Here is a 144,179-nt window from a genome sequence, read left to right as displayed (position 1 = left end):
TGCCAATTGTGCCATGTTTCATATTAGACAAAAATAGAATTTAGAGTTACTTTTGTATGTAGAAGATAAAGATATGACCTGTAGGGTGGATGCCCACACAGTAACCCTGTGAGGAGGTGGTTATCCAGAAAAATCTATAAGAAAAATTGTTCATTCTGAAATATGGTAAAATGGAAGGAATAGATTATGGGCTTTTTAAAGCCTTCTGTTGTGATTACCAGCATCATCAAAAATTTAATAAATCACACAATACATTTCAAAGTAAAATGGGTCCTATTGATTATTGGGGATTTTCCTAAAAGTATATTCAAATACTGCATTTTCAGTGATTTAAATTAGATTTTATCAAAAAATAAATTAAATAGTGATGGACCACTCCATGCATATGACTTTCTTCTCAGTCCATTTTAAGCTTCTTAAAGATATAAAAAAAATTCTAAACTAGACATCCACTCCTTCACCAATTAAAAGCCATGGTAATTTTTTTAAATATGAAAATTTAAAGGAAAATTTATGAACCCATTTGGGGCCTAAGGTAAATATGGACATGCACTAACAAATAAAATTCTATCAAGAGTTGCAGAAGTCGATGATAGACACTTGTTAGTGAAGGGAATCTTCGGTGTTTACGTTGGTGAGTCCTATGTGAACTTGTTGGTTCTGTCTCCTTCTCTCGAATGATGCAGGACAGACAAAGCATTTCCTCCTACATCTGAGTTGCACAGCCCTTCAGATAGCAACCTAATAGCTAAAAATATTAAATAGAAGTGAAGAACAAGAGTATAGCTGAGTACAAGTGGAAAAGCGTAGTAGCCTGCCATGTGGAAACTCCAGTGGAAAGATCTTAGTTTAAACCCATTCACCAAAATCCCACGTAGCAACAAAACTAGTTATTACCTCAAATCGCCACAGTCAGAATGCAATGGCTCCAAAGGGGTGCTGTAAAAGATTCCCATTTGCTCATCTATTCTATGATTAACCACATACTTCTAATCACTATCTCCTGACTTCCATCTTTTTAATTATTATTTAACACTCATACAATTTATTTATTTTAATAGACAAACAAACATATACTGCATACATATTATGCTTAGCAGTTATAGATTATTAAATTCAAATATTAACTTGAGTTGTTCCAAATGTAAGGGCATTTTTAAAAATGTTATTGGTATTGGTGAGATTATGGTTAAAGTAGATTTTATCCAGTGTTGACACATGTACTGAAAATGGTCATGCATGAGTTAGTGAACCCTCCACACACACATTTAATTGATACACATGTTCAACATGCACACAGACACACATACAACAAATTACTAAAAAGAATATATCTTAAGAGACACCATGTAAAATCCATATGTAAAAATATAAAGAAATATTAAATATTTACAAATGCAGTAGTTACTAATTTGGGATAAAAAGGAAACACACACACACACAAAGAATCATGTGCATAACCCATGGGCATTTTAATCGTACAACATAGTAAAGTCCAATCTTTATAAAGTGTAAATCTTCATGGGAGAGAGTGCTTTAGCCATCTCTAGATGTCAGCTGGAATTCGAGTTTGGTGGTTTGTTAGAGATAACCTCTTACTCTAAGAGTGACTGTCAAAGGAAGTTTTCAGCAAGAGGTCCCTTTTCCAGCTGAGTAAGAAGCCAAGTGATGTGAAGTCAGAGTGGAAGAAAACAGCAGCTTCTTCCTGGGTACCACTGCATCTGCATTTTTAGTGAAAGTTCTCCTGTGTAAACTGCCAAACGCTCTGGTGAAACCTATTCACTAACTGGTGAGACACAGAAGATACAATTGCTCAGACCAGAAAGAAAGAAAGCACACATGAATTAAGACAGATCCTCCTTCTTTCTCAAATTTTGGTTTCACCCCACCCCCTCTTCCAGGGCTTTCAGAGAGTTGAGTAGAGCATAACACAGCAAAATGGGTAGGGTGATGGAGAGGGATTGAAACTTAGAGGCAACAACAGGTAGGTAATTGGCATGCATAAGAGCTGATTTTAGGGTTTGTCATTGTGATTTCCTTTATGATTGTACATTATTTATTCAATATATCTTTGCCTCCTTCCATCTGTTTTGAAGTTAATCACCCAAGAGTTTCAGGTGACTGATAAGCTCTGAAGAGAAAAATTGTCTAAAAACACCTGTGGAATTTTCTGGCATGGTGATCCCACACATCAAATCCGTTAGAATCTACCACTTGCTATGTTATTTACTGACCTTCAGATGGAGTCTTACATCCACTAAGTTCCCCCTTTTCAGTCCTACAGAACTCCAGGGCATCATGCCCCCGATACAGCCTTTATTTCCCTTCAGTTATGATTAAAGGAGCAATTCTGTTCTAGAGATGCATGGCTGCCCTGTTTTGTTTCCAAGTTGTCTTCATCAAACCCATTCTAACATTCTTTATCTTCACAAACAATGCATACACACATATTGTATACTGCAATATTTACTCTTGTTATACAACATTTGATCTTTAATATTGCTTTTTGCTTAGCTTTCTTTATCTTAACTTATTACTTGTTTAATTTTCTTTACAAATGTTTCATGTTAAGTAAATGACATAAGAAGTGTTTTGTAATTTTATTCTTTGTTGTTAATTGTTTTGAGCTTTTCCTTTGTTCAGCTCATTCCTAGCTATTATACTATTTAATTTATTTAATTCCCATTCAATGGTTCCTCCTTTCTCAGTGTTAGAAGCTTCTGTGATACTATATCAATGTTCTAACATAACTCCTTATATAGTTTTTGACCCTTTAATAAAATTGGTTGGTCTTTACCAACCATGAGATCATATCTGCTTATATTCAGCTATTGGTTTCCAAAGATGTCTCTCATTATAACCTTGATTGTTCATGTTCCTCATTTAACATTAGATACTATATGTAAAAAAAATGAAAAATGAAAAAATGGTAGTTACGTCCAGACGAAGAGATTTCAGTTTGGCTAGTGAGTAGGTCCTGTAGATAAGCTGCTTCTACTACTGTTAGATCCAGTTCTAAAGGTCTCAAATAGTATAAGTAAAGTTAAAATTTAACCAAGTTTGACATGTCACATTGACTGTCTATAGGCTTTTTCTACTCTTTGCTTTTGAACTTTTTGTATTCTACACTCCTATGTATCTGAAAGACTTTATCATCAACTTTGACTGTCCTGAACAGAGCAGCTCTGTTTTCTATCAGTGTTGCATCCCTAAATACAGATTCTATCAAGTGTTCTAGAACGTTATTTTGAAGAGTGTTACTTTTGCTGGTGTTCTGAAATATCTGTTTAGTGATGTAAAGATGTGTTTGATTAAATAAAATTCCCCAGCGGTCAGGAGCTTGAGTCAGAAACTAGCTGAGGAAGTGGTAGGGAGGAGCCAGGTTCAGAAGGGTTTTGAAGGACTGGCAAGGCGAGGCATGAGGATTTCTGGAAAGATGATAGAAGGAAAAGAAGTGAGCTACTTGCTATCTCAAGAGCAGAATTTCACCTCAGCCTCTGAATCTTGAGTTCCATAGAGGGAAAGAGATTTAGATAAGTTCCATTTGTAGCTTTGAAAGAGTGGGCGTGCAAGCTTGATAAACCTCTGGGTCAAAATTGTTTGAACTTTTTGTCATCAATTCGCCACTCCTTCCAACCCAGGCAAATCCCCATTCCTGCAGATTATCAGATATGAAATCTGTCTCACTGCCACTGTCCTTGTCTAGATGGATGGATGCTGCCTCCCTAAGTTAGTGGTCCAGAATGCCTGAATGGATCTTAGTTTTTTGTAGTTCCATTAGTCTTCAGAAGCAGGCAGAGTTTAGTTTTCTTGTCTTTATTTGATCACAAGTGATACACGTTTCATATCCAAGTGCTTTTGATCGGCCTGAGCTCTCTGTTCTTCCTACTTGCTGGTTTTAAGTCACCAAGGAAAGGACTCTGAGAATGAAGGGATGCCCAAATACTGCACTTCTTCCTGTCTAAGCTCCAAGATATCAGACATTATATTTTAACTAATGTAGGCATTCATAAACTTGGAAATAATATAGATTTGTCATTTCTATGTTGCCTACACTCCCACCTACAGCTCATTATGATCCCCCTTTATTTTTTTAATTTATTTATTTATTATGTATACAATAAATATAGGCCAGAAGAGGGCGCCAGACCCCTTTACAGATGGTTGTGAGCCACCATGTGGTTGCCGGGAATTGAACTCAGGACCTTTGGAAGAGCAGGCAATACTCTTAATCTCTGAGCCATCTCTCCAGCCCCTCCCCCTTTCCTTATATCCTCCGCAGCATTTTTGTGTTTTGTTTTATTAATCCAAGCCATTCTAGCTGAATGGAGACTAACTTAGAAGTTAAATTGAATTTCCCTTTTGACTGAGGAAGATAAAGGCACTTAAAAATATTTCTCATTCTTATGGGTATCTTGTTAATTTCAGTTCTGTAGTCTCCTTCTTAATCAAGTTGTTGTCTCTTTTCTAGTTTTGTTGTCTATTTGTAAATTCTCGACACTAATCCTCTGTCAGATATATAGCTGACAAAGACTATTTTTCAAATCTTTAAGTGTCTTCTTTTTTTCATTAATAGCTTCATTTTTTGAGACCAAGAAAGCAGTCACCTGTTAGTTATTGGTCCTGTTTCCTGGGCAATGAGGGTTCAATTCAGAAAATTCCCAATTGAGAATATATTTTGAATAATTATCAGATTTCAATGACATATTTAAGTATAACATAAAAAAATAAAACTGCCTTGATAAATGATCCCAAGTAATTAATAATAAAGGTGGTAGAAAATAGTGAGTTTATCTTCATGGAGTAAACTCTGAATGTACATAATGACAAAGTCAATTTCAATAACTAACAAGTATTTATTTCCAATTTTGTTAAACATATATTACTATCAGATAACGTAAGTGACAGAGTCACATAATAAGAGGTCATATCAGATAAAACATAAGTCATTGTTTATCAAAAATTTTATAAAGATATGAGAAAGCCAAGCCTGGTGGTGGTGGCACATAACTTTAATCTCAGCACTTGGGATGCAGAGGCAGGCAGATCTCCATGAGTTTGAGGCCAGCCTGGTCTACAAGAGCTAGCTCCAGGATAGGCTCTAGAGCTACACAGTGAAACCATCTCTCAAAAAAAAAATAGATATGAGAAAATCATGTAAATGGAATAAATCATTATTCACAATTCCAATTCCTTGAGTAGATTTGTGGGAAAGATGAAAATAAGAATATTCCTAACACAGTATTTACTATAATGCATGTTTCACATTTGATAAACACTTTAATATTCCCAATGATCATAACAATTTTATGTTAGAGCATTTTAAATTTTAGTCTCTGTAGGGCATTATTATTGTATTAACAATACAATAATATTAACAAACATTATTCTAAATTACATGAATAAATTTTTTCAGAATCAAAATTATTATAATCTCCAGAGTCCAAGAAATTGAAACCCATGAGATAATGCAATTATTTGTTAATAACATGATTGCATAATCAAGAAAAGTAGACTGAATAATTCAAATTACACAAAAATTAATAATTAGAAGTATAGTTACACAATTTTCATTTAAATAGCACATTGCTTTTTCCTGAGTATATGAAAGAAATACGTTTTCCAAATGTGTTTCTGGCCTATTTCTCTGTTGCTATCACATAGATCACTTTTTCTACTTTTTCTAATGAAATAACCTTGAAGTACAAATATTTTACTGTACTGTGACATGATTTTTTGTTACTGAAATAATAAAACACTAGTTATATTTTGTGCTTATATATGTGGGTGTGTCTGTCTTTGTGTGTGTACATCAACCTCTATAGAGTAGATAATTTATGTTTCAAAGTATAAAGTTCTGTGTTCTTGCTTGTTTTTTATAGATTCTATTATTTTTTATATTTTATCATTTCCCACTTTCCTTTCCTCCTTCCAAACACTCCTAATCCCTCTTGTTCCCTTTCACATTGAAGAACTCTTTTTTTAATAATTGCTGTTACAATCAAATATGTATGCATACAAAGTTATAGAGTCCTAAACACAATATTACTAATTACATTTCTGATAAATCTGTGTAATGTTACCGTGTGTACGTTTCCAGGGTTGACAGTTTGATACCAGAGGGAAGATGTCTTTCCTTTGTCTCAGTAATAGGAAGGCAATGTCAGATCGATCTCTGAGTTCAGCACCAGCCTGATTACAAAGTATAATCCAGGACAGCAAGGGCAACACAGAGAAACCCTTTCTCAGAAAACAAAACAAACAAAAAGATCTATTAGTTTCTATAATTCTGTGGAGAGTTTTCTGTTTATGTTAGTACCCCTTTTTAATTGGATTATTTGGTTTGTTGATGTCTAGTTTCTTTTTTATATACATTATGGAGACCAGCTCACTGTCAGATATGGGATTGGTAAAGATTTTTTTTCCCTTTCTGTAGGATGCAATTTTAATCAGGGATAAAAGTAACACTCCCATTTAATAAAAATGTTATACAACGAGCTGACAGCCAATATCAAATAAAATGGAGAGAAAATCAAATCAATACCACTAAAATCAGGAACAAACAAGGCTATCCACTCTCTCCATATGTATTCAACATTGTACTTGATGTTCTCACTAGAACAATAAAACAACAAAAGATCAAGGGGATAATCTTGGAAAAGAAGTTAAAATATTACTCTTTACAGATATCATAATTGTATACAGAAGTAATCCCAAGAGTTGTGCCAGGAAACCCCTATAGCTGATAAACACCTTTACTCGGGTATCTGCATACAAGATTTATAGAAAAAAATCAGTAACACTCTTACATACAAATGATAAAATCGCTGAGAAAAAAGAATGGGGAAACAACACTCTCCACAAAAGCCACAGATAAAGTAAGATACCTTATGGTAGCTCTAAGTAGGTGAGTAAAAGACCTGTATGACATGCACTTCAATTCTTTGAAGAAAAAACTTGGAGAAGATATCAAAAAATGGACAAATCTCCCATGCTTATGGGTCAGTAGGATATTAAAAATGGTCATCTTACTAAAAGGAATGTATAGATTCAATGCAATCACCGTAAAAACTTCTGCAGCATGAATATTAAAAATCCAGAGACAGATATTGGGGGTCAACCTGAAAACAGAAAAGCAAAACAGCCAAGCCACTAGGGAAGTCTTGCCGCTACCAAGGCTGGGCAACTACAAAGTAAGCAGACTAGGCAGACTAGGCAGACTAAACAGATTAGGAAAACTAAACACAGTAAGCCTCTCTCTCCTTAGATTTTATATTTCCTCTAATGCTGGCATTAAATGTGTATGACTACGTAGTACTAGGATTAAATATGTAGGGCACCACCACCTGTATTTGTTTCTACATTGATCTTGTGTAGCCCAGGGTGGCATTGAACTCACAGAGATTCATCTTCCTCTGTCTCCCAAATCCTGAAATTAAAGGTGTGTGCCATTACTGCCTGCTCTTTAGTGGCTTAGCTTTGTCCTTCTGAAATTCAGGAAAGTTTTCTTTATTAAAACATAAAATATTATTATAAAATCCCAATACAATTCTTTACACACCTTGATAGGACAATACTCAACTTCATATGAAAAAAAAAAAAAACAAACAAAATCCCAGGACACGTAAAACTATTCTGTACAAAAAAAAAAAAATGATAAAGGTATAAGCCTCCCTGATCTTGAGCTCTACTACACAGCTATAGTAATAAAAACAGCATGGTATGGGCATAAAAAAAGACAAGTGGATAAATGAAATAGAATAAAAGTACCCAGCAATAAATCCACACATCTACAGACACTTGATTTTCAACAAAGAAGCCAAATCTATACAATGGAAAAAGGAAGCAAATACATCAAATGGTGCTGGCATAACTTTGATGTCTGCATGTAGAAGAATGCAAATAGATCCATAGTTTTGCTACACAAAACTCAACTACAAATGCATCAAAGACCTCAGCATAAATCCAGTTACACTGAATCTGATAGCAGAGTAGGTGGGGAACATCCTTGAAAATCGGCACAGGAGATAACTCCCTCAATAGAACACCAGTAGCACAGACTCGATGATCAACAATTGATAAATGGAACTGCATGAAATTGAAAACCTTCTGTAAGGCAAAGGACGTTCTCAGGATCATTTTATTTCTCTTGGATTTTTATTTTTGACCTATTCATTATTCTACAGTGGGTTATTTAATCTGTACGATCTTGTATATCTAGTAGAATTTTTTGACTGTCCCACTTTAGATTTTATTGTATTATGATCATGTAGGATGTGTTGAAATTTATAAATATTTTTGAAATTGTAAATATTTCTTTTACATCTGAGGATGTGATCTCTTTATAGAATTGTCTATATGATGCTCAGTAGAACATGTGTTCTTTGATGTTGGGTAAAATTTTCTGTAGCTATCTATTAAGTCCATTGGATGCATGATGTCAATTAATTTTAATTTAACTATGCAAGAAGGGCATAATTTCTTCAGGGAAAAAGTTATCAAAGAATCTCCATACTAGAGTCTTCAGTTTTCCCTAAAGTAAATCACTGTTCTTACTGTAATAATGGTTTATATTTTACCTAAACCACAGTTATGCAGGTCCATTTTCTCCTTTAGTTTTCCGCTTATGAAAAAAAATCATCTCTCTATCGCTTGTCTTTTATTTATTTTTTCAATAAAATTTCTTCTAATTCTGGACTAAATTTCCTGAGAATAATATTTACATTATTATATTTTTTGTGCCTTGCCTATTTTTAAAGTCACTGTATAATTAAGATACTACATTACAGCTTTTTACTAGTAAGTGGTATAAGCCAACAAAATTATCTTCTTAGGAAACCTGCAATTTAATTTCCAAACAAATATGACTTTAGGTGATTTGAATATAAATGAAAGAAAATAAAACATGAAAAGCTAATAAACATGTATATATGGTACACAGAAAATTAATCAAATAAAACTAGCAATAACATGTTTCTCAAGAGCATTTTGTTTTACATAGTACTAATCTGTAAGCTCCTGATGCATCATATTTTTTACTTTTATAATAAAAGACATTTAAAAAAGACATTTAGTTCTTAACACAAAAAATGTAGCATATGGATTTTTGCTTTTAATTGTCATATATCTAAGTAAGGACAACATTCACTGTTTATTTTATAAATCGAAAAGAAGACAAGGGTTCATTCTCAGTACCTGAGTAGACACCTTGTGCTTGAGAAGGTGGCCTTAGACTATACCTGGCCCGTACTTGCTATCAAACAATTCATATCATGCATATGAGTTCTGGGTTTTATTGAAAGACACTAACTTAGTGAATAGGGGAGAAAGGTCATGAGGAAACAATTCTCACATCACTCTTGGGTCTTCTATGCAAATGCATAAATAGACATATGCAAAAAAGGGAAAACGATTTTACTAAATGTTTAAAATAAGGCAAAGGTTGTTATAATTGAGAATATTTGTGTTTGACCCCTAGTTACACTAAAGAATGTTTGAAATTCTATGGGTTAATTAATGGAGAGAAATTAGCTGTCATAAGAATGTATCTCTTTTATTTATTAGCTGATGTTTCTTTTTTATTATTTATCTTCTGATAGGTTTTGTTGATTTTTAACTCCAACACTGTCAGCATGCAATTTCCAGCATCTATTTCCATTTTTTTTATTCATAAGAATGAACAAAATACAAGTGATGTTGCAGTGTAAATTTCTTAAGAAAGTTATGGTTTCTTGTCGACTTTCAAGTCAATATAAATTACCAACGCAGCTATCTACTTTTTTTTTTTTATTTCGGTGCTCCCAGAAATAAAGATTCAAGCCTATATGCCCCTAAAGAATTTCTGTAACTTCTGTTACCACTTTCACATAAACTCTCAAGGTTGTCAAACTTTAAAACTCAAACTTAAATAACAGTTCCTCATTTTCTTTGGAATCCAAATCAATGAAAATGTGGCCTGCCCACGCTCCATGAACATAGCTGGCACAAAGGTCAACAGCGATCTCCAGTTCAAAAAAATCAATGTGTAATTCCCATCATACATCCAAACTTGTTGACAATGGCAAGAAGCTTCTGCCTGAACCCTCTTCAGTTGGCTTATTTTCCTCTCTGTGTGACTGATGGGGTTCATCTGATCTTTAAATTTTAAATGTCAGACTATTCCACTGATCAATACTTCTGTCAATTTTGTACACAATTATATTCATTCAGTTAGTGTTTTACTTCACTGGCAACTTGCAAAAACAATTATTCACTAGTGATTGACAAATAATTAAATTTAACTTATGTTTACTTTGAACCATAGAACTCCATCTCCAATTGCTATTAGTTTGACATAAAACATGCAATTCAGGCCGGGCGGTGGTGGCGCATGCCTGTAATCCCAGCACTTGGGAGGCAGAGGCAGGTGGATCTCTGTGAGTTCGAGGCCAGCCTGGTCTACAAAGGGAGTTCCAGGACAGGCTCCAAAGCTACAGAGAAACCCTGTCTCGAAAAAACAAACAAACAAACAAACAAACAAAAAACAAAAAAACAAGACATGCAATTCATTTCAAAATTTTAGTAATTGAGTTTGGATAAGCTCCTATTTTCTTTTCTTCATCTGCATCTATTCTTTTTTTAGGATCACCTCATTAAAATTCAAGAAAGTCAGGGATTCAAAGAACATCTTTTTCTATCTCAGCATCCACATGAACTATGCCTTTATTGCCTTTCGGGTATCTTTTGTTAATAACTTGTTATCTTCCCCACATTCCAACCCCAGAGCTGAAGTGAAACCCGAGCTTTACATGTGATAGGCATGCACAATGTTTCTTGTCTCCTGGCTTTCTTAACCTCTTTCTTTACACTACCTGCTCTTCTAAGTATCTTTATCCTATACTGCCTCTTTTAATTCCCCTATCATTAGACTTATTACCCTTCTTAATTTAATAACATCTCTTATCCATCATTTTCTGAAGTCTCTGTAAGGTACCCTTCTGGTCTTTTGTTTGCTTTGTTTTGTTTTCTTATTGTGATTCAAAACTAACTACCACACTTTTGGGGAAGAAAGGGTTTATCTTGTGCTTTACAGGTCACTAGGGGGAGCTAACGTAAGAACTCAGTCATGGTAAGAACCTGGATGCAGGAATTGATGGCACATTCATGGATGGATGTGCCTTACTGGCTAGCTCTATGGTTGTTCAAGTTGTTCTTATACCACCCAGGGATAACCTGCTCAGGGGTAGCATTGCCCACAGTGGACTGGATCATTTCATGTCAATCATTAACGAAGAATATATACTCCACCAACTTGGGCACTGGATAATCTGATGATGCAAATTTTTATATAGAAATTTCTTCTTCAGAAATATGCTTATATTTGTTTCAAATTGGCAAAAACTAATACGGGGTATTTCTTTCCAAACATTTCTATATTCTGAAGTTGGTTGTAGACATGAATTTAAGGAAAAACACTAGTCAATCAAATGTATTCTGGTTCATTTTTTTATTTTAATTTCAATCTTTTAGTTGTACAAAAAATTAATAGATGATCTTTTTATTGGTTCACAAGAACTTCTTTTCTTTTCCCCTCTGTGGCTTTACTAAATTTATTTCTTGTTTTTTTATTGAGAAAAGGAGAAAAAAAAACAAGTTTCCACCTCCTCCCAGCCTCCCATTTTCCTCCCCCTCCTCCCACCCTTCTCCCCCTCCCCCCACTCCTTTCCCCCTCCCTCTCCAGTCCAAAGAGCAGTCAGGGTTTTCTGCCCTGTGGTAAGACCTAGGACCTCCCACCTCCGTCCATAACTAGGAAGGTGAACATCCAAACTGGCTGGGCTCCCACAAAGCCATCACATTACGTAGGATCAAACCCCCATGCCATTGTCCTTTGCGTCTCATCAGCCCTCATTGTTCGCCATGTTCAGAGAGTCCAGTTTTATCCCATGCTTTTTCAGTCACAGTCCAGCTGGTCTTGGTGAGCTCTCAATAGATCAGCTCCACTGTCTCAGTGGGTGGGTGCATCCCTCGTGGTCCCGACTTCTTTGCTCATGTTCTCCCTCCTTCTGCTCCTCATTGGGACTTTGGGAGCTCCGTCCAGTGCTCCAGTGTGGGTCTCTGTCTCTATCTCTATCCATCACCAGATGAAGGTTCTATGATGATATGCAAGATATTCGTCAGTATTGCTCAAGGATAGGGTCATTTCAGGTTCCCTATTCTCAACTGCCCAAGGAACTAACTGGGGACCTCAGCTTGGGCACCTGGGAGCCCCTCTAGGGTCAGGTCTCTTGCCAACCCTAAAGTGGTTCCCTTAACTAAGAATTGTGGTTCCGTGCTCCCCTGTCCAACCTTCCTTTATCCCAATCCTCCTGCTTTCCCAAGGCCCGAGCTCCTTCCCTTCTAACTTTTCTCTCCCCATCTCCCCTTACCCCCAACCCACCCCACCCCAAGATCCCAATTTTCTCCCCGGCAATTTTGTCTACTTCCCTTAGCCAAGAGGATAACTACATGTTTTTCCTTGGGTTCCCCTTCTTACTTAGCTTCTTTAGATTCACCTATTGTAGACTCCGTGACCCTTATTTATGGCTAGAAACCAATTATGAGTGAGTATATCCCATGTTCATCTTTTTGGGTCTGGGATACCTCACTCAGGATAGTGTTTTCTATTTCCATCCATTTGCATGCAAAATTCGAGAAGTCATTGTTTTTTACCGCTGAGTAGTACTCTAATGTGTAGATATTCCATACTTTCTTCATCCATTCTTCCATTGAAGGGCATCTAGGTTGTTTCCAGGTTCTGGCTATTACAAATAATACTGCTATGAACATAGTTGAACAAATGCTTTTGTCATATGATAGGGCATCTCTTGGGTATATTCCCAAGAGTGGTATTGCTGGGTCCAGGGGTAGGTTGATCCCGAATTTCCTAAGAAACCGAAACACTGACTTCCATAGTGGTTGCACAAGATTGCATTCCCACCAGCAATGGATGAGGGTACCCCTTCCTCCACAACCTCTCCAGCAAAGGTTATCGTTGGTGTTTTTGACTTTAGCCATTCTCACAGGTGTAAGATGATATCTCAAAGTTGTTTTGATTTACATTTCCCTGATTGCTAAGCAAGTTGAGCATTACCTTAAGTGTCTTTTGGCCATTTGAACTTCTTCTGTTGAGAATTCTCTGTTCAGATCAGTGCCCCATTTTTTAATTGGGTTAATTAGCATTTTAAAGTCTAGTTTCTTGAGTTCTCTATATATTTTGGAGATCAGACCTTTGTCTGTTGAGGGGTTGGTGAAGATCTTCTCCCAGTCAGTGGGTTGCCTTTGTGTCTTAGTGACAGTGTCCATTTTCAACTTTGAAATTATCTTCAAAATGCGTCTACTACATCCTTTTGTTTCATACTCACTTCTTAGCTGGCTTTATCATACCAATCGTGCCCAAATCATGACATGGAGACTTCTTATTAGTTATGACCACAGAACCTTAGTTTAGGCTTGTTTCTAGCTAGCATTTTTTTAAACTTAAATTCTCCTGTTTTTCTTCATCTATCTGTTGCCTCAGGGATTTTTACCTTTCTCTCATTCTGTATGTCCTGCTTTTCTGCTTCCTCTATGTCTGAATGGCAGGTCCCTGGCCTCCCTCATTCTCTCTTCAGCCTGTATGCCTCCTACTTCTTATTCTCTCTGCTTGCCAACGCCATATATCCCTGTGCTGCCTAGCTATTGGCTGCTCAGCCTTTTATTAGACCAATTAGGTGCCTTAGGCAGGCAAGGTAAAACAAATACAACACATCTTTACATAGTTCAAAATGCAGCGTGAACAAATGCAACACATCTTTACCTAGTTAAAGTCATATTCAACAACACCTTCTAAATACCATCATTGTAAACTTGTATTGTGTCACAGACTCCTAAGTGTTTAAAAATTTTTTTCTTTACTTTTGTGGTTAATATAACTCTGAGTAAACTCAGTCCTTCACATGATCCATATGACACTTTTTCCTGATTTGGGTATCAGCCAAGCTCACCTTTCTCATGCCTTCTTTAACCTCATGAGGGCCCGGTGCTCTCTTCAAAGCTGTACAGGTAGTCATCCATCAGCAAAGATCCTTTGCACTTGCAGTCTCATCACTTCAGAGGTAATTTCTCCATGAGCCACGGTTACTATTCTGCTTTTTACATATTTCTGTCTAGGCTGCATCTTTTCAAAGAAAATATCTCTGACCACATCGACCAAATGATATTCCTTCCTCAGTCATCTTTTTATTATATTGTTCTTATAATTACCTGAACTTATTTCTTCCCTGTTATTTCCTATCTTCCACACCCAAAGAATAAAAAAGTTTTTTGAAGCTTAAATGAATTAGTTCCCAAACCTATGTGAAACTTTTAGTATATATTTAAATAATGTTTATTGCATTAATGAACCAATCATCTTAAGTTCTTGTCTTTAAGGACATGATGGAATTTGTCTTGCAATAACTCACATATACAAAAAAGACAAGAAAACTTTGGCTCTCATCAGTCTCTATACCAAGGTTGTTACTTATCAGTGTTTAAATTCTTGTAATATTTTCCTCTAATTTCATATTTTCAAAATTTTATATGTATTATTATTATAGAGTATGTATGTTTCTATAGTACATGTGTGTATGTATACACAGGTCTTTGGAGTGAAACGTGCCTGCATTTGTCCTTCTGGACGACAGAGTTAATGTCAAGGGTCTTTTACTCAATCTCTAATTGACCTGGAGCTACCAAATTTTTTAGACAGCCTAACAAGTTATCTCTAGAGATCCACTTGTTCCTATCCTTTTAGTGCCTGGGTTTTAGATACTCACCACTAAAGCAAATTCAACTTGGGAGCTGGCTATCAGCAGTCCAGATCCTCATGACTGAATAGCATGGGCTTCACTGAGTGAGACTTTTCCACAGCCCTGAAAAAGAATACTCTTCTTTCAGAACCAGAAAAATAAATTATGAAATAATAACTTACAATAGAAATTTTATGCATATATATCATATATGTATAATGTACAAATTATTATATTTAGTATTAGTTTTTGATAATTTCCTAAAATGTTTTTTTAAATTATATTCACCTCTTCTCCCTCAAGTCTTTTTAGATATAAATATTTTCCTATTTAACCATTTTTGGCTATTTTTCTTTTTCAAGATCAACCTGTGCTGCTCAAATATCATTGGATGTTTAGCCTTTCACTGGAATATAGTAATTTTTACCATAGGATACAGTATTAAAGAAAAATGGTTTTCCCTTTTATAGCTAACCATTACCAAAAGCTCTATGGCAAAGGTCAAGATTTTATGCCCACTCCGTTCCTTGCTGGAACGTGGTCTAGTATGGCTTTAGTTAAGTCTTGTCCATGTTACAAGGGTTGTGAATTTTTATGTGCAGCTGACCTACTATGTACATGAGTCACTGTTTTATTGAAGTCCTATACGATTTCAGACTCTTACATTTTTTTCTCTCTCCTTTTCTGCAATAATTTCAGAGCCTTACAAGGGAGGAGAGGGTTTGGTTTATTTGTTCTATTTGGAGATAAGCATTTTGTGCTTTTATTATTAATATGTTGGCCAGTTAAAGGTTCTGTGTTAATCACTACAATAAATAAAATATTTTCTGGCGAATATTGAGAGCTATATTATTTTGTGGTTATAAAAATATGTCATTAGTATTCAGTTTACAACTAAAATTCTTCAATGTCTGTTATACTGTTCATTTACTCTAAAGCATTTTAGAAAAATGAAATAATGTTATAACTGAAATTTCTAGATAATATTAAAGTTGTGTTTAGAGAACAAAACTTTCATGAGATGATCTTAAAGACTGTCTAAATATATATTCATCCATCTGCTGCTCCCTCCACATAGCCAGCTGTAAAGATTAAAAGTGAAAAAATAAAACAGAATAGGAAATTATGGCAATTCCTAACTCCGTTTTCATTAGCATAAACATCTGCTTTCATGTTGGGAAATTGCTCCTTGAACCCTAAAATGCCCTGGAAGTTACCCTTGAGTTTTCTTCCTTTATGATGAATTATGATTACAAAATTAAAGGATATAAGCAACATGACACATTTTATACTTTCTGAAAGGTCCAGTTGTGCCCGTTGCCTCAATTTGTTAGACAGTGGCATGCCTTAACTATAAAGAAGCAATACATTCAAATGTCAAACCACACGTAAACAAAATTCCAAGGGAAACATATACAGAAAATTTATGCCAGCTCTAGTTGCTAGTTACAGAATTGGAAGAAGTGAAAAAAAATGTGGTTTCTAATTGGAAATAGGTTGGGAATTCAGAGTAGGAAATTTAACTAACATATTTACAATGAGACCAGGAATTCAGGGTTAGTACATCAGCAAGTTCTGAGTCCAGTGGGATCACCACAGCCTTGAAGTGGTCCGGAAGCATGGCACAATTTGGTCTGGATTAATCAAAGTACTATTTAAATCTTCTATATGGAATAAATGTTTTATGAAAACAGTTTCCTGTGTGAGTTTGATTTGCATGGAAAATACGGTTCAACATAATATGATAATTTTAATAGTTTTCTAACGCAAGGTAAACTTTTTGTAAGAAATTAGTAAGAATTATCAATATTTATAAAACTCAAAGGATATAATTTTCTATAAGAATATTGATTCTTTTTAATTCTTATGATGTTAAATATAGATAACAGGATATAGTTACCTCTTACCTATTAATATATGTTCCTAATTACACCCTCACTGCACAATTTTAACAGTACTTGCATATATATGCTTTCAGGGATGATAATTTGGTATTATATAATCTGTTGGTGTGCTCTCTGTTTGGGAAGACTGTTTCTCTCACTGTCAACATTACTTGATTGTCTATGATTGTAATCGATTCTAGCTCTGTATCTCTTTTGATCATACCTTTCCCTGCTTCAATATTTACTTAACAATGCGTTCTTTTTTTTCCCTTTAATACCAATGTGAAGCTACACTGGTGCACTCAGTCAGTGCATAGTATTTATAGAAAGTTTTACTATTTATTCTTTCATTTAAATTTTATTTTATTATTTTAATATTTCAGGATTGAAGTAGTGTTCATGGACAACAGGTTCAGCTTCTACTTACTATATAGCAAAGAACATCCTTGCACTCTTGATATCCCTACCTTAATGTCCTAAGTGCTGGAAAGGAAAGCCTGTATCATTATTTCTTAATTAGAAGTTAGATTTATCCAATAAGTGTAATTCTATGACCATAAATTGAAAATTTTTGATGATTAGACTTTGATCATGAAGATCAAATCGATTTATGCATTAGCCTATGCAAGTTGCCATCAGAAACACCATGTCCTGATTTGCTTAAATGAAGACATTGATCTTCTTGCATTTTTTAGAATGCAGAATTCCAAAGTAAAGTACCTGCATATTTGATTTTTCATAAGACCTTTGACCTTAATTTGCATTTAACCCCTCTTCCTAAGTGTTGGTGGTGTTCAGATGACTCTTTTTAAACTCTGTCCTCATACTGCCTCTTTTTGTGCATTCTTTATCCAGTTTTTCTTTGTACTTTCAGTGAAATGTATTTCTTAATTTCTTATTTCTATTTCCTTATGAATAGACCCAACCTAATTGGTTGAGTGTATCATACATTTTTATTTTAACATTACTTGTTGGCACACTTTCTTTCCCACAAACCAATTCCCAAATAACCACACAAAGATTTAATATTAAATAAAAATCACCTTTGTTTTACATCGTACTGGTCCAGTTTGACAGTATACTGTCATCTATTGAAAGAAGAACAGTTTCTTGCCCAAATGGTTAATGCCATAAAGAAAGCAAATTCCTTACAGCAGTTCTTTGATACCCATCATCTGCTTTTGAAGTAAATTGGTGCTGTCAAGAACAGATGTGTCTCACTGTCATGGAAAGCATTAAGTCATTAAATATATTAAATGCCATATTCAATAAGTATTTGAAATGTTTGATGAACACATACTTATCTAAATATATCTTTATAAACTTGAAAATATAACTATTATGAGTACAAGTTTGATTACTATCGATGACTATTAAGCTATATTTCTTACCTGCGCATTATATTTTTAATGAGTTACATAAGCACAATACACCAAAAAAGAGTAAAAACATACACATAGTATACCAAAAATAATTTAAAATTTGTATAAATAAACCAAAATCTATACCAATGTAAAATATTTTGAGATTAAGACTTGGTTTTGGACTAAAGTAGATTGAATAACCTACTCATTCTTTCTATCATCTCTATATCCTATCCCCCCCCTTTTTTTTTCTTTAGGATGGTGTTGTGGGACAATGGTCTGTATTCTGTCAATTATATTTTAAATAAACACTGATTGGCAAGTAGTCAGGCAGAAAGTATGGGTGGGACAACCAGGCAGGAAGTAGAGGCAGTGTGATGAGAAAAGGAAAATTCTGTGAAGAAGAAAGATTATTCTGCAGTTGTGACCCAGCCACAGAAGAAGCAAGATGTGACTGCCTCGCTGAATAAGGTACTGAGCCACATGGCTAGCATAGACAAGAATAATGGGCTAATGTTAGTTATAAGAGTTAATAAGAAGCATGACCTCTGTGTGATTTCCTTGAGACTTAATGGCTGTAGGAACCGGGCAGGGCAGAACCCCTCCCCCAGTCAACAGAAAGACATATTTGAATTTAACTCTTTTGTTTGGTTTTCTTCTGACTGTTACCAATAACAGCAGTAAACAACCCTGTCAAACACTTATAAACCCTTATAATCCATTGAATAAATAAAACCTAACCCATGTTATGGGAATGTGAGCCTCATTCTCTAGAATACATTCTGTTGTGGGTTAGCACTAATATCTTTGGGGGAAACTTGAGAAAATCAGGATAATTAGTTGCAAATGGAGCAGTTTGTGATGGTGGACCATCTCAGTCGTCAGTCTTGAAGCTGTTTCAGATGCAGTATTCTGAGACGCTGGATAACCTGAGATATCGATTTTTATTGGTGTTTCCCTTGTTCTGAAAACATATACACTTTTAAAGGTAATGTATATATCTGTACTAATGTAAGTATAGACTGTATTTTACACAAGTTAGTGAATTCTGAATTTTTTATATTTAACTAGTTAAAATGTATTTTACATATTGTTTAGTTTTCTAGGTTTCTTTTTATATGTATAACAAGGATTTTTAAGAGGCTTTTTTTCCCCAATCAAACCTGATTCATATCAACCTGGAATGAATCCACAGCTTCTCATTTCCTGTGGAAATAAAAGCATAAACTTTCCCCGAAAGTAATACATTGTGTGACTTCAGATTTTGTCAGAAGCACCAGGGTGGGCTGACAACTGTAAGCCCCACACTGCTGCCCATATGTTGAAAACCAGCTTTGACAAAACTCATGCAGCCCACGGGGTAAGAGTGTGAGGATGAGAATGATTAAGCCAAAGGAACAGAGATATAATAAGAGACAAGTCCATCCTGATACTGTATCATGCTTTAGTCTCATTTCTCCTATATCTCTGCTTTGTTTATTCTTCCACATGCTTATATACATATAGATTTAAATTCTCCAACTTTTGGTCCAGGTGGAGCAGATGTTCTTCACCACTCAAAATACTGATTAGTCATACCTTAAGCTAGAATCTCTTCTTTGGAGTCACACCTGTTATAGAGCAAAAATAAGCTCAAACTCTCTGACATCTAGACAAGGTGGAACGGGGCTCACATCTGTCTGTGCCCTGACATTTCCTCCCTTTTTATTACTTTTAATAAAACCTATGATTCTGCCACAGGACAGATGATTGTGACTGCCTTGGGAGTTATTTTCCCTCTTTTCCAGATATACCCATCTTCAGTACATGCATTCTAATCATGCATGCCCTTGTCTTAGATGCCTAGGGTAAAAAAGATCTTACCCTGATGGAGGAAGGTCATTGGTTAATTATAATAAAGAAACTGCTTGGCCCTCATAGGTTAAAACACAGGTGGGAGGAGTAAACATAACAGAATGCTGGGAGGAAGAGGAAGTGAGCTCAGAGGCCATGCTCCCCTCTCCCGGGCAGACGCCCATGTGATGAAGCAAGCCGCCAGGTCAGACATGCTGAATCTTTCCCGGTAAGACCGGTGCTACACAATTTATTAGAGATGGCTTGATCAGAATATCAGAATTAGCCAGTAAGGGCTAGAGCTAATGGGCCAAGCAGTGTTTAAATGAATACAGTTTGTGTGTTGTTATTTCTGGTGTAAAGCTAGCTGTGCAAGAGCCGGGTGGGACGAAAAGCAGGCCTGCAGCTCCTACTACATTAGCATCTCTGACTGCCAATCTCTGTAAGAAAAGGGTTAAAGAAAAGTATACCTCTGGGCTGTGTCTCTGAGCCAAATTTCTGTCAAGAGAGTTTATCAGCAATTAAATAATGATAAACAAGCAGATGATGCTTCATGCTACTTATAATTCTGTGGGTACAGTATCTCCTATTTAAAGGAGGGAGGATCAGCATGGATGGGAATGTCCTTTTGAATTGGTCTAGAGTGTTTCTTTAGAGTTTTCAGCTATATCAATATCTAAATTTGTCGTATTAAGCATGTCAACTCCAAGAAACTCACTGATAATGTCAAACTTCTCTTAGACAAGTTTTAATCGTTTTTCTAATTGCTGACATCTTATAATGAACTAAAGCAGTTTCAATCATTAACAGGTCATTGCCATAATTTTAGTGTGGAAATTAACAATAAACACACACTTTGTCAAGTCATAATTCTCTTAAATCTGTTCTAGTTGAAAGGCAAGAAAAGGTTTTAGTGATGGTGAGCTATGAGTAACTTTTTGTTGCTTGGATGTCTATGGTTTCACAGCCAACCACTGTGCATTGTATAACTGAGTAGTAAGCTTTTCTCTGTAGCATTTTAATTATCCTTCTCCCAGCAGAAAATGATTGCTTGCAGTTCTGTTTCCAGAGAATGGGATCTGTTGAAATTTTCCTCATTCCCTATTAACATATTTATTGATATTGATATTGTGGTCTTGTTTATGCATGCACTTCTACAAGAGACTGTTTCAGAGTAGACATCCTAATATTCTGGCACTAACAATCCTTCTTCCTTACACTTCCTACATGTTCTGTGATCCATAAATCTAATATGTGTAATGTGGATTTTCAATCTGTTCTGGGCTCCTCACTCATAGATTTCTGCAATGTATCCAGTTATGGCTTTCTATACTAAACTTTAAGTACTGTAAGAAAAACATATTTGTTGAGATCTAGTAGCTACTCTTACCTGTGAGTATAAAGATAATATTTGAAATGCCATGAGCCATTATGTTTACATATTGAAGAGATTGTGTTAACCATTTTTCTAAGGTCCAAGATCTTACTACCCCAGGAATTAGGCGAGGTGGCCAGTACCAGGCATGGTTTCCCAATTTGTGAGTAGACTTTAATTTACACAAAATAGGCATGATTCATTTGTTTTGATTTTCTGCCCTACAGGGTTTCTGGACTGGCTGTGACCTGTTTTAGTGAAGAAAAAGAAGAAGGAGGAGGAAGAGGAATTACAAGTAAGGAATCTTACTTCTAATAGAACCCTTTATTTATGTTCAGTGTCTGATGAGAAAGCTTCTAGACTCTTTGGAAAGCCTTCTTATGCAGAGATTGTCCAGCCATGGACTGTGTGAACAGTCTCTTTGTGTAGGGATTGTCAATTTCTGCATTAGTTTCTCTTCCAGTGTCTGTGTGCGGTGTCTGCTGCAAACGCTGATGCATTCTGTGGACTGCCTTATTATACAGGGATTGTCAGCTCCGGACTTTGTGGACATTCTCCTTATGGATGGATTTTCCAGCCATGAATTCTGTGGATAATATCCTTATGGAGTGTGATTAAATGCTTTTTATTATCTACACTGGCTATCGCTTAAGCAATAGCATTGTCTGCAAGGGACACAGCCTGAGTGGATTCTCTTCCCTCAGGCAACCAATCTTTCAAAGTACGAAGGGAAACTTTACATAAATCTAAAGAACTCAAAGTTTAATGTTTAAAGTAGAATTCTGCTCCCTCGAGGAGGCTGAACAGCAAGTAGCCAACCTTCTTCCTTTACTGGCATTCTCCAAACAACCCAAAGTCACCCTTTGCCCCCACTTAAAAACCCTTGCTACTCATGGTTCCTCCTTACCACTTCCTGTCAACTTCTTGCTGACTCTTTCTCCTGCTTGCAGGTTAATTTTATTTAATAAAACACATCTTTGAATTGTTAACAAAATCAGTAGGAAAAAATGCAACATGCATTAGAACAATATTCCCCAACAATGGCAGGATTTGTCAACCATAGAATTCATGGACAGTCCCATTATGGAGGGATTGTCCAGACTCATTACAGAGGGATTAGCCAGCCCTGTAATACTTTCTCTATGGAATAGAATGTCATTATTAAAGTATTGGTAGACGTGAATTTTTGAAAACTTGATATCCTGGTTCGTCAACAATTGTTCACTAACAACTTTCTGTTTTTCAGCTGAGATTCTAAATTAATAAAGACAAACTGAGACACAAATTCAGCTCCTTACTTAGAAATATAAGCTAAATAGTGTTTTACTTTTCCAAACTCTGATTTACATAAATATTATGTGAGTTTTTAAACTTTTTAAATGTACAATTTAAATGATTATTAATTCTAATATATCCATGACTATTATATCGGTTCAGAATGTATTAAGCCATCAGAGTTTTAGAGTTTTGGATAAAATAATTGAATGCACTGTTATTCTTTTTTATTTTTTTTAAAGAAAACAATCTTTTTTAATTTTATATAAAAATCCTAGTTCCCATGCCTTCCCCTTCTCCCATCCCCTCCACCTTCTCCTCCAACCCACCCCATCTACTCCTCAGAGAGGGTAAGGCATATTGCTTTGGGGGAAGATCCAAGGTCCTTCCTACTCTATCTAGGTGGAGCAAGGTATCCATCCAAAGAGAATGGTTTTCCAAAAATTCAGTACAAGCAGTAGATTAATTCTTGATGCCACTGACAGTGGCCCCATAGTCTGTCCCAGCCATACAATTGTCACCCACATTCAGAGTGTCTAGTTTTGTCCTGTGCTGGTTCCTTTCCTATCTGATTGGAGTTGGTGAGCTCCAATTAGCTCAGGTACACTGTTTCAGTGGATGGCCCCATCATGGTCTTGACCCTTTTGCTAATATTCTCACTCGTTTTACTCTTCAACTGGACATTGGGAACTCAGCCCAGTGCTCCACTCTGGGTCTCTGCCTCTGTTTTTCATCAGTTGTTGGATGAAGGTTCTATGATGACATTAGAGATATTCATCATTGTAACTACAGGGCAAGGTCATTTCTGGCAACCTCTCATCCATTGCTTAGGATCTTAGCTTGTGTCATCTTTGTGGATCCCTGGGAATTTCTCTAGTGTCAGGTTTCTTTCTAGCCCCATATTGGATCACTCAAACTAAATATCTCTTTCCTTGCTCTCAACTCAACCCTTTTTCCATCTTGACTATCACATTTCCTCAAGTTCTCCTCCCTCCTCCCTTTCTCCCCTCCTCTTCCTTATTCCTTCCCCCCCCGCCAGCCCCATGTTCCCAATTTTTCATGAAATCCTCTCTATCTATTCCCCTTTCCAAGTGGATCTATATATGTTTTACTTAGGGTTCACCTTGTTACTTAGCTTCTCTAGGGTTGTGGACTATAGGCTCATCACCCTTTGCTTTACAGTTTCTATCCACTTATGAGTGAGTACATACCATGTTCATCTTTCTGGGTGTTGGTTGCCTCACTCAGGATGTTTTTTTTTTCTAGTTCCATCCATTTGCATGCAAATTTCAAGATGACATTGATTTTCATTGCTGAGTAGTACTCCATTGTGTAAATGTGCCACATCTTCTTTATCCATTTTTTAGTTGAAGAACATCTAGGTTCTTTTTAGGTCTGGATAATACAAATAAGGCTACTAGGAACAAAGCTGTACAAATGTCCTTGTAATATAATTGAACCTCCTTTGGGTATATGCCCAACAGTGGTATTGCTAGGTCCTAAGGTAGGTTGATTACCAATTTTCTGAGAAACTGACATACTGATTTTCTGAGTGATTGTACAAGTTGGCACTCACATTAGCAATGGAGGAGTGTTTTCCTTACTCCATAGCCTCTCCAGCATAAGCTATCATTGATGTTTTTGATTTTAGCTATTCTGACTCAGAGTCATTTTGAGTAGCATTTCCATGATAAACACTGATATTCTTACTAAATTTATATACTACAAACACACACACAACAGCAAGGTAAAACAAAAAATAGTAGATTTCACTAATGAGCTCTTACTTATTTAAAAGATTAATGGTTTCAATTGAGAAATGACTTCACAATCATTAGTTTGATACAAAAAATTAAATTAGAAAACTATTATATATTGGTTTGTCATTCAATTTTTAAGTATATGATATGTGTTAGGATCAGTTGTTCAAACTACTACAAAATATTATGTTTTCACTCTTCCTATGAACAATTAGAGAGTTGCCTAATATAACAATTAGTGGACAATGGATTAGATTAAGGATTGCATCATAATTCATAAAACATGGGAGCAGAAGTGGAAATCTGTCCAGTCATCTTGGCTTTGAGCATGAAGGTGATTTCAATAACCGAAAGTCACAGAACATATTCTTTAAAATGCTCAGCAATCTCCATGAAGTAAAATGGAAAACAGACAGAGATACAAGAAGTATGGGATTGTGGAGTTTCTGTGATAGGATTCCAGTGAAGTGATATGAACCAGAAAATCCTTTAAAGAATGCAGAGAGTCTTCACTACAAAATGCCACCTTCTAATTCAAAAGCAGATAAACTATTAGGAATTAGTTTATCTGTTTTCAGAGCTCATGCTGGTGGGAATAATTTTTCAGCTTTGCTCAGACCAGAAAGAAAGTTGTAAGGGTCAAAATGGAAACTCATTAAAGAGTCTTAAGTGGGACCATTTGGTCTATGTCTGAAACATCTCTGGAATTTCACCTGTTCAGATCTGTGTTATCATAGTTTTAAGACAAGTCACTAGCAATCAAACTGCTTTCCAAAGAATTCAGTGACAAAAGGCCTGTGGATCATGGGTTTGAAATGAAAGGTACCTAAAGAAATAAGGATTTAACTTCTATCACTAGGAGGTACTAAACGCAACAGAACTAAGCTTGGTAGTCTCTTGGACAAAACTGCCCAGCAACTAAACATGGAGATTCTCAGACCTGATGTTGGCTTTTGTTAGCTTATGGCTTCTGGGGATAACATTGTCAGCTCAGATAGGAAATTTTTATATAAACTATAAATGTATAAGCCACTAACTTGTGATTCTTCCTTTTCCATTTTTATAGCTTGAGTTTTCCTCTTTTCATGGTGAATCACATTTACTGTTTCTTCCTTGTGACTTTAATTTTTAAAATATCCTTTGCTTCTTACAGCTAGGTCCTCTGCTTTATTTCTGAGTCCTGATAATTATTCTTCTGCTAATTTATTGTCCTTGTTAGACTTGAAATACTGGGTTTTCAAGTTCTATCTTTGCTTAAGTTTGGATCCTTCCCAAAGATTTTATTTTCCCTTTAATTTTATTTTATTATTTTTTTAACTTTTTTTTATTGAGAAAAGGAAAAAAAAACAAATTTCCTCTTCCTCCCAGCCTCCCATTTCCCTCCCCCTCCTCCCACCATTCTCCCCCTCCTCCCACCCTTCTCCCCCTCCCCCCACTCCTCTCCTGCTCCCTCTCCAGCCCAAAGAGCAGTCAGGGTTCCCTGCCCTGTGGTAAGTCCTAGGTCCTCCCCGCTCCGTCCATTTCTAGGAAGGTGAACATCCAAACTGGCTAGGCTCCCACAAAGCCAGCACATTACGTAGGTTCAAAACCCCATGCCTTTGTCCTTGGGTTCTCATCAGCCCTCATTGTTCGCCATGCTTAGAGAGTCCAATTTTATCCCATGCTTTTTCAGTCACAGTCCAGCTGGCCTTGGTGAGCTCCCAATAGATCAGCTCCACTGTCTCAGTGGGTGGGTGCACCCCTCGTGGTCCTGACTTCTTTGCTCATGTTCTCCCTCCTTCTGCTCCTCATTGGGACCTTGGGAGCTCAGTCCAGTGCTCCAGTGTGGGTCTCTGTCTCTGTCTCCATCCATCACCAGATGAAGGTTCTATGATGATATGCAAGATATTCGTCAGTATTGCTATAGGATAGGGTCATTTCAGGTTCCCTATCCTCAGCTGCCCAAGGAACTAACTGGGGACCTCGGCTTGGGCATCTGGGAACCACTCTAGGTGCAAGTCTCTTGCCAACCCTAAGGTGGCTCCCTTAACTAAGAATTGTGCTTGGTGCTCCCCTATCCAACCTTCCTTTATCCCAATCCTCCTTTTTCCCCAAGTTCCCCCCATTCTCCCCTTCTCCCTTTTCTCTCCCCATCTCCCCTTACCCCCATCCCACCCCACCCCCAAGATCTCAATTTTCTCCCCGGCAATTTTGTCTACTTCCCGTAGCCAAGAGGACAACTATATGCTTTTCCTTTGGTTCACTTTCTTACTTAGCTTCTTTGGGATCACCAATTGTAGACTCCGTGACCCTTGTTTATGGCTTGAAACCAATTATGAGTGAGTACATCCCATAATCATCTTTTTGGGTCTGGGTTACCTCACTCACGATAGTTTGCTCCTTTCCTGGAGAGGCTGTGGAGGAAGGGGAACCCTCATCCATTGCTGGTGGGAATGCAATCTTGTGCAAACACTTTGGAAATCGGTATTTGGGTTTCTCAGGAAATTCGGGATCAACTTACCCATGGACCCAGCAATACCACTCCTGGGAATATACCCAGGAGATGCCCTATCATATGACAAGAGCATTTGTTCAAATATGTTCATAGCAGTATTATTTGTAATAGCCAGAACCTGGAAACAACCTAGATGCCCTTCAATGGAAGAATGGATGAAGAAAGTGTGGAATATCTACACATTAGAGTACTATGCTGCGGTAAAAACAATGACTTCTCAAATTTTGCATGCAAATGGATGGAAATAGAAAACACTATCCCTTTAATTTTAGCATCATATTCTATAGTACATTTATCACTCGTTTCAACTAGTTCTTTTGTGTTTTCATAGGTGTCATTTAAACATTTATTGTTACTTATTCTCTTTAATTTCATTGAGTTGTTTCTTTGTGAGGACATTAAATATCTGATAAGTTTGGCTGATTTTGTTTTGTTTTTGTTTTTAATTCTGTGCCTCGTAGTTTGTCTAGTCAATTCTTATTGTGGAAATCAGTGTTGGACAGAAGAATTTTGGAAGAGGAGAGATACTCCCTTAATCTTTCATATTATTGTAATTTCAATAATTAATTACAGGTATCTGGAATTCTTTTGTTATGTCTGTTTATGGATGCAGCATGTTGGGAAAAACACAGGGGAGGATGTGTGATCCTGGTTAAGTGAAGAGTTGGATATGGATCAGTTATAACGACAGGTGTATATAGGTGTCTAGGACAGAGTGTATAATGAAGGTCCTATTCTAAACCTGGAGTTTGAGGATGATAGAGGGTCACAAGTGTGTTCAAAGGTAAAAGTTCAACAGATTCACCAAGCCAAAACTCTTAAAGGATTTTCCTGATCTGGTTGTACAGCGATGTGGATAGTGGTCTTATTGGAACCTCTAGATATGTGAGGGAGAGAATGTCCTGGAAGAAGACTAGAGGCTGAGAAGGTACGTGAAGGGGTGACCATGCTGTACTGAAGTACTGGTTATGGTCCCTGAACTTAATCTTCAGGCTTGTATGGAGAGAAGAATCCAAAACGTTCATCTCAGTAGAGAAATATTATCTACCATTTTTTAAAGAATTAAAAGCACAATATTTAAGCATTTAAACATGCAATATATATATACACATATATGCATACATACATACACACACATATATATTATCAAACAAAAATAAAGCTCTCCCTACACAGAGAATAGCAGATATTATATAAAGAGACAATTATTTGTGATCATGATACTAGAGCACAGATTTAACAGAATAACAATTTTAATGAGATACTGTAGTTTTCAGAAAAAAGAAAGTAATAAATGAGGATGCTTTTCAAATACAGGGTGGATACATGTAGTATACAGGTGAGGGTAAAGTTGGGTACCTCTGCTATGAATTTCAGCGCTGTTTGTTGAAGTTCATGTTTTCTTCCTATTTGGTATAAGTTAGTAGTCTGTTAGTAAGCAATTTGAGGTTAATAACTAATTAGTTTTTAATTGCACCACTACAAGCATCATCAGAAAACAATATGAAATGGAATTTATTGAGATGTTATAATTACATAGCTATCAATTTTCTGCCAATAGCAAATTGTAAAAACATATTTCATTATTTGTGTTTAGTCATATGCAGTTTTCATAACAAAAATGAGTTCAATTTCCCATTAATGACTCTCGGATGTGGCATATCAAATATATCCAGTTATTTTGTAGATCAATGTACTGTACAATCCATTTTTGCTTAATAATGTGTAATTTGATAAGGCATACCTGAAAATCATTTTTCTTTTCCAGCTGTCATGGTCAGAGTGGCAGGAGTTTGGGGATTTAAATCATCAGAAGACTTACTCATTTATGTGATTAAGTGATAGATATATCCAGCCCAGGGAACAGTTAGCTAACATTGTAGCTCTTTAGCCTTTTCAAAATACTAAAGGTAGCTTCCTAAAATGAGTGCCCCAAGGAATAATGTGCCATCACATTGCAAGGTTCTTACCAGAAAATAATACAAGCTGATATATATGATATATATATATATATATAAAGTATATATCAAATATATATATATATATTTGTAATAATGGGTTGATATTAAACATAAATATATATTTTTACCAAAATGAAGTAAAAGCAATTATAATAGGGTTATTTGTTTAAGAATAAATAGAACATGGACTTATTCCAAATATAATTCATCAGTATAAATAAATATACCAGACAATTGCAAGTGAGTTTATTCAGTGGAATGCTACAAAAATTGCTAATCTACCTTATTGTGAATGAGTTTACTAGCATACGATATGTAATGATTACAGTTTCCTCTCCCTCTGATCATCTTCTTTCCTCCGAATATTAGAGAAAGACTCAGAAGGAGACCCAGATATCAGAGAGCCACTTGTTCACATATCTGGGAGCCCCATAAAATTATTACTCTGAAAGATATAATACATATGCCAAGTCCCTGGTACAGATTCATCTTGGTCCTGCACTTCCTTCACTGGTCCATTGTGTAACTCCATGACATTTTCTTTATCTATTATTTCACTGAGGAACAACTAGGTTGTTTGTAATTTCTGGCTGGTATAAATAGAGCAACAATTTACATGGCTCAGCAAGTGCCCTTATTGTCGAATGAAGCATCATTTGGGTAGGCGCACAAGAATGTTATAGGTGAATCTTGAGGTTAAGCAGTTTTCATCTTCTGAGGAAAATCCATACAGATATCCATAATGGCTGAACACTCTGTAGCGATGGGGGAGTGTCATATATCAATCTGTTGATTTCATTGGTTAAGCGATAAAGAAACTGCTTTGGCCCTCATAGGTTAAAACATAGGTGGGAGGAGTAAACAGAACAGAAGGCTGGGAGAAAGAAGCTGAGTCAGTGAATCGCCATGATTCTCCCACTCCAGACAGATGCTGGTTAAGATCATTCCTGATAAGGCAGCTCGTGGGCTACAGCAGATTATTAGAAATGGGCTAGTCCAGGTGCGAGAGCTAGCCTAGAAGAGGCTAGATAGAAATGGGCCAAGCAGTGTTTAAAAGAATACAGTTTCCGTGTAATTATTTCGGATAAAGCTAGCTGTGGGGGAAGCCGGGTGCCGGGGACGCAGCCCAGCTGCTCTTATTTCAACACTGTAGTGGTTGCAATCACACCAACAATGGATGAGTTCCTCACTGACTCTACGTTCTCATCAGCATGAGCTGTCGCATGTGTTACTCATCACAGGCATTCTAAGGATGTCGAACATTTAAGTGTTTCTCAGTTATCTCAGTTTGAGATAACTCTATTGAAAATTTTCTGGTTAGATTTGGACCCCACTTTTAACTGGATTATTTTTTTCAATGTCAAGTTTTTTTGAGTTCTTTATATATTTTGGATACTAATCTCCTATTGGAAGTGAAATTAGGAAAAAGCTTTTCCTATTCTGTAGGCTGCCTCTTTGCTTGAAGAAAGGTGTACTTTTCCTCACGGAAGTTTTTCAGTTTCTTGAGGTCCTATCTATTAATAATTGACCCGAGTATCTGTGCAAATGATGTTTTGGCAAGAATAAACTAAATAAATATCTGAGGCAAAGTAACTCTGCATTTTTTAAAAAAATAATAAATACTAATGAGGAAAAAAGAAAATAATTTCCTGAAGAGAGCTGAAATTAGAGCTTCTATATAACCTACATCCATATAGACACACAAAGGCAGGAAAGTATTTTTTTTTTTGACAAAACCTCACATTATTTTCACAACACTCAAGGTTTTGAAGGAACCCAACTGTATGTCCCTGATGAATGGATTCACAAAATACAATAAACCCTGCCAATGCACACATACACAATTACAGAAATGCCTACACTCATATATACAAACACAAAGCACACATGTGCACACACATGCACATATACAAATAAAAATACATGAAGATAAAGAAATGTACACAAACCTAAACATGTTACTCAGATTTAGAAGACAATGAAGTTCAGCCATTTGTGAAAGCATGGTTGAACATGGAAGATGCTATACTAATTAAAACTAAATGAAATAAAGCACACACAAATAAAGAAAACAGAACAAAATCAAAAGCTAAAGTATGGGATCTGAACAAGTCAAACCTGGAGAAATATGGTGGCACAATCCAGTAATCTCAGCTGTCAGGAAGATATATATCTATCTTCCAGCCTGACTATATTTTACCCTCCATGACTAAACTAGATAGTCATACTCACTTTCCTCTCATGATTTAGACAAGCCATTTTAATACAAGACTCAGACTCTTTAATATAGGACAACCATTTAAACATTTAGCATTTATTTCTTGCTTAATGTTGTCCATGCTGGATGTAATTCTAATTTTTATATAGGTTTTTGTCTCTTATTTTCCCTGGACAATACTTGATTTTTGTTCTTATTATATATAGTTTTGTATTAGGCTTAGAACTCTCTTATTTAGACAATAGAGGGAGGTGCTACTGAAACTCCTTCTGCTAATTGAATGATATATATATATATATATATATATATACATATGTATACATACATACACACACATATATATTTATATGTTTATATTTATATTTATGTGTGTGAATATATTTGGACTGAGAACCAGTTCACTTTATGTTATCATCCCGAAGCTGAAAGTTGAACCCTGTTTCAGAAACACTTGAAATAAATGGAGAACCACGTTCTTATTTATTCCTGCATGAAATTTCCATTGATTACAAAGTCTTACTTAAGAGCTACCAAAAATAATTATAATTTACAGTGTAATTTCACAGAGACAAAATTAGTTAAGGCAGTGAAGACAATTAAATGAGACACTTTAATAAAAACTCCATAAATATTTTATTTAGCCCCATTAGCAATTTTTACTCCTTCTAACAAAAAGCAATACCCTTCTCATTCTTAAAACACAGTTAATTAACCCAATATAATATAAACTCAATTAAAGTATTTTTCTAAGACATGACTTTGAATATATAGCACCAGAGAAGGTTGGAGATTTCAGATTCCACTTGGTAAGGATCCTGAAAGGGCATTATAAAATGGCAATTACAATATAGGTTCTGGTCATTAACATTTTATTTGACTTATACATCTGTAGTCCTTCATGTTCCTAACTGAAGGCAGTATGTTTTACTCTACATAGGTGATTTTTTCCATTTGGAAAACACAGATTCCAGTAAATACTTACATGGTACCATTATTCTAAAACTTAGTGGAGAAAGTGTTTGCAGACTAAGCTTTTGATATTATTGTGATGTCTGTGTCAACATTTACTTATACTTACAAGGCATCAAAAGATTAAGGGAAAATTTAAAGTAGGATTGTAATATCATAAACAAGAATTAAAAGTCACAGTTTTAGAGAACCGAGATACTGAGCCTATACAAGGAAGGGATTGAGGATCAGCATAAGTAAATGAAAAATAAATCACATATGCTTATTTTATGTAAGGCATATAGTTTAATATACATATTGAAACATCTTTACAAATACTACAATTTCAAATGATTTTGGTTTCATTTTTATGTTTCTTGTAGAAGTCAAAAATCTAGTTTGCTTCCAATTTCCAGGAAGATCTATATACGTTTTTCTTTGGGTTCACCACATTACCTGGCTTCTCTGGGCTTGTGAAATATAGGCTTAATGACCTTGGTTTATGGCTAGAGTCCACAAATGAGTGAGCACATCCCATATTCATCTTCTTGGGTTTGGGTTATCTCACTCAGGATAGTGTTTTCTATTTCCATCCATTTGCACGCAAAATTCAAGATGTCATTGTTATTTACTGCTGAGTAGAACTCTAATGTATATATATTCCACACCTTCTTTATCCATTGTTCCATTGAGGGGGCATCTATGTTGTTTCCAGGTTATGGCTCTTACAAATAATGCTCCTATGAACATAGTTGAACAAATGCTTTTGTAGTATGATTGGGCATCTCTTGGGTATATTCCCAAGAGTGGTATTACTGGATTCTGAGGTGGGTTGATTCCGAATTCCCTGAGAAGCCTCCACACTGATTTCCAAAGTGGTTGCACAAGTTTATATTCCCACCAGCAATGGATGAGTGTTCCCCTTACTCCACATCCTCTCCAGCAAAGGCTATAAGATTGCAGGGCAAAAGCTGTGAGCATTGGGGTGGGGGCAGGGGAGGGGGTGAGGTTGGGGGAAGGGAAGAGGAGGAGAGGGAAGGGAGAAAAAAATGACTGGCAAGAGCTTGGGGGAGTGGGAGGGTGAAGGTGGAGGAAGGGTGGATATAGGAGCAGGGAAGAAGATAGCTACATTAAGGGATCCATTTTAGGGTTGGCAAGAGACTTGGGTCTAGAGGGGTTCCCATGCATCCACGGTGATGTCTCCATCTAGGTCCTTGGGCAGCAGAGGAGAGGTTTTCTGAACTGTCCTTGCCCCACTATCACGCTGATGATTATCCTGAATATCACCATAGAATCTTCGTCTGGAGGCCGATGGAAATAGAGACAGAGACCCTCATCAGAGCAATGGACTGAGATCCCAAGGTCCAGTTGAAAGGCAGAAGGAGGGAGAAGATGAGCAAGGAAGTCTGGACCACGAGGGTTTGGTCCACCAACCGAGGCAGTGTGTCTGTTCTAATGGGAGCCCACCAAATCCTGCTGAACCAGGTCTGAATGAGCATGTGATCAAACCGGACTCTCTGAATGTGGCTGACAATGGGGGCTCTCTGAGAAGCCATTGTTAAAGGCACTGGGACTTGTTTTAATGGCATGTTCTGGCTTTTTAGGACCCTAGTCTATATGGATGCACAGCTCCCTAGGCCTGGATGTAGGGGGGAGGGCCTTGGACTTCCCACAGGGCAGGGTTCCCAGCCCTCTCTCAAGCAGGGTGGGAAAGGGAAGAGGGGGTGTGGGGGAGCAGGAGAGGATTGGGAAGAGGGAAGGAAGTGTAAATAATTGAATGGAAAAATAAAAATTAAAAAAAGTCTAAGAACAAAGAAAAAATAAATTCCACTCATTATTATATTTATGGAAGCTACAAACCTTTCTCTAGACATCCTAGGCATGAGTAATTGTATAGTTTTGACTCATTTCCCATGTATTCAAAACAATTTCATTACCTTTAGCACCTTAGTAAAACTCAAATCAAAGACTTCGCTGAGCTCAATGTATTATCATTTACTCAGTAACCATTTACATTTAGACTTGATATTCTCTGAGAAACTCAGAGAGAGAGAGAGAGAGGTAGGAAAAGGTGCAAAAAGATAAGCAATGGTTGTTCAAGTTCAATGCTTTTACTGTACGTTTATGTATCAAAACTACTTATTGGTGTTATCTCATTTTCTTGTTCATCTATTTAAAAGTAAACATGAGGCCCATAATCTTTTCCTAATTATAACCTTATTGTATACCTCTGAACATATTGAATAACCTCTGATCTGATGTAAGATTTTCTTATTGTTTTCATTGTTCTGTTTCTCTCTGCTTCAGTCCCTTAATCCCGCCTCCCCTTCTACCCTCTTCCATAATCCCCAGGCTCCCAATTTACTCAGAAGATCTTGTTTTGTTCTACTTCCCATGTGGATTAGATCCATGTATCTCGCTCTTAGGATCATCTTTGTTGTCTAGGTTCTCTAGGTTGTGAAATATAGGCTAGTTTTTCTTTGCTTTATGTCTAAAAACCACTAATGACTGAGTACATATTATAATTGTCTTTCTGAGTCTGGGTCACCGCATTCAATATGATGTTTTCTAGATCCATCTATTTGCTTGCAACTTTTAAGATGTCACTTTTTCTCACTGTGTAGTACTCCATTGTGTAAATGTACCACATTTTTCTAATCTATTCTTTGGTCAAGGAGCATTTAGGTTGTTTCCAGGTTCCAGCTATGATAAGAAATGTTTCTGTGAACTAAAATAACATAAACTAGCAATCACTGGACATTAATATCCCTTAATATCAACGGGCTCAAATCACCTCTAAAAAACAAAGGCTAACAAATTGGATACAAAACCAGAATCCATCCTTCTGCTGCATGCAAAAAATACATCTTAACCTCAGAGACAGATATCACCTCACAGGAAAGGGTTGGGAAAATTTTTTCCAATCAAATGGACCTAAGAAACAAGCTGGTGTAGCTATCTTAATATCTAGCAAAATAGACTTCAAATTAAATCAATCAAAAAAAGACAAAGAAGGACATTTCCTATTATTCACAGGAAAAATCCATCAAGAGGAAGGATGCTTAATACTGAACATTTATGCCCCCAATACAAGGGCATCCACATATGTAAGAGGAATACTACTAAAGCTTAAATAACACATTGAACCCTACACACTAATAATGGGAGACTTCAACACTCCACTCTCACCACTGGGCAGGTCTGTTAGACAGAAAATTCACAGAGAAATAAGGGAACTAACAGATGTTATAACTCAAATGGACATAATAGACTATCTTTTAAAAATTGACTACATACTAGGTAACAAAGGAAACCTCAACATATACAAAAATATGAAATAACTCCATGTAGTTTATCTGATCACCATGGCTTAAATTAGAATCCAACAGCAACACTAATTTCAGAAAGTCAAGAAACACATGGAAATTAAAGAATGCTCACCTGAATCACCAATGGGTCAAGGAAGAAATAAAGAAGAAATTAAATACTTTCTAAAATTCAAAAAAAAGACTACACAACATACCCAAATTTATGGAAAACAATAAAAGTAGTGTTAAGAGAAAAGTTCATTGCACTAAATGCCTATATAAAGAAGCTGAAGAAATCCCTCACAAATTAGTTAACAGAACACCTGAAAACACTTAGGTAAGATTTTATATTTACCAAACAAGCTTTGAAATATTTTCCTGCCATTTGTCAAACATTTTTCACCTTCATGTTTTATTACTCCTTTAAAATATATATCAAATTTACTTATTTTCATGTTTAAGACAACTGTTTTGCTTGTTTCCATGTTTGGGTATGATATGCATGCCTAGTACATGCAGAGGCCAGAAGAGGGTGTTAGATTCCTTGGGTTGTTATGAAAGATTATAAGCTGCTACATGCTTCTGAGAACCAAAACTAAGCCCTCTGAGAAAGCAACAAGCTATTTAAGCTTCCCATCTAACCAAGTCTCTAGCCTGCTTTCTCTCTGGTAAAATATTTTTAAACACAAAGCAAAGAAAGTCAGCCTACAAATCATAATCCCAGAGAACTCAGACAACAATGAGGACACTAAGAGAGACTTGTATAGATCTAATCTACATGGGAAGTAGAGTAGAAAAAGACAAGATCTCCTGAGTAAATTGGGAGCATGGGGACCTTGGGTGTGGATTGAAGGGGGGGGGGAGGCAGGAAGAGGAGCAGAGAAAAATGCAGAGCTCAATAAATATCAATTAAAAAATATTTCACATCCTCTTATCATGAGTTACTTATCTATGTATCTTTCATTCACGATTTTTAGTTCTCTGTAACTTTGGCAGGATTTTTTTGACATGACTTCAGTTTTTATATATGTACATGGGGTAGGGGGGTTGGGGATAGGTGTGTCAGAGATAGCATTACTTGTAGTTCAGGGTGTTCGGGGCCCTGCAAATCGCTGAAGATGTAATGGAACTGCTGACACCATCTTGTGTCACAAGTACCAGGTTTAAAAGTAACATGAACTATGTGCCATTTCTTAATTTTTACAGGCAATTTATTTTTCTTATTGCTTTTATTGAGCTATACAATTTTCTCATTCTCCTTTCTTCCTCACTTTTCCTGCTTCTCTCTATACTCACAATTTTCCTAGTAGATTTGTTCTATTTCTCCTTCCTAAGTAGATCCATGTATGTCTTTTCTAGGGTCCTTTTTGTTGTCTAAGTTCTCTGAGACTGTTTGTCCTTTGCTTTATGTCTAATATTTGTTTATGAGTAAGTACATAGCATGTTTGTCTTTCTGGCTCTGACTTACCTAAATCTAAATCAGAATTTTTTTTTCTGTCCATTTGCCTAAAAATGTCAAGATGTCATTATTATTTTTTTTTTTACTGGTGAGTAGTACTTCATTGTGTAAATGTACCAAATTTCCCTTATGTATTCTTCAGATGAAAGGGCATCTAGGTATTTTCCAGGTATGGGCTATTATGGATAGTGCTGCTGTTTATCTCGTTGAGCACATGTCCTTGTTGTATGATTGAGAATCCTTTGGGTATATACCAAAAGGTGGTATTTTTGTGTCTTGAGGAAGATTGATTCGTCATTTTCTGAGAAACTCTCATGCTGATTTCTAAAGTGGCTGTACAAGTTGTAACTCCCTCCAGCAATTGGCAAGTTTTATTCCTACTCCACATCTTCTCCAACATAAGCTGTCATCAGTGTTTTGGATTTAGTCCATTCTTGACAGGTATAAGAAGACGGTATAACAGTTATTTTGATTCACATTTCTTTGCTGGTTAAGGAAGCTAAGTACTTCTTTAAGTGTCTTTTGGCCATTTGAAATACCTTGGTTGAGAGTTCTCTGTTTAGGTCTGTTCCCCATTATTTTATTGGATTATTTTTGTCATTTTGGTGTCTACCTTCTTGCTTTCTTTGTATATTTTAGAAATCAGTCTTCTGTTAGATGTGGGGTTGGTGAAGATCTTTTCTCATTCTGTAGGCTGCTATTTTGTATTGTGTCTTTTGCTTTACAGAAGCATCTCAGTTTAAGGAGGTCGCATTTATTAATTGTTCTCAGTGCCTTTGCTAATGGAGGTATGTTTGTGAAGTGGTCTCCTGTAATAATGCATTCAAGGCTACTTCCTACTTTGTCTTCTATAAGGTTTTGTGTGGTTGGTTTTATGTTGAAGTATTTGATCTATTTTGAAAAGAGGGGTTTTTTTTAATATGGTGATGTTTATGGATCTATTTGCATTCTTCTACATGTTAACATCCAGTAATGAGAGCACCATTTGAAAATCTTTTCTTTATTCCATTTTATAAGCTGAGTTTTGATGACCTGATTTATTTTCTCTGAAATATAAGTTAAATCACCCATGTTGCCTTCATGAGATCCTTTGTTTAGAATCTGGCAGCAGCCAGCTTGATTTTCATTTTGTATTCATTTTACGGTTTCATTCCTCTCTCTCTCTCTCTCTCTCTCTCTCTTCCCTCTGATATTTTTTAATTTGTTCTCTTTGCAAAGACTTCTCTACTGTAGCTTTTAAAGAAAAAGTTTATTTGCTCCTCGATTTTGAAGACTATAGGTTATATCCATGACTACAAATGACCTGTTCTTCGTTGCCACTTGAGGCACTTTTCATAATCCTCTGGATCTCTTGATGTCTGAAGAGCAGCCAGAAATTAATTTTGATTAGTCTTGTGATGCTATAGGCTATATCTCTACAATTATCAGCCTGAACGTAATATTTTCTATGTTTCCTATTATTTCTGCTGCTTCAGCAGTTTGACTTTAATAATGCTGAATTATTTTGCCTTTTCACATTGATCACTGCATTCTGATGACTGATGGTGGCTATGAAAATATTTTAGGAATTCTATCCTGAGAGTTGTCTTCATTAATTCCCTCATGACTTTTAGACACTTCACTGACTTCTATTCTATAATATTCCTGCTTCTGAATCAATTTCCTCTCATTAATGTCCTGCTACTTGTTTACATTCACTATGCTTCATATTTCTTAATTCCTTTCACAACAATGTTGAGCCTTAGCAGAAACTTGGAAATGTTTTCGTGGTTGTTTATTTTATTTTACTATGTCTATTCTTTATTTAGTTGTATTTAATAACACAATTTAAAGAACCTATAAAAATCTTGCATGGTATTTAATATTTTTCTCATAAGAATATTTGATATTTTAATTACCCAAATATATATATATATATATATATATATATATATATATATATATATACCACTTTAGAGGTCAGTGAATAGAAACTGATGTAAATACACCACCTTCACAGATGGATACATGGGATTGGTATTTCTCTGTACTTTGAAAATGTCGACATTGTCCTGATTTCAAAAGTAAGAGGAAAAGTCGAATTATAGGAAGATCATGTGGATCATTATCACATCAATCACTAGGAATTCATGTCCACATGCCTTGCATCTTCAAAGAGCTGTAGAATATGGCATTTGAATAACTTAGGGTTCTAGTAACGTAAGACATGATTGCTCCTGGCAGCACCAATCTATTCCCGGAAGAACGTTGAGCACCGAAGACCCTCCACTCAGAGTTGTTTTCTTCTTGACTCAATTGGCTGTTGGGCAAGGAACTGCCCATGCCTCAAACACTGACAAGGTACATGGTATCCTGAAATGAATAAGCATGACATAAGGAAAAAGATTGTCCAATCCTGCCAAGACAGAACGAGACAGTTCTGAAAAATTTCTTGCCTCTAAAAATGGTCTGTCAGTTACACTTGGCCACAGTTGGTTGCTTCAATGTTGCAAATGAAACTTTGAGTGATTGCCCAGGTAGACAGTTGTCTCTCTCATTTGTTGTACATTTTTGGAAGTTGCTTGATTGCACTTCCTGCTTTCTCAAGTAATATTATTTCCTATCTCTGATCTTCAACAGGGTTAAAGACTAGATAGTGGTAGTTACTTTCCTCTCATGTCTTGGCCAAGTTATTTATTATATAAGACAAACTCATTAGTATAGGATAATTATTAAAACATTTATCACATTTTTTGCTTGATATATTTGTTCTTATTGCATATAATTTTGTATTAAGCTTAGAACTCTTATTTAAACAAAAGAGGGAGGTGCTATAGGAATTCCTACAGCCAGGAGTAGCCTTTAAGTTACCTGCCCACTTGGGTGTGATCTCTTATACTACTTACGCTGATGTAAAGTGCTCATCTGGCCTCTTTTCTGGCTGTGGGATTTGGTTGCTGTTCTCTGTTACAGCAGAGAATATTGATTTGTGAGTCAACCCCAAAATAAATAACCCTCTATTATTTTCAATTTTAAGCTAGTGTGGGATTTTTCTTAAGCGTCAGTCTTCAGGATGAGACTCAGTGGGTAAATTTGCAAGGACTTTGATTTTGATTCGCAGCATATACATAAAAATTCAGACCTGGTGGCATTCCCTCATGATTTCAGTACTGGTATAAGACAGCAGAAGTATTCGTAATTCTTCCTAACCGTATTGTCTAGCCAATTGTTGAACTTCTGATTCGGTAAAGGAACCCAGCCCTACATTAGAAAACAAAAGAGAAATAGTGCCAAAAGAGATAGGAAATTCCTGAACCCTGATGTTAACATCTGGCCTCCACATGACACACTGGGACAAATATACATGTGGGCACATACTCAACACACACACACACATCGAAGGATGCACTCCCATTAATGGAAATACAGTGTGTGACTTGACAACCATTTTTAAATTCTAGTTGTTTAATGAGACAAAGTCTCACTATGTAGCCTTTGCTGACCTAGATCTCAGTAAGTCAGCTAGGTTTGTCTCAACGTCATAGATATTGGGCTGCCTCTTTCTTCTCAGTTCTTCTGGGAGTAAAAGTATTAACTACCTCACTCCACTGCACAATTTTATGATCTGCCAATCAACGGTGAAAGCAATAAGAATAATTTCCAAACCATCACAGGTGCCTTTAGGTGAGACAAAGAAGTTTCGGTGAAGTCATGTGTTTATAATATTAAACAATATAAATATTATAATTATTCATTAATATTTATTTTTTAATGAAAAACAAGCATTTAGAAGATATCAACTTGAGAAATAAAATTTGGTATTCAGAGAATAATCATTTTCTGTTGTTCCAAGTTCAACGTTTCATCTGTAGTGAAATACCTACAAGGAGATCACAGAAAATGATATATATATTGGTAGGCATACCGAAAATTTAACCATGACAAACTGAGAAAATGTGATATCTTCGGAGATAGCACATTTAAATGTATGAAATTTGCTGCCTGGTATGAATCAAAGGCACTGAGCTAATGAGGTATAGTTTGCAAGATTTTTATTTTATTGTGCTAATAACACTGCTAGTAATTGGACCCTATCAATTAATATCATCTATGAAGTCTTAATATATAACAACTAAATAAGAATATTTTAGTTTAAAAGTGATATTCAAGGTCCAAATCACCGCTATTAAAAGACAGCATTTTTATCTGTTCAGAAGCCAAATGATCCTCAAACGAAGCAACAGCTGGCACAGATGTCAAAGGATGCTGTGTTCTCTGCTCCTCACAGCTAAGGTTGAGATTTTCAGGAGTCTCAGGGGAGTTACCTTGAGGTAGTTACCTTGAAAGAAAGGTGACAAAGTTCTCACTTTCAGTTTTTAAGTAGTGATATTTATGAAAGGATTTTATTCCTTCAATGTAGCTGAGACCATTCTTAATAGATGAAACATTGTGCCGCATCTGTCAAAACCTCTCGACACCCATGAGATGTAGCACAGTGACCCTGCCTGTGGCACTACAGGAAGCCAAGAATAGACACAGAGCATATTTAGGAAGCAGTGTGGAGTGCCTGGTTCCATTTGTATCTCCATTCTCCCTTGACTTTTTCAGCAAAACAAAGTCCACCAGGATCCCTTCCTCAAGTTAATTTTAGGTGGCTTTCTGCAAATGTACTGTTTCATGGCCCTAAAGGACTCACAACTACCTAGAGACTCTGGCTAGACTAAATATTCAGAAATAGGATAAAAACCTCCCATACGTTTTCAGTTTATTTTTTTTCCATTTTTTTATTGAGAAAAGGAGAAAAAAAAAAAACAAGTTTCCACCTCCTCCCAGCCTCCCATTTCCCTCCCCCTCCTCCCACCCTTCTCCCCCTCCTCCCACCCTTCTCCCCCTCCTGCCACCCTTTTAAGCACAGGAAAAGTAAAACAGGGAAACTTCAGTTTGTATGTTAGGATAAGAAACTCCCAGCAAATATGACTTTTGCTTCAGAGTTCTCAGAAGTTCCATGGAGTGATGAGATGCAGGTGGTTCTTTGCAATTATAGTTTTATGGTTCATTGGGTCTTTCCAGATTTGTTGCACCTCTCTCTAACAGAAGTCTACTCCTATTAACCTTGAAAACTCACTTGTGAGAGTGCAATAGTTTAACTTTCTTTCTAACAGAGTTAGCTTCTTTAAATAATTCTTGAAAATGGATTTCTTTTTATAATCACCTATATATATGGTCTGACCTGTGCCCTTTAAAGTTTACTTCTCTTAATATCTACTAGGTGTTAAGCTAATTTTTGAAAGATACACCCCCACATCCTATGAGTTAGTTATTAATTTTCTACATGTTTCCTAAAGATGAACAATAAAATGAAATCCCCCACTAGTTGAGAATTGAGTATAGTGAAGGTTTATTTACGGGTAGACTCACAGATCACAGTCCTCTGCTCAAACGGGGAACAGCAATCGAATCCAGCAGTAGGAAGAGAGAGGTAGCATGCTCCTTACATCGACATTTATAGCAGAAGAGGCCACACCCACGTGGACTGGTAACTTAAAGGCTACTGGCTGAAGGATTTCCTACAGCAGTTTCCTGGTATATAACACTGTGCTGTTTATATCACAAATTCATTTAGCTTATCTGAATTGAGTAATTCTAAAACAGAGAGAGTTTTAAACTATGGTTGTATTTATCACTTCCTCAATACTAATGATTCAAGATATATACATGTGTGTGTTTGGGTGTGTTGAAACATTTCTAATTTGAATTTAATGTTTGTCTAATTTGAATTGACCGGCTTATGTTCTTGGTACTGATTTTAACTCCCAGGACTTTTATGATTGCCTTTATATTTATAATTATGGTTAATATTTAATTAATTTTATGATATGTGATATAAAGTCTGGTTTTGAAAACTTCACACATTAATACTATATGTTCATCATTTCTACACATTTATTCTCCCTTACAACTCCTCTAAGTTCCCTCCAAATTTTCTAAACATATACATATGTTAACATGTATACATACTGCTTTCATTCAGAGTTTGCCATATATATGTGTGTCTATGACTGACCGTTTGGGATTGGCTAAGCTATCAAGAGACTTATCCCTGGAGTAAACAGGCTCACTCTGTTTCTAATGATTGCCTATAGCACTTCTCAGGGTGGGGCTTATGAAATTTCTACCACTCACATTGGTATGTCCACTCATGGGGCTATTCTGTAGATCTCATTTAGGCAAAGTTAATGATGAGATTTCATGTGAAAGCTCTTGCTGCCATGTCTATAAGGTATTCTCTTACAGAACATATCCGGGTGTAGAGCTCTTATAACCTTTCTGCCCTGATTTTGTCATGATGCTTAGGAATAATGGTTGTCTGAGAGACGTACCAAATGGAACTTTGCATCTGTGGTCAGTTATTCTCTGCATTATGGTCAATTATGAATTTCTGTAATAGTCTCTACTGCTGTAAAGAGCCTATTCAATAAGAGGTAAGAATGGCCCTTACCTGTGCATAAAAGTATGATATATGTCAAAAGCACTGATTTCAGGAAATAACCATAGAAGATACTCCACTAGAGACTATACCATTTCCGGCCACATATAGTTGGCTAGGTTCACAGAACCAGGAATGAATACCAACCTTATGAGTTGACCCTAAGTACAATTAGACAGCTGTTCGTTTCTCCAAAGCTAAGAATTCCTGCTTTGCCACATCGGTGATGTCTTGTCAGGCTGGTTATGGTTGCAGTTCACAGGTTTTACAAATGGGAATGGCGACAGCTTGTTGTCTTCCTTGACCCTTCACAACTTACATAACACCTTCTAACACAACGAATGATATTCTCCACAAGGAAGTTTCCATGTCAGTTCTTGTTCTATTCCTTGAACTGATATTTTTCAAGTGAACAGCATCTTCAAAAATACAGTCTACTTTATCTTCCAGTTGTGGGAGGCAAGCAAGGACAGTAGCAAAACAGTGATTTAGCAGTATTTTAAAGTCCTTAGATCTTATTTTTCATATTTAGTTACTTGCTACAGATACAATCCATGCACAGATATCCTTTTCTCTTTAGTTTGAATGTTTTGTGCATTTTGATCAACAAAATACTAAGACAGCACAACATTCTGTTGATTGAAATGCACATAAATCTCTGGGGGCCCTTTCTTTTGTTTTTTGTTTTTCTCTTTCCCTCTTCTTTCCTATCTTTTCATCTTCCATACATTTGATATCTCAGTTTTCTTTGTATTTCAATTTTTCATAAATATTTTTGATGATTTCTTGTATTTAGAGAATATATTGTCATCATATTCAAACTACATTGCCCTTGCTTACCCCTGTATAGACGGACAAACTCCCCCTTTCTTCCTTGCCTGCTTTGATGCCATATGATTATTTTGCATGTTCTGTTCATCTAGTCACAGATGCTGGGTGTTGATGATTGTAACTACCATGCGATATCCTGAAGACAGCATTTCATAGGACTCCATGTAATTCTGAAGTTCTTACAATTGATGCCCTTTCTTTTCAATTTTGGCCCTTGATCCTTGGTGTAATTCTTTCATCCTATTTAGTTTTGATCACTGATCTGTCACTGATTCTTGGGAGTTTGATGAATTATGATTCTTTTCATTAACTATTGCCCTCATCAAACCAAGCTGAAAGTAAACTTCATATAAATACATAAACATTTAATACGAAGTAAAATATCAGTAGAACATTCTTTTTGTGATATCTACAGTCATTGTTTTGAACAAGTTTGTAGTATGAGCTCAGACTTCGCTTCATGAAGCAGCATTCAAATAGAATAACAATTAAGAAACTACTTGAGTACAATCATAACTGTCTTGCCACTAATTATCCATGGGTACATTTGGTCTGGAACGTTCGTATTGTAGCATCAAGGGATCAGTAATGCATAAGATTATTGAATATTTTCTTACAGAGCAGCCTACTGAACTAGGAAAGCTAGCCAGCAGGTAGAGAGATACTCGAAGACTAATTGAAGACAGATTTGTCTTGGTACTTGAGAATGTTTAGAAGCTAGGAACACTTTCCACTCTTTGAGAAGACCTGCATTTGGCTCTAAGCAGTCACCTAAAGACTTACAACTAGCAAAACTCCAATTTCAGAGGATCCAACACACTCTTCTGTCCATCCTGGGTACTGCACACATCTGGTACACATGTGTATTATACACTATTCAATATATACTATTGAATATATATCACGATGGTTGAAATTGTTCTTAGACGTTAGGAAGGGTGATAGATATAACATCCAAAATCCGCCCTTATTTCATTAACTTACATATTTTTTTCAATTAATGGTAAATAGTTTTCAAATATTGATTTTCTTAAATGAGCAAAACACACACAATTCTAGTGGAGAAGCCAGAGTACAATCACAGGAAACTGGTACTTTGTTCCACCACATGTGTCCCAGAGATTGAATTTACTGTCCATGTGTCTTAGTTAGGATCTCTATCACTGTAAAGAGACACCATGACCACCAACTCTTATAAATGAAAGTGTTTAATTCAGAAAAGCTTACAGTTAAGATGTTTAGACCAATTTCATCATGGCAGGAGGCAGGCTGGCATGAAGACAGATGTGGTTCTGGAGAGGTAGCTGGAAGATCTACAATTGGAACACAAGGCACACAGACTTGACCTGGTCTTCTGAAACTTTAAAGTTAATCCCCTTTTCACTTTCTCCAAAAAAACTATAGATCCTAATCCTTTCAAATAATGATACCTCCTCTGTAACTTTGGGTGGTTTCATTTAAACGACCAATATCATGTTGGTGGCAGGTGTAATATCACCTGCACGGTCTGACTAGCCTTAAGTCATCTATTTCTCTGGTTCTTTTTTTAATTCAACTGAGCGTGATATTTTAATTTGATCCTTTGCTAGATGGGGATATTTGGATATATATTCTGGTAATACCTATATAATATTGTATGTGTATCAGACAATGATATCTGATATTCTCACAATATCTAATGATTAATGAATTTTAAATAAATTACATTAGGGGATATTCTAAGCACAATCAGTCCAATGCAGGAAGGCACATACTGGTTATGCTTATTTGTGACACTCTTATTGAAATTACAGACTCAGAGAGCAGACAGGTAGTTATCAGAGTTGGCAAGTCATGCAAAATGACAGGTGGCATCAACCAGAAAGGCTTCAAATTTCAGTTTGATAGGGACAATGTTTAATATTTGTTACACCTGTCATTCATTATCATTAATATTGCTAATAAGTCAGTAATTTACTTTTCAATATCATTCATCAAGTGAGTTTTCCCATCACAAGTCAATGTCAAATAATTACAATTATTGACAGATTCACTAATAAATTTTGTTATTGCATATTTTATTAAAATCATAACATCATTTTGTGTTTCCAATATGTATGTGAATGTAATGTATTGAAAATGAATTTAAGTTGTTTTACTTTGATTATATACTTTTATGATTGCTATTTTACAAATATAATCTCTTAAGATCTACTTTTAATATATTATTATGTTTTTTAATAATGTGGATAGAATTAAGTATTTCTAACTCCACACATAAATGTTTTGATAAAAACACACATGTATATATGCATTATACTTTTATCTTGGCTTATCTGCCAAGTCGTTTTTTCAGACTATGTAGAGGCAAAATTTAGCTTTAATTTTAACTTTCACAATGAGTTAACATGCATACTTCCGAGAAAATTGAATAATTTAGCCGCAGCCATCCTTTATTCCAAAACAGATTTCATCCCTAACAAGATGCCATGGTTATTCACAGTCCCTCTGTGTGTTCGCATAACATTCCATGCCAAAGATCAGACGTTGATGTGTTACAAGTGACATATCTTGACCATACTGTGTGACATTTGAGACACTGTGGTTACAAAATAATAGACAACATCCTCTCAATCCTGGTCTCCCACGAAGCTGCTGTGTGAAAACTTGTGGTGTTGCACTGAGCACTAGTGAAACAAACATAAGCTCCAAGTGGGAATGGCACGAATAATACATCCACTCTTTCCCAAAGTCCTTCACACAGACCATTGTGGTCATGTAATTGGTTTACACTTCATTGTCAGAGTTGAGTTTATTCAATGTTTTCCTGATATCTTTCTGCATCTTAGAAAGCCATACTTACACAATTATGGCCAAAAAACTATTGAATAAAACATAACTAAACTTCACTAAAATAGACTTGCCTTCATATCAAAGAAAAACAGACCCTGTAAGACAATTAAGACAATGCCTAGGTACCATATGTCTGGTTTTCACGAGTTGTCAATAGCATTCTGGTGGCAGATAATTTGTCAGCTGTTATTAGCAGGTATTTCCACTGACAAAGTTTCCAAAGGGGCTAAATCCTCACCCTTGCACAAGATCTAGACCCATCGTTAAGCAGCTGCTGCCTTCCTTCAGAGCACATTGCAGGTTTGCTTTACGTGGAAGTTCCCATTTGAAACAGGAACATTTATAATTGGTTCTTAACGGGCTTTCATTTTAATTTGGAAGGAACCCAATTAGAGTAGATTGAGTTTAACACATAAATCTTCATTTCTATAAATGTTCTTTAAAACTAAGTTTATATGTTAAAAATTTCTAGACGATACATCAAACATAGATAATATCAAGCTTGGGTCTTCCTTCCACCTGAGTTATGACAACCTAGGACTTTTAACACTCCATGGAGAGTTCTCTTGGATGACTACTGATCACCTATTCCATGTACCTACTTCAGTTGTTCAACTTGGTGATGCCTAGAACAATCTTCAGTGTACTGTGCTACCAAGTTGACACTAGTCTACGAAGCTTTCTACACTGGGAGACACATTATAAAAAAAATCACCAAAAAGCTTTTCCAGCTGCTGCTTGCCTGACATCTGTGACACACATAAGATCAAAGAAAATAACATGATCAATTCAGCATCACACTGTGAAGAGATCACAGTGATCTGGGCAAAGACAATTAGAAGGTGCTGTAAGGTCTTGGGCTCAATAGCAAAACTTTGCTGCTAATTCATTGAAGAACCTTAAACATGTTTTGCCTTTTTTTAACTGCCTTAAATTTCATTGTGTGTATGGTTACATCCTAGCATATAGAGTTACAATAATTGGATGCAATAGGACCATTTTGTTTCTCGTGTTCGAAAAGTTTGTGCAATAAACAAAACACAAAGAGTGTATTGGTATTGGAAAAGTATATTAGAATTTCTTTTGACTGGATTTCTTGATGTCCTGTTTTCTTTCGGTGATAAGAAGCAGTTACCTTTAACAGCTAAGGTTTTTCCTAGTATGCAAATATTACTCAATAATTCAGATATTTCTATACCTGGAATAGACCCACAATATTAATCTGTATCAATCAAGGATATTTGTAGATCTTTTATCACAGTTCGGAGAAGACACTGATTGACAATAAATGCAAAGTGCTTTATGATAACCATGAGTCTGGTTTGTATGTACCAATTAGCTTCCAACAGTGCTTACTGGAATGTCTTCAGTATAGTTCAACTTTTATTATAAAATAAAAAAAATTCATGAGACCATGAAGAGCAATTCAAGTTCAATATTTTTCCAATTATCTTTACTAATAGTGTTAAAACTAAGGTCACAATTAGATTTCCTTCCAAATATTCACTTGTCACTACAACCATACTGGTAAATTAATTTGGAATGCAAAATGACATTTACATTTCAGTTAGAGTGCAGACATTGGAAACATGCTTACATGTGGCCAAATAGAATATTTATGTGTTACACCATGAAATTGTTCCAAACTCAAGATAACTAAGTGGAACTCATTCAGATCTGCATTTGATTGCCCAGTCTGTTTTTACTGTACTTTAATATTGTTTTTGTTTAAAACTCCTTATATATCATTTTAAAGTTGCTTTCTTATATTTTTAACATTACATTGAAATTTTTGAGATCATAATATAACCACTCTCTCCAAGCCTTCCCAAATACGCCTCCCAACTCTTCTTCAAAACTGTGGCTTCTTTTCTCACTAATTGCTGCTATATGCTTTGCTTATTTGTATATACTTTTTGATTTAATTCAACAAAAAAGTTACATGCTAATGAGTATCTTTCTTATTTTATTCATTGTATATACTCTTTTTTTTCTCAGAAAGATTTAAGCAGCAGAGTCTCTTGAAAATGTGGCTGCTACAGAAAATAAACAGAAATCCATGCTTCCTTTTCCTTCAACCCTGATAAATTCATTTCTAATGACTGAAAAACACATGAATACACTAAAAGATATATCCTACTTTAGCAAGGCCTGTATTGTCAGTGTGAAAAAGGAACTCCAAATTGGAAGCCATTTCTTATACTTCATTTATCTTCTGGTCTGGGGAAAATGAATAACCTCATTATAACTCAGCTTTGTCTTACATATACACGAAATCTTTCATCATTATGATATAGCAGTTATTCGGAACAAAAAGTGAAATGATTCTTCTAGCAGCCTGTCTTTCTCTCTACTTATTAGCTTGGTTAAAAGTAAATTTCTTACACAAATGTCTGATTGGATTTTGCATGCACTGCATTGAACTGAATGCATATTAAATTCACTGAGTTTCCTATGCAGACTATCTCATTTTCCTCCCCTTTTTACCTTTGAAAATCCCGAGAATAAGTCCCATTCTATTTGTCCTTACAAGGTCTGCCTTATTACAGGTTCTATTAAACCAGAACTTGAAGTCAGTGAATATGGTCTTCAAATTACTATAATTCAAAAATTATACATCTTTATCACTAGACGAAGAAACAGGAATGGTGTTTAAAGGGAACTTCAGGGTAATGCAGGTTCTGTGTGGAGAAGAGGTAATAGCAAAGCAACCTAGTGTTTTATTATTACCATCCTAGATGGATAAAAGAATTCATTTGGGGTGAAAAAAATACAATCCTCTATAAAGAGGCTAGAATCTTCCTTTAAATGCAATATATGTTGGGGAAAACATTACTGTGATGTATTTAAGGCCGTTTATTTTATAATTACCACGAAAGGCCAGCAAAGCCTAATGAGGGAGGAGACAGAGGGCAAAGCAAATATGTTCAAGGTAATTAGTTAAATCCACAAATGGAAAAGGATCCTAGCCTCACAGCAGGAGAGTAACAGAGACTTAGAATGACTTTCTGTTTATCTATGAATAAAAAGAAACTATAGATACCATCACATAAACGAAATTTAAAAATATTTTCTAATATAAAAAGTCAGAAAGAACCCACAAAGTGATATGTATGTGGTGATTTTTTTTTTTTGGAAAGAATAATGGATTCTATGAGAATAAGGGGTTGTGAGAGGGAAATAGCTGTGAAGAGGGCCAAAATTCAGTCTACACATATAAAAGCAGTTATATCAATAAAGATGACTACTTATGCATATACACATATGTATCATACCTAGTTTAATTAAAAATACGAATTAAGTGTTCTTTCTCATTTCATTAATTTATTGTCTGTCCAAGATTTCTCTTCACAATAAAAATTATAAATCCCCATCATCATCCTTTACAGATGATACTGTAACAGAATAAACCATTAAAATCACAAACTCGGCATTATTTCTGTTAATGTTATCTATGGTCAGCATAGTTTTATCTAGCTGATGAGTTCTTTTAAATTTGCTTTTTTCCACTCAAAGTTCAAAGAAAACATTTTTTAAAATCTTCCTCTACTTTTGAGAGACTTCCTGAAATGTCTTTTGCATGTCTTGCTCCATTCCTATGTTTTATTCAGATATCAGCACGGTATGGTATGTGTGTATATCTGAATTGTAGTTTTGTGAGCACGGTATGGTATGTGTGTATATCTGAATTGTAGTTTTGTGAGCACGGTATGGTATGTGTGTATATCTGAATTGTAGTTTTGTGAGAACTGACATATTAGACCTTTTTAGAGCCTCACAGTCAAGATGCGTAATATGAGGGTGAAGAGCTGGTCCAGTAGTTAAGCACACTCGCTCCATTTGAAGAGCATTGGGGTGTAATTACTCCCAGCACCTCACAGCTGCTGGTAAGTTCAGAATGAGTGGAGCTGGCATCTGCCGCCCTCCACTGACATCTCCATGCAGCTCTTCCATATGTACTCAACCTCACACAGAGAGAAATCAGTCAATCAATAAATCATTAAAGGTGATGACTATGTCTCATACCCATTCAATTATAATATTTTTAAGTCTACATCTAACTATTCACCCTTTACTTCTTCCCTTCCCATGCTAATAATATAAACCTGCTTTCTGCTTCTTATGTTAGACACCTGGACTGTCAGTGCTGTATTTGGACTTGGGCAATTGCTTACTAAATAGAAAGAAACACCAAAGAACTTCTTACTTCTATCTAACTCTAAATATCTGTTGATGAATCCCTCTGCATCCTACTCCCAAGTTACTCTGTAACCTGTAGCACTACCCACCCAATCCTGTTAACTTCTGTGTCAAATTCTTTAGAATCCAAGGAAACTTGTTTTTCTATCTCTGACTTATTTCACTTAAAATAAGGCTCTCATTATACCCAAGATGTCTTGAGATGTCTTATGCGTTCGGATTTAATTCATTTTAATGTATGAGCAATGTTCCATTCTAAATTTTGTTTTATGTAGTCGTTATCCAGAAAGTGGATGGAAATTCGCTTTTTTCTGTCCATATCTTAGTTACTGTGGATATACTAGTAATGCATTGGTAATACTGAGGTATTTATTAAGGCTGATTTAATTTGCTTTGCATGCATATTTTCATATATGTTTCCCTGTGTGTTTGCATGTGTGCTTGTGTGTGTGCTTATGTGCGTGCCTGTGTGTGTGTGTGTGTGTGTATATATATATATATATATATATATTCTAACAAAAATTATCTTAAATTTGTATCTATATATAGAATCATCTTAAGCAAGAGTAGAAATATATATATATATATATATATGGTTTTAAAATGTCTTAAATTTTTATCAAGACAAAAAAATCATGCCCATGTAAAATATTTGAGATTAATAGTTAATTTTTAGTTTAAATTAGATCCAATAATCTATCCTTTTATTCTATCCCTTCCATATCTCCCTTTTTATTTTCAGACAGAGATCCTTACATGAATCCTCTCTTGTTTTGTTTCCTCCCTCATGATGACCAGAAACTTGTAATCGCCCCCCAAAAAAGACGATACATATCTGTAATCTATTGAATAACCAAAAGCCACCCAAGACTCCACCTTTTGGAAATGTAGCGTCATTTTCTTAAAGTCAGTTCCTATTGTCTAGGGTATGATGATATGCTTAGGGAATCTTTTGAAAATTGAGATAATGGTCTGCTCCTGGGAGAGCTCGGTATTTCACTTCTGTTTAATCTCTCTGATGGGAAAGTTTAAGGCTTATCTGAAGTCTTGGGTAGACAGCCTGTGAAGCTGGGACATCTCAGCCAAAGCTTTGAAGTTGTTCTGGATGTAGCTTTGGGGAAACTAAGACAGAGGCTTTCTGAGATGCTGTATCACCTGGGCTCTTTGTCTTTATTGGTGTTTAGGACTGTTATTTTTTAAACACATAAAATTCTAAAAGTATCATACATAACTGTGTTAATAAATGTATGGAATGTGAGGTATATGCAATTCAACTTAAGATAATGTTTGTTTTACATTTGAGCAGGCAAAAGTCATCTGTCAATTCTGTAAGTCCATTTGGGGTGTATAAAGTAACCTCTATCTGATGTGAGAGTGACATCTTTCTATCTGTTGTTTCATTGGTTAAGTAATAAAGAAACTGCTTGGCCTCTGATAGGACAGAAAATTAGGTAGGCGTAGTAGACAGAACAGAATGCTGGGAGAAAGAAGCTGAGTCAGGTTAGTCGCCATGGTTCTCCCACTCCAGACAGACGCAGGTTAAGATCTTCCCTGGTAAGCCACCTTGTGGGCTACACAGATTATTAGAAATGGGTTAGATCAATGTGTAAGAGCTAGCCAATAAGAGGCTGGAACTAATGGGCCAGGCAGTGTTTAAAAGAATACAGTTTGTGTGTTGTTATTTCGGGGCATAAGCTCCTTATCTATGTCATATGAAAGGGTAACTTGTAATATTCAACCATGGGGAATTTGCAGCCAATAAGATTTATCATGTTTCATCCAGTCTCAGTGCTGTACCTACGTCAAGGGATCAGTATAAATGTCACCTGTCCAGTAGTCTTTCTTGATTTTCCCCCTCATGTCTGCAGCTCCTTGTCAAGAACCTTTCGTAACATTCCTAGGTCCTTTGTTTGTGTATTAGAGCCCAATGTTGTGTGCCAGACATGGACAGATTTTTCTTTGAGTCTTCAGTTCACAAACGACAACACAGAGACATATTAGTAATAATGAAAGCTTGGCCTTAGCTTATCTTGTCCTACAAGCTCTTATAACGTAAATTAACCTGCTTATATTAATCTTTGTTTTTCATGAGGACCTTTGCCTTTCGTCATGTATGGCCCAACTTCCTCCGTGGCACCTGCTGCCGTATGTTGCACTTCTAGATTCCTCCTCCTCTTCCTCTCTCTCTCTCCAGACATCCTAGCTATCCTATGTGCCTTTGGCTATTCAGCTTTTTATTATACCAATAACAGAAATACATCTTTACAAATTGTTCAATATTCTGCAACACTACTAGGATTGGGATGTGTCCTCTAGAGTGGGTATAACAACTGATCAGAGAGTGGTTTATTACTCCCTTCTCATAAGTACCACTGTGGTTCCAGGAAATATCTTTTAGTCTGGTCATTATTATAGTTATAGCTCCTATGACTCACAGATAGGTAAGATTAGTGGTTGCTTTTTGTCTTTAGTTGCATGCATAAAGCCCTTTCAGCGCTATGAAAGCGAGGCAGTAGGAATGAACGTGATAAATCGATCAACATGTTTCCTAGATTGCAGTGCCTATATGCCAGGGACACTTACACAGATATTATGCAATTATTGCTACAATGTTTCTGAACTGTGCAATTGGTTACATGTAGAAAAGAACATGTTAGTATTTCTGAAGCAAAATGATGAGCACAGTGTGGTCAGCTTGTTTGTAATGATTTAATAATGGCAACGGCATTTAATTATTTCATTCAGTAATGCTAATTGCTTATCAGGTGCAGAAACTCAGTTTATAATCAGCAGAATATAAAGCATTGACTATTAGCTTTGGGCGATATGAAAATATGCCAGAGAATCTATATATTTCTACATAACTTTCTTATTTTTAAGATGTGGAAGCTTAATATCATTTTGTTATGTTTAGGATCCTAAAATGATTTATAAATCATTTTATAAATTTATAAATCATGAACTAAAATGGTTTATAAAATACTAATACAAATTTCAGAAAAGTTCTTGACCTACCAATTTAAAAGAATCTTGGAAGTCCTTGTTTTTTACTGCTGAGTAATACTCTAATATGTATATATTCCATACTTTCTTCATCCATTCTTCCATTGAAGGGCATCTAGGTTGTTTCCAGGTTCTGGCTATTACAAACAATGCTGCTATGAACATAGTTGAGCATATACTTTTGTTGTATGATAGGGCCTCTCTTGGGTATATTCCCAAGAGTGGTATTGCTGGATCCAGGGGTAGGTTGATCCCGAATTTCCTGAGAAACCGCCATACTGCTTTCCAGAGTGGTTGCACAAGTTTGAATTCCCACCAGCAATGGGTGAGTGTACCCCTTTCTCCACAACCTCTCCAGCAAAGGCTATCATTGGTGTTTTTTATATTTTGCATACAAATGGATGGAAATAGAAAACACTATCCTGAGTGAGGTAAGCCAGACCCAAAAAGAGGAACATGGGATGTACTCACTCATATTTGGTTTCTAGCCATAAATAAAGGACATTGAGTTTATAATTCATGTTCCTAGAGAAGCTAAATAAGAAGGTGAATCCAAAGACAAACACATAGGCATCCTCCTGAATATTAACCTTCATCAGGCGATGAAAGGAGACAAAGACAGAGACCCACATTGGAGCACCGACAGAAATCTCAAGGTCCAAATCAGGAGTAGAAGGAGAGGGAGCACGAGCAAGGAACTCAGGACCGCGAGGGGTGCACCCACACACTGAGACAATGGGGATGTTCTATCGGGAACTCACCAAGGCCAGCTGCCCTGGGTCTGAAAAAGCATAGGATAAATCCGGACTAGCAGAACATAGCAGACAATGAGGAATATTGAAAACTCAAGAACAATCGCAGTGGGTTTTTGATCCTACTGCACATACTGGCTTTGGGGGAGCCTAGGCAGTTTGGATGCTCACCTTACTAAACCTGGATGGAGGAGGGCGCTCCTTGGGCTTCCCACAGGTCAGGGAACCCTGATTGCTCTTCCAGCAGATGAGGGAGGGGGACTTGATCAGGGGAGGGGGAGGGGAATGGGAGGCGGTGGCGGGGAGGAGGCAGAAATCCTTAATAAATAAATAAATTAAAAAAATAATCTTGGAGTGATTGCTAAAATGTACTTAGGCGGGCGTGTTGCTCATAACGTGTTCTTAAGCATAATGTCTTCAAATCAGAATTACTTTTTACTAGATTTAAAGTTGTATCCTATTATTGTTTGCAAGGAACTGCACAATATGTCGTGTATTTTAAACTCAGTTTGGACGCGTCTTTTATGCATGTGAAAACTCTGTTTATGAAACCCATGGTTATTTTGAAATCCCTCCAGCTAATGTTTGCATCCTACCAAGCATCTTTAAAGAGAGTTTCTTTCCTACAGACATGATGCATTGGCTCTTTAACATTTTTTCAGACATTTTAATGTTAATTGCTTCCTAGAGTTAGCATTAGCTCCAGGAAGGAGCTGCTGTGGAGAAGATTCCTCCAGCCAGTTTCAGACACTCTTGTGGTTCCTTGGTCTTTCACAACATTACACTTCAATTGATTCTGATATTTAGAATACATTAGTTCCATTAATAATTAATGGCATCCTATATATGATACTTTAACCATTATTTTGAAAACGTGTGGTGAGAGATTTAGTAGTTGCGTTTAAAACTGAGAAAATTGAAAAGTGTCCTGTAGATATTATTTTGTACCTAAAGCTAAGAGAAAAATCCATAGAAATATATTTTTAAATTGGAGGTAATTTTTTTCAGAATAGCTAGTGAACCTGAGTGACTTTCAAGATTAGAGGTAGTGGTTGGTGTCAAGAGTAAAACAATATGATTCAGTCTTTAGCGTGTTTCCTATTTGTATTAAATATAAAGTTGCTTTTGTTTTATTGTGGGCATAACATTTAATTTGTCTAATATAACTATTAACAAGTTAGCTCATTAAATTATGTCTCATAGAATTAAAGTATTGTGGAACTAATGCCTTTCACGAAGAAATAAACGGTGTCATATAGCTGAACTTGCTAAAATGACATAGCAAGTGTTAACATTTGAGAGACTTCAGAGGACAACTAAATCCACTTTATTAGGAGTCATTCAACCACACAGTAAAATCCCAATAAGTAATTTGCCATCCTAATCAAATTAAGTGCATCTACCCACAGGAGCATTTTGGCATTCTTTTGAAAACTATAAGTTCTTGTTGCTTTTAAGTCTTGGCATTTAGAAAGGGATCTAACATTAGGAAATGAGTTTGGCGAGATGAAATTTTCCGAAGGACATATTGCCAAGGTGTGTGATCTCATTTTATTTGGACCACATATTCCTATTTAATATAAATAAAGCAGATACATCATTTAGAAGATGTTAGTTTATAGATTTGTCATCTTAAATTACATATAGTGAAATTTAAAAATCAGAATGGTCTTTTAAATTTTCAGGTATTTAAGACTACTGTCATTATGTTGCCCATTTGCCAAAATATTAGACACGTTTAAAGTTCAAATCAAAATGTATATTTTAATTTTATATATGAAGCAAATTTTATTGATAAAGATCTCCCATGTTCATCAGTCAGTAGGTAGGATTAACATAGTAAAAATGACCATCCTGCCAAAAGCAATCTACAGATTCAGTGCTATCCCCATCAAAATTCCAAAGCAATTCTTCACAGAATTTGAAAGGATAATTTTCAGCTCCATAGGCATAAACAAAACCCAGTATAACTAAAACAATCCTGAGCAACAAAAAAATGATGGAAGTCTTATCATTCCCAATTTCAACTTGTGCTACAGAGCTATAGTAACAAAAAACCTCATGGTATTAGCATAAAAACCAAAGTATTGATCAATGGCATTGAATTGAAGGCACAGACATAAGTCCACACACATATAACTACCTGATTTTTTATGAGAAGTCAGAAATTTCCAATAAGAAAAAGCTGGATACACACACACACACACACACACTATATATATATACATGTATATATATATATAGTGTGTGAGTATACAGCATATATATGCATACATACATATATATAGTTCATCAGAAATATATAGAAATATATTTCTAGAAAAGCACCAATATATGCTGCTGAAAATATAACAGACTCTATGATCTGATTGCTATTGAAGACTCTTTTCTTTCACACAATGGAATTTGGCATACAAATAGTGGAGACAAATGAAAAATAGTGTTTTCTGACAATCATGCCCTAGTAAAATAATTATTAGTTTAATAAAAATTTAAAATTTCTAGGCTATATTTTTATATTTAAACCATCATGTAAGATCAATACATTCATATATAATAGAATATTTTGAATTTCCTTTTAGAATATTTGTACATTTTAAATTTAGATGATTTAATGTTTTACTGCAAAAATAAATATAATGTTTACCTATATAGACAAAAGATAATATAAATTACAACTCTAATGTTAATTATCATATTGGGTTATTTATTCATTCAATAATTGCCTGTGAATATGTGCTAGGAAACAAATCAATCACAATGACAGTGGTACACTGTGGGCATTCTGTGTCACTGGTCTTGTGCACTACAGATACACAGCAAACCTCACCAAAGTGCACCTGACATGGTAGGAAATGCAAGGAGACCATGGTCTACGAAGAAGGAAAAAGTGCTGTCAGTGACAACAGATTGCCCACATTGTAGAACGGTAGCTGTGTACAATCAGTCTCCCCAGTTCATGGGACACACATTTAGGGGTGTTTAAAGGAAGACTGTATAGTCTTTCAAGGAGCTGACAGATGGAAAGGGGGTGGTTTTCTTCAATAAGGGCTTGAGTGCATCTTCTGCTGATGTGCACAACTCTTTCATGGCAATTGGTGCAGAGGCATCCCAGTTTCATGACATATGCCTTTTCTTTCAGAGTGTTATAAATGATTGTAATATTGATTCTTAGAATTCTCACTGTAATCATTCAAACATTGATCTCATAATTTTTTTTATTAGGATATTTGAATCAAGTAAAATAAAAAGTTTCATTATATACCCTTTACGCGCATATAAACACTTTAGTGATACTTAATTTCATTACTAAAAAATGACATGTCTTTTCATAATATCAGGGAGTACTGGGGGAAGAAAATAAACAGGCTTTTTTATATATTTACTGAAATAACAAATTACCATGGTTCTGACAGCATTTGCTGATATCCAAGGATAAATGTGAGAGACCACATAAGACCCATAGTGCTGCTCTCTGCGTAAACAGAATCCCTAAATGAAGGTTACATTCATCTTGGCTACCATTTTCAGCTTGGAATTTTCTCGACGTTCCTAGGCTTAGTGTAATAAAGTTATTCAGAAATATAGAATTTGAAGAAAATAAAAGAGCCCAATGACATGCTTGGCTGCTATAGCTGGAAAGGTAGTCTCTGTGATGGATCCACTTGAAATTCAGAAAGGATGAACTATTTTATTATTTCTGAGGTCTCAAAACCAAGCTAAGCGGAATGGCTGAGTTACCCAGATATTTAGTAATTAATTTATGTGAACTTCTTTATCATTTTCTGTATCCAATCCTATGATGAAGATATTGTTATAACCATAAAAGCACATAGAATAACCAATAGAATCAAAAAGTGGGCCAGATGTTGTGGTAGATGAAGAGGTGAGCATCATAACCAAAGAAAAGCTTGGATTTTTGATGTTTACTCTGACACCATCTGTGAGTCAAAGAACCTGATTTTTGTCATTTGAAGTAATATGTAGGATAACTTGAGGATGAATAAGTTCCTTTTGACTTTATTCCATTTCCCATTCCACCATTTCCTGAAGCAGATGTAACGATGGAGTAGAAACCAGATGTTTGAAGGGCATGTTGGATAAACTGGGGAGGGAAAAGACTTGACAGACTGGTGGGAGGCTGATGGATGTTTCCAGCCTGATCAGCTGCTCACCAGGACAGCTGTGCCCACTGATTACCGTGGAATGCAGGCACACATATTTGACGTCCCATGTTGGAAGAGTTTATGAAGAACCTGCTTTAAAAAAAAAAATCTATCTTGACCTGAAAGTGAGACTATTTCCACTGAAGAATTCTTGTCATAAACATTGTCAAAATTATAGCTTAAAGGACTTATTCCTCATTTCCAGTAACTGATAGTGATGGCTGATGAAAATAAACCATACTTAATGAGACAGGACAAGAATAATGATATTGTCTATGTGCATTTCCACGAACAGCTTGTGTGCCAGACAAGACAGGCTAGTAGCGAGCAAGTCTTTGGATTTTATTGTTATTACGAAAACTAGAAGACCCAATTTTTCTTTTCTCTCTTTTTTCCTGAGTGTATTGTGTTGTGCATATGCACAGATACACGGAATTCACATATGTGGGTACACCTGTGTGTGCTGATGTTTGCACATATTCTTTCACTTGTAAAAATTATAAAGCTGGTGTCAGATTTTCCTCAATCATTCTCCACCCTGTGACTTGAAGCAGTCTTTTCATCAACCCCGGAGCTCTTTGATATGATGGAGCTTCCTAATCAATTTCTTCAGTAATATCCTGTCACCTTCCTGGTGTTGAAATTACAGGCAGGTTGTCACATCCACCTTAAATTAACATAGTTTCTGAGGACCAGAACATAAGCTTCAAGCCTTTCCCACATACACTGTATTCAACAAACAAGCTTATACGTCCTAATATTCCTTTGAGTAAATTGATTTTCTTTAAATCCACTCATAAACTTAATATGAAATTATATTTGAAATATTCCAATTGCGTATTAGTTCTTATATTTCACTTCCTTAGTTTGAGCAAATCCAACAGAACAGCAAGTGGCTTAGTGAAGAACGATTCTGACAGTTTTGTATGTTGGAGTCAAAGATTAGGAAGTCATTATGAATGGGTTGCTAGAAAGGACAAACTCCAGGTTCAAAATGACAATTTGCTTCCTGGACCAGCACCAACCTTATCATGTACATATGCTTAAGACCACAAGGAGACTTAAACAGGTGCCGAGGATTCCACTTTCTTTTACCATCTCTTTTAGTTCAGACAAGGTCTTCAATAACATAACTGTAAAGAGGAGAACACATAATGAAGTATTAAATAGAACATGTCAAAGATACTATGAGTCCATTCCGCCTCAATGAAGATAGTACCACAAGAATCAGAAAACCAAATCACAGGAAAATTCCAGCAACACAAAAAAGAATGAAAACCAAACAACAAACTCAACGCAGCCTTTCAGAATGAAGCTGGATTTTATTTATAAAGCTCCTGGCAGATTTGACAACAATTAATAGAAAACAATTTATAAATACCTTGAAGAAAATTTGGAAATTTATTGATAATTTAGAAAGAACTTCCTTTTGTCACTACCCTGCAGTTACATCTAAAGTGCTTTCAAACAGCATCAGCTTCAATCGCGGAGTTGATAATTACAGAGCCAAAGGATTAATGTGCTTGAGAGACAGTGGCTTCAAGAAGATCTGGAGAAAATACAGAATATGAAAATGAATGAAATCCCTTTCCATAATTTTCTGCAGACATACTTGATACACCTTGAAGAGCACCAAGCGCACGGACACTACTGACCAGACTAGTTTATGGCAGCAGTGACCCCAGTACACAGCGGATTTTGCATTTCTCATTTCAAGGACAGACTCATCAAAAGAATGACAGTGTGATGGGGGAAATCACACTTTAGAAATGAGTCATATTTAGGAGGAAAATACATTTTTGTCATTATTTATTACAGGTGATAAATTAAACTAATGGCTTTGTCGATCCAGAATTTATAGCGAAAGTCAATAAGCCATACATTAAGAGTCTCCCAGTTTCTGACTATAGCGAGCATGAAAGAATGCTCTAGGCAGGCACTCTGAATCATGGAGACTTTCGATGATTTCATTTTCAGTGTTGCTGTCTATGTGAATGAATATATACCAGAAAAACTCAAGGATTTTCTTACTTGCGTTTGTCTTTTGATATAGATCTTATAAGGATTAAAATAATATCCTGAAATATTTGGCACTTTAACCCATATGATAACAAGATTATATACTCTTAGCTGCAGTGACATTTTATTCATTCGAAAGAGTGTTTTTCAAATATTTCAAATTTGAAATTAAATGTATGTATACACTATGTATGTATGTGTTTTTAAATAAGCATACACACATACACAGCTGTATCAACCAAAGTTTTAGGAAATCTGCTTAGCGCTTGAATATATATATATATATATATATACATACATACATATATACTGCTTAACTTTTTAAACGTATATTTGTAAGTTATTATTATGTTCTTTCAGCTTTCTTTGTCCTCTTGCAAGTTGTGAAGAGAAAAAGGAAATATATTTAACTGTTAAACAATAATGAGTCAAAAAGAGCTTGTTAAATATCCTGCCAGAAATGCTGAAAGTGTCTTTCTTCCTTTTGCGAGTTAATCAATATCCTCACCTGAAACCTAGTATTATCACTAATTCTCGGTGACTGGAGGCTTTCATTTCTACTGCCTGGAGAAGAGTCTTTCCTTGCTATTAGAAACATCGTCAAGCACTCTGAAAAATGTATGATGGGACATGGTATCATTTGCTGTCAGGAACTAACCACAACAGATGGAACAATAATTAATATATTTTTGTCCTTGTCTTTTCCTTGTAATGGAGACACTGACACTATTATTGGACATGACATTGTAGTTAATCTTTTTTTTTTTTAAATCCTAGTTAGACTTTGGTTCTGTTTACGGAATATCTCAACCAATATATTCAGATACTCTTGTTAGCTGAAAAAGAAATACCTTTATAAACAAAAGACAACCAGTTTCTATGAAGTTATTTCTATTTTAGATTTTTTTAACATAGATTAAGTGAAAATCACGTAAAATCTAAAAGTTTTGACAGACACTGTAAGTGTCTCTCCCTCTCTTTTCCCAGTACGCCCAGCAGCCAGATCAGGTATCAATTTCAGAAACACACTTTTCCCGTGGGATCACTTTTCTTAGCAAGTATGTCCACTATGTCAGCAGCTTGAACCTGTTAATATTAAAATCTGTATTCCCCGGTTGCCAACTACTTCTTGAAGCATCCTCTCATGTGTGACCTTGCCTGGACATGTGTTATGTCACACATTCTAGACTCTGCTAAAGCAATCTTGAAGGAAAGGTCTATTATGTGTCGGAAATTCTATGAGAGGGAAACCAACGGCAGATTCTCCTCTCTCCTCCTGGGCAGCATCCCAATCACTCATCGTAAAATCATTTTTTCCACTATATTTCTCCGTTTGAAAATCTTTTAATTTCTGTTAGTATCCATCACAAAATGCTGAGGTTTCATATAGCTGAAAAAAAAAAAAACCAGCACTGTTCATAAAGAGAGGACAGGACACACCTGGTCTTCATTCTTCCAACCCCAACAGTCAAATAAGACAAAGAAACGGGTTCATGTTTATTGTACATGGATGCAGGAATTCTCTAAGTTGCACACCTTGCCTGAAACGAAGCCTGAAATCACCCATGAAGACATTGCAGGAAACAGCATTAGACAGATCGCTCACAGTAACCAACACATAAGTACGTGTTAGCCAGAAAATTAGGCGACAAGATGCACATTGCTTAGATTCAATCATTGATAAAAGAAACGGCAATGCAAGGAATTAATACAAGTATTTGTCTTTTGATACTCAAGGAGGACATATACTTTGAAAATTTGGTTACAAACATAGAAAAACTTTACAAACAGATCTCAGGCATTTTAAGTGAAGCAGTTTCCCTTTGAGTATTTCTCAAATTCTCTCCGTGAGAAAAGCCTACAAAAAACTGGAGCCAAAGAGCATTCTATGCAAAAATCAATCCTTCAAGCTATCGAAGTGATTCAAAGTAAATAAAATATGGAATCTGTCATAGTTCAGAGGAACATAAGGAGATATGACATTTTAGCGTGTTCTCTGGACAGGATCTCAATGGGCGAGAAGACACACAAATACTGAATGGATTTTAAAGTTGAATATAGTATGGTTAATATCTCATGCATTTAGGAACCTGAGTTAAAAAAGAAATCACATTTAAGAACAAATTGAGCAACATAAGAAAAATCCTGCCACATAATCCAAATGGATCTCAGTTAAAAAGGAGAAGGGTGGGAGGAGGGGGAGGGAAATGGGAGGCTGGGAGGAGGCGGAAACTTTTTTTTCCCTTTTCTCAATAATAAAAAAAAGATTTATCAATACTAATGTATTAATCCGAATAAAGGTGTCACATTAATAGTGTAACACAATGCAAACCCAGGAAGCTGGGTAAGAGTATTTGGTAACAGGCTAATGATCTTCAAAGATTACTTTAGACCTCAAATTAAAGCATATATAGAAGAATATACTTTAAAATTGGATTTTTCTCATAGTTTAAAATCAAATGATTCCATATGTATTAGTAATATATATATATATACACACACGTGTATATATTTATTATTTTGTTTTATAGGTATAGGTCTTTGACTTAATGATTTTCATTCAGATTCTTGGCCACTCGAGTAGTCTAGGGCCTGAGTTTGATTTCTTAATTTTTAGGGGAAAGGGGAGTTGTGAAGATTGGAGGCAGGAGAAACTGCTCTAGGGATGTATTGTATGAAAGAATAAATAAATTCAGAAATTATCAAAATATTTTTATCTGACAGTACTTCTGGAAATGACATTATGGAATTTTTAATGTGTTAAAACTAATTTGGGGCAAATATTAAGATGAATCTATTTTTAATTGATGATATTTATTCATACAATTGCATGGAATATTTAGTTCCAAAAGTACTGACTGATATCTTCATAAAATACCCTTAAAATACCCTTAAAAAAATGGTCAAATCATTCTTTAAATGGTTGCCAGGTTTTACAGTTATCAATTTTGTTTTGACTTCATTTCCCATGTTTAGGGGATCTTAATCTTGTGAGTCATGTCTGAAAATAAACAAGGAATTGTCAACAAATTTTAAATATATCAAATGAATCACAGTCATGTGCACAACTTGCAATTCTCTAAATGTTACCTACACATACAAAGAATAAAGGGAAAATTTCAAAACCAAGAAAGTAGAAAGTATTTATATGTAAATCAAACAATTTAGCTTGGAAACTGTTTTACAGTGCTTTACATTACTTATTAACATCAAGGAATATTTTTGATTATATTTCTGCGATGAACTATTTACAAAAGAAATTTTTTTAAAAAAAATCAATTGGTATTAGAAGAATGCTTCCTGTCCCTGTAGAATTTAATTTTCTACAGATTAGCATGAGGGTATTTTGAGAGTATCCTATGAGGATGAATACAAAAATGATATTTGCTACATATGCAAATTTTTCACTTTTAATGAAGGAATTTGTGGTGACTGACGCTCTCATCGTAACAGTTAGGAGAGACTGCATGAAAGCTTTGTGACAACAGTGACTTGGTCTTTTCACTCCCAAGTAACACTAAATTATATTCTCTTCCCGAGTCTTTGCTTTGGAGAAATACAGCATTTTATTTTATTAGTTTATATACTTTCTTACTGTTCAGTTCTTTCCTACTATTTGCGTTTATGTATGCTAAGTGTAAACCACTGAGTGTTTGTGAGGATTTAAGAATGAGAACTCTGCCTCCTATAAAAAATTATATTTTAAAGATTTATTCACTTATTATATAGTGTTCTGCCTGCATGTGTCCTTGCAGGCCAGAAGAGGGCACCAGATCTCATTATGGATGGTTGTGAGTCACAACGTGGTTGGTTGCTGGAAATTGAACTCAGCGCCTCTGGAAGAGCAGTCAGTACTGCTGAGCCATCTGCCTGGTGAGTGAACTAGCTTGTTGGGGCGCATTTCCTATGGTCAGACGTCATACTCAGCTTAAGACAGAAGGGAGCAGCCTGGTCCTGCCTCAGATTTGGTGATCTCCACGTGAGAGAGAAAGAGTGGGTAGGGGATGGGCTGAGTGAGAGGTGGTGGGGAGTGAGAACTGTGGTTGAAATGTAAAATGAATTTTATAAAACACATTAAAAAAAGAATTGAATTGGTAGATGCAGAATTTGATGCGGTTGAAGGTAAGTGCTTGACATGCTTTTGAAGGGTATAGGGTATCGTTCTTACTACTTTCTCTTTTTCCTTTACTTCAGTTTTCAATAAACTGAGTAACCTCCTCCATCTCATACACCTGCCACTATGAGGTTTCTGTCTTAGCCCAGACTCACAGTAATAGAGACGCATGATCACTGAGCACGTGAGCTGAATCTGATAAATCGTTCATCTTCTAGTGGTCTTATATATTTGTTCTGCCGACAAAAGTCCAATGCATTAGTTATTATCATTTTTAACAGTGCCATATTTGTCTACTGATGCAAATGATATGAATTACCATGAATGTTCATTATTATTAGTCCCAGAAAATTATAAGAAATTTGAGGACTATTCTGTAGATGGTAGTGTTCATAGGTTTCTATGTAAATAAAGACATATCCACATTAAATTATATTTGCTTTCCCACAGTGTTATGCATAAGTGCTGTATTTCATTATTTCACACATTATAGAAATTTCACAATTTAGAGAGAATATAACAAACATTATGATTTTATATGTTCTTATTAAATAATTTAATATTTTTCTTAAAGAAACCCATAGCTTAGATGTACTTGTAATAAAATATTTGTCTACATAATTTTAATAATTTTTTTTCTCCACAAGCCACATTCTTCTTCACAGCAATCTAGGTAATGACCTACTGAAAAATTCTTTTGGTATGTAACTGATGTGACACATAATTAAAACAAAAGTATTCTATGTATGCAATATGAATATATTTTCAGAAATATTCGATATGTTATCATAATTGCATTTTAAATTGCACTCCTCTTTGGAGTGTTTCAAGCTTCTGAGGAACTGTCATCCAGATTCATATATGATACAACACAGAATTGTTATGATGTTAAATTTAATGAATATTATAGAACTGAATGTTTTCTAGAAAATGTATTTTAGAATTTAGGATTATGCAAATTGTGCAGATTTTGTTGTGAAATTATCATATGATATATGGCTACATGTTGAAGTTTATACCCTCCTATAACATACAAAATTTCATTGTTTATTTTACTCACATCTTCTAAATGGTGGTTTTGATATTTTGTAAAATATGCATTTAGAAACTATATTTATCTATAATACATTTTATTGAAAATAAATTAATCTGTAATACTGTAACAGTAAAATGAGTTAAGATGGACTATATTAGTAAAATACATTCAATGTAAATTCTGGAAATCTCCTGTAAGATTCAGAATCATATATAATTGAATTATTCTGTTTTAATCAGAAATAGTCAATTTTTCTGACAGGATAATTTTTTCTGCAATCACTGTACTGTATAATTGTTCAAATAAGTGATTATATATTTATGTTGCTGTCTTGGAAATGCTGATATTAAATTCCTTCTATCCTTCTGTGTAGTTATTTACACGCGATTTCAAAAAAATTGAAATTTTTAGAAACTATCTCAGTTTGCTAAGCTTAAGGCAGAACTTTGTGTTCCGTTTTTCTTTTACTTTTTCTTTTCTGAATTTGGTTTTCAAAGAAAAATCGAATAATGTAGCCATGGATACCTGAAACTTGTTATAAAATCACCTACCTCAACCAAAACTCAAATATTGGGATTACAGATAATGAGCAAGTATGCCCAACTTAGACAATCATTTCTCATGTGAAAATGCATTAATCAAAAAAAAGTCACCAGTCTGCTCTGCCACCGTTTATAGTCATTTCATTAATAATATGTGCTCTTATATCTCCCCTATGTCACTGGATTGCTCCAGGATACTTTTATAGTCATTTCATTAATAATATGCGCTCTTATATCTCCCCTATGTCACTGCATTGCTCCAGGATACACTCTAGTTATCCAAATATTTTGTGTAAATTTTCTTTCATGTAAATGGTAGTGGCAATTAGATGCATTATGCATCCCACAGAAACACATTTTAAAATAATCACTATTGTAATAGATGCTCCATTATGTCTGAGAGCTCACAGCTAATCATTGCAGTGAGAGCTTAACGGAACAGTGTTGACAGTGGCACTAGACCACGACCATATGCATAAAGCCTAGAAGAAAACCTGACGATAGGACTGCTTACCAGCAATTAGTAATACATTATCTCCCTGTCCCTATGATCCACAACTATGGTTTTGACCTGTTTACACTACAGGGAATACAGAGAGATGGAAGAAAGTGGTGGATATGATCAAAATTCATTTCACATCTGTGGAAATTTTCTTCTTTTAAATATTTAAGGTTCTTTAGAAGTTTTATACAATGTATTTTGATCATTTTCATTCACCTCAATTCTTCCAAGTTCTACCTACCCTTCTTCCCCACAAAACATGCTTACCAGCTCCTCTTCATTCTTTGTTCTTCTTCCTTTGAAAATGATTTCTTCAGATTAGAATGTAATTATATCATATCTTTCCTCCTTCCAAAGGCCCCTATATACTCTTTCTTCCTCTTTTGTAAAAACTTGTAGCCTTGTTGTCACTAATTATTCAAACAAGTGATTATGTACTTATAAATACACATCCATGTATGTACAGACATTTAGATTATAGAATTCATTTGTGCTACCCATACATGCTTAGATAGTGCTTTTCAACTGGCGCATGTTCTACTTAACACCTAACATCTTTAAAGAAAACAACTGTACTTATCCCTATTTGTTTTCAGTTGCCAATGGTTTCCCAGTTAGAAGTCTTACTTAGTGTCAACCATCTGGAGGCATTTTAGGCTTTTGTCTGGTTTGGGCTTGTATAAATCATAAGTATGTTGTCAAAACCATTGTGAATTCATATGTGTAACTACATTTTTGAATCTGGGAAATGCTATTTCTGTGTAATTATACACCATGTCAATCTCTTGCAAATGTTCTACTTTTCTGCAGTGACTCCTGAGCCTTGAGAAAAGAGGTTGTGATACTCATGTCCCATTTGAGGCAGGGTATCCCACATTTTCTGCAACTTGACAATTGGAGGTTCTGTAAGTTAATCATACCTTGCTAAAAAAATAGAATATTCTTGGATGAGAATTGAGATATGTATTAATTTATCAGCAAAAGGACAAGTTATTAAGTATCAGTTTAATGACATATCCACAGAGAATAATAACAATAACAGGCTTTCTTGTAGGAGTTCCTGTAGCCTGACTAGCTACATCCAACAATGGTGCTAGATATAAGTTTCATTTTAGAAAATGAGACTAAAATCCAACCAATATACATACAATTTTTATTCTTAATGCTATCAGGGTTAATGATAGCCTTAATTGTAAGCAATGTTTCAGTTACTTTTTCCTTAAATTTCTACTATAAGCTGTAATATTTATTTATGAGAATTTCTCCTGACTAATGGCTTTCATAGGGAATTCTTGCGATCCAACATAAAAGTCACCAAATCAGACTTAATGAAAGAAAAATATGTAAATAGATTTCCCCCCACAAAAAAGGTTACAAAAGTGGTTAGGGAGTTACAGGAAGCATGTTCACTTCAGTGATCAGGAATAAATTGCAGATATAAAAGACACAGAAATGTCATTTAAATCAACTAAAAGACCTAATGCAGGAAGATATGGGGACAACTTTTCAAATATGTGGAGAGTTTAGTACTCTTCTATGTGATGTGGTAAGGACAGAATGTTCAACAAGTTAGAAGGAAATCTTAGGTCTTTGTATTGTCTGATGTAGACCTACCATATGACTTAGTTCCACACTTCTTTATGCACCAGAGAAGAATAAAAGTACATTTTCACTCAAAATCTTATTCACAGCTGAATTACATCTCATTTACAAAATGGAAATAACCTTCATGCCTATCTACATGCAAGTGAAGAAATAAAATGTGTTATGTCCACAACATCGCATATTATTTGCAATAAGTAAAAAGTTCTAGAGCATGTTGTATTTTGGGAGAATCTTGAAAACATTATGCTAAGTCACAAAGATCGTATATTTAAGATTCCTTTAACAGAAATATGCAGAGCAGGCATACCCATAAAGACAAGAATACATCAGTGGTTTCATGGGAATCTGTCAGGACAGGATCTGGGAACTGTTGCATATGGGTATAAGGTTTCATAAAGAATGGTGAAATATTTCAACCAATATACCTTTGGCTAAATGACTGGTATCTAAATTTTTATTTGCATGAGACTATATTGTTCGCATGATTTAACTTTGCATTTGTGGACAATTTAATGGTCAATACACTTCATTTGAAAAGTGTATTCATGTGTGTATGTATATTCATGTGTGTATGTGCCTCACCTTCCATTAAATATCACAATGCAGCAATGATTTCTTTTTCAGTAATATTCATAGAGGTTTATTTTCCTGTTTTTTTTTCTTTCAGAGCTAAATTGTCATGTAGTATGAATTATTTTCTTAGTTACAGAATGTTATTATATAGTGCAGTAATTTTCATTAAAAATTTCATTTAAATAAATAAATAAATCTCATTTATATTATATTTTGGTAAAAAAAAAACAGCAAATTTTCCATTTAACTATGTGTTTAATCCTGAACACTGTAACCTGACAATTACGGCTTCCAAAAGAAATTATTATAAGGAATTACAGACTATAAATAGAAACATATTTTTGCATCACTGATTTTGTTTTATTTTAAAAGCTAAGGTTCATGGAATTACAAGATAAAAGAATGCACATAGGTCTCATAGAGTAGCTCATCATATTTATTAATTTTGAATTTTTGAGTTGTTAATGCATTGAAAACTCTTATTTCAAAATTAAGATAAACTTAGCCTTAGATTAAAATTAAGAAATTTACAGATGTGTTTGTACTTATAGTTATAAACATACATGGAGTACAGATGGCAACATTTTAAAACAATGAATATAATATGTTGATTTGTTTTTGTTGACTTGATTCAAATACAGATGCATCTGAGAAGATATAATCACAATCAAGAAAGTGCCTCCAAAAGATTGCCCTGTGGGAAAGTCTGTGCAGAACTTTCTTAATTAATGATTTCTGAAGGTTTAGTTCATTGGGGGAAGTTAAAGCCACTCAGTTGGTGGTCCTGGGTACTAAAAGAAAGCAGGTTGTGCAAGGCTTGCAGAGAAAGTAAATTAATAGTATTACTCCATGGCCTTTTCTGCCTCCCTTCCTTCAGTGATGGTCTGAAGGTACACAGTGGAATGATCTTTCCCCAAGTTGCTTTTGGTTATGTTTGACCACAGCAAGAGAAATGTTAACTAAGGCAGAAATGGTGACTAGAACATTCAGTATTGCTTTGTTATACCTGGCAATGTGTTTTGAGAAGGATTCTGTGACATTTTCACTTTGGGATGGGAAAGGCATAGTTTGTTCTTAGCTATTGCAGGAACTTAGAACATAATTCTGAGATCTGTACAAATTATCATGGTCTGGCTCTATAAGTTTGAAAGACTAATGGATTTTAACATTTTGAATTAAGAAAAGGAGAAGTAAAAGCTCTGTTTTTACTAAGCAAATTGACATTGGTTACAAGAAATCTGTTGTGGTTAGGGGGAAACCTATAACACTGAAGGCAAATCTTCTAGGAAGTGTCCCTTCATAATTAGAACAAAGAAACTGTGATTGTGAGGAGCTTAAGTCTATACTTTCTCTGGAAAATGAACTTGCTATTAGAAAAAAAGTCACCCATGTGATACCTGTTTTGAAGGAATGAAGGGATTGTGATCAGCTGAGGCTTGACCCTGTGAAGGGCTAGAAGAGGCCACTGGGGAAGGGGCAGTTTCATTAGGCAATGAAACTCCTAGCATTTAAGATCATGGAGAGAAGCTGAAGCTCAGTACAATGGAGTAGCTTTATAGTCTCTGAAAATAGCCACAAGTGGCTATAGATGAACGTGTAACCTGGGTGCAGTGGAGACCTACACATTATGGAGATGCCAATTCCATGAGCCAGCAGTCAAGGGCAGAAGCACCCTAGAAGTTGAGCTGCCCTGACCCTGTGAGACAAGTTGCACATAAAACAGAGCCAGTGGCCCAGACCCTTTGAAACCCAGAAGATTATTAGTGAGTCTCGGGATAAAGCCCTAAGCTCTTTACACTGTGAAGTTTCGTCTTGATTTTACTTTACAGTGTTCTTCTCTGGGTCTTCCTTCTGGAAACAACAAATTACCTAATTCGTTTTCTGATTTTACATTGCCTGTGGTTGAGAGACTGGGACTTTTAAGAAGTCCTTGAATATTTTGGAGAGGATTTAAACTTTGGAAGTGTTTTTTCAGATGTTTTATTTAAGTAAAGTGTTTTAGTTTAAAAACACTATGGAACTTTTAAAAAGTTCAGAATGATTTATACTGTGATATTACTATGGGATATGATGATGGACAGGAAAGGACACGTTATACTTGAACAGGTGAGGAGTTATGTGTTTATCAGACACACTGACAAGGTATCAATTGTGATGGTTTGTTTTTGGTATCTTGACATAAACATAGACATATCAAGGAAGAGAAGCCAAGACTAAAAATATGTCTCCATAACGTTGGACTGTGGGCAAGACTGTGGATCATTGTTGTTTACTAAGGATTGATGTGATGTGGGACGACATGCCCATTGTGCAGGGTTCCCGCTCTCAGCTGGCGGTCCAGGTTCCTGTGAGAAACCATGATAAGGCGGGGGTATAGAAGAGCCTGGAGGCAGAAATGGGAACGGAGAAATGTAATTATAGTATAATCTCAAAGATAAATGAAATGTCTTAAAATTACAAAATAAAACACAAGCCACAACAAACAAATGAATCAACATCAAATAGAGTGGGGATCCCATGAGGAGCAAGCCTGTAAACAGCCCTCCTCGGTGGCCTCTGCATCAGTTCCTGTATCCAAGTGGTGTGGGATATTTGTATACTGTGTGATGATACATGGCTGTGATTGGTTTAATAAAGAACTAAGTTGCTAGGTAACAGTTACAGACAGGATTTCCAGACACAGAGAGGACTCTGGGAAGAAAAGAGGCAGAGAAACCAGCCAGATACAGAACATGTGGGGCACACAGAATGAGACAGAGTTAAAAGTCACATGGTAGAACGTAGATTAATAAAAGCATGCGTTAATCTAAGTTATAAGAGCTAGTTATCAACGAGCCTAAGCTATTGGCCACGTTTTCACAATTAATAAGAAGTCTCTGTGCCATTCTTTGGGAGCTGGCTGGCAGGAGACCATAAGACTCATTACATCCATGTTCCTACTTTGATTACCTTCAGATATGGATCACTACCTGGTAATGAAAAAATAATAAATGTTTTCTTCCCATAGTTTCTTTTGGTCATGATGTTTTATCACAGCAATAGAAATATTAACAAATGCATTTATTGAATAATTTTATATTAATTAAATTTTGAATATTATTAATAATTAAAAAAATTAAAACATCAAGTTGTAATATACTCATATGACCTGAGTAGTTTGAGAGTGGGGATTGTTTCACTCACGTATATTTGTATAAATTTTACGAAGAAAAAATTTAAAATATTAATCTTAAAAAACAATTTTTGCTTTTCCAGAAAGAAAAGGAAATAAAAATTCATTAATGTTCAGACTGCATAGAGTCAAGGAATGCTTTGTTCTGTGTTTTCTACTCATGTGCATATTGATTTTCTTTTTAGTGAATTCATTCACTTCATGAAGCAGTCACTTATTCAGTCCCTGTCTGTACTGAGATAACCAGATAGATTAGACAGACAGAGGATATTTGTGGACAAGTGCACAGAGTACCTTTTGGAGAGTTTGAAGATTGCTTCAGTAATAATCACAGGCTGCCTGATGCGATGTGGCTTTTATTTTTTTCTTTGTGTGACTGCTTCTCTGACATTTTAGAGAAGCCTTCCTGCTGACTCAGGTGCAACCTTGCCATCCTCTCCTACTGGGAATAAGTTTTATGGAGGCATATTTCTCCTCCATCATGTCTCCTTTCCAAAAGACTGAAAAAGACTCAGGAAAGCGCCTTTTATATTTTCTTTTACAAATTGCTTCTAGCCTTGCTGAATCTGACCTGGAACTACCTTACTGGAGGCCAATAGAATGTCTGTCAAGTTAACGATTGCCAAATGAATAGTAATATGATCCTTAAAAATAAGCATAAATATGATATAAATACAATATTTATTATATACACTCTCTGTGTTAGTCACTCATTTAATATCTTGCACAGACTTTCTGATTCAATTTTACCCTAACTCAAGAAATAAGGAATATTTTCTCTGATGGCAGATGAAGAGAATTGACCCCTGGTTTTCTTTTGTGCTATTATCTGGTGGTACAAAGTTATAGTTTGTCAACACCTAGACCTAGAAATAAGTTGAAAAGTGTTGGATGGATGAAGAAGAAGGGTGTATCTGGGAAGAGTATGGGAGATATGTATGTAATGTATGTATATGAGTAAATCACAGAACACATTTTTTTAAATTCTCAAAGAGATAGTAAAATTCAGAATTTTGGTCAAAATCATGAAATATTGAAATATGGATTAAGGTTTTCCAAATCATTTTGATAAACATGCATTTTACATACACAATGTAGCACTTTAATTTCTTCTTTTCATACTTTTCTGACTATTGATTCTGAGATTTGTTTAATACATAACAAGACACTTTCTCCAATTAGTTTCAGATATAGTTTTGTGTTTGTCAGTTTAAATTCTAAGGCCATTTTACACAACTATTCATGAAGCTCCATCTCTAGCCAATGGATGAAACATTGCATTCACCTAGGTTCCTCTAATTGTTTGTATTAGTGAAAGTATAGTTAATATTTGGGGAGATCCTTCACCCTTTCTTTAAACCATGTCCTATTCATCTCTTTCAAATTTAAAAAAAAAAACCAAAGAATACTAATCTCTATTGAGTTATCTACATTTTAATTTCAATTCATAACTGTAATATCTATATTTCAAGTAATTAAATCACAACCATATTCCTTTAATGAATTCCTTTTGTCAAGGCAATGGAGACTAAAGCAATAAGTTTTCTGTGTTATAAGAAGGGAATACTGTTTGATTAAAAGTCTGAGCTTTCTATTCTGTACTAGTAAAGTATTGTTTGGCTTATACCCTTTTATACTGTATTATTAAAATATTGTTTGGATTATACCTTTGCTTTTAAGATGTATATCTTACATGTCTTAGTTGTTTATTAGATTGCTTTGGTGAACACCTTAAGTTCTCTGTGAGAATAATTAATTGTTGAGCTGTGTCTTGAAAACTGTCTCTCAAGATTTCATTTGTATCCATTATACCTCTCATCTTACTGTAGCTACTGGGAGTCAGATAATGACTATTTAATAGAACTACTGATTACAGCAATGGAATTTTCCAATGAGTTCTTTTCAAAGAAAAAAGTCTTTTCTGAAAGAGGGTTAGTCTACAGACAAAAACATCTACATTCCTTGGATTTATTTTATCTTCAGCAATCTAATTGCCACCTCAAGCTAATAAAGCTGAACTTACAAAATTTCTTCAGTTCTGTAAACCCTGTCTCCTTGTGAATCTCAGAGTCAACATCATCTGTACATATCTGCTTGGTTTGACTACTTCTAGAACTTTGCAAGTGGAATTCTTTCATTTTCATGTGGGCACATTTCATGAAGCTTTGGGTGACTATATTAAGAACCCATTTCAAATTCATCTTGCCTGAAAACACATGGGCCAAACTCCTATGTTAAATTTGACTGTCCTTCAGGACTTCTCAAATGGATTTCTTCATATTAGCCACTTGAAAGTGATCTCAACATGTATTTTAGTAAATAAAGAACTGTCAAAAATGACTACATCTTTTTTTCTAGGTTTTGTATTTATGTCTATGAAAACTTTTTTCTCAAGCAAAAATTTTACTAGATCAAAACTTTACTCACTATTTCCCTGTCTAACATCTGGTGCTAACCCTACAGAACAAATTACCAGAAGTACAGGATCAACTTTCATTAAGCATTCATGACAGCAATTAAGAACTGAAAAAAATTGAAGGAAAACACTGATTATTTATGCAATAGAGTTTTTAATGATGCAAATTTTAACATAATATTTCATTATTTTAAATTGAACATAAGAATTATGGTATAATTGTTTATAGATGAATATTTATTATAGTAATTAATACAAGTATCTTCCATGTGATGAACTGGTCTTCCCAATATCCTCTATTCTGTATTCCTCTGGGGACATCTAACCACAGTTTCATAACTATAATGAAAATGTTTTAGCCAGTCTTATCTTTACTACAATTTTTCCTTGTATATATTGAATAGGTGAAGAATGCTTGTGTGTGCATTTGTGTGTGTGTGTGTGTGTGTCTGTTATCTCTGTCTCTCTCTCTCTCTCTCTCTCTCTCTATATATATATATATATATATATATATATATATATATAATCATATAGGCACAATGACTATTGAGATTTGGCTACAAATTAAAGTTAGAGTTCTCAAAAATTAAGTTAGAAACAATCTAGAAAAGCATGAATTATATTTTCATAATATTGACATAATCACTTAACATATTTTGTCAACATTAAAATGCCAAGCGAACATGTCACCTACATCACAATTTTAATCTCCCCTTGTTGTATTTGCCACATTTTAAGATTCATGGCTTCTAACGTGCTCCTTCCTGTACCTATTACACTCAGCCTATAAGTTCTTAATTGATAATGATAAAAATTATATCCAAGTCAGAGGCATATGTTGAGCATCTGTTTCTAGCTATAACTATAAATTTTTTACTTGCATTTAATATTGAAGCATTGAGAAAATATGTTTGAATTTTTTATTGTTTTAATAAGTAGGGTCAGCAAGAGATAATGCTGTAGGTATCTTCACATTGAAATTGCATATCTAATGAATATAAAATAATCTGTAAAGCAGCATACTCGAATATAAGAATAAAAACTTTCTATTATTTAAATTGATTAGTGTTCATAAATTTTCATCTGTATAATAAAGTGAGTATATTAATTTATAAAAAAATTATAAATATATCTATACATATATTTAGCTTGTATAATTAAACAAAATACTGAATTGAAATCCATACACTAGTATTTGCTTTTTAGCATGAAAATCAAGAAAGTGCAGTCTGCAAAATTACTGTTTAAAAGCAGCTTGATTCATCAAATTAATATACCTCATGTTTCTGATACCAATAAGAGATATGTTGAGATTTTCTGTTTGTTTGCTTGTTTATTATAGTTTATTCTTCTATATGGTAACTCATTTTAGTTCTTTTGACATAACTTCTTGCATTTCTCATGAGAAGCCTTGACAGTTCATTTTTATGTTACTGAGAAATTCTGTTTTTTCTACCTACCACTGCCTGGAAAGGCTTGTTCATCAAGGTATGCAGGCTTCACCTGCTGAGAGGTGGAGGGCCTTATGTCATTCCAACAATGCTGCTGTCACAATATCACACTCATAACTCAAGTGCCATGGATTTAATTTTTTTAATTTTGTATATTTGTTCCTTTTCTAAACAGACATTCCCTTTATCCTTTCTGTTTTCCATTTCTTTAGATATCATTGTAAAAATTTTAATTTAAAAAAGAAGTTGGCCTGAGTGGATTGTAGTCCCTTCACACTAACAAATTCAAAATATCAAAACAAGCAAACACAACAGCAACTGTACGCATACCAAACCATTGTAAGTACTTAATTTTCTACTTCCATGAACTTGTAAATGCAAATGGTTATTTACAAAATTTTAAATACTCTATATAAGGAAAGTTCTGACATATGATAATTAGCCCACTTTTAAACTACAGGTTTTGATTTAGGAAACTTAATATACCTAAATATTTCGCATTATTCAGGTCTCTGCAGAAAGCATCCTTCTTAGCTCTTGAGTAAAGACATGAAATAACCAAAAATGTAGTAATTTTATCAAAAAAGAAAGTACAGGCAAATTTTGGTGACTGTTATTACCATTTCTCAAGTAAGGGAGTATTTCCCTGGCTTTTGGACTTCAGCAGACTGGGTCAAACTGCATATATGAATGCAGAACATTAGGGAATGGATATGTCAAGATTCTCCAAGGCTTTAATTGAGGGATTTATATTCCATAAATCAAGTTGAAAGTGTTTCCAATTATTCCTTCCTACAGTAACTATCAGACTTATCTTTTAAGTCAATCATGTTGGTGCTTTTCTTCTGTTACAGTAAATTTCTGGGATGAATCCTGATCCTTTAATTAGTATTTATCTAAGAAGGGAGCAGTTTCATGTGTTTAGGAGGAAGCCTTTTAGCTTTACACTTCAGTTAAATTGATGATGGCTTGCATTTTGCTTTATTGCCTTTCTCTTTAGGTTCCCTGTCAACCGTAAGGACCCTAACCATTCTCATAAGAACTGTTTTTTCAATTATTCCCAGAAGTTGACATATTGTTGCCCTTTAGTGGATTAGCTTCCACTGCTGTTTCTCTTCATTGACTAGTTAATTACTTGTGAAAATTAGAAAAAAAAAACCTTCTGCATACCAGTTAGTATCAATCATATAACCATATTTCCTGTGACTGACAGGAGCCTTCCTGCGACTAACAAAAGGGAAATCGTGCCCTGTATTAGGAATCTAAACAGAATGCAGAATTGCAGAATCCAGTCATGTTGGATACATCTACATAAAACAATTTTCCCTCAGCCCTCAAAAGAACATCTTCTTTCAGTAGATCTTTACAGTTAACAATGACACCTACAAATGAGCAATATGCAGAGTGTTCAAGAACTTTAGAGTGTTCAAGCCCAACTGGAACATCTTCACCTAACCCCTCCCCTCAAGGTTCAGGCATCTATGCAGAAGAGAATGTAAGAGTCAGAATGGTGGATGCCTCGCAAGAAGCAACATTCTCCAGGTTCCAAAGGGCTGCTACACACGTGAACTGATAGAGAAGGACAGTATGCCCATGCCTGCACACAAAGAGGAAGTGTGCGTAAATTCCTAACTTCAGTCAGCCAGCTGTTTGGCAGTTGATAGCTGTCTGGTGAAGGAACATTAGTTTTCAACAGTGGAGAGACACTGGATAGATAAACTAGACTCCAGAACAGTATTTATATCCCAGAGTATTTTAACAGTATAAATAGGAAACTATGTGTTTTCTACTCTTAATTTTTATTTCTGTTTTTCTGTTGTTAAAGAATGAGAAAGAACATAAAGTTGACTATCTTGGTAGGTTGGGAGAACTGGAAAACATTGAGAAAAAGGAATGTATATGATAAAAAAAGATTCCTAAAAATAGGAATGGAAAGTCTCTGATTCTTTGGATGCACTTGGGAACCTTTTCCTCCTATGGGGTTCCTCTTTGAGTCTTGATATGAAGGTTTGTTCCACTTTAATGTATCTTGTTATGCTGTGTTCATGGATGTTCTTAGGAGACCTGTCCATTTCTGAAGAGAAGGGGAGAAGGAGTCATCTTGGGGGAGGAAAGAAACTGGGAGAATTGGAAGGAGAAGAACCTGCTTGACATGTGCTTAAAACAAAACAAAAATAAACAAATATGAAAAAAAAACATAAACGAGCTCTTGTGAAAGATCATTAAATTCTAAACAAACATTTACCTACAGGTTATCCCCTAATGATTATATTATTAACTGCATAGTTAAGCAGATCCAAATACTGCCTTCCACTAGCCAATTCCAGTGAATTTCCATGTTCCCTTTTTATCTGATTATACTTCCGTAAACAAAGACTGTTACAACAGACAGCTTGTTTGCAAAGATAACCCCAGGAGTCTTATGGTGATAAACATTCCATGACAGAATAAGTTATGCATTTGATTACATAACTCGTTATGTTTGTTTGCTTTTGGAATATAAAGGAAATTGTATTTATTTGTTCTGTTTGTTTTTTTAAATTATTGTTTCATATAATCCCTCCTCCCTCTCTTTGATTGGACTCCAAGAGTTCTGACTGGTTCTTGACTGTGGATCTTTGCATCTGCCTCCATCAGCTACTGGATGAAGGTTCTGTAATGACAGGGCATTCACCATTCTGATTACGGGGGAAGACCAGCTCAGTCACCCTCTCTACTATTGCTAGGAGTCTTAGGTGGGGTCATCTTTGTGGATTCCTGGGAATTTCTCTAGCACCAGGTTTCATCTTAAACCCATAATGGCTCGTCCTATCAAGATACCTCTTTTCATTGCTTTCTCACTCCATCCTTCCCCCAACTGAACCATTTTCTTCCCTCATGTTCTCATCCCCCATCCCTACCAATCCACCCCCACACCCACAGTTTACCCAGAACAACTCTAGACAGGTTATGGTGCTTGTGTGCTAATGAACGAGGCCTTCTGCATGTGGGTAACATGTATTAATATTAAGAATTAATAATATATCTTAGTGTATTATACCAATAGCAAGTATATGCTACAAGACTTTAGAGATTAGTTATTAGATTACTGATCACAAAAATTTTACTTGAGAACTGGGAGGAAATTTTATTTTCACCCATTTTAATATTGTCTCATCCATTTCTATACTAAGATTCTATAACATGAGAATTAATATATTTCCATCAAATCCTTAAAGGTATTAATATAACTTTATTCAAATTACACCAGAGTGACAATTCCTGATTCCTATATTTAATATAATAGTTAAAATGAGTTTTGACTTGCTAAATGCATCTATCTTACTCTGTTAGTAGTCTATAATTTCTCTACCTATAAAAGTTAAGCAGGATCATAAAAATTACAAAAGTTGGAAGAGCTGGAGAAGAAAGGGAAAAGACTCCAAAGATGAATTCTTTAGCCTGAAATATGAAGACATGTCCAAAAGTAAAAACTAACTATAGCTAATATTATTTATTGTATCTGTGGATGTGTACATGTATGGCAAATATACTTGTTTGAACATATGAACATGTACTTGAATATATATGGACAGGCATAAGAATTCAGGGAGACACCAGAGGGCAGTGTTGAGTGTCTTCCTTTTTTGGTCACTATATTGTTTTTTGGGACACTGTCTCTCATTGTACCTTGAGCTCAATTATTTGAATATATTGTCGGTGTAAACACCTTTAGATATGTCTCTAACTCTTCCTTCCCAGAGTAGGTTGTATATATGGGTATTGCCATGCCAGGCATTTAAATGGATTCTGTACTTTTAAATGTGGTTCAGTACTCAGAATCTTATACTCACAGAGAAAGCGCTTTGCCCACTGAACATCTTACCAGCCCCATTATTTTTACATTTTATTTTGAAATAAGTTTATACTTACAGTAAAAATAACAGTCCGTGTACAATAACACATTATCTTCATCTCACACTTGTAATGAAATTTACAAAAATGTGATACAGTTTTTAAAACAATAAAGTGGAGCTGAAGAAATGGTTCAGATTTTGTTGAAACTTTACCAGCTTTTTCACTTGTTTATTTTGTCTATAGAGTTATTCTGTAACATGTTAATTTTGTCATTTATTCTGTAACATGTTAATTTTGTCATGGGTTCACTATCACTTCTCCTGTATGTATCCTTAGATATTGTCTTTTCTTTGAGACACTTTTATTTCAATTACTAGGAGAATTAAACAGTATATGTGTTGGGAGCAGTGAGACCCCAGATCCTGAATTTCTTGTAATCCCCTGATCTGAGTGCCTACAGCTGCTCTGAGCACGAGAACTTCAGGAGTTCCTGATGGCAGAAGAGTGGTTTCTGGTGGGTTTGGCTGGGGCGTGGCTATCTCTATATAATCTGCCCCTGAACACAATAAAGGGGGCATTCTTGGGGAATTCAAGGATGACCCGTGTCTCTGTCTCTCTGTCTGTGTGTGTCTGTGTATTTTAACCTCCAGCCCCCTTGCCCGAAGCTCACGAACTGGGTGCCAGTGCACAGAGTGCAGACATGGGGGCGTGGTGCGAGGCATAAATGCTTTCTAGATGTGAATTTAGGATTGTCTTGAATTGTATTATTGACAAAACATCACAAAGATGATGGCCTTTCCTTTCTTATTCCTTATAAAATAAATAAAACATTTTCATAGATGTTTCTACTGCCAAAGTTAACTGTTTTTTCTTAATTAAAAATTTTCATTCAATTAATTTCTGTGGTTCGCCTCTGACAACCCTGTCCTCCTGGGTGACTCTATTCTTTCTCCCTCTCTTCAACAAAGATCCATATTATAATATAGATCTCATTTCTCCTTTGTACTAAATAAAGAGCTCTACATATTTGTACTGCTGATTACAACATTTTAGAAGTGTTATTGTACTAAAATGGATACAAACTGAAAGTAAATTATTAGGAGACCATATATGGAATGAATTGATTTTGATTCCTCAAAAAGTATATCTATAAATGTATTCTCACCTTAAAGTAAAACCAATCAGATACAAATTTTACATAAGCAAAGTGTGATGAGAAATCTCAATGGTCCATGTAACAGATTTAGAATTAAGGGACAATCTGTATTTGATTAGCTGAACACACTTGTTAGCTATTATTTGCATTGAATTAATAGAGGTGATAAGAGCCACGAAAATCTGGGGATCTTTGCTTCCACAGTTCCTAAGCACCAACACTCACTACCCTGCCATTTAAGTGTCAATAGCTCAATATCTGATTGTCACAAATTCTTCACTCTGATAAGGGAAAATACCCAATGACTGAACCAAAACACACCCTTTGTATTTTAAATTGTTTGTGTTTGGCCACTTTATTGGAATAATAAGAAACAAAACTAATAATTGATTGTGTGTATGAAGTATTTTTTGAAGTCTGCTTTGAAATCTCAAAGTTTCATGAAATTTATGTGAAGAAACAACAATTATACGAGAAAGCAAAAGAATAGAAATAGAAACAAATGATAGAGAATAACAAAGAAAATATAAGAATCTGAAAGGAAAAGATATTGACTAAATTATAGTAAGACTGTGGAAATAATGGTCAGACTCAAAAAGTCAGGTAGTTATTTATTTTTCAATTTGTAACACATCCACACTTTGAAATTCCAATTTTTATCATAGTTTTATTATTTACTTAATAAGAAAGTTTGATATAGCTCAGATAGTAAAAGAACTTAAATGCCTGCTTTTATTACATTCATATCCACTCAGTTGTTAGACAAATCAAAGAGAATTTTTTTTTTTTTGGTTTTTCGAGACAGGGTTTCTCTGTAGCTTTGGAGCCTGTCCTGGAACTTGCTCTTGTAGACCAGACTGGCCTCGAACTCCCAGAGATCTGCCTCCCGAGTGCTAGGATTAAAGGCGTGTGCCACTAAAAGTTGAAACTAATATAAATCTGGAGAAGTTGCAATCACGAGGTGAGAATTTTAACATATTTACTATTTTAGCACTACTTGAGTTCATATTATATCAATTAATAGTGAATATCGGCAAATCATGTCATATTCTTTAAGACTTTGAAGTTATTCATGTATTTTCTTGAATTGTACAGTGATTCCTCAATAAAAGCTACTTACCAATAACTCTACTGTGGTTGGACCACGGTTTCATAAGTGGATTAAGAAACACTCATAAATTACGCACACAAAATATGTATAAGAGTGTATTAACTATAAAAATAAAACTGCTACAATTATTCAGAAGTAAGCTCTTTATAAAGTAAGACCCTAATTCAAACCTCTTACTCTTAGCTTTTGTATAAATTTCTGGTGCCAGATATTGTGATTTGACTCACTGTACAATTCCCCTATTGAAACAGGTATCATAAAGCTTCTGAGAAGGCTATGCTCTACCTACATGTTTCAGTGAATTGCACTTTAAACTGTTTTATATTTTTAAAAGGGAAATTAATGATTAGAATTTGGCATTCAAGAAATAAATTGTTAATTTATAAATTCACTAAAATATTAGAATCTGTAGTAGTGGCTCCATTCATTATCATTTGTAAATATTGTAAATGCTTTACTTTGAAAATTATCACAGCAGAACCAATGCTGAAGGTGTTGCACGAATGATTTTAAAACCTTAAAAAAATTGGTTTTCTAGCATTATGCAAGGATGTTGAACCTACATTGTGAAAGCAGGAAGACTAAGCCACAGCGACTTAAAAGCAGTATATTCTCTTAAGTGCCAAAACACTTCTCCAGGCCTTTCTGAAACACCTCTATCTTCAAAGCAACAACAAATGTTTTGAAAGTATCGTGTAAAATTAGCCAGGGAACATCACATTCATTATTTAGTTATTCTGATTTACTGAATTAAATTTCTCTTTCACATTAAATCGTTTTAGTGATATGTGGCTTATCCAGTTAGTGTGACAAGTAATTGTCATGAACTATCATAGGCTTTATTCCGTTCTCTATGTATATAGTCAATAAACCTTTTCCTTTTAGCAAGACAAAGTTTGAAAGTATCACTCCTGAAAATCAGCTATTTTAGTAGGATGAGATGTGGCTGTCTGAGTTGATTAAGACATAAAGTGTGTATGAGAGATTAAAATCCCTAAGAACAGACTTCTAGAAGTCTATGCAGCTAGTTCTCTGAATTATTTCATATTTTAAAGAAGTTTCATCTCACCAAGAGGGGACAATCCTCAAAAACCAAGTATAAAGTAACATTTTATATTTATTTTATTTTAAAGTGTGTGTGAGAGAGAGGGAGACAGAGAGACAGACAGAGATAGAGATAGAGATAGAGAGAGAGAGAGAGAGAGAGAGAGAGAGAGAGAGAGAGATGGATCCCAAGGAGCTGTTGTAGGTGGTTGTAAATTGCCTGACTTGAGGTTTGGAATGAATTTGGTTCATCTGCAAGAACACTTCACAATGAGACTCCGAGTCATCTGTCCAGTCCCTCCAATGATGCATTCAGGCAGAACTTCTCAGCCTCTTATCTGTGAGAAAACCCTTTCTGATACTAATGAAACATCATGTTTCAGATATATTGTTATTAACAGTTCGCAATGGGTTAAGACAGTTTAATGATAAACTCACATATCTCTTTCAACATTCCATTTATCCATCATTTTTCCTTAAATTCAAAAATAAAGAATTCTTAAAAGCTTCTTCATGCATTTAGACAATTTTCATTTTCTGTGAGAATGTGTTATTTCAGCTTATCTTTTTGAAGGCTGACAGAATTGAGCAACATGCTAACACAGGGAAGTTCTACAATCAACCTAAATCCATTTTCCTGCTTGAAAAAAAAAATGCTTTCTTCAGTCTTTACTGTAAAACTCATTCTCAAACAGGAAATACACATTTAACCCTGGGTAGTAAAATCTCTTTACCCAAAATTATGGGACTCTCAGCAAACTTAAAGGCAAGTGAACTATGAGATCCTCAGGAAAAAATGCAAGTGAATCTTAGCATCCGTCTTTCCTGATTGGCATGAGGCACACTTGTGGTGTGAGTTCCATGACCCTGAGACTGTAGGCAGGTTGGTGGCACCAGACCTATTTCCTATATATATACTCTAACAAAGTGCCTGCATCCTAAAAAGCCTGTGCAATAATCATCACAATTTGCATTCTCTTTTTGACACAGAACCTCTAGGTTTCACTATGGGACCACTCAAAAAAAATGCTCTAAAACCAAGACTCAGCCCTCTGTGAATGCATGGAAAAGTCTGAACATGCCATTGACAAAGTTCTCCCAATCCATCGTTGAAGTGCGTTCTCAAAAAGAATTCCTTCAGGACACGTACAGAGAAAAAAAAAATATTGATGAGTACTGCTGAGTTCTTGGTCACATTTCTTATTTGGTAAATCATAATCTATGCACAGAAGAAAGCAATTAAATGATATTTTTCATCTCTCCACGGGAGGCAGAGAATTGAGCCCTGAAACGGTTGCTATAAGATTTGTAGGCAATTATCCTGCAGGGACTGTTCTGACCAGCTGCTGCTGCTGCTGTGAGAACAGCGGTTAGGCTTTGTGTGCTACAACAGAGATGTGCCCTATGTTCTCACACCTCGGTGGCCAGAGGTCATGCCCTCTGCATGGCTTGCTCCTCTCCACTCCCATTCTATATCTATACCTTCACATTTTAGTAAAGGCACGAAGTCAGACAAAAATGGATTTGAAGAGTAAAATCTTAAAATATGTACAGATTATTTTCAAAGCAGATGAATGGCAATAATGATTCACAAACTAGGTCTTGACTAACACCATTCCTGAGAGAGAGGCAAGTTACTCCAGGTTTGAGAGGTTGGTAGAGACCTTGAGGAGGTAACAGCTAGATCAATTATGACAGCAGGTGTTTTGGGATAAGCTAGCTTATTTGGAGACAGAGAACTTCAAAGATAGAGACAGTCATCCTTTAAGTTAGAATGGCCCCTAGAGGAAGGCTGGCATTTAGCAGTGAAAAGTAAATGCATAAAAAATCTGAACCATCACACCTAGTGGCCTGACATTTGAAAGTGTGCAGAGGGCTTCAGGTAGTGCCAGCTTCTCAGAGGCAAGATGGAATACAAACACCGGAGTTATTAAATGTTTCAATGTGTTGACACGAAAGCCTCAAGAGTTATAGAAGTAACTAATATCCCATTATTCAGGATTTCCAATCATTTGTTTTAGTCTTAAAACTAATATCACATGGCTCTTCCCTTATATTAATCATGTTAATAAAATTAGTATAAATAGGATACTCATTAAAGTCATTTCATAGGTCAAGTCTATCATTTGTAGCAACTACCCTTAGGATATATTGCCATTTGGAGAATATTTCCCACAGCTTCCCTTTTAATAACATGAGATTTATAAAAAGCCCTCTTCGTCTTCTGTCTTGAATGTATGCTGGCAGAATTTTCTATTTTCAAAGGTAGAAATCCATTCGAGTGCTCACTTGTTGTATAAAACCTTTGTAACCTCATTGCTAGTCTCTGATTTCTGAGTAGGCTGCCCATTGTTTCTGGATGCATAGCTCAACACATCACATACGAGCCTGCTTCCTTCGTGTCTACTAATCATGAGTTTACTCCGATTCAGATCTCTTTGGCTTGTTTACATGCTTTGCCTCTCAGATGTCTGTCTTAGATTTTAAATCTTTTTATTGAAGAATGTACCAAACTGACCTTGTTCAGAATTAAACCACATCAGGTACCTAATTTTCGGCAATTGGAGTTACTGCCATATTGTTCTCAGCCAGACTCTTACAGGCTTTTGTGTATTAAGAAATTTGTAGCATGAATAGTTTCATAAAGATACTTCACTCTCTGAATAGGTGCAGTTCTGCTTTTGATGTGTTAATGCTTCTGAACAGTACCTCTAAAAGGATCGCTAACCAATTCAGCATGCAATGACTTCTCCTAACAGAACAATGGTGTGTACACGGGTTTTAAGGGGTTCTTAAATGTCAGTTGGAACAGGCTATTTCTAAAGCCTTTGCGCATATTTAAATGCTGAAAATAATGCAATACAACAAAAAAAGGCTATATAGAGTAATATGCAAAGTAGTAACATAAGTAACCTTAACCCTTTAAAAGAAAGTGTCTTTTGGCTGGTCATTTTATCTCCAATACACAAGAAATCCTTTGTAGTCATTACTAGCATCCCAGTAAAAAGAACCTCATTTTCAACAGCTCGAATTCCCTTCCTCTTTGCCTTTTATTTTATACTCATTGGACTTTTGTTTCTAGACATTTTCCAAACCCCTTTTCTCTCTCTACTCTTGGAGCAGAAAGGAGTTTACATATGCTTTTGGTGTGGGAGTCCCCTCTGTGTCCTGTGATTTCCATTAATTAATAAAGAAACTGCCTTGGCCTGTTGATAGGGCAGAACTTAGGTAGGCAGGGAAGATGGAACTGAATTCTGGGAGGAAGAAGGCAGAATCAGGAGACTCCAAGGATCCATGGTCAGAGGTAGATGTGCTAAAACTTTGCTGGTAGCCCACAATCTCGTGGTGATATACAGATTAATAGGAATGGGTTAAATTAAGATGTAGGAGTTAGCCAATAAGAAGCTAGAGCTAATGGGCTGTTTCAGTGGGTGTACCCATTATGGTCCTGACCTCTTTGCTCATATTCTCACTCCTCCCTCTCTTCAACTGGACTTTGGGAGCTCTGTCCTTTCTCTGTCTCTGTTTCCTTCAGTTGCTGGATAAAGGTTCTATGGTGATATTTAAGATATTCATCAATCTCACTACAGGGCAAGGCCAGTTTAGTTGTATTCTTTTTTATGTATGTTAAGGGCCAGAGAGTTGGCCCTTAAGTGGTTAAGAGCACTAACTGGTCTTTCAGAGTTCCCAGATTTATTTTCCAGAACCCACATGTTGGTTTACAATTGTTTATATTTCCGGTTTCAGTGAATCTAATGTCCTTCTGCTTCCTAAAGGCACTATACATTGCAAACACACACACACACACACACACACACACACACACACACACACACACGCATATATATGCAGTCAAAACTATGGAACATATAAAACAAAAATAAACAAAATTTTAAGAATTGTTTCATGTTATTTTTTATTCTTATTTTCATTTGTTATTTAATTCTAAGCTTTTCCATTTTGTTTTGAATAATTTGCTTTTTAACTTGAAAAATATTTGAAGCTCAAAATTTTTAAATTTATTTAAAGAATAAAAATTCTTTGAAATTGATTAATACATTTTATGAGAAATACAGGATAAATTAAGTAAATTTTGCATTATCCCTGGCTATATTCATATTGATAATTAAAATGATATATAATCCACTCTGAATCAAAGTGATAGTAAACAGCATACATGAAAGTATCCATCTCAGAAAAAAAATGATGCTATTTGGAAACTTCATTTTTGTCATGTGCCTTAATTCATACTAAACCCATAGAATCCCAGGACACCAATTATAAAATTCTCATCTGAACACATCAAGTGCATTGGAATTCTCCTCATCTATTGTATGCACCATTACCTTTGCTCTACCACAATGTATTTGAGGCCAGCGTTTCCACTAAATGTTTTTCAGTGCCTCAATAGATTTCATCTGGCATTAGAATTTCCTAATTCACATTGAAGAGAGTAGCTTGAGCCTCTGCCTTCAGTCTTCCAGCGTGTTGGATACAGTCCAGCCTCTCCCTGCCCTTGTGTTGCTGCTGCTGCTGGTAATTGTGCTAGGCACGGGCTCCTACTTACTCTCCTCAATCACATCTTTCTGACTCATTTGGGCTAGTGTCTCCTTTAATCCCAGCCTTGCTTCCTGAGGTTCCTCTCAGATCAACACCTTTGACCACCTAGTCTGTCTGTATCGGTAAACTGAACTTTAAAGATTTGATCTCAGTTCACTCTCCTTACTCTAAAAGCAATATGGAGATGATAGGATAGAAAGAGATCCCATCTCCATCCTTATTTGCTTTTCCAAATTTATATAAAATGGTAAAATATAGATGTAACCTCTACTGCGTGTAATATGTTAAAGCAGAAGCGGACAAAGGGGGGATGAAACATGTGAGAAAATTTCATAATGAAACATATCACTTATGTGCTAACTTAGAAAAATAATTGTACAAAGGTAACAATTTAACTGGATTTAGAGACTGAACCTTTGAGGAGGTGATAACTATTAAATTAAACTATAACGGCAATACCTCCTTTTCTTAGTGCCCACATATGCAGCAACTTAAAACCTATCTCCATAAATCAATATATCCTAGGAAGAAATTCTTAGGTAGAATTTATTCAGTCTTCTTATAGTTGAAATATATACTAGGTAATTAATTTCTCAAATGCGTCAAATTCTTATCATATTATCACAATTATTCACTTTTATATGTAGAAATATCAAAGCCAATGCCAAAATGATGCTGATAAAGCTATTTCAATATGATTTAAATAAAATTTAGGTTTACTCAGATATAATTAATTGAAAGGAATAACATTCAAGATTCTTTTGCTATTTAGTGATAATTTATTCACTCTTTCAAAGTATTCATGGAATGTCCATCCTTTGCTTGATTCAAAAGTGGACACAGGGCACATCAAGGCACAGGAAATTAATAACAGTTGATACAAATATTTCAGAATCTATTGAACAATATGCAAACACATTAGAAGGATGTCGACAACATAATCATATTGAGTGTGTAGGCCAATCCTTATTCCAGGTAGTCTGGACAAAGAGATAATTCAAAACAGTGCATCATGGATAAGAAAATTAAGGAGGACATCAGGTAATCAAATTTAATCTTTTTCCCAAAATAATAGGTGAAATAGAAAACACCACAGGTTAAATGTTAAAAGTAGAAGGGAAAGAATTAAGTCCAAATGAAGGCGGGTTGCCCATAACACACCAAGTTGCCAGTGCAAAGCTTCTAAATGTTCTGAGCAGCAGGGGTCTCAGGTGTGAACTCCCAAGCTGCCCTGTTCCTTGTGATAAGATTCCAGAAGGCTTACAACAGTAGCACTGAAATTTGAGCTGCTTGGCATCTTTGTGACACGAGACAAAAGCGGCTTAGGACTCTAAGCAGCAGTGCACAAAGGGAAATACATAAATAGTCCCACTGATGCCCATGAGCAAAAGATACAATGTTAAGAATTAATTAGTATATGAGGATATTAGCCGCTAAGTCTTTGATAAGCAGGTCACAATCCATATAACCATAAAAGTTAGATATGGAATAAAAAACTTGAGGGAGGTTTGGATAATCCTTAAGAAGCAGAAATAGAATAATAACGAGTGGATGGGTTGATGTGGAGTATTAGAAAAGGAGTGGAGAATAGGGAGATGGGGTGGGAGGAACAGATTATGAGAAAAACAGCTAAAACTCAGGTCAATAATTTAAGGGACTGTATGAAAAACGAATGCAGTAGAAACTTCCTAAAATGTTTGTATGTATGAAAGTTATCTAAATGAAACATCACCTTATGGGGGCAGAGAACCCTGACTGGATATCTCTGGTACCAATGAAATTCCTAGTTAAAGGAATAGGTTACAAGCAAAAAAGTGGTTAACCAAAGAGGCCCAATCAGAACTCACAAATGGCTTATGCTATTCCCAAGGATATTACTAACTTTCTGTAAAGTAATTGTAAGACCCTATTGCTAGAGCCAATACCTACAGAGCTCATTTGATTTAGAGAAGTCACACAGGTGCCTACATAGAACCAACAACCCTATATACTAGAGTTTGTGGTACTGGAAGGTGCTTTGCACACTACCAAAGGAGAAAAGTAAAGACCAGCCCAGAAGACACCCTTAGTTATACAATGGTTACTGGCATGCGAGACACCCTAGTCCAATAGAGGCACAAAGCCTGTGGGACTAACCAACCTATATCTGATTATATTGAAGGCCCACTTTGTGAGATCAAATCCATCCCTGGCATTGCTTAGGTGGTCACTAAGATACTGGATAGAATAGTGCCCTGGAGAAAGAATGAATATTTCTGTTTTGCTAAAGGAACATACCAGAACATACCAATGAAATGACTCCTAATGAAATTCTTTTGCATTCAATAGATCAATATTTTACTCAACCATCAGAGGAGCATCCTCCTGCAGTAGATTTGAATAAGTATAGACATTTACAACTTTACAATGTGTAGAGACTGAAACACTTTGGAAAATTAGCATTCCAGTTTCTCCATCCAATCCCTCAGTACTCAGAGCATCCTGTAGATGATGGGGCAGAAAGATTATGAGACCTAGAAAAAGGAGAACTTCAAGGAAGCAAGGTCTTCTAAAGGCGGCAGAAGTGATGCACCTTTGAACTCACAGAGACTGTGGCAGCATAGACAGCATCTATACAGACAAGTGGGGCTTCATGTGGTCCCAGTGCTGAGCGTACAAAGGACACAAGCTCACATCCCTAACTTAGGGGCTATCTCCAGTTGATATCCACTGACGAGTGAGAAGTTAGTTTTCTCTAATGGGGTCTCACTGAGCACACACATCAATTTTAAGGCCAGGCTTTTGTTTGTTGTTTTTTCATAATGCCTTGTCTGGGCATCTTTTCTTCCTTTTGTTTCTCACCCAACAGGTTGTTGTATATTGTGCTTTTAAGTTTTGTGATTTTAGGGGATTTCTGTGCCTTCCATTGTCTGTGTCTTCATATCTATCTATATGTGGTCTCCAGCTTTCCCTTTAACTCCTTTTGTTTGTTTTCCATTTGATTGTTGTGTTTTGTTCAAGTTTGCTTGTTTTTCTATTTTCTCTTATTTTACTGTTATTCTTTTCTTCTTTGATTGCTGTTTGTTCTCTAATGAGAGAGAGAAAGAGCCCAATAAAGGCTATAGGTTTGGGTGGATAAGGAGGTGGGGAGGAACTGGCACATTAGAACCATAATCTGAACCTTTGTACGTAAAAAATTATTTTCAATAAAGAACTCTTAAACATTCTTATTAAGAGAATAACAATCGGGACAACTTAGAAAAAAAGATTCATGTCTAAACCACTAAGCAAGTCACCATTTTTGCTCTAAGTATCGAAAAGCAGAAGAGGGGATATTAGGTCTCAACAATGAATGTAGTCCCAGGTTACCTAGTGACATCGAAATAGGTATTTAGAAGAATTTGATTGATATTTAAGGTAGATCATAAGATAGTGAATTACTAGGCATACAGAGGCACTCACAAACACATCCATGCCATTGACCTCACAAGCTGTCGTAAGCTGTTGAGGACATGGATTTGCACAACAACAACAACATATTAACAATGTGTTTTCTCTACTTGTGCCCATTGTAAAATGAAGCAGGGCTCTGCTGGGGAATTTTCTTCATGTCGTTTCATGTGCAGAGAGAATCGTCACATTCCCTTCAAATATTTACAGCTGCTAATTCAAAAGCATGAATTCCTTACACAGCAATTGAAAATTTGCAGATATTGTTAGGGTTAAGGAACTTTGAGGTGAAGAAATCCAACTGTATTATTGCTGGAGGAAGCCCAATTATAATCGCAGGAGATTTGAAAATATCTACATTTCATTCCTGCCCCCACCTGGATCAGAGGGTGAGGTGACAGCAGATGAAAGATCAGGCACATGTGGTGTTTGTGAACTTGAAACAGAGAGTCACAATAGAATAGGCACACATCGATCCTCTCAAACCATGGATAGGTGTGGAGCCGTTAAAGACAACGCTTACAAAGTCTAAGGAGAAAGAAAAGAGAGCGATAGCATCACTGCTATAGGAAATACGTGAGTGTGATTTGCTGATCCTAAGAACCTGAGCTCCCACGGTATCGCTGCTCCTGGTCAGAAGGAAATCAAATCATCTTATTAAAAACCAGAAATAAGGGACTTGCTATACGCTGACAGAAAGCATAGGAGAGCTCTTGCCTGCAATAGGTGAAGACCAGCTATGCAAGAGGGAACATGTATTTGACTTAAGACATTTTCATGACATTTTTTTGGTCTATGGCCTTTGTTTGTTGCTTAGAATCAAATGTAAACTAAAAGTAATATATTTCTGTTCCTGACAAAATGGTTGTTAAACCAAAAGGAAGTGGTGCTGATTGGTTTTGAAACTTTTTTGCTGAGTCTCAATAGTAAATAATAGAAAGAGAAGAGATCCCCTGACAAAATCAGGTGGCAAGGAGAAAGCCAGGGTTCGGGCGGTTTGCTGGGAGCTTTGATGGCACTCTCTGAGACATGAAAGCCCCAACGATCACTCACTCACTAGGTTCCTAGGAGTGGGAAGATGTGACACAGATCTCAAAGGACACAGAAGCCACAAAGCTCCAGGGCTCTGTCTTTTCATTCTCTCCTCTGGTCTACTTTTATTTTTACTATTGATACTTCATTGGGACATTTTTTTTTAACTGTTTCATTAACTTTAGGGGATTGTAAAGGAATCCATCCTGTATGGTGGACTCTCAAAGTTCTTATCAAGCATTTTCTGGCCATTTCCCCTTAAATTCTTGAGCTATACAGATATTAAAGCAATTATGTCTCCGTTTCCCTCATGAGTCAAAATCACTATTCAGTAAAATAATACTAATCCTGAACGTGCCTAAGCAGTTTAAAATGGCGTCTGATTTTGTTTTGATTGTTTTCACTTCCTCTAAAAATCAGACAATAAATACATTTCAATTATCCATGAAATAAAACTGTTCATGGGATAGAGAAAAGGCTCAGTAGTTATGAATATTTGTTACTCTTTCAAAGAACCTCGGTTCAATTCCTGTTGACCATATGACAACTCACATCTGTATGTAACTTGTATTCAAAATGATTTAAGCCTCCTATGGGGACCAGGGTGCATGTACTACATATACAAACCTAAAGTCAAAATATTCATACACATAAAATAAAAATGGAATAAAATCACTTCAAAATATTCATATATATATATATAATCTTTATCTATCATCTATTCCCTCTTTAGCCCTCATTATCAATGGACATCCAAGAGACAACAACAAAACACGACAAATTAAAATATAATAAGATGAAGCAAAATCTATTATATCGAAGTTGAACACCACAACCCAACAGTAAGAAGAGTCCCAGGACCAAGCAAAGGAGAACAGCCACTCTGGCATTTCTTCAGAAAGTTGTAATCTAACTACCTCAAGACCCAGCTCTACTGCTTTTGGGCATACACCCAAAAGATGTTTCACCTTACCACAAGGACACTTGCTCAACTATGCTCTTTGCTTCTTTACTCGTAATAGCCAGAAACTGTAAAAACCTAGATGTCCCTTAACAGAAGAATGGATATATAAAATGAGGTCCCTTTACACAATGGAATATTACTTGGCTGCTAAAAACAATGACATCATGATATTTGTAGTCAAATGGATGGAAGTAGAAAAATATCCTGAGTGAGGTAAACTAAACCAAGAAAGATAAAGAAGATAGGTATTCACTTATACATGGATATTAATCATTAAGTAAATGATAATCAAGCTACAATCCATAGATCCAGAGAGGTTAGATAAGAAGGGTGAAAGAGGTCTAAGGAGGAATGCATTGATCTCCCTAAGGGGAGGAAATAGGGCATGTTTCTGATATTAACGTATTAAGCATAGCATACATCACTTCATGAGAAATCACGTTATGACAATTTCAGGACATTACAGAATGGCTGTGCCCCTAGCAATCTGTTTAAATTTAGTCTACATTATGCTTTTATTCTTTTAAATATTATATTTTTTACTTACTTATTTACTGTGTGTGTGTGTGTGTGAGTGTGTGTGTGTGTGTGTGTATGTGTGTAAGACTGTTTCATCACATTGGACTTCTTGCCATTTTCTCAGCTACAGGTTTATTCTACAGTGCAATATCTGATATCCTTTATAAGAAAGCAAAGTCTTTGTTGTTTGCTGTTTGCCATTTTAAAATACAGATTTCAAACACAAACATTATGCCAATGTTGCTTCTATTGTGTAAAGACTAAATTTTGGTAAGAATACAATATATATATATATATATATAATAATTATTTCACCTTTGATTTATCTTTTAATAGTTCTGCTATCAAAGGATGCAGAAGTTATCTTAGCATCAAGGAGATATGGGCTTGGAAAAAGTCCCTTGATTATATTAGGGGCCTTATTCAACTCCTCCAATATCCAATCCCCTTCTTTCCCTCCCATCTGTGTCCTCCCTTCAGTTTTTTAAAAACCTATCAAATCCACTTTGCGTTGCTTATTGTCTCACCATCTCTGCAGAATGGAAATAGCTAGGGCACCTGACCTTAAGAAGATCTGACCCTCCTACCAAGCAGTAGATATTAATTATCAATAGCTGAGTTTGCTGTGAGATTGCCCTTACAGTCAAAGCCCTTTCTGGAATTGGTGTCTGGCATAAGCTTGCACACTTTTGTATGCGTTCTCAGACTCTGACTCCCATCAGTTCAGAAGTGAAACTGCCTGGCTGTATCTAGCTCTGTTTCCCGGTAGGCACCCACCACTTTGGGATTTTCTATCCTTTCAACCCTTCTTGGAGTCTTTTGGCCTAAGGAGGAGTTGTGTAGATAGCCTGGAGAATTCTGAAGCCTCAGATGTGGTAACCCTAGAGTAGTTGCGGATGTCTGTGGTAATCTGAATCCACTGTTCAAAGAAGCATCTCTGATGGCAGTTGAGAAGTATACCTATCTGTGTGCAAAATGGTAAGTCTGGAAAATGAAAATATGGTACATTTAGACATAGGAATATTTTGCAACTCTTATGAAAAATCAAAGTAGAAAATTTGCCAGTAAATGGATAGATCTGGCAACAATAACTCCAAGTGAACTCAGACACAAAGAGACAAAGGTCATATATATGCCATCATTTGCAATTCTTACTTTTGAATGCATCCATGTGTGTTTCACTTTGGGATTTTAATTCTTATTGCATTATGTCAACTTGTTGATATACTTGTAAATGAATAAAACATGAAACTCTATAAAGAAACAGACATAATTGCTGACACACCCTGCAACTGTCCTTCATTATTTTTTGAAATCAAAACATATTATACTTAAATGTTTTATTCATAGCTTATAAAATAAAATTTCCTTTAGAACAATTACTATGAAATATTCAGCCTTAAAACTCTCATTTCCTTTCATTTTTTGCTTAAAGTTAATGAATGTTCATGTTTGTTTTTTAACATTAGTAACATCAAGGAAAACTTGGTATGTACTTCTATAACCACATCCTTGTTATTTTGAGGCAATCAATACACTGGTTTTCAGTCAGAAAGCCATCTTTGTTACCATAGAATCAGCTAATTGACTGTCAATGCCATGGTGCAAAGGAACTGTATAATTTTGGGAAACTTGATTGCTAGAACCATATAAAACTTTTAACTAGTTTGATTTCTAAAGTGTAATGACACATACATTTGAAAACAGAAATTAAGAAAATCTTTAGACAAATATATACTCAAGTGATACATTTTAATGAACAGTTCAATTAAAAGAGATGCATATTATCAATAACTGAGAAAAATAGAGCACTTCTCTAAGTCTTTCCTTCTTTCTTTGCTTGATATCCAGAGAAACAATCTTGCACTATTTTTCAAAAAAAATGATCAAGTAAAGTGGCACAATATATAAAATAACCAGATGTATAATTTTATATTATTTTTATTTTTAACTTTTATAATTAAATAATATAATACATTTTATTACATTCTTTCCCATTCGTAAGTTACTCATAGATCCTCCATCCCTCTATGAATATTTTACTTTATGCTCTTTTTCTCTTTTATGGAAAAACACAATGAACCAGCCAAAACGAGAACACAACCACACAGTAAAACTAATAACAAAAGCAGAAAATAAAAATCCCACAAAAGCAAAAATAACATGAACTCTATTTTGGTCTATGATTCCTGAGCATGAAGTCTGCCCTGGAGTCTGTCTGATCTACTCAGTGCTATTCCATGAAAGAAAACTTGTATTTCCTCCCTTAGCAGTTATTCTTGTAAAGAGTTTCTGGGTGAGGGATGGGACTTTGTGCTCTTTTCAGTCCTCCATGGTGGGATCTTTGTCTGGCTTGAACGCTTGTGTGTTTTACGTATAAATTGATGTTTCTGTGTATTCATATATGCATCCCTGTGTCTGAAAAAAAAAACGTTTGCACTGGAGTTATCCACCTCTTTTGACTCTTACCATCTTTCTACCCCTCTTCTGAACCGATACCTGTTGTGGAATAGAATATTTGTTTAACTAAATAAAGATTGCTACATTGGTTTGTGTTGAAGAATAATAGTTTAACTATGTAAAGGTGTGTGCCATTTGTTTAAGCTGCATCTTTTAATTATGTCAATATGTGTGGCTGTTTCACCTTGCCTGCCTGAGGCAACTGATTGGTCTAAGAAAAAGATATATGGAAACAGCTAGACATAGACGGAGAGTTGGGGCTAGTCGGCAGCGAGAAATGTGGAGCTGGTCAACCCACTGGAGGCCCAGCCAGCAGCTTAAGGCTGAGCATTCATTATTATTATTAAGTTTCTGTGTAATGATTTGGGGGCTGGTAGTCCAAAAGAACCTGCTACATTTGGTGCCCAACATGAGGCCCATATATCTATTCAAGGCCTGAGAAAGCAGGGCAGAAAAGAAAAAAAAGTGGGGGGTAAAGGAAAAGAGAAATAAAAAGAAAAAGAAAAAAGGGTCACAGGGCTTCGCAGTAACCTGGTGCTCCTTTCTTACAGAAGGGTGGCTTTGCCATACACCAAACACATGAGCAGCTGGCGAGTTGATTAGAAAGACTCTTCCTCCATCTCCATTCAGAAAGGTGCAGTCTTTCATTGGACTTGAGTTAAGCATGGCACATCAAGTTGAGGCAGAATCAAGCTCCCCACTCCCTTTCATCAAGGATGGGCAAGATAATCCAGGTTCCCAAAAGCCAGCTAAGTGCCAAGAACAGGTCATGATCTTACTGCTAGGAGTCACTGAGGCCAGGTGTGTGTATGTAAAATATAATGTTTGGGAAAATGCAATTACGGTGAATCAGTCACCTAAAACTAACATATACATATTAAGTAGTTTTAATTCTAATTTCATCTAAGCTATTTAGAAACATAGATGCTACACCTTATGTCTCATTCTGTTTTGAATTTTGACAAAATATGTCATTCCTTTCCATTACTTTTGCCTTGATTGTATATTACATCTGTAATTATGTCACTGAAACATATGAAACAAAACACAATATTTATACTTTGTATTACTTGTAACACAGTGACATTTAAATAAACATAAATTTTAAGATTACTTAATGGTTTGACATTCCTTCAGTTAATTAAGTTTGTCACACATTACTATATGTCTAAAAATCGCTTTCTTCTCAGAAGTTACAGTGTAAAAATAATTTTCTATGAAATTACTGCATGATTTTCTTTAGCACAATATTTTATTGATTGTTCTAGATTTTTACATCATGGCCAGTCCTGCTCATTTCCCAGTCCCTCAAAACTGCTCCTCACTCACATAAAGTCCTTCTCAAAATAAAATTTTAAAAATATTAATTAAAAAAAAACAAAACACTTTACTCCTCTGTCTTTCCTGCCTCTCCAGCACCTCAGCAGCACTGGAAGCTGTGGTATGTCAGGGAGTAGATCACTTTGTCCACTCAGCATTGCCTGCAAATGTTCCTTGCAATGAGGTGTTGGTCAGGTTCAAGGACTCTGATTTCTGGTATACCATATATATGGGACCCTCATCAAAACTCCTCTTGGAGATCCTGCTGTTTTCCTGAGCCACAGAGATTCTGTAGCTATGATTCTATAGTACTGGGCCCTTTGTGTATTCCAGTTATTTACAGATCAGGTAGATATAGTAGTAGGCCAACTCAAAGCCCTAGATAGGGGTCTGGATTGTAGTTGATTTGGTCAGTCCTGGCCTCTGGAAATGTCTCCCCTCAGGTGAGGGACAGAGTCAGCTCTTCTTAGCCCATGCCAAAGGGACCAGCCTACAATAAAGTGTGGAACCATCTATTGTGAGTATGATCCCAGCTCTCCATGAGGGGTGGAGCCGGCTTTTCTGCTTCATGGCAAGCAGGGAGTAAGGCAGCTCTTATAGAGCCAGTGAAGGGTGTTACCAGCTCAGCATGGCCATCAGATTTCCACAGGCATAGTTCCAATGGCCATCTGAAATAACATGGGCAATGGAGATGAACAAGGACCCTATCTACAGCAGGACCACAGATCAAGGCAGGGCCCTTAGGATTAGCTCAAGCCTGAACCATACCATGGCCCTGGTAACAGCACAAGCCACTCAGATCATCACAGCCCTCAGCCCTATACATGATTCATTTATAGTTTCTTATCAAAAGCTCCAACAAGTTCATGACCATCTATGTTCATGGTCATAACTTGTAATCATCACTAACTACCTCTGCATCACAAATGGCTAGGGCAATTATGCATTGATATTATTATTTCATTTGATCTGGAAAACAAAACCAAACCTGTGTTTTCAAGAAAATCAATTGTGGAGAAACATTTAAAATATAGATTGACCTCCATGTATTCTTCACCAATATCTATGATTACAGATGTTTTGACACATTTTCTTATCTTATCCTTTGTTTGGATTAATGTTGGGAGGAAAATTCTCATTGCGTTTCAGAAATGGAATCATGTTGCTTCTTAAACATTTTTCATTTTCAGGCAAAAATACACAGGATCCCTCAATAGTATTTTATACTTTTATGAAAATACCTATAGTTTCAAAAATCTCATGACAGTAATAGCATAACATTGAGCAGTTAAGTTTGAAAATAACCTGGAAACAAGGTGCTATATTATTTGGTATTGTGCTCAATTTATATAAATGGCTCAGTAGTTTTATTTTTCATATGGTTCAAGGTGGCAATTTTTTAAATGGAAGGAAACATAATAGATAATGAAGTTCTAGTTTTAAAATGGTTAGAATTTTCACTACTATCTTCCAGAATTCTTGGTATAGAAATGTACTCTACATGTTCTAAACAGAGTAGCATAAATAACAAGTCAGATACAATCCCATATCTATAATAACTTACTGCCTGCAACATATGCTAGGTGGTGCCAAGTTTATGGGAGTAACCAATCAATATCCAACTTGACTTAACATCAACTCCATAAGATGGAGCCCATACCCAATACTTCTTGACTGGCCAAGAACCTGAGACAAAATAGTCCAGGCATTTAGAGTAAAAATAAATACTACTGGTTTAAAAAAAAAGAAAAGAAAATGTAGTGATAAAATGATACCTAATCATATTGTTATATTCATGGATCATTGCCTTGTTCATCCATCATCAGAGAAGCTTCCTCCTGAAACAAATGGGAGTAAATATAGAGATACCCAGTCAGACAATATGCAGAAAATGAAAGACCTCGGAACACTCAGCCCTAAATGGGATATCCCCATCAAGTACTATCTCACCCCCAGAACTCAGATAACCCTTTGAACGAGGAGGCAGAAATAGTGTAAGACCCAGAGGGAATTGAGGGCAATCAGAAAACCAGGCCCTCAACATCAACGTGATCAAAGCTCATATGGACTGATAGACAAGGAAGCAGCATTCACAGGGCCTGCACAGGTCTTTCCTGGGTTCTCTGCATATGCATATAGTATGGCTTCAAGTCTGCCATGTTTATAGGATTCCTGAGTGTGCAAATGATTGGATCTCTGAGTCTTGTGCCTTTTACTGCGCTTTCTTCCTTCAATTGGTTTGACTTATCCAACTTCAATATGATAACTTGTATTTTATCTTATATTTTATTTTGTTATATTTTACAAATGAGTTAATGAACAAGTGACTGAATAACAATTTTGAACTGTCACTTGTATTGGCTAGGAGAGGGAAAAAGTTTTTCCCATTAGGGTGAAATTTTTTATACTTAAAACAAATTTTTAAATTTACATATGTTGATCATATTCTTTCCATCCTCCAAATTTAAAATTTGTTTTAAGTATAAAAAATTGTTAAAAGTAAGTCACTAAAATAAAATATTTTTGCATCTATTGATGATTTCCTTGTCAGATGTTTTCCTTACAAAGGAAAAATAAGAAGTAAAAAGAAATAAATCTAATCATCCACATGTTGTTCACCCAACATAAATTAGGAAAGGACAATAGGAAAGAATTCAGTGAAATCTTTACATTATAGACAAGTAGTAATGTACATTCATTCCCAGTAGAAATTTGTCATGCAGTAAGCCTGTGTCTTTCAAAAGGGGCTGCAGGGAAAATGGTATTCCATGTGCCAACAAGGCAGGGATGCAGGGACTCTAAGGATCATCTGAGAAAAGTTATCATTAAGTCTAGAACAGATGCTTCATGGGTTTTGTTTGTTTACGAATAAAAATAACACTTAATATAATCTTCCAAACGCCTCTCTTTTTCACGTGTTGAAGCCCAAAGTACTCCATAGCCAAGCAATTAAGTCACAAATGTAGAGAACTGGATGATTTCAGGTTTGTAGAAGACCATCACGTTTCTTTGTTCTTTTCAAGATAATTAGTGCTGGAAAATTAGCAATATGTTCAGAAACATTTTTTTCCCAGGGCAAAAATCAACCACAAAAATCAGCTCAAGAAGTAACCACAGGTTGGATTAAATATCAAATTAACAGAAGATTGTTACCAATGGTTGGTTATAATTCATCACAACAAAGCAAAATAGTCATTTGCTAGCTATTTTATTAGTTTCTTTAAAGTTCTTACTAAATAATTGGGTGGCAAAATTAAATCTTGAGAAAAGTTTGAATATAAATTGGTATAATGAATTTAAAACTTTCAATCCAGTGTTGAGAAGTAAATACTGTGTAGGAATGTTTAAATATTCTACAGTTACTCTCTTAAATTCTTTGTATATAGAGAGGCACATGCATGCACGTATATACATATATACATTGGACAAGAAGAGAGATAGATGGATCCTTGTCTTTAATGTGAACCATCTAAATGAACCTCACATAGTGTAAATACTAAACATGGTATATTCATTCATCTTATCTTCAAAGTTAAAACAATAGAAATTGATTCTTTTCAAATACTAAATTCGGTGTTTTCTTTTTGGTGTGTATATTTTTAACTTCATAACTGAGAAGAACTTGATTTTATACGAATAAGAAATTAGGATTTCGGGTATTGAACTAATCAATAAAATAGAATATGTCAAAGAAAAGAATCTCTAAATTGTGTTTATACTATCGAATGAATGAATTTTTGTAATTTATCAATACACCAAAATTCAGCATTGCAAAAATATAAATGGTAATATTTTATTTTAGACTATAGAACCAAAGCAATTACTTATTTGGTTTTCATTTGTGCCTTTGTTCTTTGTACTAACACAACAACACATAGCATGATAAACATTATTTTCTACAATAAATCATTAAGAACAGGTTTTGTAAGACCAATTTCAAGTAATTTTCACCATGTTGAAATAAAGGAATAAGAGTAAATATTTAAGGATACTCACCATTGGCAACATGTTTCTTTAAGCTTTATTTTACCTACTACCATTGTGATCAATAGTCTATAGGCAAGGAAGCAAAGTCATTGAAAAACATGCAAACAATAAATAATAATACACGCTTCTACATTGCAGTACATGTAATGAAAGACCTCCTGGAGGGATCTAGAATCACATTGGGTACAACCTATTAGTTTATAAAAATATGTGATATGTCTAAACTTCACAGAGTTTTTTTTTGTTGTTTTGTTTTGTTTCTTTGAGACAGGGTTTCTCTGTAGCTTTGGAGTCTGCCTGGAACTAGCTCTTGTAAACCAGGCTGGCCTCAGACTTACAAAGATCTGCCTGCCTCTGCCTCCCGAGTACTGCGATTAAAGGCAGGTGCAGACAATGTTACCCACTTCTCAAAGGATGCAGGAATGGAGGTCAGAGGAAAAACTATCAGGAGTAGGTGCTGTTCTCCTACCATGTGTGTGTTAGGGCAAGATGAAATTCAGGTCACCATGCTTTAGGGCCAGTACCTAAAGCCCCTGATTCCTCTTGCCAACCCTTACCTTTTTATCAGACAGTTCTGCTGCAGTTCAGGGAGGAGACTTTCCACAGTGACCCCAACGACAACATCCTAGCAAAAGGACATACTGAATATTAACTTGGCTGCTATAATGTGACAGACACATAGATCTCACCTGTTGTCATTTGGAAATCTTAAAACAGTAAAAGAAGGTCAATAATTATTTTTGCTTTCATGGGAAGAGTACAAGCTCAGTGATGTTGGGTCCTGATGGCTCTATAGAGGAAGAAGTGGATGGGTGATTTACATTGCTATGAGACTGGAGCAATAGCTCCACCCCCTTCGAGTTTCATCTGATCACTAAAATGAGTTTAAAAATAGAAATTCAATTGTAGCTTGATGGTCCATGATTCTTAATATTTATTGTTCTTATTGTTTAATTAAGGTAGAGTTTGCTGCTCCTTCTCAAAATGACAGAGTAAATTGTTGTGTATTATCTTACACTCCCCTGGTTTTAAATAACTTTACTGTTAATAGGAAGATAGCAGCTCATCAGTATGCTAGAACTTACTGACATCAAAATGGCATGAAAATAAACAAAATAATAGTAGGCAAGAACTGGAAGAAAAACTCTGTGGTTATCTTTACTGTCAGAATTTGAGTGAAGAATTGGTATCATCTGACAAAAGTATCTTGGCGAAATGAAGAAGACTAGCTCTTGTCTTCACAGATCCCTAAGTTATGGAAACAGAACATTCTTTTGCTCCTTTTGTTGGCTAGAACAAGTAAGTGGAAGTCCATTTCTCGCCCTATTCCCCATGGTAAACCAAGTACAGAAATGATTTCTCATCGATACTTCTCTGTAAAAGGATGTTTGTGAAAAACCAATTTCCTATTAGATTATTCTTTGTATAGTACATTTCCTGGAGAAAGCTCAATTTGTCTGTACCCATGGACAATCTGTATTAGAAGTTCCTGAAGAATTGTGTGGATTGCACATGCAATGAATAGAAAATCCACGACACTCTACTGCCTGTCTTCAAGGTCAGCTTCCCTAGCTGGCCACCTGCTGCTTCCACACCTAAGTTATAGTTCCCAATAATCCTTTGTTTTAATATGACTAGAGATTCTTTATGTTTTAATCCAAGAATTGAGAAGCTCTGTCTTGAATAGCCATCACAAATTGACTGAATTCAGTAGAGGAATGTTATATTCATGAATAAAAAACTAAATACAATCAAACAAATCTGCTTTAATGAATAAATTTACTTTAGATTTCTTAAAAATAAACTACAAAATATCATATAGCACTTAAATTTCAGTATAAATTTCTATTTATATTAATTTATAAGCTGTTATTTCACTAATGTTTAAGGTAGTTTTTTATAGTTAATAATGTCTCACTTATACCCTGGAGTTATTAATTAATGATAACCATGTTCTACAGCCATAACTATATCCTCTTGAGACTGTATATATAATGTACTAATTTATTAAGATAATGATAATTTTCAATGTTGCCTGTAAATTTTTTTCTTAGTTTTTGATTGTTTACACTTCCAGAAAATATTGAGTAACCAGATATTTCATATAAACTTATAATATGAATCTATATGTTCTTATACATGTAGAAGGGACTATTAAGACAATCACAAATTACTTTTTAAAATTGTAACATTATCAACTAGGATATGAGTACCCAATATTGGAGTAATAATATCCTGTGATAATTGAAAAAGATGATAAATCTAAGGTTAACTAATAAAAACCTTTGCATTCCCTATATACTGCCATAAACATAGGAATAAATTAAAAGCTGGAAGTAAGCAAGATGGTTAACATTTATTGAATATGAAATTATTATTTTACAGCATAACAGCAGAAAGTTTTAGAATATTTGATATATGTTGTATATGTTTACCAATTTTTGACAAGTGAACATAAGTACATATATCTTAGCATTGTTATTGGAAACAAACTTATTGGTACAAACCTTTCCTGAAAGAACTGTATACCATCTAGTGATCTAGTAGCAAAATTGCAACTGTTAATTCAGCATTTTTGCATATCTCAGCATCAGCATGAGTTTATGAACAATAGTTTAAGTTATAATTGAATGGTTGTTTTGTTCATAAAAAAATATCTATTTGGGAAAATTCCAAGTATTTAATTATTTCCATTGCTTTGCGTTTTGGAGGTAAGGTAAGGTGAGCATAAGAAAAAAATTGGTGAGAAAAAATTCTGTAGCCTGATGCCATTTTCTTCTTTCTGAAACATCATTGTTAACACTACAACTATTTTATACTATGTAATCATCACTTCATGGTTTTAAGAATTGTATACCAAAGTATTGAGTAGGGAGGGAAAGGTGAGCATGATTAGGAAACTTCTAATGAAATTCTCAAATAAATAAATAAATAAATATTTATATATAGCATACTTATTATTGTTAATTTTATTTTGTTAAGCAGAACCCTTTGCACTTATGTAATGTTTCTTTATTTTATAGTATTTGGCACAAAATCTACTTTATCTGCTAGCTATGCTGGTGTAAGCCTTTAATCCCAGCACTCGGGAGGCAGAGGCAGAAGGATCTCTTTGAGTTCGTTGCCAACCTGGTGTACAGAGTGAGTTCCAGGATAGCCATATTTGTTTCTCAGACAATCTTTGTCTCAAAAAGGAAATAATAACTAGTAATAATAATAATAATATTCTTTATCTTATAGAATTACCTATTTATGATTGATTTGGCTTTTTGTAGAATATAGCTTCTTACATTATATACTCCAAATTTATGTGTACTTTAGTAGCTTAGAGGACTTCATATATTATGGGATTGTACTTCCCTGCCTGCTGGAATAGACTTTTATTACTGAAGAAGTCTCAGTGACAGCATTTGGATGATGAATAGTATCAGAAATGCTTAATTGATATACCATGTTTCTAGACCTCTGCGCAATATTATAAAGATCAGATTATAAGTGCTTTTTATGTTACTATTTATTTGAAAAGCAAATTATGAAGGAACACGGCATTCTGAGTTTAACCTAAGGTAACTCTCATTTTTCCTGTAGTATTTGAATCTGAGCTCATGTTACAGTGAGTATGGTCTTCTTTCGGGTGTTGATTCCATGACCCAGTTTCTCTCCTGTGTCAGTCCTCACTGGGAACGATCCCCCTGCTTAGGATTTCCAGGCATACTGCTCATCATCCTTATGCTGGGAATCCCTGTCACTTTCTCAGCAACCAAGTATGCAGAGTAAAAACCAACACCAAACTGGCCAATCAGAGAAATACCTGCACCAGCGTGCAAAGCCTCCATAGGAGGTTTTGGTGCCAGACTTGGCAATAGTACCAAGGTTATTTATCAAGTCAGCCTTGGTCATACCAATTCCAGTATCCACAATGGTAAGGGTTTGATTTTGTTTATTGGGAATAAGATTAGTGTGCAACTACTTCCCAGAGTCCAGTTTATTTCCTAGGATTTGTCAAAATCTTGTATCTGATCTTGTCCAGAGCATCTGATAAATTTGAAATGAGCTCCCTCAGAAAATCTCTTTGTTTGAATTGAATGTGTTGATGATCAAGGACATCAACTGGGCAATTTTTGCTTAAAGGCAAAAGTATCGACCTCTTCATCCTGCATTGGTTGGTCCTGGGTCTGGCTTTCCTCAGGCATCTTTGCTGAGTGACTAGCCACACCATGAGAGTGAAGCAACTTCATTATTAATTTCTTAATAATTTCGTTACATGAAAAGAGATGAATAATTAAGTTTCCAGGTAATATGTAGGTCAAATGTTGGTAAATTTTTAAAAACCTACTTTGTAAGTAGGTTATCCAGATTTAAGTTAAACACCCATATCTTGATATAGGTTTAAATGTCAGAGGTTAACTAGTACTGATCTGATGAGTGATTAAAATTACTTTGTTTTATTATTCATTTGTATCATTATATATATTCTAATCAATAATTTTGAACATTGTGTTCAGGTTAAACTATTATGTTAAGTAATTTACTCAAAGAACAAGTTATTTTTTTATCCACAAATAATTTCTGGTAATAACTTAATTGTCCTTCAGGCAACAGCTTGATACTAATTCACACTCATGAAATTGACATTTGTGTTCTATTTTCATTTGTAAGAAGCCAGATGATTCCCTGACTCACGATCAGACGAAAATAACACAATGAACAAATAATAAGGTAAATCTACTAATTTTTTTTAAAATATAGACTTTCTAATCAAACTTAACCTGATATCAGCTTATACAGGCTAATAAATAGTGTATCATATCCAAGTAGTTAGATAACATAAGAGAACTATCTATGTACAAGAATCAGATAAACTTGATAAAAATCATATATAGTTCTGTAATATCATGGTGTATAAATAACATGCATGTAGAAGATTTTAACTTTCAAAATTGCATCAAATTTAGCTAGAATGTATTAAAGTTATAATTTTTATACTAACATTTCAACATTGAAAATGTCTCTAATGTCCAAATGAGAAGTGATGACCCAAAGCTAATACAAGGCCCTATAAATCAATATGGTCAAAGCTTGTATGAACACACAGGAATTGTGGTAGCATGAACAGGGTTTGCATGGGACTTCACCAGATTCTCTGCATATATATGATAGTTTCCAGATTAGTGTTTTTATGGAATTTGTGACCATGACAACAACTGTGCCTCTGATTCTATGTCTTTTCTTCAGCTCTTTTCCTTCTTTTTGTTTGTCTTGTAAAAATTTGATATGTTTATTTTTGTTTTTATATTATGTTATTTTTATTTTATTGTCCTTCTTTAAAAGTCTGTTAGTTTTCTATTGAGTGACAAAAAGAATGTGTCTTTTACTGTACAGAGTTGTTTTTAGCTATGCTGGGTTTTTTGTTTTTCCAAATGGAGTTGAATATTAGTCAACATCTGTAAATAAATGTGTTAGATTTTTGATAGGAATTCCACTGAATTTACTTTTACTATGTTAATCCTACTGATCCATAAGCAAGGGAGATATTTCCAAATTCTGATCATCTCCAATTCCTTTTTTCAAAGACTTGAATTCCTTGTAATACAAGTCTTTCACTTGTTTTGGGAATTATCCCAAGGTATTTGATATTTTTTGTGGCTACTCTGAAGCATGTTGTTCCACTGATTTCTTTCTCAACCCTTTTACCATTTGTATCTAAGAGAACTGATGATTATTTTTGAGATAAGCTTGTATCCTGCCATACAGGTAAATGTATTTATCAGCAATATGAATTTCCTGAAGGAATTGTTCAGGTTTACTTAATTATACTATCATGTCACTTCTATGCCATAGTATGTTAAGAACAAATTTGTGTGGCAACCAAATTCAGACAATTAAAGCAAGAATCAATGACCAATGTGACTGTGATTTAGGAAAATGAAAATAAAATCAGATGCTAATTTCCAAAAAAAAAATTAAGGATTGACATGTCTTTTGGGGTATGGAGAATCTAACAAGGCCCAAACTCTAGAGAAGGAGCAAGAGAAAATTAGTGGCTATTGAAAGAGGGAGAATGAGACAAACTTTTGGTAGATTACATAATTTCAAGTAGTTGCTTGAAAGACATAAACACATTACCAACACAAAATAATCAACAATGTGTCTGGTGTGACTGTTATGAAAGAAAAAGATGTCATGAACGTGAAAGGGAACACAGTACCTACCATGGTAGATATTGGAGGTGGGAAGCTCAAGGGGAAGAAATAGTGTAGATATTCACAGCCATGGATCTATAAATTCCTCCAGGAAGGAGAACACTATTTAATAGTTTAGAAACACTCTTCTCTAGTGACAAATTGCTAGCCTTTGACTAAAGCACAGACAATGAGAGAGAAACCCTTCATGAAATTATAGTGAAGTATAATGTATGTTTTCATAATACAATAATTGAAGAAGGATGATTCTGTGGTTCACTGAATGCCCACCCTGCTTGATAGTGCCATAAATCTAAGGAGATTTTAAATGAGAAAAGCAGATTAATTGATATGTTAACTGAATGCACTCTGAGGAGAGTGCAGAGAGCACAGGATGTTAATATTGAGGCATATTCTAGCCTCCATCTGGGACTGCTTCCCCCAAATCTATGTCTATATTCATGTAAGTAATATATTTAGATTTCAAAAACCATAACGTCTTTTCACATTTTTTACTCTGTGATTTTTTTAGTTGAATGCTATGTTTTTTATAGCTTACTTTTGAGACTGCTGATTCACTTTATCGAATATTTAAATGCAGAGCTTATCCCAATATCCCTTTTTAAATACAATTCACTATGTGAAGAATTATAAGAATTCATGATTTAAATTTAAGAAAAGAAATTACATATACAAATGGATAACAAAGAAAGTAATTTAAAGTTAAGTTAAAATAGCTGAAATAATTAAGGGGAAATAAAATAATAAAGGTTTCAATTCTTCAAACATGTAAAAATTAAAAGAAATAAGGTGTCAAGGTGAAAGAAAATCCAACAATTTACAGAAAAATATTAAAATAAAATATAAATTTGGTGGAAAATATAAAATTAAACTGTAGAAAATTCAGGAGAAACATTTGCATATTATATTGATAAAGCTAATGTTTTATGAAGGGGTGTAGCAAGATTAGGATAATTTCGTATTCCTGACTATCTTCGTCATTTAAATTAGAACACAGAGTATTAAGGAGTCTTTTCACATATTTTGCAAATTTTGTATAAATAGAATCACGTGTGGATTATATCATTTCAATTTATGTTATTACAAAATTTTCAAGGTCTTTCTTCATGTAAGAGTTGTCATGATTTCTTCATTGGTCAGTTAATTCTGGGTGATGATTATTAGTATTTTCATCATGTGTGCCCTTGGGCTATTATATATTGGCTGAGGTTTCTGTCCCAACTGGTCCCACAGTCATTCAGTGACAAAGAAATACACAGAGGTCTACATTAATTATAAACTGATTGGCCTCGTAGTTCAGGCTTCTTGTTAACTCTTATAACTTATATTAGCCCATAATTCTTGTCTGTATTAGCCACGTGGCTTGGTACCCTTTTCAATGAGGCAGTCACAGCTTGCTTGCTCTGTGTCTGGTTTCCTTTCTGTCTTCTTAATGACTGCAGACTGAAACTCCCCTCTTCCCAGAATTCTCATTGCCCACCTCTACTTCCTGCCTGGTCACCTCCTCCATCTATTTCCTGCCTGGCTACTGGCCAATCAGCATTTTATTAAAATATAATTGACAGGGTACAGACTATTGTTCCACAGTAGACCATCCTAAAAGTCTGCAATCTTCCTGACATAATCTTCAATGAAGAATTACTGTCTGAGTCAATATGACTCTGTTTCAATTACTGCGATAGTCACTGTTCTATCTAACATTTCTGAAGCATTTGACATGCCAATCTATTTATGACATTTAAGTTTTAATCTCTCTTCTTATTATCAGAATTTCTTACTTCGTGGTGTTTGTTATCCCATTCTTGTTATTTTTTATTAGTTCATTGGGAGTTCCATGCAAAATATTTTTTTATCATATTTACTCTCCTCCTGCAACTCTTCCCATATTACCTAGTCTCCTTCCCACATAACCATATCAAACGTGATGTGAACTCTGTGCTTTTCATAGACTGTTCATGAGAGATCATTAGGTTGGATTTCTTCATAAACATGTGGATCATTTTTATGTCTTAGCAAAATATAAAGACCTTTAATTATGAATGAAATACTTTGCTTTTATATTATTATACTGTTGGAGGCTTTTGAAAACTAGTCTGTTATCAGGTGGATGATTTGCAAGTATTTATTTATACTTACATTATCTTCATTTTTGGTAATGTTATATGAAATAAACACTCAGCCTTTAACAGTCCACTTCATATTCTTTCTGTAGTGTTGACCTTGCCTTGGTGTCATATCTAAGATTCTATAAACATATACAGTATAAGGCTCCTGCATTTTTCTACATGTGGAAAGCTACTTGTTCCAGCGTGACTTTTGGAAAAGACTTTTTTTCTCTATTGAATAAGCTTCCCTTCTACTTTAAAAATAAGTCAATCCTAGATATATTATGATATTTCCTTAGTTTTTTTCAGTACATGCTTATGCTTAAAATACTACATGTGGGGTTTTCCCAGTATATTCTACACTCAAAATAGTAACACTATTTAAGTGATGGTGGTAGTTTTATAGTAACTTCAAACCCATAATATGCAATTTTCTAAGCATGTCTATGTATGTATACGTATGAGCACATGCATATGGATTTGCTGGCATCTACAATGCATTGATTTTTTTTTTACTTTTTAAATTTTGAGTAGATTTTAATGCAGTATTTTCTGAAATTAATCTCCCCTCCCTCAACTACTTCACAAAGCTTCCTACTGCCCCACCACAGCCCAAAACATGTCTTTTTGCTGGGTCTTGATGTAGATTGATTCCCAATATTCTGAGAAGCCACCATACTGATTTCCACAGCAGCTGTACAACTTTGCAATTCCACCAGTAATAGAGATGTGTTCCCCTTACTCCACATCCTGTCTACCATAAGCTGTCGTCAGTGTTTTTGATATTGCTCATTCTGACAGGTGTAAGAATGTATCTTCAGAAATATTTTGGTTTGCATTTTCCTGATGGCTAAGGATGATGAACAATTTAATTTCTTAAGTGTCTTTTGGCAATTTGAGATTCCTCTGTTGAGATCTGTACCCTATTTCAAATTGGATTCTTTGATATTTTGATGTGTAGTTTCTAGAGTTCTTGGTATATCTTAGAGATCAGCTCTCTATAAGATGTGGGTTTGGTGAAGATCTTTTCCCATTTTGTAGAGAGCCTTCTTTTGTTTTGTTTTGTTTGACAATGTCCTTTGTGTTACAGAAGCTTCTCAATCTCAGGAAGTCCCATTTATTAATGTTGACCTCAGTATCTGTGCTACTGGTGTTATGATTATCTGGAATGCAATTGCAATCTTAAGCCTAGGGTGATGCACAGAAAAGGGATCTCTAGGGTTCTACAGCAATCCATAAAATCCTAACCAGCAAAACACAGGCAATAATAAACACACAAATATTGCCAGACATTGGTGGCACACACTTTAACTCCAGCATTCAGGAAGCAGAGGCAGAAGGATCTCTGTAAGTTTGAGGCCAGCCTGGACTACAAGAGTTAGTTTTCCTGGACAGGCTCCAAAACTACAGATATACCCTGTCGAAAGAGCAAAAAAAGAAACAAAAACAAAAACCCCTTGGCCTTGCTTAAAATTCTCTCTCTCTCTCTCTCTCTCTCTCTCTCTCTCTCTCTCTCTCTCGCCCTCTCTCTCTCACTCACTCACTTTCCCTCTTTCTCTCTATCATACACACAATACTACATATATGTATGCATGTGTATGTATATGCATATGTGTGTGTGTGTGTTGGCATACTATCTTTGAAAGAGAATATCCTTGCTTTAATCAATGTCTCCTGACTACTCTAAATTAATATCTACTCCACAATTCAGGAATTACTTATCATTTTCCTAAATCAAAAATACTTAAGGAAATACATCTGTGTTTTATAAAGCAGAATGTTTCAAAATATTTAAAGCACTTTTATGATATGTGGAAAGTTTAACAAATTTAAATGATAGAAAATAATGGATCTTATACGTCAGCGTGCAATCAAATAAGGACTTAATAAATATATCATACATAGAAATTTTAGAGCTCAATTCCCTATTATAAATGATTTTACTATTTTTAGCTATTGTATGTTTGTACAGCATGTATGGAGAACACAGGACAACTTGTGAAAGTCAGTTCTCTCCATTTGTTGTGAGCTACTTCACCACCCTGCACATATTTTTATGACTTGTGGAATTTCTTTACTATGGTAATGGTCCTGTAATACTGGATAGATAATTATGAAAAATAAGTGGTTTTATAATTCATGTGATCTAGAAATAAAACACATGCACACAATCAGAAAATATGCATGATACTATTAAAAATGAGTAAATATGTGAAAAATTCAGAGTAATTAAAAGAATCTCATGTGATATTGCCTGAAAGAAAATGATGAAATAAATAACTTAATCCAACATAATGAAATGCCCTATGTTCTATCAGGAGTCCATGCGCTAATATAAAAAAACCTTTTCTAAATCAGTCAGTGGTTTTGCACATGAACAAACGGTACAAAAAGCTTCCATACAGTGATAACAATATTTATGTCTCCTTAAATTATAAAAGCATTTTATTGTTTACTATGCAAAAAGTGACCACATTTCATATGTGTTATGGTCAAAGCAGTTAAGTTCTCATTGTTTTGTGTTCACTTGATGTTCACTAAGTCATCTCAGCTAAAAATAAGTTGTGTTTGTATATTAAAGACATTCTTTTTAAAGATAAATTTTATACATGTTATATATCTTGAATCGTAAGCTATGATGTCATCATATGCACTTATAAAATGTTCAGTGTTTCTTCCTGCTAAATACGATATGACAACCATCCAATATAACTTTAGAGGAAATTCACAATTTGTCATGCATTACTAATGCAAATGTAGTTTAAGAGTCTTCCAATAGAACTATTACCGGGAATGGAAATGCATGACTTACTCTGAGTAGCTTTAATGCTACTTCGTAGTAAGTAAGCATCATCTCCTGGGAATAGAAAACGTTACAAGGTAATGCGATCAGTAATAGCATATGTGCTGCATAAATGATAGGCAGAGCTGAAGTTGCGTCTACAGAGTACTGTTCTCCACCATGCAGCAAGTTTTAGAGTTCCCTTAGTGCGTCAGAGGCACCAACTAATCTTTACACTGAGTAACTTCAGGCTTTATCCCTTAAACACAGCTGGAAGACAGAAGGTAAGTGGTTTTGCAGGTCTGTACTATAGGTCATGGTGAAGTCAAGCCAGACGTCTCTGGGTTTCATAGGATTTAAATGGCTAGACTGTGTTTCCCCAAAATTACTTCATGAAAGGGAGTTGCTGATTGGAGATGCTAAGGGGAAGGGCTAAGTGGGATGACAGAGAAATTTCAAGTCACTTCTTGGTTTCTTCTTTTAAAATTGTCCATTGTTTGTCAGTAACATTTTATATTGCTCCCATTCCATATTAAATGTAAAGAGTTAGAAATGTGGAGCTGAGCATTAGAGTGTGGCTAGGAATGAAGGGTAAGTTTCAAGTGTGCACTGCTGTTCTCATGGATAGAGGCACATAGTTTCTTTTCCAATCTAAGAGAGCTTTATAATTACCTAGTCATGGGTATTTAACAATGTATGAATTAAGTCAGGGTCATGGCTACATTATTCTCTGTACAATCAATTCTCCAGTGACCTATTTACCATCACATTACGGTTCCTAGTATTGTTCTTGGAAATCCAAATATATATTTAGGCCATACTATCTGGGATCTTTCGCCCATATTTATCCTGTCATTCTTCCTTGAGTATATGTGGTCTAAGAACAGTGACAGTGTGTAAGAGATTTTGCCTGAGGGACCAATTTGTAGGACTCAATTTCTGTCCACCTTGTACTTTTGTGTTAGGAGGGAACAGAAAACACCCATAGAAAAATAAAAAGTAATTTCTGTTGATATGCTACTTTAGTTAATATATCAATGAATGACTTAATGACTTTAAAATTTGATCAGAAGTCACATTTAACATACATTTGTGGTTACATTATTTATCATGCTCAATTTCTGTATTTTCCCATTACTGATTTGAGCATTATGATGACAATATATACAAACTCACACATATATTTATATTCATGAATATGAAATAATATATAGATATGTGTGTGTGTTGAGACTGTTTAGCATGTACTCAAAATAGGTTATCAATTCTGTGACTGTTTTAAGTTAATCTTATTTCCCTGTACATTTTAGTTAAGATATTTATGCTTTCTAAAATTAACGCAAAATCTTGTCTAAGTATCTATAAAATCAAAATTGAAAGCACCAGTTTGTGATTTTGTTAAATTATCATGGAAATAAAAGCCATTTTAACCTTCCTAACTAATCCTCATGAGTAAACTTTGAAAACAAATGACATTGTCTCCAAATCTTTTCAAGTCTAAAGTACTTTGGTTCAAAGGCATACGTTGATTTAGAATTCGACAGAAATGTCAACATTTCAGATAAATTCATTGTGCAGAAATTAGGCAAAGATAAGCTACATCATTTGAATAAAAATGTATTCATTTAATGCTGTTAATGTTTTGATGCAATATTAATTAGAGTTTTAATGTCTTAGGGGATATATGTGTTTTTCTAGGTAGCATCATAGCAGTAGACAAAATCTGTTTTCCTAGGTGAATATATCTCCTGAAATGCTTGTGGGATTCAACTTCTAAACAGTGATAAATCATCATTCAGTAGCAGCATAAAATAACTTCTCTTGGGATACTCCTCTTTTTGGAGAGCTTTCCATACATAACGGGTAAATAATGTGGGTGATCAAGCATGGAGAAGTTCTCTAATTACAAATCATGAGCACCGGAGAAAAATGAGGAATTGTTTGTATTTGCATGTGTACTTTATATCTGACTCTAAATGCGTTCTGTGTGATCATTCAAAAGAAAATAGAGAAGCGTTTGATTAATGCTTTTGATAACAGTGATTTTGCTCTGAAATTTTCCATGTTAAACTTCTCTGCTGAGGTCTGAGACCTGCACTGATCTACCTTAAAGAGACACAGATGATACTGCGTTCATTTACAAAATATTAACAGTAGATTCACTTTGAGATCTCTGAGATCCCCAGACATTTATTCTGCTTCTCAAAACTTGTTTGCTTGTCTTGCTAATAACAAAGAGATACATTGAGATATTCAAAACTGTTGAGGAATTAATCAATACTAGTAGTCAATACACTTCGGTACTAATTCAAAAGTTGTGATGTTCTAATATGAAGTGCCATTTTCTTAATAAAAATCATTTAAATGTTAGCTAAATCACCCTTTCTGCTTCAATGGGTCAATTGAAGAAATGTCAAATGATTTCCTACTCAAGAACCACTTCGGAAAACTAAATAAGCACAAAGTGCTAAAGCTACTGAATATACATAAATATAATGCCATGATAGGTTTAAAACTATTTATACAAGTAGGAATTTGAAATTACCATGAGGGTATACCTTATTAGATTTAGAAATGAACCAGCCAAGGAATACATAACCAATCTTATCCTCCCTATCATATATTAATGAAGACATATTGAGTTTACAGTGTTGTAGTATTGACTAATTCATATTAAAGTCATCTCCAAACCACAGTCGTCTGTTTACAGTTATAGTCTTTAATCTTCTAAATTCAAACTAATTTTTAAAGAAGAAAAAGTATCTTCTGAAAGTGATACAAAATACTATTTATCTACAATAGAATACTAATTTTCTTCTCCTTAGTATACATATCTTTACTTGAAACATTAGTATTTTGAGCTTGAAAAGAGAAACCATATCTATCAATGCTCAGTATTGTGATAGTCACGTATGCATCTCCAATTGTTCGTGGTGATCATGGTTGACCACAATGATGCTATATAATGTGTTTATATCTGCATATAATGGCTCCATTAGTGTAAAAATAAATAACAAAATTTTGTTATAGAGAATAAGTTAGAAGATTTCTTATAATTTTATTGCACTTTTAGCATAATTTTTATTGATTGCTGTTTATTTTTGAGATTTTTTAAATTATAATATATTTCCTTTTCATTTTTTCAGCCAAACCTTCCCATAGATCCATCCTGAATCTCTTTGAAAACTATGACCTCTTTTTGCAGCAATTGCTACTGCATGCATATGTGTATTAATAAATGCATACATATTCATAAATAAAACATGTCAAGAAATATATTGTACAATGTGGAAACTAGAGCAAACTGGCATGGAAGATAGCTTATAGTATCTCAACTTAAGACCACTAGACCAAAGGAATGTATAAGTGAGAATAGAAATAAAACCAAATTAATGGAGGTAAAATATATTTGATCAACACAACAAAAGTATGCATTGTTCTCCACAATAAATGGTTTTTGGACAAGCTGAAATATTCACATAAAGATACATAAAATTATGTCCTCAGCTTCACTTCTACATAATACTCCATTCAAGCAGTCTAGATATTTAAAAACATGAACTTGAATGGTGCAATTACAAAAAAAAATTTCTGGATTACATTTTAGCTTAAAAAAAATCTCCCACAGAAAGTGTCTCATAATTGCACTTACTATACATATTCATCCTCATCTGTTGGTAGGGAAATGGAAGGCATGATTAAGCACACCCTGCAAAGTGTCAGGCAACTCAACTTTTCCCTGTAGCAAATGCCATTTTCACTTATTTTTCCCTCTTTAAAACATCCCCATGGAGCGTTTCACAGTTCCAGGCAAAAATGCTTCTGTGCTGAACTATATGCTGTTCATCTAAGAGCATATATTCTTTGTTATGGTAGCAGTTGGCAATTTATATTGTTTTTCTCTGCCTGTCATGGATATCTAATTATTTGGACTATGTTCGGTACATGTCATGAAAATGCTTCACACATTTCTAAAATGTTCTCGGGTAAAGAAAAATGTTAACAGTCTAAGAAACGGTGTGACAGGATGCTCTGGAGACAACGCCTATTAAAGTACAATGTGAAACACATAGTTAATGTTCTTCAGCCAATAGTTAAGCAAAAAAGACACTGTAGTCCCCTTTCCTGAAATCCCCACAGGTACCAAAGGCCTGTTAAAAATATTTAATCTTTCATTTCTGTGGACACTTCCTTAGGCATGGATAAAGGCATTATCTTAACAAAGGGTCCAGAGGAGACCTCAAATGTCCAATATATGTTGACCCCAGATTTGGAATAAACTGTAGATAATGTCATATTGATTTTTTTTATTTTTCATATTTATATTGAGAGATGTTTTGATCAGGTCAAAAAGAACTTTGGGTGCTGTAAAAGATGTTTATTAATTTCTAAGAGATCATTCCAGAAAGGCAAAAACACTCATTCCAATACTGAGGAATCTATGTAAGGAATAGATTTCTTCTGTGACCAAACCAAAGGTACCACAAATTACTATATATTAAAAGTCAATTCATTTATTCACCCATATTTTACATTATAAAATTCAGGTATTTTCATGGACTAACTTTGCATAATAATATAATATTATGTAAATAAATAATAATAATTATAAGTAATGAAATATAAAAAATATTTTCTCATTAGCTTCAATTTTATTTTTCAAAAATGTACATCATAGTCTAAGAACTTGGGAGCATCTCTTTTATATGCCCAAGAGTTGGACAACAGCAACTTTGACATCTAAAGCTATATATTGTAATACTAATGATTATAATACCAGTGAATGCCTCTTATCCAAAATTTACACAGTATCCTTTGCTAGATAATTGCTTTTGAAAGTAAATCTTAAATTACTTTGAAATCGTAAATCACACATCAAACAAACAAACCAGATCACAAATTGATGTCTATTTAAATAAAGTGAATATCTCTGTGATTTAGAAAACTCATTACTATAAGAATGAAAACTAAAAAAAAAAAAATAAACTTTGAAAAGACATGAAGGCCGTGTGGAACACACACTGACCCAGTGGTCTTAGAACAAGTGCTGGTCCAAAGATTGCACAATTCAAAGTGAAATCCATGCATGAAGAAGGGAGCAGAAGATGCTGAGCAACACTTCAAAAAAGATTTCTGCTAATTAAGGAATATGTTATGGTTCTTTGCTTGCTGTTCTCCCATGGTACTTCCACCTGTGGGAGTGGAGGTGTCTCTGTCTCTGTTGACTGCTCTTTTGACTGTTTTCATCCTATTGGTTTGACTTATCCAGTCTCAGTATGAAAGAGCTTAAACTTGTCTCATTCTATCTTGTTCTGTTTTTTTTTTTCTTAATTTTTATTATTTGATGGTTTTGTCTTGGAACCCTTCTCTTTCCTGAAGAGGAAACATAGCAGAGTGGACCTAAGGAAACAGAGAGGTGGGGAGAGGTCTCTATGAGGTGTGGAGGAGCAGAAAATCTGTGGTCAGGATGTACTGTATGAAAGAAGAATCTATATTTATTAAAAAAAACTAACGAATTTGAACATATTTTCAAAGATCGAAAGTATTTAGACTTTTTTTAACTCATGATAAATGTTTTTATTTTCATTCAAAGAGAAGCATATCGTTCATACGTCATATTGGCTATTTTTATGAGAAGTTATCTTTTGAAATAAAATTTATTTATACATTTTTTTGTCTGGTTGATCACAATGAGTAAGACTGTGGTTAAAATTTACAGTTCTCTTGAGGATGATTTTAAACATCAACTATTTTGATTTATGGATCAAAGAAAAATCATCATTAATATGCTTAATTTATATATGTTCAGGAAATAATCGAGTAGTCTAAATAGGATAATAAATGCAAATGTAAGGATAATTACTGTAATAAATATAAGATGCTTGGTCTTGGGAATCATACTGCTTCTGTAACATAGTGGTATATAACTTTATCCCAAGTATTTGAGCAGAACAAAGAAGATGATGCTAATTTCATTTCTTTGTCATAATAGCATAAACACAATGCAAATTAAAAATAATTCACTATTTTTCAAACTTATTGGAATGTTGAACTGAAAAGTCATAAAGATTCTAATAAATATAACAATATTGAAATAATAAAAACAAACTTATGCACATTTAAAATAAATATGTTGTTATATTAATTGGAGTACATTTACTTGATTTGAAAACGTCAGCTACAAATATTTCCTCATAAAATTCTTAAAACTATTAAAGAATATATTACTTATTTCCAAAGTAATTTTGACATAAACACACTAGAAATGGATTTAAAAATGTAAATTTCGATTCAGTAAGGTTACTTGCATTTGTTAATTTCATTGCCACTGACTTTCGTCAAATGAAATCATTTTAAACAAACTAAAGGGAAATGGCACGGTGAGTTATTTTCCCAGCTGGGTGAAATATTTATATCAAAATAGCTCATGTTCTTACTGGTTTCTTGCTGACTTTCTTTACTGAGCAACTTAAACTGTAACCACACCCGGTTTTGTTAGAAGAAAATGCAAGCCGTAGGAGCTAGTTGAATATCACTGGCTTCCCCTGGTTTCCATTCAGCCAGAATTACAGCGTGGATACAAAGGTTCTAAATGTTAAACATGCCTGCAAATCCCAATATTAAATAAAACGTTTTAGACTTAACTGTTTGTTAGGAAACTATGAGACAAAGTTTCATTTATTGTACCTAAAGTGACAAGTGCTAAAAAAGAATTGACATTTGCTACTAGTATCTATAAGTTGTATTTAGGGGATATAACCAATTAAACTTGTTGAATAAAAATGGGTGGGTTTGATTCTCCAAAACAGTTTCACTATATTTTAGAAAGGAGGAAATGCAGAATCATGATAAATTACTCTTCTTTAACCTACAAGTCTTTTGCTTATATATCACTTTTTTCATCTTGTGTCATTATGAAAATTCTGTGTGTAGAATTGTGTAAATCTTTGCATCTATGGTTTTATTTTTTGTGTGTGCGCTTTTCCTTTGGTTCTTTATTTCTCTTCATTTGTTTGTTTTGTCCTGCTCTTAATTGATTTTATGATTTATTGTCTTCATATCGTATTATATGACTCTTTTCTAATGAGAGAAAGCAAACAAGGGTGTGAGTTGGAGTGAAAGATATAGTCGGGTGGATCTGGGTAGAATACGGTAAGAGAAATTATAATCAAAATATATTGTATGAAAAAAAATCAAAGTTTCAATATATAAAAACATAATTCCACCAGGGACATTTTATCTCAATGAATGTGTTGCCATGATTGTTGTACATATCCATGATGTGAATTTAAATTTACTCACAGGGAAGTTAAAGAAAGAAAAATAAGTCATTAATGTTCTGATGTAATTTAGAGGAAATATTTCTTTATCCAAGAAAATAGAACAGCAAAGCAAGTCAGAATATATTACTGTATAAATTATACATGCTTAAATATTATGGCACGGGTGCTATTTAATAGCAGAGTAGCATTTAAAATTCATAAGAAAGCATTTTCATTTTGCTGGTCACTCTTTTGGTATTCCTTGATGTTCTCAGTCAAATTTGTATTCGTGGTAGTATATTTTACATATAATCTTAATTATCTTGTTTAATTCATCTATTCCCTTGACTTTAAAATAATACTCTAAAATATTGATTTGTTTACATTTTTCTTATAATCTTTTTATGTGTTTTTTACCTCATTGGATTTTTGTAGCCCTTTTTCTTCTTACCCAACTTTGTTCAAAAGCATCACAGTTTGTCATAATCAGTTTTGTTAACTTACATAGCTTAGACCAACTGAAAAATAAGCCTCCATCAAGGAGGTAACTTACTGTTGTCTTGGGGACCAGCCTCCAGCAGCAAAAGGCTTTGAAAGCAATCCTTGGAATCCATGTAAGCTCAAATATTCTATGTCCTTTCTTTATGCTTTTTCCCACAGCTTATATACTCCAACAAAGCTTTTCAGGAAATATAAGAATTACAATGCAATTATAGTCTATTTTAAGTGAATTATTATAATACATAGAAGTGAAAACATGCTTTTCATCTCCCTTATGTGATTAAGCATTTTACATATTACAGGTGAAAACCAAATTGTCCCAAGCACCCACACACATTCAAACCCAAGCAGCTTGTTATAGAATAACTGTGCAGACAAGCAAGGTATTCTTTTCATTTGGGTCTTTTCTTGGCAGGCTGCACTTTGTGGTTACAAAGAAAGGGCCAATTACTTTATTACTTATCTTGAAAGGGAAAAATATATGGAATCTTAAAGGAATCACAAACCTAAACTTTTATGTAAGAAAAAGAATCATTCAGCTCTACTTTAAATCTTTAGGGTATATATACACCCATTAATAGTTTATGTTTTTATATCAGGAGACTGGGGGCATAAATGGATAAAAGGAATTATTTATCACTTTAGTCATCAGCCAATCCTAGCAAGAAAGGTACATCAGCTGATGAAAATTGGGCTGATTTGTTCTTGTTCCCTGACCTTAACAAGGTCCACATTCAACTATGTGCCTTTCTCTTACTTGAGATTTTCGTCTCGGGTTTTTCATCTCAAAAAATGTTCAACAAATCATCTTTGTCCAACTTTGCTATTTTCAAAACTTTGTTTCAGCTGTGATGCACTCTAAAACCTGTGAATACATCTGCCTTCATTAAGGTTAAGGATTTAAACTAGCTAGGCTACTGGGACTCAATTGTCAATCATTGACTTGAGCTACAATCTATGAAGCTCCTTGGGTGAAACCCACAGGTTCTGGCTGGAAAACATATCCTTGTATTTATTTTTATTCATCAAAACTCTGCATAGGCTATCATTAGACAGTACATCTTAGGGAGGTGACATCTTCTTGACAACCTGCAGACCAAAATACAAGATGATGTTTCCAAGAGATAAATACGCTATATTATAGGCAGTGAAGATATCGTCATATCCATTCACATCATGCTTGATACCAGAGGAATATTACAGTAAAGCAAAGAAACGGTCAGCAGAAGCAAAAAGACATTCTGGAGTATATAGTCCCATGGTCTTACCTACACAAGATTCACCCATCAGACAGTTGCTTCTTGGGGGCTGCCACCTCAAACTTCAATTATTATCTGGGCTCCTCTGACATCTAATCAGTAGCTAGATCAGGTTGGCCTTTGAACATGTCTGTGGGGAAATGACTTCATTGTTAATTTATGCAGGAGAACCGAATCCTTTCTGTTTGAGCCTCTCAATTCAGCTGTTTACTTGCAGCAAGAGTTATAAATTCAAAATACAAATTATATAATGTTATTAAGACATATACACATCATATTTACATCAGCATATTATAAATATTTCCATTTTATCTATGATTTTATAAGTTCAGCATCCAATTACCAATTCATATTTTTCTAACTCTATAATCTATAGCACATTCTCTTTTATAATGCAGTTTTGAAAATACTGAATATATTCTGAAAACTGTCTAGGAAGAAAAGCAGCCAATAGTCCTACCCAAATTTGATGTCTATGAGGCACAACAGTGTCTGAACTGGCAGATATCCCAAAGGCGAAATAATGGCATTCATTTCATGGCAGTAACCGCAACTATTTAATTAGCTTAAGACAATGCTCAACATCTCACAAAAAAAAAAAAAACTCCTTTACGCCGGGTGGTGGTGGTGCACACCTTTAATCCCAGCACTCAGGAGGCAGAGGCAGGTGGATCTCTGTGAGTTCGAGGCCAGCCTGGTCTACAAGAGCTAGTTCCAGGACAGGAACCATAAAAAGCTACGGAGAAACCCTGTCTCGAAAATCAATCAAACAAACAAACAAACAAAAAACTCCTTTATCCTCTGGCTTTTACAATTTTTCTGCCACATCTTCCACAATAGTTGCTGAGCCAGGGGCAGAAGGATGTTGTAGATGCATCCATTGGGAGTTGTATCCACAAACATTCATTTTGGTTATTGTTAAGGACTATACTGCTCTAATAGGTTATGGCTGTAGATTCTTTTTCAATAGTCATGCATTCATTATAACCAAATCCTTAGCTAGGTTTCTAGTACCATGCTACCTGTTGTTGAGTAGGTTCTAACTCCACATAGAGAGCTGTTTACTACTTCTAACATACATGTGCCATAACTGTATCCTTAGAGTTATCCAGATGATGATTTCTGCTTCTTTATCAAATATAAGTTGGCTGAAGTTACTAGCAAGTATGTTTTAATTTTTGATTATTGTTTCAGTAGTTTACATGTCTATTTTGTGCCAGGAACAGGTTGTTTTATCACTATAGCTGTTATTTATTATTATTATTGTTGTTGTTATTGTGGCTGTTGTTATTTTTCTCTGTTTTGCATGACGATGCAGGGTCTTTTCTGATTCAATGTGAGTTATATAATCTTTAAGTCTATTTCAAAGAGAAAGATTATAGGTATTCTGACTAGTATTGTTATATATATATATATATATATATATATATATATATATATATAACATATATATATAATTGCTATTGGCGGGATGATCATTTTCTCAAAATCAATTCTACCAGTTCATGAACATAAGGTATCTATTCAGTTTCTAGTCTCTTTCTCGATCTCTATCTTCAGAGACTCAAAGTTTTTACTAGAGACGTCTTTCCAACACAAGACTCAGTTTATTCCAAGGCATTGTTTATGATATGGCTGAAACAGTGTGTCCATGATCTTTTTCTTTGTTTGTTTGTTCTTATTTATATAGAAAAGAGATTGACTTAAGTATGTCTTTTTTTCTACCCTGCCTCTTTGAAGAATTTTGTTGTTGTTTCTAGTAGTTTTCTGGTGGAAAGTATGGCATGTATTATGAATAATAACATCTAGAAATAGAGGCAGCTTGACTACTTCTTTTCCTATTTGCATTGGCCTTAGCTGGTATTTACTACTGCCTTCTCCTACTTCCCATCCTGTATTTCCTCCACCTGTGGCAAGCATCTTAACAGGGCTTAGATCTTTTCCTGGGGGAGTGACCCCTATATTATGTTAAGCTTCACTTAAAGCATTCAGCTGCTTTTCCAATTCAAAGTCTCAAATTCCACATTCTGACCACAAACAGCATGGTCCATCCTGCCACGTCAGTTTCTGCTCCCTGGTACCAACTTCTGTCTTAGTCAGAGTTCTATTACCATGAAGAGACACATTTACCAAGGAAACGCTCATAAAAACAAACAAACACAAAAAAACCCCACAAAATCATTTAAATCATTTACTTTGGGCTGGCTTACAGTTTCAGAGATTTATTCCTTTGTTATTGCACAGTGATATGAAGGCAGATGTAGTTTTGGAGATGTAGCTTATAGTTTTATATCTAGATCCACAGGCAACATTAAGAGAGACAGCCACTGGACTTGCCTTGGGCATTTCTAAGCTTAAAACCCACCACCCCCAAAGACACACTTCCCCTAACAAGCTCACACCTACTACAACAAATGGAGACACTCTATAGCATTCAAATAAGCAGCAAAATGGAGGCCATTCTTAATCAATCCACCACAATAATGTTGACTGTCAGTTCTCTCTCTCTCTCTCTCTCTCTCTCTCTCTCTCTCTCTCTCTCTCTAGTGTGTGTTACTATGTTGAAGTATGTTCTATCTAGGATAAGATTTTCTTGGACTTTTATCATGAAACTATGCTGGATTTTGTAAAGGCTCTTCTGAATCTATTAAGGTGATCAAGTTTTTTTTCTCCAAGTCTATTAATGTCCTTTATCACCTTTATTTTCCTAAATATATTGAAACTTCTCATAGGATGAAGATAAAGACATTTTGATTATGGTGCATATTCTTTTCTATATATACTTGTATTCTGTTTGTAAGGATTTCATTGAACATTTTTGAGTCTATGATCATCATCAGGGATATTTGTCTGTGGTTTTCCTTTTTGTTGTGTCTTTACCTAGTTTGACAATTAGAGTGATACTGTCTTTGGATAAGAAGTTTGGGAGTGTTCCTTCTGTTTCTTTTTTGTTTTTCTTTTTCTTTTCTTTATATATTTAACAAAGATTTGATGCAGATCTTTGACTTGAAAATCTTGTAAAATTCTGTATGAATCCATCTGACCCATCATTTTTTTTAAGTTGAAAGATTTTAACTTAAATCTTTTTAAATCTCATTATTTGCTATGGATCTGTTTAGGTTCAGTTTATATTTCAGTCCAGATGACTTATCTATGGCTGTAGAAATCACTTATTATGGGGGCTGACTGAGAAGCCATGGATAAAGGCAATGGGACTTGTTGTTATGGCATGTTCTGGCTTTTTGGGACCCTACTCTATATGGATGCACAGCTTCCTAGGCCTGGATGTTGGGGAGGGGGGGGGGGCTGGAATTCCCACAGGGCAGGGTTACCTGCCCTCTCTCAAGCAGGGAGGGGGAGGTAAGAGGTGGAGTGCAGGAGCTGGAGGGGATTGAGAGGAGGGAAGAAAGTGTAAATATTTGAATGAAAAAATAAAATTAAAAAAAATAAAAAGGCAAAAATAAAACAAAGAAATATCTTATTAATCTGTTGATGTTGATCTTTGTCCTTAAATGTAGTAGCACAGCTTTCTTTTTTATTTATGCAAGTAAGTGCACCAGAATTTGCTACATATATGCTTAGGATAGTAGTGTCTTCTTAATCAAATTTCCCTTAACTATTCCAGTGTGTGAGTTTGTGCTTGATTTTATTTATTTAATTCTATTATTATTTTTTAGAAGTCTGTTTTTTTTTTCAAACAATAGATGGAAAGGGGTTAGATCCTGATGGAGTGGAGGATGGGAGGAACTGGGAGGAACAGAGGGATAGAAAACCTTAATCAGGATATATTACATGTGAAAAAAGTGATTTTCAATAAAGGAAAAGGATGGATTTTCTGAAGACAAAATGAAAATTATTATGGCTAATCCAAATATTCCATGAGTCTTGACATTGATGTATCCTTTGTGGCTGGGGTCAACATAATCATATGACCTCTGTGGTTTTCTGTTATGGTCTCCACTTTATGTAAAAAAGACAGGCTTCTTCTAGAGGAATGGTAACTGTACAGATATGTGAGCATAAGAATACATATTAAGAACGTGGTTAGGGATTATGTTGGTCTAACAATGTCGTAGTAGTAGTAGATTCTTTTCTAAGGTTCATGATTTTACGAGCCCTCAAAACCTGGCTTACTTGCAGTACCAGGATGATTTGCTTCTTGGTGTCTGGGCTGTAAGTGCCTCTGTTTGTCACTGACCTGTTAAGGACCACTTATTCCATCTCTGTTCATGCATATCTTCCTTTACTGGCAATTGCTGAATTTCAAAAGGGTTGCAGCTGAGTAGAACTCTTTGATAACTACCCAAACGTTCTCTTGGAAGTTTTGTATAGTACTTTCTGGAACCATGGGAGCTAGACCTCTGGAAAGACATTTTCAAGGGAGATACAGCCCAAATCATCCTAGTCCTATGTCCTTAATATGTCATGTCTTCTGCAACTGGTACATGTAAGAGGGCCTGGAATGATTGTAAGAGTTCCAAACATCAGAAACTGCTATAAAACTCTTAGAAAGAGCTGCATAAATTGCTACAAGTTACAACATTATACAGTAATTGCTCAGCCATCTTTTCACGAGTGACTTATCAGAACCAAGGGACCTGGTAAAGGCTAAACTAATAGCAAGGATTTTTGGCATTATTGCTTTGTAAATAAGGTGGCTGTCTTTTGCTGTAGTTTTTTTTTTTTTTTTCACTGTTGTTAACTCCCTTTCTGTGACATGTTGGGGAATTAGTTCCCACAGTTCGGAACAGTTTCACAAAAAATGTTTTCCACTGCCAGGCCTTGTTCCTCTCTTCTAAGCGCAGTGATCTGCCTTCCTCCAATTATCTTTATCAGCTGGCATTTGGTCAGTATTTAGCCATCTCTTTTAAGATAGTCACAGATCTCCAAGGACAGGGAATTACTAGTTGCCCAAACCGCAGCTCTGGTTTTATTCCTCTCAAAAGATTCTTAACTCCTCATGCTCACATTCACCTCGGTTTACAGATGACTTTAGTTCAGGAAATTTACGGCTGTGTTTTACTCTCAAGGACAGCAGAAGGGAAAACTAACGGCACTCCAGGGAAAGACCCACAACACCCACGATCAGAAGGGTTTATATCAGCGTACCCCAAGACCTATAAGTTAGAGGTCTGGGTCTCTTCTCTTAGAGCAGTAAGTCTAAATTCCAGACCTAGGAAATAGAAACTGCAGAGTCTGGTATGTACTGTTATCTGATCAAGAGCTATCAGCTTCTCCGTGACTGTTTACATAGGTTGCTTGGTTACCTGGTATTCTCTGTGTATTCTGGGAGAAAAGAAGTATGTGCTGATTTAGACAATCTGTGACCTATTCATAATTTTACTAAAAATAAAACTCTTAGCTTTTTATCTGCCATCTGAAAAATGTCGCACAGCACACTAACCTTCCCCTCTAGAATTCCCTGATGATTTAATTCCCTTTCTTAACTAACTTTCTCCATTAAGGAGTTCACTGGCATGTACTAGCTACTCCCATGGACCTTCCCACATAGCCTTCCATTCACACCTTCAAATTAATGAACTCTTTTTACTTTAATTATGGTTACGCACATCTACACCCAAACACAGATGCTCATATGTATATAACTATTACATATATTCCTAAATATGACCTGCCGAGTCTGTTTAATTTTAATAGTATGTGTTTTCAGGGCTTCTTATATGATATTGGATAACTAGATTTTGTTGTTTTATGTAGAGAAGACTATTTGCCTAACTTTTGTCATGCCTTAGGTGTCTGTAGTTCTTTGTGTTAAATTGAGACCTTCTGGAATCCCCCCCCCATAAATATTAATATGATGATTTCTGTTCCTTATTCAGCCAATGTTTAGGTGGTCATGTTGGTGAGACTTTACAAGAGTAGTTTCTGACACTGCTAGGAGACACATTTTCACAGGAAAGTAACAATCTTTCTGCCTGTTTTTCTACAATGACCCTTGAACCTAAGGCGCTAGAGTTGATTTGTAGATATACCCAGTAAGCCTGGAGTATGCAACTCTGCATTTTGGTTATTTGTGGTTTTCTTCAATGGGTACTATTTGTTGCAATTATAAATTCCCTCTATGATGGGCGAGTGCTACACTTGTTTGTAGTATAAGACGAATAATTTATTTATTGTTAATCTCTCAAGTCTATGAGTGCATGTTTGCATGTGTGTGTGTGTGTGTGTGTGTGTGTATGTATGTGTGTGTGGTATGGGGATTCTTTGTGCATATAGAGAAATCATAGGTCAACTTTGTGAAGTCAGTCCTTCCACTTTCATCTACACTCCGGGATTGAGAAATATGCTAATATGCTAATACTGATTCAGGGATATACTTTAACCCTGACATTCTCTTCTTGGGTAAAATCTTTCTGTAGGAAATAGGCCACAGTGAAAAGAGACTAATAGAATCTGCCTGTAGCTCTCCTCTAGGGTCAGTCACTGAGAAAAAAGTCTGTCTGTGAGTCAAAGGGAGCTATGGAGCCATGTTTGAGGGAACTCACATAGGGGGTCAGAAAACTACAAAAAGGAGGGGGGGTGTTTTCGGAGGAGGTTGTTTTATCTGAAACATTTTCGTTAGTTTGTTACAGAAGTTCTTCCCAAGGGAGATAATGTTCAAGGGGAAAGGAATAAAAGAGACCCGTGGAGCTTTGCTGTGTTTACAATCTATACCAGAATCGAAAATCAGGGAAAGACAATTAAGGGTGATCACCAACCTTAAACACTGAAATTGTATGACGTATTTATAAAGAAGCTCATTTTGAATTAAATTAGCCTCGATGCTCTAAAGGTTGTTGAAGACACCACGATAACAAGCTAAAATTCTTGAAGATCTACCTAAAACTCAATATGGGCAGAGAGAAGCAGTCAGGAGTCACAGCTAAAACTAAAGTTGTATCATTTATGTCTTCAAGTCCAAAGCACTTTAAATTTTCACATCCAGGAATTGCTGTATTGGAAACAATTCAACACTCTCTGAAAAAAAAAACAAATAAACAAACAAATAAATAATAAAATGATGGTGACGGGAATTGTTATATTAGGATATTTTTTCACTTCATTCAGAGTGAGAGGTACTGATGAGAAAGTGTCAGGAAACTGTGAGCTATTTAGTAGGAAGGAACAGAGTGGAAATCCAAAGAGACTGAAATATCACTCAGGTGTCAACATTTAGTAGAAAATCCTAGAAACTGTGGCTGAGAGATCAATTAAAATAGATTGAAAGAACAAAAAAAAATTGTCAACGAAATGGATAAATGTGTTCATGATATTTTTACCAGCTAGATAATGTGCATAGTTATAAACTTGACACTGAGATTTTCAACTTAAATAAAAGAATTAAAATAAAGCATAAACCAGAGGGCCTCCACTTAAATGTAAAATTATCAGGCTTGAATAAAGATCACCAGAGATTATGCAACGCACAGAAGAGATGGGGGGGGGGGTAATTTAAAAAGAGTAAAGTCTGTAACAAATGAGGTTTTAAATAATTGCTTTAATCTGATTACAGGTTTAATAGATGACCTTTATAACCATGAGTATACCAAAACCTAAAATTTCTATGTAAGGTATTTCTTCTTCATTCAGGAGTATAATTTGTGGAAATGGTCCTCAATAACCCTATGCATACAGACTTGCAAGGAATGACATGTCCATATGCCCATTTTTTTTTAGTTAATCACACTAACAACATAGTCATAGTGGATAACATGATAAAATGCCACGCTTTATCTCTAAAATCTTCTCATTCTACCTTGATATAGATTAGTTCTGTGATAATGAAATAATTGAGGCCTTCCTACTCAAAGTTGGGGCAGTTTGCAATGGGGAGGGAGGAAGAGGAGATGCTCTGAAGGATTTTACATCCTTACTTGTTTCCCTCAATTGCTCTCTCAGAACTGCCTCCAGTATAATGTTGTGGGAACTCCTTTCTGTGGATAGCTTTTTGGGTACCTGCCTCAGGGCGTGGCTTCTGTGTGTGGCCATGATCTCTTATAAGGGAGAGGAAGGCGCTCCAGAATTTTCAAGGATATTATATAATAGTTATTCATAGTAAGGGCTTTGAAATTTTCAACAGTGAAACATACAATTAGAGCATTAGAACATCTGTAAAAATACTTTGGCACTCTATTGTCAGTAATATATAGCATTATCTACCAAACCAAATTTAATCAGTTTTTATATTATTCAGAATTTGTTAAGTGACAGATAATTAACAACTAAACAGTGCACAAACACATCTTGTTTCTGAAAACCCACATAGCTCATGAATATTTAATAATGTTTTCTATACCTATTGTTTTTAATTAAATGATTTAAATAGAAATGCAGCTGTTCTCAAATTTTTAAACCAATAATCTTACCCAGCTGGGATGCCAGCCTGCCATTATGATGACCACCAGTATGATGCCAAACCCCTAAGTGTCTCCGGGCGATGGTGGCGCACGCCTTTAATCCCAGCACTCGGGAGGCAGAGGCAGGTGGATCTCTGTGAGTTCGAGACCAGCCTGGTCTACAAGAGCTAGTTCCAGGACAGGCTCCAAAGCCACAGAGAAACCCTGTCTCAAAATATCCAAAAAATAAAAGTAAATGGTGGTAGACAATTATAGACATGGCAGTGAGCAGCAGACCATATTGTAGTGGTCGGGATATGGGAAACATGCATTGAGCTCCAATAATGACCGTTGAGTAGGGGCATCCAGCTTCTTTCCACCCTAAAAGGCTCGTCCTACCATGACTTAAAGTGAGCCATGTACAATTTTGCACTAAACTTCTGGCTAAATAAACCATACAATAGTTAAAAAAAAAAACCCTAAGTGTCTAATAATGCCTCTGGTAGTTAGAATATAATTGGCTCCCATAAAATCATACAGAGAGGCACTGTTAGGTGGTGTGACTCTGTTGGTGTAGGTATGGCCCTTTTTGGACAAAGTATGTCTTTGTGGGGGCAGGTGTTGAGGTCTCCATTGCTCAGATTTCATTCAGTGTGAGAGTCAGTCCGTTTCCTATTGCCTTCTGATCAAGATGGAGCCAGCACGAGGTCCTTGCTCCTTGCCCTGATGATAATGGACTGTACGTCTGAAACTGTAATCAAGCTGCCTCAATTAAACGTTTTCCTTTATAAGCGTTGCCATGGTCACGTGTGTCTTCACAGCAATAGAAACCCTAAGACAGAAGTTGGTTCCAGGGATTGGGCTATGACTGTGGTTGGTCCGACCTTGTTTTTGTTTAGAGGAATTTGCACTTTGGTACTTTGGGTTATGAAAGCAGTGGAATGCTTTAAGCACCGCATAATAAACCATAGTAGCAGGGGCTTGGAGGACAAAGGTGTTATCTGAAATGTCATTGATTCATCCGAGTGATTTCAGAGAAGAATTTAGAGATCTTTTTTGTGACATTTTGGTAAAGTGGCTGTTTTTCTCTCTTGTGCAAACAGTTTTTCCTGGGGCTAAAGTAAAGAATTTTGGATTAATTCTGTCAGCAGAGGAAATCTAAATATCAGCCTAATATAGACTCTGACCTGTCATTATTAATGATAATTTTACTAAAGGTTTTTGTTTTGTTTTGTTTTGTTTTTATGAAAAGAACCAACCTGAGCAGGGTAAACTTAATGTAAATTTTGAGGAGGAAAAGAACACCAGGAAGTAGAATGGAGTTAAAGCCTGTGTTCAAGGAAATAAACAGTTTTCCTTCATAAGTTTTGGCATGGTGGTGGTTTCTCTTCGCAGCCCTAGAAACCTTAACTAAGACAGTGGCACTCACAACTTGTGCTAAGCAACAGCTGTCTAATTAGAATCAAGGCCTGCTCAACAGGAGACAAACGGTGCCTGGAATTACAAACCTAGTCAACCACCTGTGGCTGGTCAGATTGTAGATCTTGGAGGAGAACAGACTTTATTAAAGCAGTATAATTCTGATCTGCATTCTAAACACCTCGGCATGTGCTCTCCGGTAAGTGTATTTCTCTCCACTCATCAAAGAAACTTTTCTTTGTAGCAGATGAAGATAGTTACAGAAACCCACAACTTGTTAATATACCAAGAATAACGATTAAAGTTTCTATGGCAACTAGGGAGATTACTGGGATTAAAAGTGTGTGTCATTATGGCTACTGGTATTAAAGGTGTGTGTTATCATAACCTGGTCTATAAGGCTGAGCAGTTGGACTGTTTTACTCTCAGATCTTCAGGCAGTCTTTATTTATTAAAATACAATTGAAATGCCACTACAGTTATCCAATACCAAGTGGTCAGCACTGAAGTCACACACACACACACACACATACACACACACACACACACACACACACACACACACACACAGGACCAAATAATAAGTAAACTCAGAGGATTGATTTTATATAATTATGTACATATTTCTGTGTATTATAATACCAAAGAAAAATAGAACATGAGATGGTATTAGAGGAGTTTGAGAAATGAATGGTTAATTGGGGGAATTATATAAGTATATTTATTTGAAAATTTAAAGTATATAAACATAAAAATGTATACTGAATATGCCTATAAATAACATATTTATATGTATATGCAAATAGCAATGCATTTTGATTCATAAGGTACCCCTCACTAATTAATCCACAGTTGTTGGGAGCATTGTAATTATTTTGTCACTTTCAAGATCTATCTCTACGCAGAAAGATCCCTAGAGCTCCGTGTTTCTGAAAATATCATGCGAACTTTTTGTCAAATGATTTTTCACACTGATAATATTAATCTCATAATCAAGCTTTATATATCACTCTTACTGAATATTGCAAGACTCATATATTTACTGTTTTGAATATTATTACTCAACTTCTAGGATATATCATCTGATAATTAGGAAACACTAATTGCCCTTCTAGCTTTACAAGAAATTTATTAAGAAAACTTCACAATAATTAATAAAGTTAGTTATACACTGGGAAATAAAAGAATCTTAAAAATAAAATAGACAATGGTTTCTCAAGATGTTAATTTTTTGGATGTGAAAAAGCAGATTAATTTAATGTAGAAGATCTAATTTTTAAAATAATTACACTAGCAAATTAAGAAAAAAACATGAATATATTTGACTATTAAATACAAAAAATCTGGTGATAAATTATAATCATATAATCCTCCTTTAAGATTATTTTATGTAACAGTCATTAATAATTGACATTAAAAAATGCAAAACATTTTTCAATTAAATATTTTACTAGCACTTTAGAGTATGTACAAAATAAACATTACTTAATATTTGTCTAAGGATTAAGTTGTATTACTTTTTATGCATTATCTGTTTCAATTTGAAAGTAAATAACTTTAAATATTATTAATCACAAGTCTAGGACAAAACAGCCTTGAAAAAGTCAGTAATTTCTGTAGTTACTATAGTATGGTGTACTATATTCAGGATGAATAGTAGTGGTCATTGAAACCAGTTCAAAAGAAAAGGGGAAAAGGAGACAAAAAAATAGTGGATTTAAAAACACAATTGAAAGACTCTACTGATCCATTGTAATGGTGCCAGTTTGACAAATAAAATATATTAAAAAGAGATGTTTATGTGGAAAAGGCTATCAAACTGTTGGGTTATTTTTAATGATGTTAGCATAAAACTATTTTTTAAAAATATGTTTCCAAAAATTGCACTTGAAATCTCTTCTATTCAAACTTTAAGTTACAAAAGTATATTCCATCTTACTCACCTGGATTTAAATATTTACACTAATTCATGAGACATTTTACTTTGCCTTCTTTTCGAATTCAACATAAGGGAACTAAATAAGACAGCAGTTGTTGTTAAAAGTGTCATGGTGTGCAACATTGAAATAATATCTTTATGAACATATTCTTTCCTGTTCACTGTCAATTTTAGTGGTGTTTGAATTGCTACACTGGCTCCTTGTGGAATCTCCTCACCCTTCACACTGATAGTTAAGCAGAGTTGGAACTGTTGCTGATGGTCTAAAGTGTATACTTTAGAACCCAGTCTTCACACAGAAGAACGAATTGCAGAGTGGGGAAATTGGTTGAAAACCAGTTTTGAGAAATCTGAGATTGAAGAAACAAAAGACAGAAACTTTAAAACCACCTGTCACTGTTGGTTGAATTATCTGGAAAATGGCTTCTTACTACATAAAATGTAGATCTACTCTATCACTGTTTCTATGTTCAGGTTTTATTAACCCTGTAATTGAAAGAACAGCCTCTGCACACTGCATAAACTACTCCGAGTCCACCTCATTTAAGAGTAGAGAGATTCAAGCTCTGACAACTAGTTGGTGGGGTAGGTCTTTAGTCTGAGGATCAATTACTCCACAGGTGTTGATGGGTCAATGCATCCAGTCTATCACTAGAACCCAGGGAGCCAATATGATGACAGCATCTTTCCTTGTGATTCCCTCTTCTTTCCTTCACCTTCATAAAGAAATTTCTTATATTCCAGTGCCAATAATGGCTCTAAAAGTATGATAAACCTCAGTGAGCCACTAACCACACAAAATATTTGTCATAGAATCAGACAAACAGTGGTTAGCACTCATGGCGACATTTTTTTCTTTGCTCTTCAGTTTTAGAGAGGTACCAGTTCTTTGCATCAATGCCAAGTGTGTGTGTAAACACTAAACTCTTTAAATAGAACGCATTAATAACATGTGTGAATAACAAATCAAGATGATTTGTCCATTCTCAATTTTCTTTGCTTTACGTATCACTACTTATTTCCCACGACTGACTTGGGAATTCACATATGGCTACATTTTGGCAAAATTACTTCTTACTAGAGGAATTCAAAGTTAAGCACAAATTGATCAATTTCGTAGGCTTACTATCTGATTTGAAATCTGCTAATATTAAAACAGCTTACTAGGTTTTCAGCAAATCTCCTGGAAGCACCAGCAGATATGCTGTAACAAGGAATTTTTCATCCGGGCAAAGTTGTCTTCCTCCATAGCAATTCCATCTTTTCATTTTAGCAGCAATATTGAGAGATAAGAATTTTGAGCAACAGTTGGAACAGTCTCACCTTATTTCTGGTTCCCAGGCATGTATAAAAATGTTCAAACCGGACGCTGTGGATCTGGATAAGATAAAACTTTGGCCTACTTACCAAAATTAGTGTTGCAATGCAAATCAGTTGTCAGTGGGAAAACTATAAAATGTAGTACGGATGGATTGGAAAATTGTGAAATGCCTAGGCCTGAGCGTGGCTTTGATGAGAGTAAAGAAGAGGGAACAGGGATTTCATATTAGAAAACTACCAGCACAATTAAAAGCTCTACAACGAAAAAAACCACACTCAAAATAAATAGATGTCAAGAAATAATCAACTCCAGATTGGAATCAATAAAATATGAACAAACAATAACATCAATAAAAATTAAAGAATCAATGAAACAAATAATCTTTTGAAATGAAAGGTTTATGTATAACATTTTAAAACATACTTAATTTTGTCAACACTATCCATACCATTGCATTCCAATTGCCACATAAAACATTGATATTGTAAACAGGGAAGCAATTTGAATGGTTGAGCAAGTATTTAAGTATTTCCGTAACAGAGTACAGATCCCTTTGAATACAATCTGGATATACTGTGGCATACCTGTGATACATAGCAATTTTGTATACAGCTTTTGGGTGAAATTACACAGGTGGTAACAGTTCACATCCTCACCAGAGAAAATAAAAGTTCTCCATTCCCCACATCCTTACCAGCACTTATCTCCATTTTTTTCTCATTCTTTTTTTACATATACCTCTGCTTGTCCTCACTGCCTTTTGGAAACTTTTCTGAATTTTTAACCTCCATGAGTTTATGAATTTTCTTGGATGGGAAATATTATTTTATGGTGTGCTGCTTATTTTTATGCTGCATTTGTATAACTTCATAATGTTGCAATACTTTGCCTGGTCAGAATCTCTGATGGTCCTAATCAAGAGCTGAATGGCCAATAGTGAGGGAGGAGAAAGGACAGGTGGAGCTGGCAGAGAGGATAAATAGGAGAACCAAGGGAGAGGAAGAAAAAGAGAACAAGGGGAGGGGGACATCAGGGTCCAGCCACCCAGCTACACGGCAAGCCACAGAGAAAGAAGTAAAGAATGTTATGCAGGAATAGAGAAAGATAAATGCCCAGAGGCAAAAGGTAGTCAGGATAATTTAAGAAAAGATGGCAAGAAACCAGCCATGCTAAGGCTGGGTGTTCATAAGTCAGAATAAATCCATTTGTGATTTATTTGGAAGCTGGGTAGAAGGCCCCCAAAAAAGCCAAAAGAGAAAAAAAAAAACCCACAACAGTTTCCCTGAAGCACGAAGATAACTTTATTTCATTGTAGAAAGAATGGATACAAGAGGTTATTTTAATTTTTCTCTAATTTTGGAGGTTGGTTTGTGCTATAATTCTCTGCTTTATAGAATGTTGCCTGGACGTCTGAGAAGAATATGCCCTCTGCAGATTGGTGTTTAATCTTCTGTAGATTTCTTTAAGTTTATCTGATATATGTTTTCACGAAACATATTTCCCTCTTATATTTTTTGTCCAGAACCTGTTTATTTGTGAATATGTGATAGTGAAATCAGCCACTGTTACTCTGGGTTTATTTGTGACCTTTTATCTACTAGCATTTGTTTTATAAAATTTGTTTCTATATGATTATCATTTTCTCTTGATGAATTTTCTTTTAATCAGTGTGAAGAAACACTTCGTTTTCCTCTTCTGAGTTGATGGCTTTGGATGTCTGTCTACTTTATCAAGTATTAGAAAAATGATGCCCTCTGCTTTCTACTTACTTGTGTGACTTTGAAATCATAAATTCTTTATTTTCCTTTTCACCATGGAATGGTTTTAGTTTTCCATCAACTGTGCTATACATAGTAGCTTGGTTATCAGTTGTCTCTCGGAATATGAGATATATTTTTTTTCCATATTTTTGTGAATTTCAGCATTCCTGTCAGGAGATTATCTGTATTCTGATGGCCTGCCTTTGGGGTTTATCTCTTAAAGATTGAAGTCATTCTTTGTTGTGTTCTTTAGTCTTTTGGCAATATTATGATATGGGGAATTTCCTTCTTCCTGCTACCTATTTGTTGAACTACATGTCTTTTATGGTCATGTATCATCATCATTTAGGGAGTAAAGAAAGAAGAGAAATGATAAAAGCGAGAAAACTATAATGCTTGACCAATGGCTGATTTCCTCTAGCAATACTGCACTACTGTGTTCCCAAAAAATGCCTCCAGGTAGGTACCAACTACTCAAACACATGAGCTCCATATGAGGTTTACATTCACATCATAACCGTAATGTAAAACTTTCAAATTTCATCATTAGTAATATATATATTTTAAATGCCCATGATAACAAAATGGTTGTTTTGCTTCATACTTTATATTTTCTATTTGTTAAAGCAAAGTTTTGGAAATTTATTTGTGAGTTGTTGTTTATGCCCAACTACGTTTAAACTCTTTCCATTTATGTTATTAGTATTTAATCAGAAATTAACTTTTGAAATTTTGTTCCACTAAAATACTGTGATCAGTTCATACTTTGTGAGGTGGGTCATTAGGATGCAATCATTTTCTCGTTAATTAGAGGAAGCTCAAAGGTTTTAAATTGTGAAATCATTAGTAATTGATCACTCCAACCGGGAGCACTGCTATTATGACTAAAGAATGAACTGTTAATGTGTGTAATAGATACTTTGTAATGATAAAGAAATGACTATGGATGACTATCATTTTGTTCTCAACAAGATACTACAAAAACAAGATAATTGCATCTTCCACTTATATTTCCTTTTTGCATGTTTAATAAATTTTGAAGTATAAGACACAATTGTATTTTTCTCCATTTAAATTCAGTTACATAAGCATATTCCAAAGTATCAATTTTCCACTTCAATGATATTCACTTATATTGAAGGTTATGATGTGTGAATAGTTCTGGCCTAATATACTCAAGAAATAACTGACATAGATAATTAATATTAATTAATTTATTTTATCTTTATAATACTTTTTTCAGGTGTGCTTTACCTGGTTCCATCTGCTAAAGCTGCAATCTTGAGATTCCTAATCTCTTTTTGTACTAAGGGACTTATATTCACCACGGTGCAACCACACATACACAAAAACACATAAACATATAGCCTTATGCATATACACATAAGGACACACATGCATAAACATACATACGTCACATACATAAACGTACATACATATCATACATATACACAAAAATATGCACACATTCACATACACACACACATCACAAACACAGAGATATATACTCATCACAAATACACACAGAGTGATTATATAACTTCTGTTCAAAGAATTTTTTTCAGTGTTTTTTTACTATTGAATAACCTTGGCCACTATCAACATGTTCTTTGTCATTAATCACTTTCTCACATATGTGCTAGTACTTTCTCTGTCTTACCTTCAGGAATGTTTCTGATTGGCCATTACAGAAACATCTCTCAGTCTGTATAATTTCCCCCTTTATTATAGATTTTTGTTTGATTGATTGACTTTGTGATGGGAGGTCATTCTTTAGCCCAGACTAGCTTGGAATTCGCTGTATCTCCATGCCTATCTTAAAGCTCACGACAATCCTCCTGCCTTACCCGTCACAGTGATGAGATTACAGGTCTGAGTCACTACGCCCAGACTCTACATTGTCCTAATGACTAAATTAACTCAAATACTAAATATGTAACCTTTGATTATCTACCCATATTTTCCTTTTGTTTACATGATGTATGGTTTGGAAACAACTATTAGAATGACTGACTAACACGTCTAAGGTTTTAATTGCTTTGGACACCTAGATCTTCTACTTCATCCAAGATGGAAGATATATCCAAAAATCTAGGACACCCTGAAGGACAGAACTGAAAGCATACTCCTGTTTATCTTAAGAATTTTCTGTTTCAACAACAACAAAAAGTCTTTTCTTCTTAAAGTCAAGGGTCTTATTATTAGACCTGCCACAGAAGATATTTTTAATATCATAAAATTTGTTCTTCAACATAAACTGACTGATATGTATGTGTTTGATTTATTCTGCCCTTCAGGCAACCAAAGAATTGTCATTAAAAAAACCTGCTTGAGATGGGCAAGAGTTACTTAGATCATTGTACTCAATGGTTTACTTTTAATAATTTTAAAATATTAGTAACTTTCTAAAGGTAAAATGCCAAACATAATGTCATGTAAGCATTTGACTGCAAGTTCATCATGTATTTCTTTTGTTGATTAATAAAAAAATATATCCTTTGGTCACCAAGCTGTGGTGACTATGCCCAAAGTTTTCTAAAGTTTTCATTTTATTTTTGGCTTTTGTTTTTCATGTTTTGCACCTCTCAGAGAATTATATTTTAAGTACAGTGGGAAAGATATATTTTCCTGTTTTGTCACTGCTCCAAGAATTTTCTACTCTGGGAAGCAAAGGAGACCTTCACAAGTAAGAATCCCAAAATAGATTTGAATTGATTTAAAAATTTTATAGTACAATACTTTGAAATTATTAAAAGAGATTAGTGATGAGCTGTGTGTGCATATGTGTGTGTGCATGCAAACATATGTGCACACGTGTATTTGTATATATCTATATATTTACCTCAAAATAATTCATAGAATTTATTTATAAGTTTATAGAATTGCCACCTATAGAATTACAACATTACTAATATAAGTATTCAGAATTTTAACACATTTTAAAAACTTCTTATGAATGCCAATGTATATGAGAATGACTATTAGGAGCACGGATGACATATTCTCATTGAACCATATTTTGTTTTGTTAAAATCCATGTATCTTTTCCCAAAGCCTTGGTTATGTTATACACTAACTCTATGCATATAATAAATGGAAAGATCAAGAAAGAAATTCCAGAGTCAACAGTGTCATTTCACAAAAGCAGGATATTGATTGTCAATTTTCACCACTATTTGACCTTTTATTCATTGGATATGACTGACGCTTTAGCTCAGATGTAGATTCACAAATAAGATCATTAGGAGTGTGCAGACAAGGAAGTACACATATTCTTGTTCTGTGGTAGTAAAGTTTATGTTCATCATCCCCTGGATCCACCAGAGTCCAGTTGACTTGGGGTATGAATTGTGCATACAGATTAAGTCTACAGATAGAGAAACAAATTTCATTTTATGTTTTTACCGTTTCATTGTTTGTTGTTTGCAAAATGTCAACCAAATTTAAATGTGCTGAATCTCTGGGGCATGTTTATATTTTCTGATCTAACTGTGAAAATTTAGGTAGGCAGAATTCTATATTCTCTTTTCAGTCAAGGAGAGTTAACAAGTGTGAAAAATATAAATCTGATATTGCATATTTCAAACATATATTTTTTCCTTTCAAAAATTTACACTTCCTCCTCTCCTCCCATTCCCCTCCTACTCCCCCACTCACCCTCACCTTCCCTCCTTAAGAGAGGGCAGGGAACCCTGACTCGCAGGAAGTCCAAGGCCCTCCCCCCTACATCCAGGACTAGGAAGCTTTACATCCAAATAGACTAGGGTCCTAAAAAGCCAGTACATGCTGTAGAATCAAGTCTCAGTGCCATTATCAATGGCTTCTCAGTCAGTCCCCATTGTCAGCCACATTCAGAGACTCTGGTTTGATCACATGTTCCTTCAGTCCCGGTCCAGCTGGATTTGGTGAGCTCCCATTAGAAAAGGCACACTGTCTCAGTGGGTGGACCCCTCGCGGTCCTGACTTCCTGCTCATCTTCTCCCTTCTGCTCTTCAACTGGACCTTGGGATCTCAGTCCGTTGCTCTGATGAAAGTCTCTGTCTCTATCTCCATCTGTTGCCGGACAAAGATTCTATGGTGAGATTCGAGATAATCATCAGTGTGATAGTGGGGCAAGGCCAGTTCAGGCATTCTCTGCTCTGCTTCCCAGGGTCCTAGCTGGGGACATCCCTGTGGAGTCCTGGGATCCCTCTAGAGTCAAGTCTCTTGCCAACCCTAAAATGAATTCTTTAATGTAAATATCTTCTTCCCTGCTCCTGTAGCCGCTCTTCCTCCATCTCCACCCTCCCACTCCCCCAAGCTCTCTCCAGTCTTTCCTTTTTCCCTTCTCTCTCCCCCTCTCCTCTTTCCCTACCCCCTATAAAATAGCAAGCATTAATTGAACATAAGAAAACTTCAAAGCTTTATACTACAAGACATAAGAAGAAAAGTAACAAATGGCAACCAAATAAAATGATTTAAGAAACATACAAATCCCTTTGACTTACAATGTCAATAGCTTCCTGTTTAATTCTCTACATGTAGAACAGTTCAACTAAACCCCTGAATGTCACTGCTTACCTCATTCACTTAGAACTTGATCAGTATACTTACATTAATCTAACTATGAACCAGATCAATTAATACAAAGATCACCTTACCTGAAAATGCTAAATATTTCAATTTCATGGCATGCAACAATACTCTTTCAATTGTATACTATGTCTAGTACTGCTTACTGATTTTGTGGCTTAAAATTTTGGCTCCCTAGCTGTCCTGAAATAGGAGAGAACCTTATTGAAAATACATAACCTAAGACAAGAAAATTTCAAAAGCTGAGTTTTCTTCTGAATTTTATTAACAGAACTGTATTGTAAAAGAGCTTGTATCCAGAATGTATAAGTTATCCTCAATTTCTGCCTCGACTGTAGTTCATATTATTTTAACATTTTATTAAGAGCTCTTTCGATTTTAAGGCAAGAAGATAGTTGTTAGATTATAAAAATTATAGTTGTATAACCTGTAGATATTGAAAGTGAGATTGTTTGAGCTCAACTGTTTATATGATTTGTTAATTATGAGAAGTCCTTTGTTGACAGCAAGACTTAGAACATAAAGTATAATAAGCACTCCCCATTACCGTGCTATGACAGTCCTGTCTGTGGTAAAAGTGGAATAACATATGTTGATCTTAGCTTAATTAAAGAGCACAATTGAGCTACGGATTTCCAGCCCCGAAAACATATCTGAAGTGAGGGAAGGAATCTCTCCAGGAAGGGGAAATACAAGAGACTGTTCAGAAATAACAGACTATATCCATGGGAAGCCTCCACTTCTCTTAGTACAAACAGAGGAGGAATGGAGGAGGGGCAGAAAGGAAGGAAAGCGGGAAGGACTAGAAGGACAGAAGAGAGGTGAAGTTGAAGTTGGGATAATAAAAATAATATTAACATGAATGATAATAGTAATAAAAATTTAAAAGAGATAATGGGAAGTGGAAAATGGATTAACTAGGGAGTTTATGGGAGAGAAACATATGGGGGGGGCAGAATGGGGACAGAAGACAACTAACAGTAAAGGTTATACTATAAACCATATTTGGTAACACTTCATGTGACTTTGTGTTCTTTCTGCGTCATTAAATAAAACAAGCAAACAAATCAAAAGTCAGAAGAAACAAACTATAAAAGTCAAACACACTCAAATACACACAGCCACAATTCTTTCAACATTATTCTCATACACCCATAGATCAGTGTTTAGCTCTGCCATCATCAGAGACACTTCTCGTTGCAGTAGACGAGAACCAAAGCACAGATGAACTACACAATATGCAGGGAGTGTGAGTCTTTGGTCCTAAAAGAGATGCCTCTGTTAAACCTTCCACTCAAGGCTCAGAGATCTATGAGGAAAAGGAGGCAAAAAGATGAAAGCCAGAGATATTGGATGACTCCAAGAAAGCTGTCTTCCAACCACAGGAAAACTAGTGGACATATGAATTCATACAGATTGTGTTGGAATGTGTAAGTCCTGCACAAGTCAAAGCCAGGCAGGGTCCCAGTACTGAAAGCAGGAAGAGCTGTCACATCTAACCAATTAGCTATTTGCAATTAATACTTGCTGATAAAGAAAAAGATCAGTTTCTTCCAATGGAATGTCACTGGGTACATTGATTAACACTTCAGGGAAGGCCCAATTTCCAGCAGTATATGAAGGACACAGAATGAGCTTGGGGTGACTTATATAGACATTCTCTCCCCTTCCACTTTATTTCAGCATTCTCTGTCTCATTAATCAGTTGCTTGTTTATATTGATTTCTACTTTTTTAGTAGGTTTTGTGTCTTGGGTTCATTCATTTTTGTTTGTTTTATCTTTTGATTTATTTGTTTTGTATAGTGACAGAAAGAACTTCAAATTACATTGATAAAAAGGTAGGTAGGACCTGCAAGGAATTGGGGGACCAGGAAACATGATCAAAATACATTATGTGAAACGAGTTTCTGCACAATCCAGAAACTGAGAAGGATCAAGTCTCCACGTACCTGCTTCCAACAACGCCTGTCTCCTAAAGCACTGGATGTTCTTGATCCTTGGGAAAAGTTCTCCAGTGCGAGTGGTTGGGAAATGAGAAAATTACAAAATCTTTTACTTTGTTACTCGTTTTTAAGTCCAGAGCAATACAGTGGTTTCACTTGTTTGCAAAAACTGTGAGTCATCAAAATAAATGAGGTATATTTATTAAATCATCATAGTTTTGTTAGCTTTTTTTTTATATAGGTTCTTGGTAAGAAAAAAAAGTATTCACATGTAGCTTGGTGACCTTTAATCCTTTTCCTATTTGCTGAGCCAAAATGGAAATCCCAGGAAGTCTATGAAATTCACATAAGGAGCAATTATTTTCATATATATTTTTCCTCCTCAAAGAGTAGCGGTAAAGAGTATATTTTTTGTTAATATTCATATCGGACAGAACATTGGTTCCTTATGGACAACAAGATAGGATAGATAGCAATGATTTTAAAGTGTGAAAAGAAATAAAAAATGATCATGATTTCCCTGCCAACCAGAGAGAAAGGGAACTGTGAAAATTGTATCCTGAGGTATGACAAATCTCTAGAGCCTTGTGACAACTACATGTAAGACACACCTTTAGTCATAAGAGTCAGAAATAAGTGAACCATACTTGGTCATACAGCAATTCTATGTCACATTTACTTCAATCATCCTAGGAGAAGATGTAGAAACAATCTTAATCAGAGGATACTCTATTTCAGAATTGGTGACAGTTATTATTTTTCCAGAAAAGTAACAAGTCAGACACCAATAACATGGTCTAAACATTGCTGTGCTCATTCGATGCATAATCGCATGAACAACAGGTTGTTATTTAAATGAGAATAAGAAAAGGGTGGGACTATTATTACTAGGGAGATGCTCAATTTAATGAATTTCTTATTGCTCAGCTTGACTTCCATTTCTCCCAGAGAAAGCAAATGTAAAAGTCATTCATTCAAAAAATTTAATTTTGTGGGATACTTTGCTACCT

Source organism: Microtus oregoni, unplaced genomic scaffold (genome assembly GCF_018167655.1).
Source record: "Microtus oregoni isolate MIOR12 unplaced genomic scaffold, Mior012 000087F_ref0000451, whole genome shotgun sequence".
Taxonomy (NCBI): Eukaryota; Metazoa; Chordata; class Mammalia; order Rodentia; family Cricetidae; genus Microtus; species Microtus oregoni.
The sequence above is the reverse complement of the archived record's forward strand: the minus strand, read 5'-3'. Positions refer to the sequence as shown.